At 37.5% G+C, this 119,122-nt stretch overlaps 11 protein-coding genes and 1 long non-coding RNA gene across 18 annotated transcripts; 6 read left to right on the forward strand and 6 right to left on the reverse strand.

Moving 5' to 3' along the window:
* Window positions 1-10,323: 10,323 nt before the first annotated feature.
* Window positions 10,324-17,896, reverse strand: LOC126593797 (DNA mismatch repair protein MLH1). 2 transcript variants are annotated; one of them, XM_050259907.1, is made up of 16 exons: window positions 17,591-17,896; window positions 17,331-17,503; window positions 17,101-17,173; window positions 16,698-16,832; window positions 16,375-16,585; window positions 15,972-16,120; window positions 15,758-15,856; window positions 15,552-15,621; window positions 15,284-15,419; window positions 14,566-14,660; window positions 14,367-14,475; window positions 12,852-13,014; window positions 12,200-12,361; window positions 11,658-11,826; window positions 10,704-10,870; window positions 10,324-10,593 (listed from the first exon to the last, which is right to left on the reverse strand). In XM_050259907.1, the coding sequence occupies exons 1-16, from the start codon at window positions 17,825-17,827 to the stop codon at window positions 10,549-10,551; spliced, it is 2,193 nt and encodes a 730-aa protein (XP_050115864.1). In that variant the 5' UTR covers window positions 17,828-17,896; the 3' UTR covers window positions 10,324-10,548. The 2 variants fall into 2 exon arrangements, with proteins under 2 accessions (XP_050115864.1, XP_050115863.1); XM_050259906.1 differs by having other exon boundaries at window positions 15,284-15,422.
* A 2,605-nt stretch (window positions 17,897-20,501) lies between these two features.
* LOC126594578 (uncharacterized) lies at window positions 20,502-21,390 on the forward strand. Its single transcript, XM_050260938.1, has 2 exons — window positions 20,502-20,553; window positions 20,691-21,390. The coding sequence occupies exons 1-2, from the start codon at window positions 20,524-20,526 to the stop codon at window positions 21,177-21,179; spliced, it is 519 nt and encodes a 172-aa protein (XP_050116895.1). The 5' UTR covers window positions 20,502-20,523; the 3' UTR covers window positions 21,180-21,390.
* Window positions 21,391-22,648: 1,258 nt separating this feature from the next.
* Window positions 22,649-26,064, forward strand: LOC126592725 (putative pentatricopeptide repeat-containing protein At1g31840). 2 transcript variants are annotated; one of them, XM_050258492.1, is made up of 2 exons: window positions 22,649-25,352; window positions 25,560-26,064. In XM_050258492.1, exons 1-2 carry the CDS (start codon window positions 22,853-22,855, stop codon window positions 25,655-25,657), a joined length of 2,598 nt encoding a protein of 865 aa, XP_050114449.1. In that variant the 5' UTR covers window positions 22,649-22,852; the 3' UTR covers window positions 25,658-26,064. The 2 variants fall into 2 exon arrangements, with proteins under 2 accessions (XP_050114449.1, XP_050114450.1); XM_050258493.1 differs by having other exon boundaries at window positions 22,650-26,064.
* A 514-nt stretch (window positions 26,065-26,578) lies between these two features.
* Window positions 26,579-50,526, reverse strand: LOC126592726 (G-type lectin S-receptor-like serine/threonine-protein kinase At2g19130). Of its 2 annotated transcripts, XM_050258494.1 has the most exons (4): window positions 50,468-50,526; window positions 50,274-50,392; window positions 29,906-30,371; window positions 26,579-29,677 (listed from the first exon to the last, which is right to left on the reverse strand). In XM_050258494.1, exon 4 carries the CDS (start codon window positions 29,373-29,375, stop codon window positions 27,066-27,068), a length of 2,310 nt encoding a protein of 769 aa, XP_050114451.1. In that variant the 5' UTR covers window positions 29,376-29,677; window positions 29,906-30,371; window positions 50,274-50,392; window positions 50,468-50,526; the 3' UTR covers window positions 26,579-27,065. The 2 variants fall into 2 exon arrangements, with proteins under 2 accessions (XP_050114451.1, XP_050114452.1); XM_050258495.1 differs by lacking the exon at window positions 29,906-30,371.
* A 2,033-nt stretch (window positions 50,527-52,559) lies between these two features.
* Window positions 52,560-56,928, reverse strand: LOC126592728 (uncharacterized). The gene is made up of 12 exons (XM_050258497.1): window positions 56,628-56,928; window positions 56,435-56,537; window positions 56,246-56,321; window positions 55,932-56,028; window positions 55,690-55,792; window positions 55,434-55,567; window positions 54,951-55,128; window positions 54,338-54,492; window positions 53,930-54,139; window positions 53,258-53,605; window positions 53,007-53,133; window positions 52,560-52,912 (listed from the first exon to the last, which is right to left on the reverse strand). The coding sequence occupies exons 1-12, from the start codon at window positions 56,772-56,774 to the stop codon at window positions 52,761-52,763; spliced, it is 1,830 nt and encodes a 609-aa protein (XP_050114454.1). The 5' UTR covers window positions 56,775-56,928; the 3' UTR covers window positions 52,560-52,760.
* Window positions 56,929-58,760: 1,832 nt separating this feature from the next.
* On the reverse strand, window positions 58,761-61,915 carry LOC126592727 (uncharacterized). Its single transcript, XM_050258496.1, has 2 exons — window positions 61,708-61,915; window positions 58,761-61,092 (listed from the first exon to the last, which is right to left on the reverse strand). The coding sequence occupies exon 2, from the start codon at window positions 61,075-61,077 to the stop codon at window positions 59,053-59,055; it is 2,025 nt and encodes a 674-aa protein (XP_050114453.1). The 5' UTR covers window positions 61,078-61,092; window positions 61,708-61,915; the 3' UTR covers window positions 58,761-59,052.
* A 339-nt stretch (window positions 61,916-62,254) lies between these two features.
* Window positions 62,255-68,022, forward strand: LOC126592733 (uncharacterized). Its single transcript, XR_007612767.1, has 3 exons — window positions 62,255-62,607; window positions 62,709-62,774; window positions 67,835-68,022. It is a non-coding gene; the product is annotated as an uncharacterized LOC126592733 (long non-coding RNA).
* A 706-nt stretch (window positions 68,023-68,728) lies between these two features.
* Window positions 68,729-71,485, forward strand: LOC126592732 (ubiquitin-conjugating enzyme E2 variant 1D). The gene is made up of 4 exons (XM_050258500.1): window positions 68,729-68,977; window positions 69,643-69,782; window positions 70,384-70,509; window positions 71,057-71,485. The coding sequence occupies exons 1-4, from the start codon at window positions 68,944-68,946 to the stop codon at window positions 71,195-71,197; spliced, it is 441 nt and encodes a 146-aa protein (XP_050114457.1). The 5' UTR covers window positions 68,729-68,943; the 3' UTR covers window positions 71,198-71,485.
* Window positions 71,486-79,462: 7,977 nt separating this feature from the next.
* LOC126592730 (probable CCR4-associated factor 1 homolog 11) lies at window positions 79,463-80,625 on the forward strand. The gene has a single exon (XM_050258499.1). It carries the CDS (start codon window positions 79,678-79,680, stop codon window positions 80,524-80,526), a length of 849 nt encoding a protein of 282 aa, XP_050114456.1. The 5' UTR covers window positions 79,463-79,677; the 3' UTR covers window positions 80,527-80,625.
* An 8,824-nt stretch (window positions 80,626-89,449) lies between these two features.
* LOC126592729 (transcription repressor OFP13-like) lies at window positions 89,450-90,695 on the forward strand. Its single transcript, XM_050258498.1, has one exon. It carries the CDS (start codon window positions 89,664-89,666, stop codon window positions 90,549-90,551), a length of 888 nt encoding a protein of 295 aa, XP_050114455.1. The 5' UTR covers window positions 89,450-89,663; the 3' UTR covers window positions 90,552-90,695.
* A 14,937-nt stretch (window positions 90,696-105,632) lies between these two features.
* LOC126592734 (transcription repressor OFP6-like) lies at window positions 105,633-106,458 on the reverse strand. Its single transcript, XM_050258501.1, has one exon. It carries the CDS (start codon window positions 106,373-106,375, stop codon window positions 105,818-105,820), a length of 558 nt encoding a protein of 185 aa, XP_050114458.1. The 5' UTR covers window positions 106,376-106,458; the 3' UTR covers window positions 105,633-105,817.
* Window positions 106,459-107,488: 1,030 nt separating this feature from the next.
* LOC126592735 (uncharacterized) lies at window positions 107,489-114,422 on the reverse strand. Of its 4 annotated transcripts, none has more exons than XM_050258505.1 (13): window positions 114,265-114,422; window positions 113,803-113,931; window positions 113,641-113,714; window positions 113,496-113,567; window positions 113,369-113,397; window positions 112,381-112,431; window positions 111,860-111,910; window positions 111,008-111,067; window positions 110,808-110,890; window positions 110,181-110,328; window positions 109,882-109,932; window positions 109,140-109,244; window positions 107,489-108,009 (listed from the first exon to the last, which is right to left on the reverse strand). In XM_050258505.1, the coding sequence occupies exons 2-13, from the start codon at window positions 113,880-113,882 to the stop codon at window positions 107,872-107,874; spliced, it is 942 nt and encodes a 313-aa protein (XP_050114462.1). In that variant the 5' UTR covers window positions 113,883-113,931; window positions 114,265-114,422; the 3' UTR covers window positions 107,489-107,871. The 4 variants fall into 4 exon arrangements, with proteins under 4 accessions (XP_050114462.1, XP_050114461.1, XP_050114460.1 ...); XM_050258504.1 differs by having other exon boundaries at window positions 113,803-113,980; window positions 114,265-114,395; XM_050258503.1 differs by lacking the exon at window positions 114,265-114,422 and having other exon boundaries at window positions 113,803-114,258.
* Between the last annotated feature and the right edge of the window lie 4,700 nt (window positions 114,423-119,122).

Consider the following 119,122-nt stretch of genomic DNA (forward strand, 5'->3'; position numbering starts at 1 on the left):
AGACTTTCTTCATGACACCACTACCACCACACCAACCTCAAAGACAAGGAAGAGCTAAAAAAAAAGCTAAAAGCTAGAGTAGTCTATCCGTTCATTTCTTATTTCTTTTTTTGGGTTTTTTTTTTTTTTTTCCAATTTTACTAGGACTTCATGTTAGGCTCTGTTTATTTCCAACCCTTTTTTTTTTCTCCTTCCTGGAGGCAGCGCTATTGGCGCTCCATATAGCTACATTTTTTTCGTTATTAAAAATAGCGGAAAATATTTGACCTAGACAATGATCAATTCATCCTTAATTGGCTGGTTGAACCTTGTTAACTAGGTATCTGAAAATGAGTGGAGCGCGAATATCACTACCTATGTTGTTTTATCTTTTTTTATTGACCTTGCTAATCTTAGAAATTAGGTTATGGATGATGGGCAATTGGGCTTGCACTATGGGGTTTGGTAGGTGGGATGAAAGGTGTTTGTTTCTGCCTTTGTTAACCCTTTAGCTGAAAGTCAATGATGTAAAACGGTTAACTGTAACTGCCCAACATTTTCATCTGAGAAAAAAAAAAGTTGGATCATATTTTGTTATTTTGCTATTGCCTTTACCTTTTTTCTGTTTTCGCTTTTTGTTTATTGGCTTATATTGTTATTACTATATCCAATCACAGATTGGCAGGTAGTTGCATTGAGTTTTATCTGACGAATAAAAGATGCATGTATAAAAGTAAAACCATAGCTCTCTGCAGTCACATGAAGTACATTTTTCTGCTTGTTTTTTCATTTTTCCCTGCTGAAGTGCTTGTACTACTTCCGTTTTCTGCTTGTTTTTTCTTTTTTTTTCCTGAAGTGCTTGTACTACTTCCGTTTTCTGCTTGTTTTTTCATTTTTTTTCCTGCTGAAGTGCTTGTATTACTTCCAAGCTTGAAAGCAACAAATTCTGGTTAAAACCTAAGGGAAGCAGATAGAGTACAACTTTTGGGCCCCATTGGGTCAATATATAAACTTGCTGAACTTCTGTTCAAATTGCAACCCGAGACCTTAACCCAAATGTATGACTCATGATGTCATGTCCAAAACCAAAAACATAAATTTTCCACGATAGTGGTAGATGACTTGTTTTGTTTCTGCATCCACAGTTAAAGTTCGACTCTCGTTAAAAATAATGATAAACTATCATAATTTTAGTGGCATTGAACTTGTTTTTACATCCATAATCGTTCAACTCTTGCTTTTCTCTTTCAAAACAACAATAAAATATAAGTATTTTAGTGGCAGAAGACTTGTTTTCGCATCTATTACCAATGTTTGACTCTCGCTCTTCTTTGAAACAATGTTAAGTTAATTAATCAACTATAAGAACTATAGTGGTAAAGGCATTGCTTCCACACCCATAACTAAAGTTTGACTCTTACTCTTCTCTTTCAAAACAACGATAAAATATAAGAATTTTAGTGGCAGAAGACTTGTTTCTGGATCTAGAACCAATATTTGACTCTCGCTCTTCTTCGAAACAACGTTAATTAACTTAATCAACTACAAGAACTATAGTGGTAAAGGCAATGTTTCTGCATACATAACCAAATTTCGACTCTCATCACCAAGCTTCGACTCTCGCTCTTCTTCAAAACAATAATGAACTATCAGAACTAGTATGAAGTAACATTGTATACCTTAAATCCTAACAATCAAAATTTGGATAATATCCATAACTTGTTAGTTGGTTAACTTCTAATTATTACAAAATTTGAATAATATCCATATTTAAAAAAATTAATTATTTTAGTTATTAAAGTATCTCTACTAATTAATAAAGCCCTCTTTGTCAACCAAAAGAGGGTAAAAAGACAAATTAGTTTTCTATCACACAAAAAAATGATGGGTAATAATGTAATTTGACAGGTCCAAATTTTACTGTTTTTTTATTAAAGCCTCATCTACAGGTGATGTTAAAATACCTCCAATATTAAAAAAAAAAAAAAAAACCTCCCACTCCCTCCACGTTCTCTCTCTCTCCCTCCCTCTCACCTTCTCACTTCTCATTTTCTTAAAAAATGTGTTAATACACGTAAAGTGTGTAGGCAAATACTAGTATTTTTAAACATAATAAACTTACTAACCACTCAATATGGGCTTTTTATAATTTTATTTTTTTAAATCCTATTGGAAGAAGCGAAATTTGAATGTTATGAAAATTTCTCCGTTTTTATATAGATAGATAATACGGAAAAAAAATATTTAAATTGCCATTAAATTCTAAGAAAAGTGACTTGGGTGATGACAAGAACGGGAGTATGGGTCATTTGTCGATATCAGGTGCAATTTAGAGCATCCATAACACACTTGCCAATTTTACCAAATAATTCATATCTGTTTTCTAACAGATTTGTTATATATAGGTCAAAAGGATTTTAATTTAGGGATAATTATGTAAATTAAAATGTGGGGTGGTTTGGGTAGTTCGAGCATTGAAAAATAAATATGATTAGATTGACAGACCATTAAATAACATAAATGCAGGAGTAATTGAGACAGTTGAGCATAAAGAGGGGTATTACGTCAGATAATAAATACAAATTTAATTCCACCTTCACTCCCTTCTCTTTGTTTATTTATTTTTTCTCGATATTTTATTTTCTACCTGATGAAATATTAAATTTTCTGTTTTGGTAAGTTGGTATACCAATTGTCTCTATCCTTCTTATCCATGTTCTCCCAATTCAATTCTGATTAACTCTTTCTAACTTCTTGTTCCAAATCGAACAGCTGAAATTTCAACTTATTTGGAAGGGAGAGGTCTAAGATACAATTTATATGAACAATGCACGAGAACGTATTTGACGTTTGAGGTTAGGATTGTAAATGAGCCGAGCCAAGTCGAATATCATCGTGCTCAAGATTGCCTTGTTTAATTTTTTTCAAGCTCGAGCTAGGCTTGACTTGATTCTTATGCAAGCCGAGCTCGAGCTCGCTAAAAAAAGATTTGAGCTTGATACTGAACCTGAACTGCTTCGAGCTATTTCTATGTTGGTTCAATTATGTAAAAAAATTTGAATTATCGTGATAGAGTTTATGCATAAGAGTTGCCTAACATATCAAATATTTTTTTTATATATATAATGTTATATAGTGACCACTATTCAATAATGTTCTGTAAAAAATAAGGCGTAAATGTTAAAATGGTCCATGTCTTATAGTCATATGGCTAATTTAGTCCCCGTGTTTTATATTTGGTTAATTTAATCCTCCTGTTGGTCTCTGTTGGCCAATTAAGGACATTTCATTCAATATATGTTAAAAAATTCATAAGAAAATTCATAAGAGATATAATTACCATTTTTCTTTACAGAAAAAAGCAAATCAATGAGAAACAACACGTATAAGCGATAAAACTTTCAATATGAAAAAAGATTAAGGTTGTGATATAGAAAAAAAAAAGGGGGGTAACATTAGGGAGGATGTCGGCAAGTTGAGAGAAGAATAATTTTTCTTTTAATTTTTTATTTTAATTCATATTTAAATATTTCAAATCAAATAAATAATTTTATAAATAAGTTTATAGTAGTTTATAAATTTTTTTACAAAAATTAGATGAAAATGTCCTTAATTAGCTAACGAAAATAAACACAAAGACCAAATTAGCCAAATTGAAAACACAGAGACTAAATTGCTCCAGTGACTAAAACACATGGACCATTCTAACATTTAAGCCAAAAAATAATATCAAGATATAGTATTTTTCATAAATCAATACAATTTATGGCAATATCTTACCTCTAAAAGTTCTGAAGCATATTAATGCACTTGGAATAGCTAGTGAACAATTTGACAAATAGTTTTTTGTTTGACTTTTGTATTTTTTTGAGCAGCAACTTTATTTCCATTGAACCCCAAAAGAAATAAGAAAACCCTATTAAGCTATCTTTTCTATAGAAAAATAAATAAATTTAGTTCATTAGTTGGACTTGGATACTAAAACGCATTATACCATAAATACAATAAAACAATTATTAAGGAAAACTAATGAAAAGGGTTTGGAAACTTTGAGTTCTATGCAAAACAATAATGAATAGTTGAAGACATGTTTATTTTATTATTATTTACGAAAATTTATTGTTTCTCAAGCTTGAATATCGAGCCGAGCTCAAGCCTTCCTTGACCTATCTCATGAAAAAAAAATTTTGAGCTATCACAAGCTTTACTAACCGAACACACCAATGATCAAGCTTGACTTGTCTCTTAATCGAGCCCAACTAGACTTAGCTTGATTATTTGACGAGCCGAACTCGATGCAAGCTTGAACTATTTCGAGCCGATTTACAGCTCTATTTGAGGCGAGTTCAATACTTAATTAATTATAACTGGCACATTATATAGCATAACCAATCTCCCTTTCAATAGAATATTCCTTTCTATTACTACATAATATCGTTGTAAAAAAAATATTCCTACTTCCAAAGGTTCCCTTAACTTTTGACCTTAAACTACTACTACCACTATGGCTAGTGATTTTCTTCTCAACTTTAAGTGAGATGTCCTAGGTTCGATTAGCATGACTAGTGAGGTTGATACCAAATTGTTACAATTAGCTCATTATGTGGCCTAGCCCAAATCCCTCAGGTCTTAATGTAAATATCATTCTATGAAAGGAAAAAAAAACTCTTGATCTATAAACTAATAACTAAACTCTTGATCTATAAACTAACTAAGGGTCTTTCGGGATTGCTTTTGGAAGATTAAAAGTGTTTTCTGACAATTAATAGTGCTTTTAATTAGCTACGTTTGACAAAAGAAATTTAAAACGCTTCTAGGTCGTAGAATCATTTTCTAGAGAGCACCTGATATATATATATATATATATATATATATATAATGCGCGCACGCGCTTTCTTCAAGAAACACTTTCAATTGCTTTTTCATGAACCACTTAAATTTTTACAAAAGTTTAAAAGTTTCTGCATGTTTATAATAAACACTTTCAAACACTTGTTGGAAAAGTTGGCAAGTTAAAAATTTGGCTTATTTTTATGGTAGGGTTGTTTTAATATTTTTATAATTGCATTCATATTTGGTATTAGGGTTCAATATTATTTTCCTATTTGTTCCATGATGAGGTATTTTATAAATGCATATAACTATGTAGGAATTAAGTCTTGATAAGATGTAGACTTTTCATAATGTAGTTGTTTTTGCAATATGAATAAAAATCAGCGTTTGTACTTAACTTTTTCTTGTTTTTTTTGTCATTTGATTTGTTAACACTTATGATCAATAGAAGTGATTCCTACATAAGCAGCTTAATGATACATGATTTGTTTAGAAGTGCTTTTAAAATGACTACAAGGGCTTCTAGAGAAAATATTTTTGGGTTCCAAAAGCTTGAAATGCGACTTGCCAAAAGCACTACTTATGTGCTTCTTGTAGGATGCTTCAAGAGTTTTTTCATAATTAATTTGTATTTTTATTAAAGATTAGTTCCAAAAACATTTTCACCAAAACGCTTTTAATCATTTTAAAAATACTTTCAAACGAGACAACATTCTACTCGTTATTTCATTTGCATTGATGGTATATATATGGTTTACAAACCACTGATAAGATTTATTATATATTCATTGACGGTCGAACCGACAATATAATATATTAGTTGTTAAATTATCAATATGCTATTCAAATCAACAATAGCAACACAAAATTCAAGGCAAAAGAATACCCCTTTGATCATGTATTCTGCTCGATCATGTTGCATAACCACAGCATCCATCTAAATTTGATGCAGATCAGCAATTGGTTATGATCTTATGGATTCAAATATCTCGATTGAGAAAAAAAAAACGTGGGACACAAAAACATGAAGGAAAGGGGTCCATAGACCACAAACATAAGGTAGAGAGCTTAATTCAAATTAATGTGGATTATTTGACATACGTAAGGATCATCAACATAGGACCAGGATGCTCTCCTGAGCAGATGGAGAGGATCCTCCTAACCAGGTCCATCTGGCCGTTCATTTTTTATCCAACGGCTACAAACAGGGGGTTTCTTTAAAAATTATAATAATTATAACCGTTGGATAAAAAATGAACGGCCCGATGGGCCTGGTCAAGAGGATCCTCTCCATCTGCTCAGGAGAGGATCCTGATCCATCAACATAGGGTCAAGTACTATTGTAAAAGTCAAACAAAGCAAAGAATATGTCCCTTTTTTTTAGAAGACTTATTTTATTTCTCTTTTTCTTCCTAATTGTAAGGTATTAACTACATTTAATCTTAATTTTCATTTCATTCAACATTATATATTGTTATGAAAATTTGGGTAAATTATATAATATATTTTGATAAAAAAAAGTCATTTATTATTTTTTGATATATCCATTGGGTACATACATTTAGGTACTTCACTTCAATATAATACGTTTTAATACATATATTTCAGTACATATATACGTTTAAGTGTATCAAGTCATTATAATATATTTTGGAACAGACATTTAGGTACATGAATTCATTTTAATATATTTTTGGACACTAATGAATTCAAATATGCTTCTTATGTTCACTATTTTCTTTATTGAAGGTTTTCTCATTTTAGGTATATTTATAAGGATATAACAGAAGGAAGTTAAACAAAATTAATACATCAAAATGTGTATATTAATAAATTCAAATATTTAAAGAGATTAATATTATACAGATTAATATTAAAACAAACACAAAATATGGATTTGAATTGAAGTACACATCAAATGACTAAAATCAATATTATCTAACACCAGATTTTAATAAAATTTCAATATTTTCAAGGAAAAATTACATATAGAGTATACTTCTAATACTTAATTTTATATTGAGATGGCACTTTTTAAACATTTCAAGGAGGGACAAAAATTAATACATGTAGAAGATGACATCATTAGTTTTTTTTCCTCTAAAATTTTAGTTATAAAAATAGGAAAACTAATGAAAAGGGTTTGGAAACTTTGAGTTTTAATGATAAGGACAAAATAAAGGATAAAGTGAATAATACCAGGATTGACTTTTTAGTGTAAAAATGTAATTTTTCATAAAAGAAATGGTAAGCAAAAGCAAAATTGTCCCAAGGAACACGCATGAGGGTTGCTTTGTGATTGGTGGTCCTCACGGTGATGCAGGGCTTACGCAAGATCATTAATACTTATGATGGATGGGGATCCCACGGTGTTGGACCTGGTGGTGCAAATATTTATATATAATTATAGACCTTAGTAGTTTAGTTAGTAAGAGAAAAGCTTGAAGACTTAATGACAAAACCAGTCGCAAATCTTATTTTCTACTAAATCATTGAATATTATCATTATTTCTCAATGTCATACATAATACCATTCAACTGCATAAAATGTTATGGAGGGGAAGAAAGCTAAAAGTCTAATGATACAATATGGTGGTGGTAGCAGTATTTTTGCTTGGAATAGAAATAAGATTTTCGTCATCGGCTCGGCAAGATATAGATTTGTCTCTTGTTTACTATTTACCTAGATTAACGCAGCCATGTTAACTCAATAATTTTTACTAGGGTCGATCTATTTGAAACTGATTTTGCAAAAACGATTGAGGATGGGTTGAACTGATTATGCAAAAATGGTCGGAGATGGGTTGAAATGATTCTGCAAAAATGATCAAGACAGGTTGAACTCATTCTGCAAAAATGGTCGAAGACCGGGTTGAACTGATTCTACAAAAATGATCGAGGACATGTTGAACTGATTCTTAAAAAATGGTCGAAAACGGGTTGAACTGATTCTGCAAAAATGGTCGGGGGCTGATTTAATTGATTCTGCAAAAATAGTCGAGGACGAGTTGAACTAATTTTGCAAAAATGATCGAAGACGGGTTGAACTGATTTTGCAAAGATAGTCGAAGACAGGTTGCACTAATTTTGCAAAAATGGTCGATGACAGATTGAATTGATTCTGCAAAAAATTATCGATGACGGATTAAACTGATTCTGCAAAAATAGTCGAGGACGAGTTGAATTGATTATATAAAAAAATACAAACTAATTCTGCATATATTTTCAAAACTAATTTTGCAGAAATAGTCGATGATTGGTTAAGATTATGACACATATTAATTTTGTTGAAGTTGTGAGAATTGGGTTGTATTAAGAGTTTTTGTCTCTATATATAAAGCTCCCTTCAAAGGATTGAAGTTCAAAAATCTTTTTCTTCTTCTTTTTTTTTTTTTTTTTGAAAGAATTTTTTTTTCTTCTTTCTCTCTATAGTAAACTTGGTTTCATGTGTTCATAAATTTTCTCGGATTAAAGAAACAAGCGACGTCATACTCAAACAACATTTCTGCTCAGCTCTGGTGCGGGACTGTCCATACAGAATTGTACGATTAACAATGTATTCCTTGAACCTAAAACACACAGTGCATTAGGGTAAGCATGGGTTAAGAATTTTATTGCAATGGTACAACAAAATAGTTCCCAGAAATTGGTTATCTTACTTCCATTTGTAATTTTCCTTGAAAAAAAAAATCTTAGTTTTCTCAATATAAATTAAAGTAAACCAATCATAGTTAAATATTTTAGGGCTCCCAAATATGTGTTTGACACATAAAAAAAGGCACTTGAGATACATATTTATTTAGAAATGTTTTTAAAATGACTAAAAACGCTTTTGGTCAAAGTATCTTGTGTTCCAATAGCACTTGAAGTGCATTTTGAAAGGTGTTTCTTGCAAGAAGCAACTTCAAGTGCATTTTCAAAATTCACTTGCATCTAGCTAAAATTTAGCTACAAAGTCAAACTCCAGCAACCAATTCCTGTACTTTTCTTAATTTTTATTTTGTCGCCGAACAATACAAAATAATTGTATAAAGTACGAAGATCAACGTTTACCTCCTCAACTAAAGTATTCAAAAGTCCATCGTGCCCGTATGATCGATCTTAAAACAATAGAGGCAACAAGGTGTGCCGCGCTTTTTGGCAACGATGCGGAGTACAAGAAAACACCAAAGTCCTCAAATGCACTATGATTTTCATTCCATCCTGCCCACTTCATCTTTTAAGTAAATATATATGTCCTCAAAAATTCTATTTTTCATCAAAATAAGCAGAGCTAGAAAGACTTGAAAATACTTTGAAAAAAAAGACATGAAACACCTGGAGCTAATAGAAGATTTGGCGCAAAACCAAGAGCAGTTGCTTTTTAGGATTCATACAACCAACCTCACTTAATGGGATAAGGTTTTGTTGTTGTTTCTTTGTATCTAAAAAAGCGGGCCAACCTTCCAAAACAATTTGACCAAAAAAAAAAAAAAGAAAAAACCTTTCAAAATAAGATTGGAAGAACTTGTTTACAATGAAATAAATTAAAGAATTGATTTCTGTAGGACAGCAATAGCTTCAAATGCAGGGCTAGGTAACTGCAGGAGGACGAAGTTTTGTATGGTAACCATCAAATCATCAATGCAATTTAATTTTTGGGCCAAATATTGAAGCACTTGCTGCGATCTCATTCTCAACGAATGAAATAGAAATGTAAACCTAAAATTAGAAAGAGTGGTGCAAGTGTGTGGACAAGAACTTGAACACACATATTTAATATGTATGCGAAGCAACAACGAAATTAGATCACAGTTCTTCTGAATTTTCTGATGCTCATCCGATCGCTGAACTTGCTGCAGAAAGTCAGACGAGAAAAAAGCAATAGACAGAGAGAGATGCAAATTGTAACGTATTTTAACGATCCATGATCCAACTGTCTATTTTTTAAATCTTCATTCAAAGATCATTTCTACCATAAATCACCTAAATCCAAAACCATATGACCGTTGGATTAAATGATAGTCGTTTTAAGTTTTTTTTTTTTTGGAGAACGTTGAAATATAAATGGTTCGAATCCTTGAAAAGGATTATAAATGAGAACCACAAGAAAGAGTTTCAAAATGGGTGTCCCCCGATCCTAAAGGCTAGTTAGTGTATATGACACTGACCAAGCGTTTGAGCTCGCTCCAAAATATTTTCTCATAATTCAAACCGTTCATTTTTTAGATCTTCATTCAAATATCATTCTTACAAAAAAGTGACTCCTAGTAATGCCTTCTGTTACATTTTCTAATTCTGAGGTTTGCTCACCCGAGCTATTGGGTTGTGCGCATGAACCGCATAGATCATGTATTAACAACGTATCCCCACCATACTGATAGTATATAATATGATGAAGATACATCGTCAATACACTATCTACTCGGGCCATGCGCAAACTATGCACACAATCCAGGGTCACGGATAAGCATTTTCATTCTAATTTCTGTAAGGCACTGGAGGAACTCCGGGACTGGCGGAATACCGACGTCAGATTCAACTCGTGCATTTTAGCATTTAGAAAAATGAAGGCCACTTTCAAAACTCAAATAATTTTACAGATTTTAACTAATGGTAAGGTACCCCTTATAGAAGAAAACAATGCCCCTTAACTAGTATGTTATCCCAAAATTATACAGATGAATGGCGTTAACATCTTTACAGAGCCAAGAGCCTTCTGCGTAATGCCGTCTGCCATTACACTGATGAATGGAGTCAGCATCTTTCGAAAATCCGGTATAGTTTCTCCAGTGAAGCTACCTGTGCAGGATTAAGCGTAAGGTGAGTGACCAAGCATACTGAAATTATCCGAAGAATCCTGGAGTAATTAATTAAGGTATGTCTTTGGCTCGTAAAGAAATGTAGCATACCCGTACAAATGTTCCGTTTGTAGCCATAGAATTTGGTGGCTTGAAAAAGAGCCTCATTGATGGAAACAAAACATGCTGGATTGACCATTCGCGCTGAGCCCATGCATTTTCTGCCTCTGCAACTAGTTCGTGCTCAATTTCATTTTCTGTCATGACGTCGTCATCTCCTGTAAACACCAAAAATCACTTCAAGGTACTTCAGAGAAATAACTGGTGATGTGCTGTATGTGGGGGAAAGGGCACAAGAAATGACATCCTTGTTCCCAGCAGCAATGACAGTGGAACATAAGCCCGGATCTCGCTCAAACATGATGTTTTCAAACTTATTCCAACTGAGTTGATTCATTCAGTTCTAGTTCCCAGACCAAACAAGTTTGGAATAGTCTTCTTTGATCAAGTTTTCCTCTTTTAGTAAATTAATAAAATTAATCCCAAAACTGAACACAATCAATCGAATACCTGGAGATCCCTATGGAATTGAAGCATAAATGAAAGGAATACGTTATGACGTTTTGGAAGATAAAAAGGCAACCGTTGAGATGCCTGGAGATCTCCATCGATACACTGAATGCAGTTTTGCAAATTGACAACAAAGGTACCCCTATTGTTACTGTATTTCTCTATCTCCTAGAAATGTGTCATGATTGCTGACTTGAGAAGCAGTAAAAGACACCTTCCAATCCAAGCACAAAGCAAAGGTAAAATTCTAGAAAGTAAATCTTCAACCTATTCATGTCATTGTTTTTAATCACACTAACTCAAGATTCCCATCAGCCTCAATTATACATGATTTATCCTTCTAATGATGTACACTGGTTCAGATTTAATGGAAGGTTAAAAATCTAGTCTCTTTTTCCACGCAAAAACTAACTTTTAAACATTTAAAATCACTTTATAGGACCGAACAGTACTTAACACATCACTATATTTGAACAGATCCAGCTGCGAACATACCAGTATTGCATGAGGTACTTTCTTCAGGATTCCTAAAAGGCTTTCTCTTTTGGTAAAATTGCAAGCCATCACCAGATGGGTTGGGCAACATAGGAGGATGCATGGCATAGAAGTTTCCAAGTGCAGCTGAAATTACTTGAAGGCATTTTTTTTCCTCCTCCCAATCAACCTAAAACAATGAACAGAAAATTAAAGTTTACAAAACAAGATATTTCTTAATAAGGAGCTGCCAATATCTAACTAGGTCCCAGCTTTCATCTACTCCCGCACCCTGATAAACCTCAAAAGTTTCTATTACGCTCCAACCAAATATTCCAAAAAACTGCCACCAAACAACCCCAATAACTTTAGTTTTCTTCCCCCTTCCTAAAGCCTCAAACTTGTTACTTAGAAGCTCAAAACAACCTTTTGGAATAACCCAACTGGCTTTAATTTCCAACATACAAGGAATTGTACAATTAGCATTGAGAATCACCACAAAAACCAGTAAAATTATCATTTCGGCAAAATCATGATAAGGAAGAAAATACAAAAGAACTTACATCGTTGCCCAAACAAAGCACAAGTTCAGGGACACGATCCATGTCAGGTGTGTATTGATCAAGTATGACTGGAAGCCTAGACAAATTTCCATCATTATCTATATGAATGGAAAAATACTCCCCCAACATAGCAGCCTTTTGCTTGAGTAGTTCTGTATTCATCTGCAGAAGCATCATGCCTCACTATGTTATGGTGAAATCAAAACTCAGCTAATTAAGACTATCGGCTTTAAAGTACTGGACGTTAGAATGTTCATCCCAGAATTATGGACCGCGAAGTACGCTTGCAGGAGGAACTAAAATTGGACAGTTTTTATCATTGAACCGAAGGCAGAAGGTCACGTCCACATTCTCTTAAAATCTTGACATCAAGAGTTGCCTGTTTGTTCTAGTGATGGTTGGGGTGGGTTCTTTTCTTTGTTTCTGTTTTTTGTATTATTTTCAACATTTAATGGATTTGTTTGCTTATTACTATTTTAGTTGTGAAATCATACGCAACTATAATGCAAGTCAGATCTGCTAGCAATTTTTGGATTATTAAATAAGGGTTTATTAAGAAATTTCTCTATGATTATGAGGGAAGGTTCCGATATTTAATCATAAAAGACATACATAAAGATAAACCAAAAACTGAAGAAAGTGCATGCATTACCTCTGCAATCTTCTCGTTAAGTTCATGATTCACACTGCATTCTGGATCCTCCTCCTCTTTTAGTGCCAACACAATCAACTCCTTCAGTGGGGCTGGCTCACTTATTTGTATAGCATTAAAATGGGCAAACCGACGCAGGACTTGCTGATACATGAGCTCTTTGCTGTAATTTCATTGAGAAATAATTCATGTATTAGTAAACTTGTCTTCAGAAACAATTTATTCAATAGGAAACAAAAATTTATAGAAGACGGAAGTACAAAGTACCAACAGGGGAAGGACAAGAAATCCATTAAAAACAAACCTACAACAAAACAAAACAAAACAAGGAAAGCTTGGACCAAATCAAACAAAAAGATGCAAGACCAGGCTGCCACACTCGTTACAAAGCTACAGACTAATCAAGATGAATGGCACCAAAAGAAACATCTCTTAAGTGTTTTAACAAAGACGGCCACAAGGAAGCAAGAAATCTATTTCTATCTCTATCCCAATCTTCAAAGATTGTTCATAGAAGATCTATTAAGTAAACAACAATTGAAGGGTTGACTCCCTGTCATTTAAATTAGGTTTGTTTGGGACTGCTTCAGTACTCATAAGTGCTTTTGCTAGAAGTGCTTTTATTGGAAGCATGTTGCAATTTTTGTTAAAAATCCAAGTGCTTCCGAGGAAGCATTTGCCAGGTGCTTTTCCAGACAGTGGTTTTATGACCCAGCAGCAATTTTAACTTTTTCTGCATTTTCTTCTGCTTGATGACGGATTCGTTGGTGGATTTGCTTTTTGGATTTTCCCCAGCTCTTCTAGTTTCTACCTTGTATGTTTTTTGGCTCTGGATTTTTTGCGTCCGTTTTCTACTGTTCAAGATGCCCTTTCCTCAGACTTTTTCTTTTGTCTTTTCAAGTTCAGGTCTTTTTTTCTAGTACCTTGCTCACTAAAGTTGAGTTCTACAATGGGAAACAATGATAAGTCTGCACTGACTTGAATTATTCACAGCACACAACTGCTCAGCATATTACTAGTGTAATGATAAATGGACAAAACTTTTCATTGTGGTCTGTTGAGTTCATTGGGAGAGGAAACCAGGTTGGTTATTTGGTACTGCCAAGAAGCCAAACCAAACAGATAACTATTTTGCATGGTGGCATATGTGCAGGAATGGAATTTAATCAATATAATTCTAACAGAGATATATTGTTTTGAGTAAGCTATCCAAACAGTCTTAACACTCCACAAATTAGAACTCATTTTGTTATAATTTGATGTCATCAGAATCTAGTGACAAATGTCTAATCTTCTATCAGTCTTCACTTAAGCAACAACATCAATTCTGGGACTTTTACTATGTCATGATTTGATTTACCGTTGCCAATGTTCGGAAGGGAGACTCCTGACGGTCACAACTGAAATTTTTTTGCAACTTGATGCTTTTAACATTTGAAGAGCAGAAACTATTGAATGTAGTCCACATTACAAGATATTGCAAATTGCTATATATTTAAGCAACTGGATCATTACCTCAAGTTCACTACATTTGCAAGATAAAGATGGGTATCATGCTGAAGCAGTGCAAAAACATCATCTGCCATTCCAATGTATGTGCAGTGTCTCACAATGTCCAGTAGACCTACAATACCAAAAGGCATCAACTAGATCTAGCTAACATAAAGCAAGTCTCCGCCAATTAACAGACAAATAAACTTGGTCAAAAACTAACCAGAATGACAATTGCTGTCAATTTCATCAATAAGCTCCTGAAGGCTGGTCAGATCAGCGGTTTCCTTTGGGTTTCGTCTTAGTCTAACAGAAGATCTGTAATTCAACATTTTACATACAAATTGAAGTACTTACATTGAGATTTTAAAATTACATATTTAATGGAATGATTATCAAACAAAAGAGTTAAAAATATTTTAGATGATACAACAAACCAAGATTAACCTTACACTAAAGCACAGTGAGGTGCCCAGAAAAGGAAAACAAACTCAACTGGATGAGAAAGAACAAGAAAAAGACAAGGATAATGAGGAATTACATTACTATGGGGGATATGGACCAGATGATTTGGAAGAGGAAGTGACCACTTCATTTGTCTCAACTGCGAGGTTCTTTTGAAAAAAAAAATTATGAAGATGAAAGTTTGAGTAATTTTCTGGACCAATGACAGTTTTGGAGAATAACAAGGTTTCAGCACATATTCCTGATAGGAGGAAATGGAAACTAGACTCATCAGGGGTTTTTTCTTGTAAGACAATTTTTTTTTTTTTTTTAATTTTCTGTGTGATAAGCAGTCCACTTCTGTGTTCCAGCCTGCTAAAATGATGACGGAAATCTAGTCCTCATCCAATCTGGTAAATCAATGTGTTTCTTGTTTCTCTTTCTTGCAGAGTTTACAAGTATTAAAATTATTGTTCAAGGACGACATAAGGTCTTACCTAACAGCTGTCAAGCTAGCATTCCTTTCAAGATGGCCACGAGGATCTGGTTGCAAATACACATGCAACCTACCAGCAGGATTTGATGAATCCGTTCTAACCATTTTATTCACTGGAACCTTGTGTAATTTTGATGCTGCTAATAATACAACCATATAAAACACTTCAGAACTGAGAACAGTACCAGAGTTATAGTTAAATGAATATGCCAACATTTGAAGCCTACAGAAGGTATGAACACAATCTAAAGGAAGGAATTTAAACTTACCAGATGGTGAGGGGTTCTGATTTGAATCCTTTCTTGAAACCATTTGGCTGGATGAAGAAGGTTCGACTGCCTGTAATGTGAATTGGACAAAAGATGACAGGAAGATGCACAACTTAGATGGTAATATTCATTAGAATCAGGGCTCCAGAGATGGAGTCAAACTAAAAAGAAAGGAGATTCAGAAGATAAGTGCAGATTCCGTCTACCTGTTCCTGAAATGTTTGTGTCTCATTGGAGCTTCTCAACCTCCATTCAACCACTGACTGTATCTTCTCAATGATGATTTCCTGATTCAGAAGGCTTACCTGCATAACAAAAGAGTTTCATTTTCTCGATTAAAAAAAGTAAATATTTGGTGTTTTAAAGGTTGACTGAATTTTCTAAATAATCTCACACAACCCTAACACTAGAAACACATACCTCTCTCTTTGTCGGGTGAACATTCACATCAACATGTTCAGGTGGTAACATAATTGACATGTATATGAAGGGTTTTGATGCTTTTGGCAATGTGGCAGCATAAACAACTTCTAGAGCTCTCTTCAGAGCGGTGCAATCAACCAATCTATCTGTGGTTTTAAGAAAAGAAAAACAAACAGTATAAGTCAAAAAGAAGAAAAACGAATAAGAAAACATATCAACAATTAGGGAGACTACTAATATAAATAACCTCCAAGGCGTGAAATTAGAGAACTGTTACCTACGATTTACAATATTTCCAAAATTCAACTTAATGTGCTAAAATACACACTAAATATGAAATAATAATCTTTAATACTATAATTTTCTTGTGTTGATATGGCATTCCATGGATAGTTCATACCATTTATATAAAGCACCATGGTTATCTTCTTGGCAACATAGTTTGAATCGGAGATAAAGCCATCCATCTGAAAAACGGAGCTAGAAGGATCTTTATCTGAAGCTTCTATTTTCATCAGACTGCGAGCAACAGACACCCCATACACCGATCGAATTGCATCAATCCTTGATGCCGTGGAAACAGAATTAACATCTGCTCTAGCAGCTCCATGCTGATAGTTATAGCATAAAAAAAGATTTTAATCGGGATTTTGAATTTCTACTCATGAAAAAGATCGGTGAAGTAGAAAGACAAGTTCCTTAGTGAGTGAAACAGCAACCTACCTTTCTGCAGGAGAAGCTAACATTCATATGATGAATTGCAAACCGGCTTAGCAAATCTACAATCTTTGAATAATCATCAGCAGAATTTTGTAGTGTCTTTCTCCGGGCAGTCATGTTATAGAACAAGTTCTCAATCTGATAACAAGTACCACCACTTAATTCACCCGTAAAGATAATTTCATCCCATTAAACCAAAACATAGAAAGTAATTCATCACATTTGGCAGGCATTCAACGTCCAGCAAAATGGTCATTTGCCTTCTTTCCTTTAAACCATTTGGTTTTTTTTTTTTTATTTTTTTTTTTTTATTTTTTAGTTTATTGGGCAAATTTTAAAGTTAAACTGCTCTAATTGTTAACAATTTAAGACTAAAGCAAACCAAGAGCAAAATTGTTGTTCACACCGTTATTTGAGTTCCTTTTACAGCAGCGCACGCCTTCGGTTCGTGCTCCATTACACCATCTTTATAAGATACCCTGAACCCACAAAATTATAATTATTTCAAAACTAAATCATAAATTACAAGTATAACACAATAATTATCACTAAGATTAAAATGAAAAGGCCATTTCTTTCTATGAACAAATCATATAATTTTCTGGGAATTTCATCAAACAGGTAATGGGCACGCACCTATAACCATGCAACTGGCCCTTGGTAATGGTGGTGACGGTGACGTGAGCTACGTACGTCATGCTGGCAAGTGCTTCTCCTCTGAACCCCATCGACTTTATCGACTGCAAGTCCTCAAACGCCGAGAGTTTCGACGTCGTGTGCCGCTCACACAGGATCGGCAGGTCCTCATACTGCAATGAATCGTAAATTCGTAAATAAATTTAGAAATAATTCAAAATTTAATAAAATGGAAAAAGATCAGTGGAGAAAGGACTGACGCGGATGCCGTGGCCGTCGTCGGAGACTTGGATGAGTTTGAGGCCGCCGTCCTTGACGACGACGTTGATGGAGGAGGAGCGGGCATCGAGGCTGTTCTCAACGAGCTCTTTGACGGCGGAGACAGGGCGTTGGATGACCTCGCCGGCAGCGATTCGGTTCACCACAGACTCTTCTAGGCGGTGAATTTTGGGTGGCTCCGTCGCGACTTGCTCTTCTTCTTCTGCCTCAATTTCCATTTCCGTTGCACTGCACTTGTTTGGAAGCGCCAAATTTTCCCGGCACCGCCATAATGAAGAAGAAATGAGTGTAATTATATTTTATTTTTTATTTTTATTTTTTATATTTTTTTGGCTCAATTGACGAGGGTTTGCTACTTTTTAACGTATTTTTCTTTATTTGTAAATTTGATCTTAAGTTCAATTATTGCAAAGTAAATTTAAATTATATTATTATGGTTAGATCAATGTGAGACTCCACTCATTTTTTCAAAAATAATATAAAAAGAAATTGCGTTACGAAAATATTCATAAATGTAATAACAATGAAAGAAGTAAATTTGAGATATAAAAATTATATTTACATTTCACAAGTTTTGGGTAATAAAGGTGTAAAGCTCCTAATAGCGTTTATAGTAGACAAAAAAACCACTTAGAGCCGAAGCCAAAAAAAAAAAACCATTGAGAGCATCTCCAAAGGAGATGTCAAATATAACATGTCAAAATTTTATTTAATAGCTGATGTGGCAAATTAAACACAAGTGCTAAATTCTCTTTATTTTTTCCAATGGATGTGTCAAATATTTATTTTATTATTTTATTGAACCTAAAGTTTCATTAACTATTAAAAAATAATCAAAATTAGTTTTAGTTTTTATTTTATTGGTTGTTGATGGGACTCATGCATTAAAAATTAAATTAAATATATTTGACTTCTTCTTTGTTTGTTGTCAAAAAAGGCAACTGGAAAGTAATGAGTCAAATGACTCACATGTCACATCAGAGAATACTTAAATATCTTTTAATCATATTTGATATATTTGACATTTCCTTTGGATGGTCTAAAAAAGAACAATGAGAGGCAAGAGCTTGGTCAAGGTGACTTAGAAAACACGGTAAACTTGAGTTAGTCTATTAATTAGCCACAAAATTTCTTCTTAAAATAAACGTGACGAAGTTCACAATTTTAAACCATTTGTAAAATTCACCAAAAGTATTCACTAATTCACCAAGAGTGTAGTTGTTGCTCGCATCTACAATTATAAGAGATCAAATGTGAATTTTCTAATTTATAGGCTAGAATTATATGATTCGAAGCTCGCATTCAGTAAATAAATAAACAAGTAATTCTCTTTTTATTATTCTCAAAATTTTCAAAAATTTGACCATTTTTCATACTAAGTTTGATTTTTTTTTTTTGGCACTTTTGTACTTTCGTTAATTTCTTTTGTCAAATGCTCCGTTTATAAATTAATTGGCATGACTTTAGTCGACGCTATCACGTTATGAATTAATGATCATGTTAACAAAAGTATGAGTTTTTACCTAAAACTTGTAACCTCGCAAAGAAATTTCATTACATCCTACACTAAATGGGTTGTGAGATTTTATATTCAAAGGCATCGGTTCAAGTAATAATAAATAGGCTAAATTGGATTGTTCATCCCTGTGGTCATAGGACACTTGCATGATGACCCCCGTGGTGAAAAAATTAGGAATTAAACCCCTGTGGTCTAGAATGTTAGCAAATTTAGTCCAAAAGTAAGATTTCTGTTAAAGGATTGTTAAAAGTTAGGGTAAAACTGTATTTTTAGTTCCAATTAACATTGAATTGGGGCTTTTTTTTTATTTAAAAAATTAAGAATTATTTTTTTTTGTTAATTGTTATAAAAAAATTATTTATTTTAAATGTCAATTGGAACTGAAAATACAGTTTTACCTATACTTTTAACAGTCATTTAACAGAAATCTTACTTTTTGACTAAATTTGCTAACATTCTTGACCACAGGGGTTTAATTCCTAGTTTTTTCACCACGGGTGTCATCATGCAAGTTTCCTATGACCACGGGATAAATAATCCAATTTAGCCTAATAAATAATAACCCACCTTGTTCTTTTTGCAAGTAATACATCGCTCAATCATTGTCGAAGTGAACTTTTTGGGAATGTGTCGAGCTGATCTACACTAACAATGGGATAATTTTTTAGTATGTATATTACAATGCATGTATGTGTTAAATTATGAATCAAGGACATATTATATATTTTAGAAGGCCTTTTAGCCAAAATGATCTATAATATTTCCATAACTCCTTATTTTGATCTCTGAGATTTGAAATCAATAGAATTGGTCCCCGAGTTTGTCCACAATCAATCATTTTGGTCATTTCATGAAAAATTTCCATAAAATAAGGATAAAATCACAAAAAAATCCTCAAATTTGGTCAAATCGTTTTGGCCTATTGTTTATTAAATTGAGGATAATTTTATCATTTTGATCCTTATTTAACATAATTTTTCACCAAATGACCAAAATGATTGATAGTAGACAATCTCAAGGATCACTTCTATGGATTTCAAATCTTAGGGACCAAAGTGAGGAGTTATGCAAATCTCAGGGACCATTTTGACTAAAAAATCATTTTTGAATGGGACAAGGTAATAATTAAAATGAGAAATATACTTGTTTATACATGCATGTTTTCATGTTTATTGCATTAATGTTGTCAAAACCCAACAAAATATGCATGTTTTCATGTATATTGCAATGTTGTCAAAACACAACAAAATATGCATGAAATCAAAGGAACCTGTATTGTGTGTGCAAATATCAGTCAAACATGCTAATGCCATGAACATATACATTTTAAACAAGCTTGTCATTCAACCATTTTTATTACTCGTCTGAAAATATACATCTTTGTCAAGAAAACCAATGGATCCTGATGTTATGAATCCGGTTCCGGTAAGAAAATTTCGCACTCCGTAAGCGTCATCTGCTAAATACCAATTTATTACTTCTTAATATATATATTTTTTTCTAAATTTATATGCCTGCATGCATGTCCATAACGAAAATAATTGCGGGTTGATGTACTGCAGACAGTGGAGATCAAAGTCAATTGGCAAGGAGCAATAGGCACACTGGTGGTTCCCTACTCTGCAAGAATTATCGAAGTAAAACTACTGATTTCGCAAACGCTTACCTTCCCAGTCACCGCTGATGGGCCAGATCTCTCATGGCCAGGTATCGTCGTCCCAATCGCAGCAGATAGGCAAGAGCTCTCATGGGAAGGGCTCGTTTTGGAAGATCAACTTACTGTCCAAAGCTATAACATTCCTGCTAATGCTACCATCCTTGTCTTTAACAAGATTAAAGTTGGGATTTCTATAGTGGCTAACAACTTATATTGTGAAGTCTTTGTATACCATGGGACTACTGTCGGTGAGTTGAAGGCCAAAATTCATGCAGACTATGGCGTGGATGTCGCACATAAGGTAGTGCGTAAGGAGAACCGTAATCTTGATGATCGTGCTACTCTGTGGTCTGCTAGAGTTGTCGAAGGAACTGTGTTACTTCTCGTGGGATAGAAATGATCATATGGAAATTTTAATACTTCATGGTTTCGAGCGGATCTTGGTAACTTTGGCTTGCTGCAAATTAAGTTTTATGAGTAGACGAATACTATGTTATATAATAAAGCTTATGAAGCACATATATATTTACTATTAATTTCAGTTTGAAGAATGAAAAGTAATATGTATCTGATATCTATCATAGATGATGCATATGTGAAATAAAGATCTGCTTATGTGAAAAATCTCAGTTTTCAACCAGTTTGGCACGTACTTGCACACAAAACTATAGTTTGACACGTATTTTCAACGAGTCTTTTATATGTCAGCATGAAAATATGATATGCAAATAGGGAGGAAGCAAGGTGTTCTAATAAAATCTAAATCAGAAGCCTTCATAGGCACATCAAGATCTTACAAACGTGAAAATCTGAGGATAAGTTCCCTGCAACAATCTGCATTTGGTTTTACTGTTCTAAGTAGCTTGACATGGCTTCTTTTGCCGGCAAGTTGTGATAGCGCTCCGTTCGCTCTCTCTCTGTTGCATCGACGGCAGCTGCAGATTACATTAGAACAACCCCATTGCCTTTGACTGCATCCAATGCATCTGCAAATTCCTTGAAGTGCATCCAATGCATCTGCAAATATCTTGAAGTCCTTTATTAAGCTGCGGGACAAAAGAATTGGCACTTAAAAACATTGTTGAAGGTTTGGTACTAGCACGCTCGTGAAGAGTTCACAGGTTTCAACTGTGTGTACAAGTTCACCATAGTTGTTGCTCGCATCTACAGGTCTAAGAGATCTAAACATGAATTTTCCCATTTATAAGCTACAAATATATTATTCGAAGCTCACTTTACAATAAATAAATGAATAAACTAGTAAATTCTCCTTTTATTATTCTCAAAATTTTAAAAAATTTGACTTCATTTTTTCATACTAGTTTGATTTCTTCGGCACTTTTGTGCTTCCGTTAAATTTTTTTTAAGGAAAACTAATGAAAATGGTTTGAAATTTTTGAGTTTTAATGATAAGGACAAAATAAAGGGTAAAGTGAATAGTACCAGGATTGACTTTTTAGTGTAAAAATATGGTTTTTCATTAAAGTGAACATTACCAGGTGCTTTTCGTTAAAGTTCCTTTTTTTTTAATCAAGTCCTCTGTTACTTAATGAAGGGACATAACCTTGGCCGACTGTGATACGTCATCAATTAACAAAAAAATTAACAGTCGGGTTAACGATATTATGGTTTTTACCTAAAACTTGCTTGTAAAATTGAGTTTATTTCTACTTTTCTGAAAAGAAAAGAAAAAACTCGCTACTCAATACTGATTTAGTGATATTTCTCTTCAATTAGAAGCGAGAGACCTTAGGTTCGAATATCGTAGGTGGAGAATTCAATATCAAATTAGGCTGTTTATTGTATGGTTTTATTGAAGTCACCCTCCCCTTCGTGAAAAAATATATGTACTAAAAAAAAAAATCCTATTAAACTAAACCCCTTTCTTAAACCCCAACCACAACCCTGTACCTTTCCAATCTTCGCCCCAATCCTGAATCACCTCTTCCCTCCGCCTCCCCTAACCACCCCAAACCTGAAATCTTAACAGCTTTGGGTCGTCGGAGAATACATAGGAGGAGGCTCTGGGTTCGTCCATGGGTGAAGGATGCCGAATCTTGAACCAGCATGATATCTGCCTCCTCTTCCTCTCCAGTCTCAAAACTACTACTCCTCCTCACGCGGCGGCGCCGCTCTCTCTCTCCCTATTCGACCTTACCCCCGTTCTCTTCCAAAACCCTGATCCACCACATCTCCAACGCCTTCCTCCAAAACAACCCCAAACTCTTAAACCCTCATTTTCTCTCCAAATTACAACCCCACCACCTCCATCCCATCCTCCTCTCCCTTCAATCCAACCCCGTTTCCGCCCTCCGCTTCTTCGACTGGTCCCACGGCTCCCTCGGCCTCCACCACTCCCCGCAGTCCTTCTGTGACCTCATTCACCTGCTGCTCCGCAACCGGATGCTCGCTCCGGCTTCCCGCCTTTTCGACACAATGGTAGGTCAGTTCGGGTCTCAGTTTGACTATTTTGCTGCATTTTCTGATTGTTTTCGGAATCACAGTTCCGATGTTAGTCTTGTTTCTAGCTTTCTGATTGAGAATTTTTGTCGAAATGGGATGTTGGATTCGTCTGTTGATACCTTCATTCGTACGTATAAATTGGGTGTTCGGGTGTCTCCTTATGCGTTGTCTAGAATGCTGAATTGTTTGGTTGATGCGAATCGCGTCGACATGATTCTCGATGCGTATGGAGAAATCTGTAGTGCATTGAGAGGACAACATTTTTGTGCGTATGAGTTTATTATGGTTGGTCTTCTGAACAAGGGTAGATTCGAAACGGGTTTGGAATTTCATTCTGCATTGATTGACAGAGGCTTTTCGCTTGACATTGTTGCTTGTAACAAGATTTTAAAACGTCTTTGTAAAGAAAATCAGGTTGGAGATGGTGAAGATTTCTTTACGGTATTGCTAACTGTTGGTCCGAAGCCAAATGTGGTGACGTTTAGCACGATGATTAACGGGTATTGTAAAGATGGGAAATTGGAAGAGGCAAAGAAGCTTTACAAGATTATGATAGAGAAGGGTATCAGTCCTGACTTGGTTGTATATAGCATCCTAGTTGATGGTCTTTTTAAGGCAGGAAAATTCGAGGAAGGGTGTTGGCTTTTCTCAGCGGCGTTGGATGGTGGGATTAAGTTGGATGTAGTCATTTTCAGTTCTGTTATGGATGCGTACGTGAGAATTGGAGATCCAGTGAAGTCAGTGGAGGTCTACCGAAGAATGCTGAAAGAAGGGATCTCACCAAACTCTGTTAGTTACACCATTCTTATTAACGGCATGTGTCAGGATGGTAAGGTCACGGAGGCTTGTGGAATATTTGGTCAGATTTTGAAGTGTGGTTTTGTGCCATCGATTCTGACTTATAGTAGTTTGATTGAAGGAATGTGCAAAATAGGGAATTTAAAAGATGCATTTCAGCTGTATGAAAGTATGATCAAGACGGGCTATGAACCTGATATTATTCTTTACGGTGTGTTATTAAATGGCCTTTGCAAAAATGGGCTGATGGGTGATGCTCTTAGGTTCTTCTTTCAAGCTGTTCATAGGGGCGTTAAGCCAAATGTCTATACTTTCAACATGTTAATAGATGGTTGCTGCAGATTGAAACGATTGAGGGATGCTGTGAAGGTGTACATCCAAATGGGAATTTATAACATAAAACCAGATGTGGTGACGAATACCGTGCTTATTAAGGGTATTTCTGAAGTAGGGAGATTAAACGATGCGTTGGTTTTTTTCTTCCAATCAGTAAAGAAGGGTTTCTTACCAGATGTTGTAACATATTGCACACTGATTGATGGTTGCTGCAAGCAGAAGCATTTACATGCTGGACTCAGGCTATTTGAGATGATGCGAAGAAATGGAGTAAATCCCGATATTGCCATTTATAATGTCCTCATTAATATGCTGTTCAAAGAAAATTGCATAGATGCTGCGCAGGAAGTCTTTGAGCGGTTTGCTGAAAGTGGTCCGGAACCTGATATCATTACATACAACACAATGATTTGTGGTTATTGCTGTCAGAGAAGGTTAGAGGTGGCTGTTCAACTTTTTGAAGAGATGATGCAGGGGAAGTGCAAACCCAATGCCATTACTTGCACTATATTGATTGATGCATTTTGTAAAGAAGGTAAAATGGACGATGCAATGTTGATGTTTGATAAAATGCTGGAAAAGGATCCTGAACCTAACGTGGTCACATATAGTTGTCTGATTGATGGGTTTTTCAAGTCTGAAAACACAAAAAGTGCCTTTGAACTACACGAAGAGATGCTTAAAAGCATCTCTCCAAATATAATCAGTTATAGCATCCTCATTGACGGTCTTTGCAAAAGAGGACTTGTGGAGAAAGCATCCCTTGCATTTCATTGCGCTATAAACAGGGGCCTGGTGCCAGATGTAATAGCATACGGGATTCTGATTCACGGTTACTGCAAGGTAGGAAGAACGGCAGAAGGCCTCGTGTTGTATGGGCGTATGTTAACAAGTGGGATCATGCCGGATGCTGTCATACAAAGGATGATTGCGGAGCATATCCTTGGAGCTGATCGGCGAAAATATGAGGGTACTCCCAACCACATGATTTGCAGATAAGATCTGTTGTTTAGTACAGTGACACAATTAACTGAAGCAAAGCTAGTGTAAAAATAGTGACACAATTACAGTTTAATAGTTAATTTACTTTGTATTTCAAAGGTAACTTTCAGAATTTTCGTCACATATCATCCTTACAAAAAATCACTAAACTTGGAAACCATAAGACGAGGTGCAGGATATTGCAGGTTTCTCCGGGATGTAAGAACTCGTTTTCCCTTGGTACGCAAATTGTATCCAAGCTCAGCACCCGGCAGCCAAGTATCCATCAGGTGATCGAAACTCTGCCCTATAACAACGGATGAATCAGATGCATCAGTTATGACAAAGTTCCCATTGTCGAGAAGCTTTGCTGCACCAGAACTAGAAACATTTGATCTTCAACTAGTTGACCATGCTATAACTTTGGAGGGCTACTCAAGGTCAAGTTTCCATTTTCGAATTCTAATACTCAAAAGTTTTGGTTTGGAAACAGGTTGTTTTCGGTTTGTGAACCAAACCATAAGTAGATTCTTGTACCAGATGTCTATGTAATAGTTTTGAGATTCACCTGGTGTGAAGGAACCGAGCTCAAATGTTCCACCGGGAGAGGTGATTGTTTGGCTCCCGGAAAGATACTGGCCTGGAGAGATGGCGTGAAACGCCGTGGACATACAAGCAATAAAGGTAGAACATAATCAAAATCCTAATGAGTATGATACACTGGAGCATAGTAGAATCTTCGTATCCACCCCTTAGATTAAATTGCAACAAAGAGTTAGATTTGCTGCAAACAGAACACAAAACTTGTCCTTCCTTTCATTGGATCATAACCAGAACAAATATTGTTCTTGCAGACCCTTGGACTTTAACTGCTGTAATATTTTTACTACCCTTCCTTCCCTGTTTGGGGTAATCAGACTATGAATGCGACCAGGCCTACAACCATCCCTACAAATATCTCCCAAAACATCCCAAGTCTTAGAAAGCCATGGAATTACGAGAAAATCTTGTGTCCACTTAGAAGACCATGTCATCTGTATGCCCACTCACACAATAGGCAGAACCGCCTTTGTTTTGGGGACCACCACTGGCTCGATTCCACCAATTCCAAAATAGGCGGTTTGCTTGGTTGTGTGGGCCTAGGAATGACGTTACCTTCTCGGTAGACACGAGAACAAATTACATTCATGCAACTACACATCAAGATCAACAACATATAACAAGCATAGATAGATTTAAATCTATGGCAGCTCAAATCCGCATTCAGATTACATAAACATGATGATTTGCCTCGATATCGAACAAGCATGTCTACAGGATTCCCCAAGAGCGAAAACCTGTACCTTACGAATACAACATATTCAGACCTAAGGTCCAAAGATGGAAGCATCACGGCCAAAATCGGTATCAATGCCTGAAGTGCCTAACGTTTGTGAAAAAACCGAAACTCCATACTTGTTACAGCAGTCTATGGCATCCCCATCTCTAATGCTCCCACCGAGTGCGAAAATCATTTCCCTTTTTAATATCTCATTAGATAACCGATATTTATTGAACTGGAAATATTCAAAAACCTACTGCCTCCAAGATAAGGTTATATTTACAATCATACTGCAAGAACCCTCACGTTCTTCATCTGATCCTCATGAATTCTTGTTGCACAGTTGCTGACTTCGGCTTGAAATGCACTTTGGACAGCGAATCATGACCATGAACCTGAATCGGATGTAGTCTCCTGGTAGTTAATGCCTTCTGCCGGACTTCTGATAAGGCGCTGGAGGAACTGCGGGACTGGCGGAACACCGATGTCCAAAACTCCCTCAAGAATTTGAACAACCTGCCTCATTGTTGGCCTATCCTTCTCATCTTCTTGAATGCACCAACAAGCCACTTTGCACGCTCTACTTAGGTCATCTCTGTCAGCTTTGCCTTCCAACCTGCAATCCAACAAGGTGAAAAGATCTTCCCCTCTATTAACTGCATTCGCTAGCCGGATAGGATGGAAGTTTTCTACCCCGTCAGCTAACCCTTCTCTGTTTCTCCTCCCTGATATGACCTCAATCAGCAACATGCCATAGCTAAACACATCGGCTTTTGGGGTGATGGCTTCACCCGAAAACCATTCTGGTGCGAGATAGCCCACAGTCCCTCTCATGGTTGTCAAAACCCGGCTGTGGTGTCTCCCCAAGAGTTTCGCAAGACCAAAATCCGCCAATTTTGGACTGTATTCTGAATCCAACAAGATGTTCTCTGGCTTAACATCGCAGTGTATTATGCAGTCTCTGCACTCTTCATGGAGGTAAGACAATCCTCTGGCAGTCCCTACTGCAATGTGATATCTAGCATTCCAATCTAACATTATCGGGTTCTTTCCAAGAATAAGAGATTGCAGAGAACCATTTGGCATGTAGTCATAAACTAAAAATCTCTTTGAAGCGTTCACGCAGAATCCCCTCATGCGAATGAGATTAATGTGTTGGATTACACCGATAGTTCCCACTTCAGCACGAAATTGTTTCTCTCCCTGGTTCATACTTTTTAGCTCTTTCACTGCTATGGCCGTTGAGTTAGGCAACGTCCCCTTGAATACAGAACCAAAGCCTCCTTCCCCAAGTTTTTCGGAGAAGTTGTTTGTTGCTCTTCTTAAATCTCTATGCTTGTAAAGCACCAAAGAATCGTCGGTAGTTGCCAATGCTCCTGCTGACCATCTCCTTCTAAAAAATACCATGACAATGAAAGTACTACTTAAGATGGAAAAGAACCCTGCAAGTAATCCAATTACAGTCCAAGTAGTCTTTCTCTTCGTCTCACTTGTAGAATCCACAATCCGGAGATGCAATCCTGGGCTATCTGGAGAATAACTTATGGAAATGGATTCGGATGGCATTGTCAGTATATTATATAGATCCCCTATCCAAATGAAACACCGACGACTATCGATAAAATTATAAACAAAGGCACTGCATGAACAATTTATTAAGCATTCTAATCTGCATTGATCATTGCTCACATTTATAATTTGCTCATAGTTCTTAGGATATCCAATTCCAACATCAGTTATCGCCAAAAATGAGTCCCTGGGACTGTAGTGAAAAGGAATTTTCCTCACACAGCCATCTGAGAAGTCCTCTAGTATCCAACTTTCCCTGACTCCGGGTTCAAATCCTTCGAGGCAACCACAACGAGGAAAACTCCGTTGGTTGCAAATACTAAAAGCACCGCATGAAGAATCAACCGCACACTGGTCCGATGGTTCAACCGAAATCAAAGTCCATTCCGTAAACCCTTGGTCCCAGGCATAGAACTTTAGCTGACCATTGATTTCAAGTCTGCCTCTAGTAAAGGTATCAGGATACGAAGATAAATTAAAAGGTATTTCATCTAGCTCAGAAGAAAAAGGACCAGGTGCAGGAGTTTTCGGATTTCTCCAGGATGTAAGAACTAGTTTTCTCCTCGTACGATTATTGTATCCAAGCTTAGCACCCGGCAGCCAAGTATCCGTCGGGTGATCGAAACTCTGCCATTTGACAACAGATGAATTAAATGCATCCGTTATGACAAAGTTCCCATTGTCAAGAAGCTTTGCTACACTAGAATTAAAGACCTTTGATCTTGAATTAGTCGACCATATTGCAACTTTGGAGGGGCCACTTAAGGTCAAGTTTCCATTTTCGACAAGTTGCAATACTGAAAAATGCGGTTCACAAACAGGTTGTTTTCTGTTTGCGACCCAAACTACAGTCCGATTGGGTAGACTTTTGTACCAAATGCCTATGTAATAGTTTTGAGGTATACCTGGTGCGAAGGAACCGAGCTCAAATTTTCCGCTTGGAGAGGTGATTGCTGGTGTGAAGAAACCGAGCTCAAATTTGCCACTTGGAGAGGTGATTGTTTGCTCCCCGGAGAGAGATTGGCCTGGAGAGATGGTGTGAGACGCCGTGGAAATACAAGCAATGAAGGTACAACATAGCAAAAATCTCAATGTATAGCAGAGTAGAATTCTCGTATCCATCTCTTAATAAAACTGCAAAGAGTTAGATTGCTGCAAGCAGAAGCCGAAACTTATCCTTCCCTTGAATGATTGATCTTAACCAGATAAGCTGTATCAAAATATATTAGACTTGACTTGCCAGTCAACAAAGAACCCTTCTTGCCACTACTCCAGTTACAATCCAACAAGTCTTTCTCGCACTCTTTCTAGTCGTCTCATTTATCAAAATGTATTAGACTTGACTTGCCAGTCAACAAAGAACCCTGCCACTACTCCAATTACAATCCAAGAAGTCAACCTAAGATAAGCAGGGATAAAAACACCTGCAAAAGTAGGGATATAAATACTTAAAAATACTTCCAAGAAGTCAACCTAAGCTAAGCAGGGATAAAAAGACCTACAAAAGACCTGCAAAAGTAGGGATGAAAATACTTAAAAATACTTGTAAGAGTACAAAGTTATCGTAGTATAGCAGGTCGTTTTCAGTAGGGAAATACAAGCAATGAAGGTACAACAAAGCAAAAATCTCAATGTATGGCAGAGTAGAATACAAGCAATGAAGGTCATTTTCCACTTGGAGAGGTGATTGTTTGTTCCCCGGAGAGAGATTGGCCTGGAGAGATGGTATGAGACGCCGTGGAAATACAAGCAATGAAGGAACAACATAGCAAAAATCTCAATGTATAGCAGAGTAGAATTTTCGTATCCATCTCTTGATAAAAATTGCAACATAAGAGTTAGATTGCTGCAAGCAAAAGCCGAAAATTATCCTTCCTTTGAATGATTGATCTTAACCAGATAAGCTATATCAAAATATATTAGACTTGACTTGCCAATCAACAAAGAACCCTGCCTGCCACTACTCCAGTTACAATCCAACAAGTCTTTCTCGCACTCTTTCTAGTCGTCTCATTTATCAAAATGTATTAGACTTGACTTGCAAGTCAACAAAGAACCCTGCCACTACTCCAATTACAATCCAAGAAGTCAACCTAAGATAAGCAGGGATAAAAACACCTGCAAAAGTAAGGATACAACAACAACAACAACAACAACAACAAAGCATTTTCCCACTAAGTGGGGTCGGCTATATGAATCCTAGAACGCCATTGCGCTCGGTTTTGTGTCATGTCCTCCGTTAGATCCAAGTACTCTAAGTCTTTTCTTAGAGTCTCTTCCAAAGTTTTCCTAGGTCTTCCTCTACCCCTTCGGCCCTGAACCTCTGTCCCGTAGTCACATCTTCGAACCGGAGCGTCATTCGGCCTTCTTTGCACATGTCCAAATCACCGGAGCCGATTTTCTCTCATCTTTCCTACAATTTCGGCTACTCCTACTTTACCTCGGATATCCTCATTCCCAATCTTATCCTTTCTCGTGTGCCCACACATCCCACGAAGCATCCTCATCTCCGCTACACCCATTTTGTGTACGTGTTGATGCTTCACCGTCCAACATTCTGTGCCATACAACATCGCTGGCCTTATTGCCGTCCTATAAAATTTTCCCTTGAGCTTCAGTGGCCTACGACGGTCACACAACACGCCGGATGCATTCTTACACTTCATCCATCCAGCTCGTATTCTATGGTTGAGATCTCCATCTAATTCTCCGTTCTCTTGCAAGATAGATCCTAGGTAGCGAAAACGGTCGCTTTTTGTGATTTTCGCTAGATTGCTCCGGTCATTAGTGTGGATAAGTATATAAATGGATAGAGATAGGAAAGCAAACACAAGATGTGCGTGGTTCACCCATATTGGCTACGTCCACGGAATAGAAGAGTTCTCATTAATTGTGAAGGGTTTACACAAGTACATAGGTTCAAGCTCTCCTTTAGTGAGTACAAGTGAATGATTTAGTACAAATGACATTAGGAAATATTGTGGGAGAATGATCTCGTAATCACGAAACTTCTAAGTATCGGAGTGTGGAGTCGTCTTGACTTGCCTTATCTGTCTCATAGGTAGATGTGGCATCTTCTCTGGAAGTACTCTTCCTCCATCCAGGGGTGGTATCTTTAACTGGTGGAGATGCACAAGGTAATGTATCAATTTCACTTGAAGCTTACTTGTAGTTTCAGGCTTGGTCAAGCGCGATACAAACCATGTAGTAGGAGTCCCCAAGTCGCCGAGCTAGGGGGTCTGCTGAAAGAGGTGACAGACAAGGTAAGCAATCAGAGCTCCGACTGATTGTTCACCTTCTCCCCATCTTGCAGCAGCATGAAGGATAAAGAGAAGAAAAATGAGAAGAGATGATATGAGATACTTTTGCTTTTGAAGAAGTAACTTTCCACAGGCTTATTCTTGAACTGAGCTGGAGGGTTTTCTGGTTTCCTCCAGAGTATAAGGCCGACTGAAGAATTTGAGGGTCAAAACAAGTCCATCAAATCTAGAGTACGTTCCACCCTGCTGATATGGGATACTTTTGCTTTTGACAGAGTAATGGATGTATCGGCACGTGTGCTGTTACGCTTGTCTCCACATGCTTCCTTGTATCCTTCGCACTTGCCCTATCTGTTCCTCAAGCAAATGCGGAATCTTCCCTGGAAACATAAGATGTTGAAGATGAGTACTCGAGAGCAATGCCAGGTAAGTAATCAGGTAAGGGGTTCCAGGCAGTCAGATCCTGGCTGGAAGCTTGATTCCAAGTGCTGACTGATTGCTCTCTTTCTCCTTGTCTTGCAGGTAAAAACAAGGCCAAAGGAAAAGACAGGGAAAAAGCATGATATGGGATACTCTTGCTTTTAACCCTGATGATATGAGATATTCTTGCTCTAGTATAGCTTGTTTGCAGAGGTATTATCGGGGGGAAAGAAAGCTGAATATTTCGAAAGGCTTCGTTGGGAGTGCCCTCTCAGATATGATGAAGGGTTGAGCATTTTTGCAGGTCTGCCTGTCCGTTGGGGATGGGGGTCGACATATATAGGAGTCTCCCTAACAAGTAGTAATGCTATTCCTTTACCCTGCTTGGTCATAGCACGGTAGTGGGAGCTGCCAGTTTCACATGTTTTAACTCTGTCAGAGCACTTTGAAAAAGTGGTCTGTGGTATCTGGCTCTCGAGATTCGGAGAACGATGCCTTTTCGATTTTTGAGAAAGCAATCATGCTGGGGGTCTGGCTCTCGAAATTCGGAGAGCAGTGTCTCTTCGATTTTTGAGGAAGTAATCATGTTGGGAGTCTGGCTCTCGAGATTCGGAGGGCGGTGCCTCTTCGATTTTGGAGCAAGCAATCTTGTTGGGAGTGTTGTCTCGAATGTGAGTAAAGGTTGGGCATGTTTGCTAGTCTACCTTGCCACGAAGCACAAAGGTTGACACACAGGGACTTTCCAATTATCCAGCAATGGTACTGTTCCTTTACCCTCTCTTCGATTTTGAGAAAGTAGTCATGTTGGGAGTCTGGCTCTCGAGATTCGGAGGACGGTGCCTCTTCGATTTTGGAGCAAGCAATCTTGTTGGGAGTGTTTTCTCGAATGTGAGTAAAGGTTGGGCATGTTTGCTAGTCTACCTTGCCACGAAGCACAGAGGTTGACACACAGGGACTTTCCAATTATCCAGCAGTGGTATTGTTCCTTTACCCTTGTGGGTAATAATATGGTAGCTAGACCTTCAAAATTTATGTGTCTAAACTTTGTTAGTGTTGTTTCTTTGCTATTCTTTCACCTTTCTTGGTCAGAGCGATGTAGTGGGAGCTGCAAGCTTCACGTGCTCAACTTTGGCAGAGAACTTTGGCAAAGTTATCTGTGGTACCCATGAGCTATTGTTGCGTGTGGGAAGTGGGTGATTAAACAGTAAGATTCATGTGCTTTCTACTTCACCAGAAGTCTTCGACAGAATGCCCATAATTTCTGCAAAGCTGAGTGTGCGTGTGACAGGTGCTGACAAGGCTAGAAAAGTAGGTGCCTCTTCGATTTCTGAGATCGGCCCTCGTGGTCTCTGAGCAGCCCAGCTTTTGAGAAAGCGCGCCTCTTCGATTGATTCGGAGAACGATGCCTCATCGATTTTTGAGAAAGCAATCATGCTGGGGGTCTGGCTCTCGAAGATTCGGGGAGCAGTGTCTCTTCGATTTTTGAGAAAGTAATCATGTTGGGAGTCTGGCTCTCGAGATTCGGAGGGCGGTGCCTCTTCGATTTTGGAGCAAGCAATCTTGTTGGGAGTGTTTTCTCGAATGTGAGTAAAGGTTGGGCATGTTTGCTAGTCTACCTTGCCACGAAGCACAGAGGTTGACACACAGGGACTTTCCAATTATCCAGCAATGGTACTGTTCCTTTACCCTCTCTTCGATTTTTAAGAAAGTAGTCATGTTGGGAGTCTGGCTCTCGAGATTCAGAGGACGGTGCCTCTTCGATTTTGGAGCAAGCAATCTTATTGGGAGTGTTTTCTCGAATATGAGTAAAGGTTGGGCATGTTTGCTAGTCTACCTTGCCACGAAGCACAGAGGTTGACACACAGGGACTTTCCAATTATCCAGCAGTGGTACTGTTCCTTTACCCTTGTGGGTAATAATATGGTAGCTAGACCTTCAAAATTTATGGGTCTAAACTTTGTTAGTGCTGTTTCTTTGCTATTCTTTTACCCTTCTTGGTCAGAGCGATGTAATGGGAGCTGCAAGCTTCACGTGCTCAACTTTGGCAGAGAACTTTGGCAAAGTTTTCTGTGGTACCCATGAGCTATTGTTGCGTGTGGGAAGTGGGTGATTGAACAGTAAGATTCATGTGTTTTCTACTTCCCAAGAAGTCTTCGACAGAATGCCCATAATTTCCGCAAAGCTGAGTGTGCGTGTGACAGGTGCTGACAAGGCTGGAAAAGTAGGTGCCTCTTCGATTTCTGAGATCGGCCCTCGTGGTCTCTGGGGAGCCCAGCTTTTGAGAAAGCGAGCGCCTCTTCGATTTCTGAGATCAGCCTTCGTGGTCTTTGAGTAGCCCAACTTTTGAGAAAGCAAACGCCTCTTCGATTTCTGAGATCAACCCTCGTGATCTCTAAGCAGCCCAGCTTTTGAGAAAGCAAACGCCTCTTCGATTTCTGAGCAGACGCCTCTTCGATTTCTGAAGCTCCGTCGAGTGCAGATTTTTATAAGGGCTGGCATTAAGTTCCAAAGCACACTTGAATCTCCACCAGTAGAAGCTTCATTCTTGCACTTGTAAGATCTTGATTTGTCCGACCTCTTCTCTTTTCAACACCTTTGAAAATGTCTGGCCCCTCCGACCGTCGTTTTGACTTGAACCTTGTTGAAGAGGCAGCCCCGCCTTCTCCAGACAACATATGGCGCCCATCCTTCGTCTCCCCTACTGGTCCTCTTACCGTTGGGGATTCCGTGATGAAGAATGATATGACCGCTGCGGTGGTGGCCAGGAACCTTCTCACTCCCAAAGATAACAGACTACTTTCCAAACGGTCTGATGAGTTAGCTGTTAAGGATTCGCTGGCTCTCAGTGTTCAGTGTGCAGGTTCTGTGTCTAATATGGCCCAACGCCTATTTGCTCGAACCCGCCAAGTTGAATCATTGGCGGCTGAAGTGATGAGTCTCAAACAGGAGATTAGAGGGCTCAAGCATGAGAATAAACAGTTGCACCGGCTCGCACATGACTATGCTACAAACATGAAGAGGAAGCTTGACCAGATGAAGGAAACTGATGGTCAGGTTTTACTTGATCATCAGAGATTTGTGGGTTTGTTCCAAAGGCATTTATTGCCTTCGTCTTCTGGGGCTATACCGCGTAATGAAGCTCCAAATGATCAACCTCTGATGCCTCCTCCTTCTAGGGTTCTGTCCAGTACTGAGGCTCCAAATGATCCCCCTCCGGTGCCTTCTCTTTCTGGGGCTCTACCGACTGCTGAGACTTCTCCTAAGCAACCTTTGTGAAGGCTCCCTCTTGTGTGTTTATTTTGACTCATGTATATGTACATATTTGTAGCTTATCGGGGATATCAATAAATAAGCTTTCCTTCATTTCAACGTATTGTGTTAAATACACCAAAGCCTTCTTCGCTAAGTTCTTTGAATTTTTTTTTTGTTGAAGCTTGTATGTTGAAGCTTTCTGAGTGGAGCATGTAGGTTGGGGTAGTGTTCCCTTAATTTTCCGAGTGAGGAAAACTTCTCGGTTGGAGACTTGGAAAATCCAAGTCACTGAGTGGGATCGGCTATATGAATCTTAGAACGCCATTGTGCTCGATCCTGTGTCATGTCCTTCGTTAGATCCAAGTACTCTAAGTCTTTTCTTAGAGTCTCTTCCAAAGTTTTCCTAGGTCTTCCTCTACCCCTTCGGCCCTGAACCTCTGTCCCATAGTCGCATCTTCTAATCGGAGCGTCAGTAGGCATTCTTTGCACATGTCCAAACCACCGTAACCGATTTTCTCTCATCTTTCCTTCAATTTCGGCTACTCCTACTTTATCCCGGATATCCTCATTCCTAATCTTATCCTTTCTCGTGTGCCCACACATCCAACGAAGCATCCTCATCTCCGCTACACCCATTTTGTGTACGTGTTGATGTTTCACCGCCCAACATTCTGTGCCATACAGCATCGCCGGCCTTATTGCCGTCCTATAAAATTTTCCCTTGAGCTTTAGTGGCATACGGCGGTCACATAACACGCCGGATGCACTCTTCCACTTCATCCATCCAGCTTGTATTCTATGGTTGAGATCTCCATCTAATTCTCCGTTCTTTTGCAAGATAGATCCTAGGTAACGAAAACGGTCGCTCTTTGGTATTTCTTGATCTCCGATCCTCACCCCTAACTCGTTTTGGCCTCCATTTGCACTGAACTTGCACTCCATATATTCTGTCTTTGATCGGCTTAGGCGAAGACCTTTAGATTCCAACACTTCTCTCCAAAGGTTAAGCTTTGCATTTACCCCTTCCTGAGTTTCATCTATCAACACTATATCGTCTGCGAAAAGCATACACCAAGGAATATCATCTTGAATATGTCTTGTTAACTCATCCATTACCAACGCAAAAAGGTAAGGACTTAAGGATGAGCCTTGATGTAATCCTACAGTTATGGGAAAGCTTTCGGTTTGTCCTTCATGAGTTCTTACGGCAGTCTTTGCTCCTTCATACATATCCTTTATAGCTTGGATATATGCTACTCGTACTCCTTTCTTCTCTAAAATCCTCCAAAGAATGTCTCTTGGGACCCTATCATACGCTTTTTCCAAATCTATAAAGACCATGTGTAAATCCTTTTTCCCATCTCTATATCTTTCCATCAATCTTCGTAAGAGATAGATTGCCTCCATGGTTGAGCGCCCTGGCATGAACCCGAATTGGTTGTCTGAAACCCGTGTCTCTTGCCTCAATCTATGCTCAATGACTCTCTCCCAGAGCTTCATTGTATGACTCATTAGCTTAATACCCCTATAGTTCATGCAATTTTGTACGTCGCCCTTATTCTTGTAGATAGGCACCAAAGTGCTCGTTCGCCACTCATTTGGCATCTTCTTCGTTTTCAAAATCCTATTGAAAAGGTCAGTGAGCCATGTTATACCTGTCTCTCCCAAAAGTTTCCACACTTCGATTGGTATATCGTCTGGGCCTATTGCTTTTTTATGCTTCATCTTCTTCAAAGCTACAACCACTTCTTCCTTCCGGATTCGACGATAAAAAGAGTAGTTTCTACACTCTTCTGAGTTACTCAACTCCCCTAAAGAAGCACTCATTTCATGTCCTTCATTGAAAAGATTATGAAAATAACCTCTCCATCTGTCTTTAACCGCGTTCTCTGTAGCAAGAACCTTTCCATCCTCATCCTTGATGCACCTCACTTGGTTTAGGTCCCTTGTCTTCTTTTCCCTTGCTCTAGATAGTTTATAGATATCCAACTCTCCTTCTTTGGTATCTAGTCGTTTATACATATCGTCGTAAGCCGCTAACTTAGCTTCTCTGACAGCTTTCTTCGCCTCTTGCTTCGCTTTTCTATACCTTTCACCATTTTCATCGGTCCTCTCCTTGTATAAGGCTTTACAACATTCCTTCTTAGCCTTCACCTTTGTTTGTACCTCCTCATTCCACCACCAAGATTCCTTTTGGTGTGGGGCAAAGCCCTTGGACTCTCCTAATACCTCTTTTGCTACTTTTCGGATACAACTAGCCATGGAATCCCACATTTGGCTAGCTTCCCCCTCTCTATCCCACACACATTGGGTGATTACCTTCTCTTTGAAAATGGCTTGTTTTTCTTCTTTTAGATTCCACCATCTAGTCCTTGGGCACTTCCAAGTCTTGTTCTTTTGTCTTACTCTTTTGATATGTACATCCATCACCAACAAGCGATGTTGATTAGCCACGCTCTCTCCTGGTATAACTTTGCAATCCTTACAAGTTATACGATCCCCTTTCCTCATTAGAAGAAAATCTATTTGTGTTTTTGACGACCCACTCTTGTAGGTGATCACATGTTCTTCTCTCTTCTTAAAGAAGGTGTTGGCTAAGAAGAGATCATATGCCATTGCAAAATCCAAGATAGCTTCCCCATCCTCGTTTCTCTCCCCAAAACCATGGCCACCATGAAAACCTCCATAGTTGCCTGTCTCCCTGCCCACGTGTCCATTTAAATCTCCTCCTATAAATAACTTCTCCGTCTGAGCAATTCCTTGCACCAAGTCTCCAAGATCTTCCCAAAATTTCTCCTTCGAACTCGTATCCAACCCTACTTGAGGTGCGTACGCACTAATCACATTGATAAGTTCTTGTCCTATTACAATCTTGATTGCCATGATTCTATCTCCTACCCTCTTGACATCTACAACATCTTGTACCAAGGTCTTGTCCACGATGATGCCAACACCGTTTCTCGTTCTATTTGTGCCCGAATACCAAAGTTTAAACCCTGAGTTTTCTAGATCCTTTGCCTTACTACCAACCCACTTAGTTTCTTGTAGGCACATAATATTTATCCTTCTCCTCACCATAACTTCCACTACTTCCATAGATTTTCCCGTTAAGGTTCCTATATTCCACGTTCCTAAACGCATTTTGCTCTCTTGAACTCTACCCTTCTGTCCTAGCTTCTTCACCCTCCCCCGTCTAATAGGATCAAAGTACTTCTTTTGTGTGTCCCGGGTAAAGTTGATAGGAGCATATGCTCCCAAACAACTTTGAGTGGAGTCGTTCGAAAAGAAGTTTCTATGGCCCCCTTGCTCATTTAACACTGCATCCGGGTGCCGATGGAGATACAGCGACCCTTGCTCACTTATCACTGTGCTCGGGCCACACAGCGCGCCACTTACGGGTGACGCCCTAGCTTTAGCGCGATTTTGTTCTGGATTCATTTTCATAAGGATTCGACGTGATCATGGAGTGCCGGCTGTCGACTACCTGACGCCCTCCCCCTCCTCCTTTATCCGGGCTTGGGACCGGCCATGTAAGACATAGGCGGAGTTTGCAAAAGTAAGGATATAAAATTAAAAAATATTTGTAAGAGTACAAAGTTATCGTAGTATAGCAAGTCGTTTTCCACATAGATTGAATGAATAATTTGTATTTAAACCAAAATTTAATTAATTATTTGAAAACAAAGTTTGGATAAAAGTGATTTTTTGACCTAAAATATTAAAAACGAATTTAATTAAAAACAATTAAATAAATTGAAAAGTAAACAAACAAAAGAAAATAGTTTTGAAAATAAATTTGAGCACTAGGGTTCCGCCATCACCTTAATAATCCTATATAGTTTTACCAATTACTTATAAATTACACATGCAACTTTGAAGGTTAGGTTTTCCTAATGCATCCTATGTAGTTTTACCAATTACTTATGAATTACACATACCACTTTGAATGTTAGGTTTTCCTAATGCATATTCTACTCGTGGTATTCAAGCTAGAACGTATATCAAACATGCAATCCGTCTGTGGTATTCAGATCAAATATAAACATGCATGACTCATTACGCTTTGTGAAAACCCTTTGAAAAACCATGCAACACCTAAGACGTGGTATTTGCCCTAGGTGAAATAACAACTACCAATCACAAGAAGAAATACTCAATCCCCCAGTTGTATTCCGGCCGAATTGCATCCGATTACTTATTTAAACATCATAATGGTAACTAAGCATTAAGATATAGAGACGGTTTAAACACAATAATTAATAATTCAAAGCATGCATGCATAATATCATAAGCAATTAAATAAAGACTATATATTCATGCTAAGGCTCAAGGCATCGTCCTAGCAAACGGAAATTAGTTACAAACAACCATAAAACAAAAGGAATTTTATTGAAATAGAAAAATGACAGAAAACTCCTTGAAATACAAATCGTCAAAGCCTAACTAAGTTCTTCAAATTGATGCGTCCGTCCTCTCCTTTTTAACCCTAATGGCTAAAAAGTCTTATTTATACTACTACAAAATAAAATCCTTATTAGAAAAAAAAATTCTAAAAACTAGGAAACATAATAGAATAAGATAACTAGAAAATAAAAGGTTTCCTATTTAAACTAAAATTCAGACTTTTCAAAAAATCAGACTTTTGACCAAATCAACTCCGATTTGGTCCCAAAAGGTCTATTTTAAAAGCATGAGACGTCTCCAACAAATCCTCAAAAGGAATCTTCCTCAAAAGGAATCTTCCTCAAAATATGTCATCTTGATCTCCAAAATACCCAAAACGTCCAGAAATGTCAATTTGGGAAAGTTGCGCGCTGGGTCTTTATTTCATCGCCACGGTCAAACGACTTGGTAGAAAAATCTAAAATTTTGATACAATCATCTTGAAAGACTCACAAACATCCTCCAATTGGAATCACTCCAAAATTCATCCGTTTGATCACTTTTTACTCTAGAGGAAGTCGAACGTCCTACATTAAAAATGTATAACAAAGTATTAAAATTCTACCAAAATAACCAATAAACTATAACTAAGAATAGGGTAAAATATATGGTATAATATGGACTCATCAACTGTCACAGCCCGTCCCGAGAATTATTTATCGTGGTTGTGAAAAGACAGATTTACCCTTGAGCGTTTGTGACATCGTGGGGCTATGTGTGGTTGAGGACCAATGTGTTAAGTCCCTATTATTTTGGACCCAATTGGAAGTAAGAAAATTATTAGTTGTGATTAGTGACTTTGGACCACACACACACACCCATAACCTTCTCTCTCTTCCCTCTCGTGTCCTCTCTCTATCTCACACTATAGCAAAGTTATCGTAGTATAGCAGGTCGTTTTCCAAGAGATTAAATGAATAATTTGTATTTAAACCAAATCTTAATTAATTATTTGAAAACAAAGTTTGGAAAAAAGTGATTTTATGACCTAAAATATTAAAAACGAATTTAATTAAAAACAATTAAATATGAGAAAGTAAACAAACAAAAGAAAATAGTTTTGAAAATAAATTTGAGCACTAGGGTTCCGCTATCACCTTAATAATCCTATGTAGTTTTACTAATTACTTATGAATTACACATGCAACTTTGAATGTTAGGTTTTCCTAATGCATATTCTACTCGTGGTATTTAAGCTAGAATGTATATCAAACATGCAATCCATTTGTGATATTCAGATCAAATATAAACATGCATGACTCATTACGCTTAGTGAAAACCCTTTGAAAAATCATGCAACCCCTAAGACGTGGTATTTGCCCCAGGTGAAATTACGACTATCAATCACAAGAAGCAATACTCAATCCCCCGGTGGTATTCCGACTGAATTGCATCCGATTACTTATTTAAACATCCTAATGGTAGCTAAGCATTAAGATATAGAGACAATTTAAACACATTGATTAATAACTCAAAGCATGCATGCATAATATCATAAGCAATTAAATAAAGACTACATATTCATGCTAAGGCTCAAGGCATCGCCCTAGAAAACGGAAATTAGTTATGAACAATTATAAAACAAAAGGAATTTTATTGAAATAGAAAAATGACAAAAAACTCCTTGAAATACAAATCGTCAAAGCCTAGCTAAGTTCTCCAAATTGATGCGTCCGTCCTCTCCCTTTTAACCCTAATGGCTAAAAAGCCTTATTTATACTACTACAAAATAAAATCCTTAATAGAAAAAGTCTTCTAAAAACTAGGAAACATAATAGAATAAGATAACTATAAAATAAAAGGTTTCCTATTTAAATTGAAATTCGGACTTTTCAGAAAATCAGACTTTTGATTGACCAAATTTGGTCCCAAAATGTCTCTTTTTAAAGCTTGAGACGTCTCTAACGAATCATCAAAGGGAATCTTCCTCAAAATATGCCATCTTGATCTCCAAAATACCTAAAACGTCCAAAAATGTCAATTTGGGAAAGCTGAGCGTTGGGTCTTTATTTCATTGCCACAGTCAAACAGCTTGGTAGAAAAATCTGGAATTTTGACACACTCATCTTGAAAGACTCATGAACATCCTCCAATTGGAATCACTCTAAAATTCATCTGTTTGGTCACTTTTTACTCTAAAGGAAGTCGACTGTTCTACATTGAAAATATATAACAAAGTATTAAAATTCTACCAAAATAACCAACAAACTATAACTAAGAATAAGGTAAAATATATGGTATAATATGGACTCATCAGCAGCAATGCAAATGGAGAAGAAGTTGGGACTGGAATAATTCAAATCTAACCATTACAATGAGTGTGGAGAGAGAGATATATACCAGTAGCTAGTAATCCAGTGTGTGATTGCCAGTTGTACAACTTCAACAAACTTATGGAATCAACTCCCTACAACACTTGGCCTATTACAATCAAACCCAAAGATCCCAGATCATTACAATTCAACCCCCAAATCTCTTACAATTTAACCCTTTAACTATAGCTAATTATTATTCTTGTGATCGAAGTAATCACAGTTATGCAATTCATAACAACACTCCCTCTTTAAGAAAACCTTGTCCACAAGGTTCAAAGAGAAAAATCAGGAAACTTGGCCTGGAATTCGTTGAAGTCCTCCCAAAGAGCATTATCCTCCTCTTGATCTTGCCACTGCACCAGAATTTGCACACCTGCAGAGTTCCCCTTCTTGTAAATTCTTCTAGCTATCACAACTTTGGGATTGTTTTGAGCTAAGCCATCTTCCATAACCTGAGGCAACATAGTTTGAGCGTGATTCCCTAATTGTTTCTTAATGCAGCTCACATGAAACACTAGATGTATCTTAGTTCCTTCTGGCAGTTTAAGCTTGTAAGCCACATTACTAATCTTTTCAAGTACTTCATAGGGTCCGTAGTACCTAGGTTATAGCTTGTGGTAATTGTAAGGTGCTAAAGTCTGCAAATGGTATGGTATCAACTTCAAGTAAACAAAATCACCAATTGTGAAATGTCTCTCTGTCTTCTTCTTGTCACTGTACTTTTTCATCATATTCTAAGCCAGCTCCAAGTTACTTTTTAGCACAAATAAGATCCTATCGCGTTCAAGTAACCTTTGCTCCACAGTCTCAACTCTTGCAGTACCCATCTCATAAAGGATTGCATGGGGTATGGGGTATCCATAAACTAGCACAAATGAAGTGTATTTAGATGAGGTGTGATAAGAAGTATTGAAGCACCATTCAACCGAAGAGAGCCATTGAACCCACTTCTTTGGTTGACCTCCCACAAAGCATCTGAGATAGGTTTCCAGGCATCTATTCATCACCTCAGTTTGGCCATTACTTTGTGGGTGATACCCTGAGCTTATGCACAGCTTGGAGTTTTACAATTTAAACAGTTCCTTTCAAAATGCACTAATGATTATGGGGTCTCTATCATTGAAAATAGAGTTAGGCATCCCATGCAACTTGAATATATGATCCACAAATAGTTGTGCTACTTTAGTGGCAATGTAGAGGTGTGACAAGGGTACAAAAGAGGCATATTTTGATAGCATGTCAACCACCACTAAGATCACAGTTTTTCCCTACAATTAGGCAAGCCTACTATACAGTCCATACTAATGTCAGCCCATACCCTATGAGGAATAGGTAATGGCTACAGCAATCCAAGGGGTGAGATAATTTCAAATTTGTTTTGTTGACAAGGTTGACACTCAACAACAAACTTCTTGATGTCATTTTGTATTCCCTGCCAATAGAAACTCTTCTTAATCCTCTGGTAAGTTTTTAAGACCCCTTGGTGTCCAGATGCATGAGTTGAATGATGTTCCTCAATGATCTTAGTTCTCCAATCAAATAAAGGACTTACAACTACCCTTTGTTTGTAGCCCAGGGACCCATTGTCTATAGAATGCTTGCTCAATGTTAAACCCCCAAAACCATCTTGGATAGCTTGAGTCACTTCATTCTTTTTCTCAGTAATCCACCCATCTTGCTCATTACTCTTTCTGAGCTCATCCATCCAAAATATGGATATGAGATGGCAGTGCATTCCATGTTCATGTCATCAACAGGAATAAGGAATTCATGTAGTTAAGTTGTCCCTTGAACTTTAGAGAGTGCATCAGCAACCACATTTTGATGACCTTGTTTGTATTGGATCTCATAGTCTTACCTCAACAATTTTGACACCCATTTCTGTTGGAATTGGGTATTTGCCCTCTGGTTAAGGAAATATTGGAGACCGTTATGATCAATCTTGATAATAAAGTGTCTTTCTAGAAGATTGTTCTGCCAGTTCTTCACATCATGTACTATGGCAATCAACTATTTCTTATATGTGGAAATAGCTTGATTTCTGGGGCCTAGAGACTGGCTCGTGAAAGTTATAGGTCTCCCTGATTGATGTAACACAGCACCAATACCATATCCAGATGCATCAAATTCCAACTCAAAAGTCTTAGAAAAATATGGGAGAGCAAAAACATGTGGTGAAACCATGATAGACTTAAGTTGTTCAAAAGCCAGTGTAGCCTCTGAATGCCACTCAAACCTATCCTTCCTTATGAGTTTGTATAAGGGTTGACATATTTTACCATAGCCTGGCACAAACTTCCTATAGTAGCCAGTGAGTCCCAAAAACCGTCTTAATTCCTTCACATTTATGGGACTAGGCCATTCTTGAATGGTTTGCAACTTGGAAGGGTCAGCATCTACACCATCATGGGATACGATATGCCCTATATACTCCACAGAAGCTTGTCTAAATGAACATTTAGATTTCTTGAGATAGAGTTAGTTATCTCTGAGAATTCCCAATGCAAGCTGCAAATGAGTCAAGTGGTCTTTCTAAGTCTTCTTATATATCAGAATATCATCAAAGAAAACTAGCATAAGTTTTTTGAGATATGGCTTGAACAAATCATTCATAAGGCTTTGAAAAGTGGTTGGTGCATTGGTAAGACCAAAAGGCATCACAAGGAACTCATAATGCCTTTCATGAGTTCTAAAAGCTGTTTTTTTTTTCCACATCTTCTGGTTTCATCAAGATCTGGTGATATCCATACCTTAAATCCAACTTGGAGAAGTATTGTGCCCCATGTAATTCATCTAAGAGGTCATCTATCAAGGGAATGGGATACTTATCCTTCATAGTAAGTGAATTCAGCTCCCTATAGTTAATGCACATCCTCCAAGTGCCTTCCTTCTTTTTCACCAACAAGACAGGGAATGAGAAGGGGCTATGGCTCTGTCTAATGAATTCTACATCAAGCAATTCCTAAACTACCTTTTTAATTTCAATTTTTTACAATGGACCATAAGGATATAGCCTAATGTTGGTGGTTTAGCTCCATGTATCAGTGGAATGTGATGATCATGTACCCTGTGGGGAGGTAACTTAGTGGGCAACGCAAAAACCTCATCAAATTCTCCAAGCAAATTCTAGAGTTCTTGGAGATGTTCTCTACTTAATTCACAAGCCTCAACTTTCCTCCCTTCCATGAAGTAGAGAAATAGACCTAAATTGGATTTAAAGATCTCCTTATCTAGGTACCACAATGTCACTTCTTGAATGGTAGGCTCATGGGTGACCTTGTAGGATAATTTGTAAGTGTGGTGATCTTTAGTGAACTCCATCGTGAGTAGTTGGAAATCCCACAGCACAGGACTCCTTGTGGATAACCACTACACTCCCAATACTACATCACGCCCCCTAGTGGTAGAGAATACAGAACCATATTGCAATTATACCCTCCCAAAGTAAGATCAACATGTTTACAACATCCAGAACTTCTAAACTTACCCTCATCTGTTATCATCACTTCAAAAGACTTAGTAGGGAAAGCTTGAAATCCCCACTGTTTGATAAGCTTAGAATCAATGAAAGTATGTGTGCTGCTAGAATCCAAGAGGATTTTAACACATTGTCCATTGATTTGCCCTTCTACTGTTATGGTTTTGGAGGGTTGCTCGCCATTAGCGCTATAAAATACACAAGCACTAAGCTCTATGTTGTGCAATTCTGGGGGCACTTCCTGAGGTTCCATATCCAATTCATCAGATTCCAACACATCTGACATAAAGAGTTACTTCAACCCACATTAATCTCTATTGGACCATTTATCAGTGTAAAACCAATATTTTCCCCTTTCTCGTTTCCTTTGAATTCATCAGGAGACAATTTCTTAATAGCTAAGTTACCTTGGCTAGGTATAGTGTGAGTCAGATGAGTAGCATATGTAGTGTGAGATTTGACTGTGGGAGAAGGTTTAGTAGGGTTAGGTTTAAACTTAGAGATTTTTGCATCATGCACAGTTACAAGCTTCAAAAGTTTAACATCATATTTCAATTCCTTCTTTAAACCCTCTATGAAACAGCTTTTAAGAAGGATCAAACCAGTGTCAAGAGAGTGATTAGCCAAACGGCGGAATTCAGTGACATACTCACGAAGGGTGAGCTTGAAAAGGGCCTCATCACTATCGTCAAATTCAGAAGGTCCGAACTCCCGACATAAAGCTTGAGAAAATTCCAACCAGTTTGGTGTAGTATGGAAGCAGTCCATCCATCAGAACCATTGTAGCACTCCCCTTTCTAGATAGAAGAAAGGGATCAACATTCGCTGAGGATCACAAATATTGTAGAAGCTGAAGAACTGTTTTGCTTTGTAAATCTAGACTAATGGATCTTCCCCCTCAGTGAATCTGGGAAAATCAATCTGTTGTTGTTATGGAAGACGAGGATTATGGCCTCCACCAGCCCAGATCTGAGTTCAAGGTGGGTTACCCGGATTAGTATCTTGGTGAAAAGAAGGTTTAGTGAGAGGCGAAGTAGAGGAACCTTCATCATCTCCTTTAACCTGGAGCTCACGGAAAAATTACTCAAAGTACACCATAAGGTGTGCTTGGAATTGGTCGGGGAGCTTAGCATCGAATACATTGTTCACAGCTTCAGCGATCATAGTAAGTAGGGAAGCAAAGGAAGTTTTGAGAGTAGAAACCTGAGCATCTATGGTGGTTTGGCGAGTGTTTGGTTTGGGGCCGGCCTTCCCAGCAAGGAAAACCAAAATTGGATAGGTGATACCAATGTTAGAATCACAATCCTTAGCTGGAATATTCTTTCAATTTGTTCAAATATAACCGTTACAATGAAGGTGGAAAGAGAGAGATATACCACTAGCTAGCAATCCAGTATGTGATTGCCAGCTGTTTGAATTAACTCCCTACAACACTTGCCCTATTACAATCAACCCAAAGATCCCAGATCATTACAATTCAGACCCCAAATCTCTTACAATTTAACCCTTTAACTATAGCTAATTACTATTCTAGTGATCAAAGTAATCACATATATGCAATTCATAACAGCAGTCTTTCTAGTCGTCTCATTTTTATAATCCACAATTCGGAGATGCAATCCTATGTTGTCTGGAGAATAACTTATGAAGTCTTTCCCCAGGTTTGCAGTGAAAAGAAATTTTCCTTACACAACCATCTGAGAAATCTTCTAGTCTCCATTTTTCGCTGACTTTGGGTTCAAATCCTTCAAGGCAATGACAATGAAAATACTTCCAATTGTCACAAATACTAAAAGCACCACACAACGCCTTGGTCCCACACTGGTCGAATTGTTCAACAAAAATCCAAGACCTTCCCCAAAAGCCTTGGTCCCAAGCATAAAACTTGAGCTGACAATTGATTTCAAGTGTGGCTCTTGACACGCCCCGACCCCGATATCCCAAAATACCAGGACAAGCACGTGCTGGCTGACACCTGAGGGTGACGAAGATACATATGTAGAAGTGCCAATGCGGAAACGTGTTCAGAGCATACAACTAATCAAGAATAATGTAAAAGAATTATTATAAAAAAAGGTACGAACAAAGGAACGGGTCCTACACTGAGAAGACTCGAAGATACCTATGCGGAAGTGCCCTGACGCCGGGTTCGTATGCCTCGATTCTAACTGCTAAAGGAGGCGCAAAAACAAAGGGTGAGTAGACCATAATTTATACTAATACTAATAATAATAAAACCGATTTCTTTCTGAACATACTAACCTCTTGTTTTGAAAACGTAGATAATACTACATAATAGGTTTTCTGAAAACCCTAACGTGCCATGAAAACATTCATAGGTAATAAAACCCCATCTAAAAGTGGTATTGAAATCGTCCAAAGGCAAATCTAAGAAATCTCGTAAATCCAAAATAATAAAGTACTCAACTAAGGGTATCATAGTCGCCCAAAGGCATAACCATCACCCGAAGGTGAAGTTGTATGATACTGGGTTACGCCAGTGAAGAAATATGATAGGTCCCATCACCCAAAGGTGAAGTTGTATGACTCTAAGTTATGCCATATACATATACATATATATACATATACATAACACACCGACACTAGTCATGGCTAGTAAAGCTGTCTAACACTAGTTTCGCCAGTGAAGCTAGAAGTACGTCATAAATATCTTCAACTGTGTCCTATGGCCATAGACGTCTACATACTCGTGTTGTGTGTATGTGTCGTATGATAACACACTAGATAAGCACAGAAAACGTAATTCAAAATCTCATATCAAATCACCGGAGCTCAAAAGCTCAAAGCATCAATTCATAAACCATAATAAAACATATTCGTAAATCTGTAATATATCATACGCGTAAATCCAATAATTCATAACGTTTCGTAAAACATAATTCAATAAATCATAAATACTGCATAAAACTTAAAATTATGAAATCATTCTTTTCGTGAATGCAAGCCTATATTTTATAAAAACATGCAATTTAAGAAGGGGTTTGTTCATGGCTAGAATTTCCGTTGGGGATGTCTCCTAGCGGACGAGTACACAGCTCCCCGAGAGGTTGGCGCCGGTTGATGCTTTCTGTCGGGCTTCTACTCACTGGCGGGCTTGTCGAGCAAAGCTTGTCAAGCAAGGCTTGTCGGGCAAAGCTGAAAGAGAAGGACAGGGTTAACTTTGAAATGTGCCTTTGTGGGGCCTTAGGTATAGGCCTTGAGACTCACAATCAAGATTAACTTTTAGGTGTACAAGCGTGCCACTACCATCTTTAGCATGGTAGATGTTGAGTTTTAGTTGTATATATACCCGAGAGGCTGTTTTAGTTATGAAATGTGCCTTTGTGGGGTCTTAGGTGTAGGCCTTGAGGCTCACAATCACGAACTAACCCAGTACTCGAACATATAATGTTTGCTTCATTGATTGCAGAAGTATTATGACTATTATACTTCTAATTACCCGAGCCCGAATAGCAGAATGAATCCAAATAGGTGCCTTTGTAGGGCCTTAGATGTAGGCCTTAAGGCTTCCCATCAGAATTACTTATATACTCAAACGTTCCATGATAATCATAATATAACAGAAATATAACTAAGAAATAGGTCGATTACTTGCGCCCCAAAACTTCGGACTTCTTGTTATCAAAGACTGTCGTGGATGGGTTAAGTCCACATAAAGTTATTTTTTATGCCTTGAGACCAATGACTTTTGAATGATCAATCTTACATGCCCGAGGGTTTAGAACTCAGATCTGATTTAAACTGTGAATACATATTCCAATCAGATTCAAGAACTGAGGAGTCTTTTAATCATTAACTTGCTAGAAATAACTTGGATACAAATGGAAGTATACAACATATTACTAGACTATGAATGAAAAGACAAAAACAAAGAGGATCGGGCAAGGCTGGTCGTCTTGCAACTTCCTATCTTTTTTATTTATAAAGAGGTTTGAAAGCTTAGAAAAAGGGATAGGGGGATGAGTTTACAGAAGGAAATCGATACTACAGCAAGATTTAGACAAGGTAACAGAGCTTTTACAAAGGCTTTTGTGAGGGTTGATCTCGAAAAGGATGAAGGCTTGGGCTGACTACAGCTTCGTTGAAGACAAATCTGGCTTGAGCAGATTTTGTGTATTTGTTTGTTTGTTTGAGTGTCTCTATCTCTGATTTCTCTTTCTTCTTTTATAGATAGTTTGGCTTGGCCTCCTGTAGCATTAATCTTGCCCGAATGCAGCTTGAAGGGCAATGACTCATCAGCTTTTTACTTGTATTGCCACTGTAAATTGCTTTTTGGGCTGATTAGTTGGCTGGTCTACACCACTTGGTCTCTAGGTAGGTGAGCAAATGATTCAAATGATATGCACCTAGTCGGGAAAAGCCCTTTTCTGCCTTCTGGGCTTTGGCTGAGCTTCGGGCTCCTTTCTTCCTAGTCCTTCTTTTGGGCCAACTCCCTTTTGAGCCTAAAGTTCAAGTTTTAACCCAAACAGGATTCACTTACAAATATTCCGCTACCGAAAGCCACTCAAACTAGGGAGGACGAGGTCAATTCCAACCGACGCACCTAACCACAAATAGATACCAATTAATAAAACTTTACTAAAAGGATCGAATTGGGAAAACGAACAACAGATTCGGATTCAACACGTTGAAAAATCTAAAGATGGACCTCGGGTTCTGCAACACGCCGCCATGAGGCGGCGGCCTGGGTCATCACGCGCCACCCCATAATTTCTGGAAATTTTCCAGATTTTTCGTCCTACTTCAAGAGCTCACTTCAAGCTCGGTACAAGCCCAAATTGAGTGATTCAAAAGCCAAAATGTAGTTAGGAATGTGGAGAAGGGTTCATACCGTTAGGAGGCCCAACGGTGATCGGCGTTGGCCGGAAAAATGGTTGGAAAGTGGCCAAATGATCACAGATTTGAAATTCCAGATTTTGCACAGTGACTTCCCTTGTGTTTTTCGAGTTCCTACAACACCCAAAAACTTACTAATTGTGAACCTAGACAAGATCTACAATGATGGGGACCAATTTTGAGGCTTACCTTGGCCAGAAATGGCGAGAATTCGCCTGATAAAAGTATTGCACAGTGACCACTACTATAAAAGGTCGTACCCAGTGCACAAGGCTCCCGCTTTACGCAGGATCTGGGAGAGGTGAATGTCAGCTAGCCTTACCCCCATTTTATGGAGAGGCTGCTCCCAAACAGTGACCACTACTATGCAGCCGAAAAATGTGGGAAGAAAGGAACCTCTATGTCTGAGATTTGTGTCTAGAGGTCAGAGATGGTAGTGGTGGTGGGTGGTCTGAATGTATGTGGGTGTGTGTGTATATGTCTCGGCAAGAGAGGAAGAGAAAAGTGAGAGATATGAGAGAGAGAGTGGGAGTGATGAAGAGAGAAAGAAAAATGAAGAATAGGAAGGGGGAGAGAAGGTTCACGGGACCAAAAGAACACCCCAGAAATGGGGGAAAAATATGCCACGTGTCAGCCAAGGAAAAGCTTAAAGTGGAGAAATATTTACAATTGTGAAATTTATCAAAATGCCCTAAACGTTAAAAAATTCATAGAAGTTTCGTTTTAACTCCAAATTCGATTCCGTTCATGCTTACGCGTTCGAATCGATGAGTGCTACGGAAATAAAATAAAAGAAAAATTCCTACATGTCAACAGACAAAAATAAACGGAAGTCAATGTTTTTGTTGTTAGGGGTATTTTCGTAATTTTACCTAATTAAAACGTAAATTTTAAGACGGGTTGTTACAGCTGTAGTAAAGTTATAAGGATAGGAAGATAACTCGGAAGGTAATACATCTAGCTCAAAAGAAAAAGGACCAGGTGCAGGATTTTCCATGTTCCTCCAGGATCCAAGAACTAGTTTGTTCATCGTAAGCATTTTGTTTCCAAGCTCAGCACCCAGCAGCCAAGAAGCTCTGCCATATAACAACAGATGAATTAAATGCATCTGTTATGACAAAGGTAGGTCCCATTGTCAAGAAGCTCTGCTACACCAGAATTAGAGACCTTTGAACCCGAATTAGTTGACCATACTACAACATTGGAGGGGCTACTTAAGGTCAAGTTTCCATTTCGAGAAGCTCCAATGCCAAAAGATTTGGTGCAGAAACAGGTTGGTTTCTGTTTGCAACCCAAACGACGGTCTTAATGGGTAGTGGATCTGTGTACCAAATGCCCATGTAATAGTTTTGAGATGTACCTGGTATGAAGAACCCGAGCTCAAATGTTCCACTTGGAGAGGTGATTGTTTCTTCCCCAGAGAGAGATTGGCCCGGAGAGACGGTGTAAGACTCCGTGGAACCCAGAGAGAGATTGGCCCGGAGAGACGATGTGAGACGCCGTGGAAATACAAGCAATGAAGGTACAACGTAACAAAAACCTCAATGTATAGTATAGTAGAATTTTCATATCCATCTCTTGATAAAATTGCAACAAAAGAGTTAGATTTGCTGCAAACAGAAGCCAAAACTTGTCCTTCGTTTTGAAGTTAACTACAAGTCAGTTTTTTCCCAACGCAACTTTCAAAATAAGCAGCTTTTTCCCCACTTAGTGGGAAAAGGCTTTGTTGTTGTTGTTGTTGTTATTGTCTCTAAAGTCGACGCTGTATGTTTTGCAGGAAGGTTCTTTGTCCAAAGTTCATATTCTCTTCCTCATCGTAGTTCAAGTCCAACGCAAATACTCACTTGCCTTAGAGGAGATTCAGTTAATAATATGCTTTAAAAGCCAATCATAAGATAATGTTTTACCTACATTTAGTATATTTTGGAAAATCTCACATAAGAGAGGTCCTTGTTATCTTTTTCTACTCACGTTTACGCATGCACGTAAGAGAGGTGTGAAAATTTTGTGTCCACTTCGAGGACCATGTCATCCATACGCCCACTCACACAACTAAGCGAGACTGCCTTTGTATTGGGGACCACACTAGCCCGATTTCACCAATCCCAGTGTAGGCTGTTCACTTGGTTGTGTGGGCCTACGAATAGCATCACCCTCTGAGTAGACACAAGAATTTCAACAGTGTCCTCTGTGAGTACATTGATTCTAGCTACCAATCCCAATGAAAAGAATATACGAGAACAAATTAAATTATTGCAACTACACCTGAAGATCAACAATATATAACAAGCATAGATAGATTATAAATATTTGGTAGAGTACATGAAATCCGCATTCAGATTACGTAAAACATAAAATTTGCCTCGTTATCAAACAAGCATGTCTACAAAAACTTCACCGCGAGAAAACTTAGTTATATGATTGAAACAACAGATTCAGACCTAAGGTCCTGAGATGGAAGCACCAAGGGCAAAAATCGTTATCAATGCCTGAAGTGCCTAACGTTTGTGAAAAGAAGTGAAACTCCATACTTGTTACAGCAGTCTATGGCATCCCCATCTCTAATGCTCCCACCGGGTTCAGCAATTACACTAACTCCGCTTTCGCAGGCTTCTTCCACTGCATCTTTCCATGCTGCGTCCATAAGAAATTGATCGCATTAAGCTTCCTCTTGCACTCCACTCTTAAATAACATAACCAAAAGTTAAATGCATGAGCTAGTAATTACCGAATGGGAAGAAGGCATCGCTGGCCAAAGCTGCACCCTTGACCTCTTCTCCAGCTTTCTTCAAGGCTATTCGTAAACTCTCCAGGCGGTTAGGCTGCCCACTCCCCATGCCCAGCATGCAGTTATTCTGCTCATAGTCAAGGATCAGATATTTGTCAGAAGTACCATCCAATTCACACAAAGCGACATACCAACAATATAATAAATGTGAACAAGGTGAGATTTTGCAAGGTGAAGCAGAGAAAGACGACCTTTGCTATTACAATTGCATTGCTTTTGACATGCTTGACGCACAACCATGCGAACTCTGCATCAGCAAGCTCACTTTTTTGTGGAGCCTTCTCGGAAACAGCTTTAAACTGTATATCCTGGGGTGTCAAATCATCCGAGTCCTGGGCTAACCACCCACCACCAACCTGTCTAAGTGAAAGCTTTCCCTTCTCATTTTTTCTTGCCTCAAGGATCCTTAGAGTCTTTGATTTTCCGCAAAGGATTTCAAGTCCTTTCTTTGTGTACTTGGGTGCAACCACAATCTCATAAAACATCCGGGTTTCGCCATCTGTCGGGCTTCTAAACTCTCGAATTTCCTTAGCAAGAGCCTAGAAACATAGACAAAAAAGGCTTAGGGAACAGAGCAAACCACAAAACACGTAAACATATTACAAAGTTAAACTTCTCAGGGCTAGTATCAGTTGGTATTCAAGTTGTCCAATGTGCACACGCAGAATTATCACTGAAAAGAAAGTGGTTCAGCTAGCCATTCAAGTCGTGGCTCAAGTGGTAAATTTTTTTCTTTTCAGAAAAAAAATAGTTTCAAATAAAAGAATAGCAATTTAGTGATGAACAGTTTTAAAAGGTGCATGGTAAACTGGATCCCATCTCATATATAAATTCGAGGTCAGACCCTTAAAACTCCAACTAACCTCATCAACCTCTATGTTGAACGCTACAATGCCACCAAATGCACTCACGGGATCTGCTTTGACAGCAAGCCTGTATGCTTCAAGAATATCATCACGTGAAGCTACACCACAGGGATTTGTATGCTTTACAACTACACAGGTAGGACTTTGAAACTCTGACACACAATTCCAAGCCGCATCAGCATCTAAATAGTTATTATATGACATTTCCTGCAAGCAGAAACAAAAAGATTTAAAGACGATGAGATCTGATTAATTTGTAAACATTCAAAAGCGGGCCCAGTTATGATATAAAGGTTTCCTCACCAACATAAATGCCGCTAACAATTCAGAAAAATAAGGATGCATGGTCATCCCTATCAATTCTTTAAGTGGAATCCAATAGCTAAAAGAAGATGTCTATCTTACCTTCCCATGGTGTTGGATAGCAGTTGCAATACCACCAGCATTCACCTCAGAAAGACTCTTGTCAACATAGAATGCAGCCTTCTGATGAGGATTTTCACCATAACGAAGGGGACTTTTGAGCAACATAGGCACCGTTAAGCTCTGCGGGAATTTATCTTCCAAAAAAAAAAAAAAAAAAAGTTTGTCAATCTATGCATCCCATCACAAAAGACACACAAGAAAATTAACTTAAGTCAATTTTCCTAGAAACTACTATCTCCCCCTCACCCCCATGGTCTTTTCCCCTCCATCCCGAGGTAATTCCTCGCACTATATCATGAACATCAAAAACGTGATTGAAGATATTATTGCAATCTACTTGATAAATCTGTCTTCTCTCTTCAAGGTCATTTCCAGCTAACTCCTAATTCATTTTTTATAAATATCAAATTGTTGACTCAATAGATTGCAACCAACCTGGTAATTTGGCATGTGTGATTCTAATATCTACTTAGATATTAAATGCACAACATACAAAAGTCAAGCTAGAGTCTAGAATGCATAGTTCAGTGTTAATCCTTGCCTTATCAAAGCAAATTTATAACTAAAAGCAACGTCATGAAAGACGTAGTACCTTCAGAAGTCTGCTTCCAAAGCCATTCAGAAACTGCAGAATCATAAGAAGCAACATGTTGGAAAGCCTTCCATGCAAGCTTCCTTCGGAATTGTTGATCATCCTTGTCTCCCTTAAGAAACTCTAGAAGTGCGGGATAGTCTTCTGAATCAACCACCACCAAGACATCTTTGTGATTCTGTTTGACAAACATATTTAACTTGGAACATCAGATAAAGATATTGAAACAAAATCAGGTACGACTCGTGATGTAAGGATTGAGAAAGCACATTATGAGCAATAGATTGAACAATAGCTACATTAAACAACAATATCAAAGTGTATCAGGATAGCACCAAGGATACAGTACGGAGTTAGATATCTACCAAATGAGATTCACTTTGATGAATAAAAGATGACAAGTTCGATGAAAACCTATCATGAATCATGATCTATAAAATTATTGAACAACAATATGCTAGAACTTCCATTCAGATAAACAACCTTTGCAGCCGCTCTTATCATGGCAGGACCACCAATATCTATATTCTCAATTCCATCTTCAAACCCTATTTCCCTTGTTGAAGTAACTTTCTCGTAAAAGGGGTACAAATTCACCACAACTACATCAAATGTACCTGAACAAACATTGTGTAGAAAAATTATTAAAGCTCTAGCTTATTCCACACATACAGAGCATGAGAGAGAGAGAGAGAGAGAGTTGTGCAGGCATGGTAAAAGAGTTTGCAGCAGAACTCACCAATTCCGTGGTTACTAAGAGCTTCCATGTGATGCTTTTGGTCTCTTCTAGCAAGGATACCCCCATGCACATTGGGGTGTAAAGTTTTTACACGACCATCAAGCTGCAACACAAAATCTCAGTCAAGTTTTAATTCACATAATAGAGTTAATATCCCCAAATCAGATATTTCACAATGCGGGTTGCCAAGCAAGCAAAGTCTCTCTCGTGTCATTTCCAAACAAGAAAAATAACCGGCTTACCATCTCCGGGAAACAAGTAAGTTGTTCCACCTTAGTGACGGGCAGGCCAGCACTTTCTAAAGCAGATGCCGTTCCTCCAGTCGAAACAATTTTATATCTACAGTTTTAGAAAACAACCATCATCAAAAACATATCACACTCACCATTTAAGCTAAAACATAAGCGTTTAATATATCCTACTTGAATAATGCAATTGAAAATATAATTTGAAGCTGCGTAACAGGTAAAAGACAACGATCTATAAAAAGAGCTCCTTAATACAAAATGTTGGAGACATTACGAAGCAATCGTCCTTAGAAGAACTGCGAAATTACCCCAAGTTCCGAAGGCCATTCCCTAAGATAGCAAGATCCTTCTTGTCTGACAATGATATCAGAGCCTGCCTATCACCTGAAACTCACACAAAGTCTCTCTCTTGAATTATATTTCTAATGAATATATTGCATAATTATTTTTTAAAAGCACAAAAATTAAATTATCAAGCAAACACAAAAGGAGCATACCAGAAAGGGGCGAGGGAGGGTTAGTGACTGAAAGGGTCTCCTCAGTCGCCGCCATGGCTTTAATTGTTCTGCAACTTGAGTGCAAATTCCTCCCTGAGCAACACTGTATACACCAACAACCACACATATATGATATATATATATATATATATATATGAATAATAATATGACGAGAAATAGAGAAAGTGCATACCGTGAAAGAGAAGGAGGAATTGGTTCGTATTTGGGCGTTGGAGGATAACAGGAGAAGACTGGTGGTGTTTGGAATAAGACAAGAATTTGTGGTGGTGGTGGAGTTAGGTGGCGTTGCGGCGGCCGGAGAGGCAGTCAGACCGAGCATCTCTCTTACTGTGAGAGAGAGAGAGAGAGAGAGAGGACTGTGGTGGGTGGGTGGACGGTGGCCGGGTGGCTTTCGGCGGCAAACTTGAAAATGAGATTCTGAAAGGGTTTCGACGGTCCTTTTTAGCGCGATGCGACGCAGCAAAACGAAAACTCAGCCGTCAGTCTAATCCAAAGGCTGAAAAATTAAAACGCCACCTGCTTTGGATAAATGACTGACACGTGGAGTGAGCCTTGTATTAGGATTACACTGGGGCGTGAACTAATTAGGACTCCCCATTAACAACGATTTGCTGCCATGGAAGGATTAAACATTAATTTGCAGCCATACAAGGATTAAAAATCAATTTGCTGTCATTTACCTATTAATACGAAGAGCTGATCGATTTGGGCGTGAACGGCCTGATGGAGGAGAAGAGGCCCGGTCGCAGGGGATTTGGACGTGAATGGCGATTTCTACAATTCTTTAGTTTTTTTTTTTAATATCGTTATATATAAATTGTTAGCGGTGTTAATTTTAGAATAAAGTGGGGAGACACATGTCAAAAACTAATAAAGAGGCACAAAGGAGACATGAAATTGGGGACAGCAAATCCTTGGCCAAGTCTGTAGTGTGGATTGAGGACCCTTTACGTGGAATAGGTTGAAAAGAAAGTGGATCGGATCGTGTTTTTTCAAATAAAAGTAGCAACCGTTCTTATGTATATGATTCATCCAGCATAAAAAATCAAACTCAAAAAATACCGTACAAAACACGAACCTAAAACTCGTCTTAACAATTAGGCCATCTTGTAGTTTTGTAGTGGTTGTTATGGGTTTTAGGATAATTTTTCTAAACGTCATATGAGTCATATCTAATATTTTATTGTTCTGGATGTAAATGGTTTAATTTGGAAATTTTATTCGTCTCTCTCTCTATGTACTAGTAGTTTTAATGTTCCATGTTTATTTAAGTCATCCATGCAGTGGGATGATGATCCATTTGACTAAAGTCTAAAGCGGTCGTTGATGTAGATTGGGTTTTGCTTCTCTGGTTATACTAGGCTGGAATTTTTTTCTGAAAATCCCAAACCAAACCAAAAAGATCTCGATCCCATATCGAAAATTTCTTAAACTGATAATATCAAAATTTTGAGATTCATACCAAACTGATTGCGAACCTTTCAGTATGAAAATCGGGATTGCATATTCAATAATTCGAGAATCCCGAACCGAACTGAAAATATATATATATTTATTTATTTATTTATTTTGGTTGTGTGCTTGTTGAATGTTGAATTTAAGTAGTTTGATATTAGACTATATTAGAAATAGAAATACGAAATTAAGTAGTTCAGAACTTTGGAACATGAATTTAACTGAAAATATATATATATTTATTTATTTATTTATTTTGGTTGTGTGCTTGTTGAATGTTGAATTTAAGTAGTTTGATATTAGACTATATTAGAAATAGAAATACGAAATTAAGTAGTTCAGAACTTTGGAACATGAATTTAACTTGGTATGAATGAATTGGTATTTTAATTGGTACAAGGTTAAAACCTAAATTTCAATTGATATGAAATTGGGGAACAAAATTTTAGGCAAAAGTCCAAATTTAAGTCCATGGCCCAAGAATATCAAATTTCAACCCAAAATCGAAATCCAATGACAATCCATCCCAAAATACCGAAAATATTTCGGGAATCCCAAAAATTGAAAATACCGAAATCCAATGGCATCCAATGTTTCAGGGTGCAAATGCAACCAATCCTTCAAGTTCTTCATGAGTGACCTAAAGCATTCTGTGAATCCACTTTATATACCTGAGACTTGAGTCCATTATGCAACTTTATAACAATGCAAAGGAGTTACAGCACCAGAATCCAATCACCGAAACACATAAACAAAAACGTAGTGTCAAACAAAAAGAGAACCATCCCAAACCAAAAGCAACATATGAGCGAGAAAGGAAACCAAATCGGAATTCATCCAAACACAAAAATAAGGGAGGACGAAATTCCAAACTTGTGTCATTCCAAAATCTGCCCTACTACTGAAACTTTCACTTTCAACCAGCATTATACACAATGTTTGAGGAAGAAGGCTACAATGTAAGTGATAGTGACTTCTCCTAGTCAGCATAGAGGACTATTACATATTCATCAGAATTACCTGTTCAAAACTTCTTCCAACACCCACTAGAGCTACTGCTTGCGATTCAAATTACCTAAGGCCAAATACGATTCGATAACTAGGTGAACAAAAACTCGGCACGTTAATGTAGAAAAAACCTTTCAAGGGTTGTCGACCCCAATTTCTCCCCACCCACTGCTGCTTCGGATGTACTTATCAACGATGCCAAATTCTTGGTTCTGAGCAACTCGCCTGGCATAATTCTCAACAGAAATTAGGCCTTTTTTCACCCTCCTGTAATTAATAACCTCCCATGGCCACAAGCGAGCAGAACCAAAGTAGCCCTCCATGGGTAAATGCCTTTCACTTTCTTCTGGAAGTTCCAGGCCATAGTGCTTCAAAACCGTACACAACTCATCTGAGGATATGCTTGTTGAACGACCGGTGGTGCGGTAGATGGGGGTTTCTGAAGCTGGCTCCTTTGATTGAGATGGTACATGTCCAATCATCAGTGCATTAGAGTTTTGACGATCCTGAACATCACTCAAACCCTCCGGGGACAAACTCCCAGTAGTATGAGAGCCTATCTCTGGCAGAGGTGTGCCCGGATTTGTTACTTCATGGATTGACCTGGACATAGTATGGTTTTCCCCATCACCATTCATCTGCAAAGGATGGTCATTTTTCGTGTCAACTTCTGCTTCAAAACTTGATACTGCATGACTGCTCTTTATCGCATCCATTGTATTTTCATCATCAGCCTTCTCGATGCAGGCATCGCCTTCTACTGGCTGTCTCTGTTTAACCTGAATCTCCTTGGATTTGGGAGTACCAGCAGAGGCTTTAATATTTGTATGCGCCTTATTTGAAGAGAATGGTGACGGACTAAGCGATACAGACAAGGATATAGAGGAGCTTGACCTTGACCTAGACTTTGAACTTTTTGATGTTGAAAGGAGTCTTGAATCATAAGATACAGAGTGGTGTTCTCCCCTAGATGCTGAGTTTGACCTAGATTGGGAACCAGACCTTGTCACAGACTTTGACGATTGAGAAGTTGAGCATGATCTGAGTCTGGACGCAGCATAACGAGAATGAGGTGATGATGAAACTGACCTCCTTGCTTTCTTACCACCATGCCCTTTTGGCGATTCACCTTCCCTTCTACTTCTCTTCTTTCCTTCATGGTCCTTTATTTCTGTAATGTTGTTTTCATTTCCTGTAGGGGAGCTCACATTGTCTGTCACCATTTTATGCTTTCCTGAACCACTTGCCATTCCACCATTCATGTGCCTTGATGCAGTACCTTCAGTCAACTGCATTTCTCCCACGGACCTAGATCCCATCCTTTCTAGCTCAGCTTCACCTCTACTTCTTTCATATGCGGCATCATCTTGCCTATTATCAAACTTTGTGAGCTTTCTTCCAGAAGAATATTTCCTGGGACAATTTCGGATCTTGTGACCTGATGCCCCACAACTAAAGCAAGTACTCCGCATATCACTGGAATGGTTCAAAGTAGTACAATTCATTCGCTTTATCCTCACATTCTCTTGGGAACTTCGTGGAGCAAAACCACCACCAGAATATGCCATCCGACAGTTTTCATCTTCATATTTCCTATCGTGATCTTGGTGAGGTTCATATCGGTCAAATTCCACCCCATTGGCGTTTGATGGGTCATGAACTTGTTCACCCCACCTGCCAGTGTCCACCAGCTTGGGCACAGCTCTACCAATATCATCTGGAAGACCTTCCCTAAAATCATGACGATCTCCATTATAATCTTGAATATCTCCTCGATGATCACCTCTGTCATCATCGCGCATGTTCACAGAATTAAACCTTCTACCATCACTATCTGGTTGCTCATTATCCAATTCGTAATCTTGCCAATCATTTTCATTCATTCTTCCCTCATGTTGTAGCTCATAGGAGCTCACACCTCTTGGATTTCCGTGAAAAGGTTTAGGCTGTTTTCTTGACCATGTTAGTGTTAAGTGCTCCCCACAGATCTTCCTACCCTGTAATGCTCTCAAAGCTTTCTTAGCATCTTGCACAAAATCATATTCAACAAACCCATATCTGTCCTTCAGCCGCAAGTTACATCGTCCAAACCTCCAAAAGACATGTTTAAGATCATCTCCGCGAGTGTGAGCTGATAGATTGCCAATATGCAAAGACATCTGGACGCCCCTCCCCTTGTCGAACAAAAACAAAATAAATAAGGTACGAACACGAGAAGTGTAGTCACTTTTTCGTGAGAAAACAATCGTGCACACATCTAACGAAATTTATGCATAAATTTGCACTTGGCATTAAAAAAGCTAGTCCGAAACACAGATTTCGACTAAATATTCAACTGATTAATGCATAAATACAACACAATCGTCCATTTCACAACAGTTTAATACGTCAATAACGAAATAAACCAAAATCTTTCTCAATAAAAACCCTCATCAACCCAATATTATATCTCATACTCGATTTGACTTCCAATGAGGACGAAGAACAAAAACTAAAATTAACTTTAACATCTTGAAACCTGAAGACCTAATAGCTTCGTACATTTATGATTTGTAGTACAGTAAAAAAATTACAAAAAAAATAGGAAAATCGAAAATATACTATCTCATAGGCATTAACAGTAACAACAAAAGCAGTAAAAATTCAACTAAGCTCAGCGCCTGGGCACACCAGAACAAAAAAAAAAAACATTTCTGAAGAATTTCATCAAACAGTTGGTAGGCGCGCAAAATCAATGGCAGAAACCCTAACGGAAGAGAAAGATAAATAGTGCGATGAAGAATATTTACCGTGTTAGAGCGGTAAACAGAGGTGGAATGGCCGTCGCGTCGTTGCCAAACAGGAGCGCTCGCTCAGTGCTCTCTCCGTCTCTCTCTTCTTTCTTTCTCTAGAAGGAAGGATGGAAGGATCAAAAAGAAAGAGGGAAAGGTGAAAGCGCGTCTCAGTCACTCGCGAGTTGATGCGAATGGAGAGAGAGATAGTAAGAGCCTTGGCCATAAAGGACCCCGACGAGTCCAAAAAGTAAGTCAGTCTTGCATTTTTATCGTATTCGGGTAGACGAGACGATTCAGTGTTCTCCTTGGGCTTTCTAAAGTTTTCGGGCTTGCCTGCAAGTGTTTCTCCAAAATAAGGGCTAATTAGATATTGTTGTAGGGATAGGTTCAAAAAATCGAAAATCGAACTGAATTGAAACTGAAAAAATCAAACAAAACAAAAAAATCAAATCGAAAAAAAAAATGAACCGAACCGAATCTAGTTGGTTTGGTTTGGTTTCTGAATTTCAAAAACCAAACTTAACCGAAATGTTGTAAAAAACGACGCCATTTTATATTTAGTACTAGAAACGGCGTGTCGTTCTAAAAGTTTGTATTCGTATTGGTCTTGGTCGACGACATCATTCAGTGACTTCAGTTTAAAATCCTAAAGCTAAACATTGATCCCTCATTCCCTCTGTCTGTACTCTGGACCCTCTCCTTCTCAACCTTCACCGCTCCGCGCACCTTCTGTCAAGTCTCAACACGATCAGTCTTCGTCTTCTTCCTTCCCAGCGATCTGCGACTTCCTCTCAGTCGCCATCTCACTTTCAGTCTCTCACCCCCGTGACCCGTGATCTAGCTCCAAAGGGGAAATCTTGTGCTAATTATGCTCAATGTGTAAATCAACTTTTACAAAGCCTAAGCAGTACGCAGGTACCATTGTTCATCCAAATCAGTTTACATATTTCGACCTGTTTGTGTAATCTACTTTTGAAGCTCATTGGGTTTTCCATTCTTGTTATGTTATATTGTAGTTGTGGTTGCGGCCTCCATTGGTCAAGTCAGACAGTGAAACCATGGATGTGAACACTGATACCTCGGTGAGTGATGTGTTGAGTTCCGGTGAGTTAATTGATTCCCGGATGGTGTATTTCAGGAGGCAGACAGGAGTAGAGAAACAGAGAGCAAAATCAGGGGAATGTGAAAGGTTTCTTATATGTGAAGTAACCACAGATATTTCATTAAATATCAACTCATAGGATATTTCCTTACAAGCTAATCTAGAGTAATCTCAGCCCTTGATTCACAAACAAAGATCTAAAGTATACACTTGTCTTATGAAACTAGACATACACTTTTCTATTGATTTCTTCATTCTTAACCACTTGAATAAAACTGAATTCTATTTAATTCCAACACTCCCCTTTAAATGAATTCTGGTTTTGATCCCAAGCATTCCTCTGAGATAGACAAATCTTTCCCTTGGTAGAGCTTTGTTAAAGATGTCGGCCATTTGATCCTGGGACTTGCAGTAGATCAATTCAATGGTATTCTCCTGTAAGGCTTCCCTTATGAAGTGAAACTTCCTTTTGATATGCTTGGTTTTCTGATGAAAAATAGGATTCTTGGTCATAGCTATTGCTGATGTGTTGTCACACATAAGTGGTGAAGCATCCACTTGCATTTCACCAAAATCCTTTAACACAAACCTCAACCATATAGCTTGGGAGGTAGCCATTGCAGCACTCACATACTCTGCTTCAGCCGTAGACAATGCAACACTTTGTTGCTTGACAGAGGCCCAAGAAAATATCCCAGAACCAAATGTAAATGCATATCCTGAGGTACTTCTCATGTCATCTTCACTGCCACCCCAATCGCTGTCACATAAGCCTACCAAAATTGCTTTTTCTCCCTTTTCATATTTGATTCCATAGTCCAAGGTCCCTGAGATATATCTTAGTACTCTCTTAGCAGTTCCCATGTGAATTCTTGTGGGATTATGCATGAACCTTGATAAGAGACTGGCTGCATACATAATGTCAGGTCTTGTAGTAGTCAAATAAAGCAGACTTCTAACCATTCTTCGGTATAAGCATTCATCAGCAGATTCAGAACCATCCACTTTACAAAGTTTCTCATTCGTGATCAATGGTGTTGCCACAGATTTGCATCCTTTCAGATTGAATCTTTCAAGCAATGATTGTGCATACTTCTGTTGATGTATGAAAATCCCAGTAGTTTCTTGTATTACTCCAATTCCCAAGAAGTGATGCAACAGCCCAAGATCCGACATCTCATATTGTCTCATCATGTCCCTTCTGAATTCTTCAATCATTTCTTCACAATTTCCAGTAAAGACCACATCATCAACATATATAGACACAATAAGCATCTCAGAGTTCTCACCAGTTTTTGTATATAATGTAGCTTCACTAGGACTTTTGTTAAATCCACTATTGTTGAAATAAGAGTCTATCTCACTGTACCAAGCCCTGGGGGCTTGTTTGAGTCCATACAGTGCTTTGTTTAGCTTATAAACCTTTTCCTCTTTATTTGGCACTTCAAATCCTTGTGGTTAATCCACATACACTTCTTCCTCCAGAATGCCATTTAGAAAAGCTGATTTAACATCTAACTGGTGAAGTTTCCATCCCTTTTGGGCAGCAAGAGCAATCAAGATTCTAATGGTATCTAACCTTGCCACTGGGGCAAAGGTTTCATTGAAATCTACCCCAGGTTGTTGTGAGTAGCCTTTGTCAACTAATCTTGCTTTGTTCTTCAGTATTGATCCATCCAAATTCAGTTTGGTCTTGTAGATCCATTTCACACCTATCACAGGTTTATCACTTGGTCTATTTACCAATTTCCAAGTAGAGTTTTTCTCAATCATGGCAATTTCTTCACTCATTGCTTTCTGCCAGGATTGATCATTCTCAGCTTCTTCAAAACTCTCTGGTTCAACAACATAATAGTTACACACTGCATAGATCTCATTTAAACTCCTCATTCTCAATGGAGTTGTTTCAGGGGAGGAATCCTGAAATTCTTGTCCTTCTGCATTTGAAGTAGAGGACTGAGATCCTTGTGTTGGAGTTGAAAAGTCAGTTTGACTCCCATCTTGTATAACAGGTTCATTCACATTTTGCACTTCTGCTTGTGCTTCTTCCATTGCTAGTGGAAATGAGATAGTGTCTATGTTATTGGTTTCCCAATTCCATGCTTCATTCTCCTTGAACACCACATCCCTTGAGATGATCACTTTATGTGACTCAATATTGTAGAGCCTATAGCCCTTTTCACAGCTTCCATAACCTACAAGGACACACTTGACATTATTGATCTCAAGCTTGTGTCTTAATTGAGATGGTATCTGTGCATAGCAGATTGATCCGAACACCTTCAAGTGCTTCACACTTGGTTTTCTGCCACTAAATGCCTCAAACGGTGTTTTATTCTCAAGTGCTTTAGTTGGACACCTGTTTAGGAGATACACAGATGTATTGACAGCTTCACCCCAAAAAGAAAGTGGCATTTTCTTATCATGGAGCATTGACTTGGTCATTTCAACCACGATCATGTTCTTCCTCTCAGCCACACCATTCTGCTGTGGTGTGTAGGCCACTGTCAATTGCTTCTGTAATCCTGCTCCTTCACAGAATTCTTGAAACTCAAGTGAAGTGAATTCACCACCTCTGTCGCTTCTTAGTTTTTTGATCTTGAGACCACTCTGAAGTTCAACCATCATTTTGAATTTCTTGAAGATTGAAAAGACTTCACTCTTGTTTCTCATAAGATATACCCAAACCATCATGGTGCAGTCATCAATGAATAGCAGAAAATATATGTTCCTACTGAGTGTAGGTGTCTTCATTGGACCACACACATCTGTGTGTATGAGTTCTAGAGGTTGACTTGCTCTCCATGCACTTCCAGTTTCAAAAGAGTCCATGTGATGCTTCCCCAATATGCAACCTTCACATGGTTCTTTAGTCTCTTGTAACTCAGGAAGACCAGTCACCATTTGTAGTTTCTCCAATCTCTTTAAACTGTGAAAGTTGAGATGTCCAAACCTCTTATGCCATAACCAAGAGTTTTCTGCAACACTTGCTTTTAGAGCAATTGAATCATTGTAATCTAGCATAAGTGGAAAGCTTTTGTTTCTGTCATGCCTACTTGAGTTACCAAGTTTTGGAGGCTTCTGTCATCAAAGATCTCCACCATATTGTCTCCAAAAAGTAAGAAGTAACCATGAGCAATCATCTGTCCCACACTAAGGAGATTCTCATCAAGACCTGGTACAAGTATTACATCATTGATGAATCTTCTTCCACCCTTTGTCTCTAGAACAAGAGTTCCTTTTCCAGTAGCTTCCACTAGTTGTCCATTCCCCATTTTAACTCTGCAATTGAAGCTTCTGTCAATGTTGATTAACAAAGATTCATATGCAGTCATGTGATTACTGCATCCACTGTCAATATACCAGATTCCTCTCTTGTTTTCAGTTTTTGCAACACTACAAGCATAAAAGACATTTACTTCCTCTTCTTCTGCTCTATGTGCATAGTTGACAGCTTGGTTCCTTCTTGGATTACAATCTTTTGCTAGATGGCCAAATCTATCACACTTGGTGCATTTGGGTTTTCCCTTGAACCAGCAAACACCATAGTGTAATTTGTCACAGATTTTACACTTGGTTTTGGTAGATTCACTGCTAGATTCTGATTTTGATTGTGAAGTATGGTTGTTGTCCCATTTCTTCCCTTTTCCTTTCCATAATTTCTTTTGATTTGAGTTGCTCCCCTGAGCCCTGTAGCTGCTATCTCTCTCAGTCACACTTAGGCTAGTAAAAGCCTTTTCAGCTAAGTTTTCAGAATGCATATTTAACCTCTGCTCATAGCCTTTCAATGTACCAATCACCTCCTGAACCTCAATGGAGTCAAGGTCTTTAGTTTCTTCTATAATAGATGCCATGGAATCATAGGATTTAGGCAAGCTAATAAGTATCTTTTGTACTAATCTTTGGTTTGTCAGTTCTTCACCAAGAGTTTTCATTTGATTCACAATATCAGTCAATCTTGTTAAATAAACAGATAGAGCTTCACCATCATTCATCCTAGTGTACTCAAAATCTCTTCTTAAACATTGTAGTTTGACAGACCTAACCTTTTTATCACCATGAAATTCTTGTTGAAGAACATCCCATGCAGTCTTGGAGGTTTCAAAGTTTGAGATTCAAGGAAAAATCTCATCAGACACTGCCCCTTGAATGATACCAAGAGCTTTTGCATCTCTGGTTTCATTAACTTTCATTGCTATCTTCCTCACAGACTGTTGATCTTCATCGCTAGAATCATCTTCAGTTTCTGCAGTTTCGTAACCCTTGTCTACCAAATTCCAGAGATCATGTGATTTGAATATGGTCTTCATCTTGATGGACCAAAAATCGTAGTTGATCCCATTGAAAATATGAGCCCTCAGATCTCCCCCACTGCCCGAAGTAACCATGTGAGGCTTTGTAAGAACAGATGAGATTTTCACGATCTGGGTATGTTTTTCCCCCTTTCCTTTTCAGAGATACGAAGCACACACAAAACGCCCAGTCCTGAATTTGATCAGAACCTAAGCTCTGAGGCCATGTTGAGTTCCGGTGAGTTAATTGATTCCCGGATGGTGTATTTCAGGAGGCAGACAGGAGTAGAGAAACAGAGAGCAAAATCAGGGGAATGTGAAAGGTTTCTTATCTGTGAAGTAACCACATATATTTCATTAAATATCAACTCATAGGATATTTCCTTACAAGCTAATCTAGAGCAATCTCAGCCCTTGATTCACAAACAAAGATCTAAAGTATACACTTGTCTTATGAGACTAGACATACACTTTTCTATTGATTTCTTCCTTCTTAACCACTTGAATAAAACTGAATTCTATTTAATTCCAACATGATGTCCCTTCTGATTAAGTTTTCAAAGAGGGAGGTCAGGTGTGGAGAGTTGCCTCTTTTTTATTGTGCATTCAGTTCGATAGTCAAACTTATATGGGGCTTGAACCTTCTGCATGAACTTGGCCTTCTTCATGCGTGTAAAATAATGGCATGATTATTGACAATTTGACATACCAGATGATAAAACTCATTTTTTTGAACTTTTTTTTGCAGGATGATTCTTGGGAGATTTGGAATTCATTTCGTCTGCTATGTGAACATCACAGTCATTTATCAGTTGCTCTTGATGTTTTGTAAGTGTAACAAAGACCATTTTCTTATAACTCGTGTTGTTGTCTAGTTGTTATGTTTCTGTATCCATGGTGGTTTTGTTGTCTAGTTTTTCAATGTGGTTGGAGATTCAAAATGATCTGGCTTCTCTGCCCTCCCACTTCCCATACACTCTCATCCTCTCCTATTTTGTGCTGTCACGATTAAGCCACGTCAACATTTTATATTTCATTTTTAGGTACTGTTCACTATGCTTTGAAAATAAAAACACTTTTCTAGAAGCAGGATACCTCACTGCTTATGTTTTTATGTACTTTTCTACTACCACTGACATCAGTTTTTTAAATAAACACTTTTTTTGTTTTACCAAATACATATGGTGTTCTAGATTTTTTTAATAACTGGTTTATATTTTTAAGCACCACAACTTCAAACCAACCCAAAATGCAAAATAACCCTACTTAACATAGAGGGCAACTTACATGGACTACGGTCAATACGATCATGGCATTCCAATCTAATAATGCATTATCATCTAGAGAAAAAACTTATACATAACAATACATATTGCACCAAAATACATTGTTACTGTGGATCCGTTTGATGTAAATTATTCTCCCTAACACTACCGATTGTGATCGGGTCACCACCACACCTCCTTGATCCAATAGCAGTTTTGGGCCAATAAAAGTAATCACAACCCAATAGGCCCAAACATGAAAACCCACAAAGACAAAATAACAGTGTCTGTTGTTTTGAAGACAAAGTAAAAGTTAAACTTGCAAACAAACAGTCCTCCTAATTCCCAAAATTCCAAAAAATCCCAACCCATCATCTTTCTTCATAACCTATCAAAATCCCTCTGCCCTCAAGTCTTTCCCCTTTATTCCCACTTTTGCCTTCAACGCCTTACTCTCTCTCCAGATTCTCTCATATTCCTCACTCTTCGACGGCCTCCGCCCTCTTCCGATACCTCTCGCTTCCGTTAGATCTCGGCACACCCACCTGAGAATCCAACCACCCACCCACCCAACTGATCATCATCATCATCCATGACGCTGGGCTCAGGAGGATCGAGTGTCGTGGGTGAGTTTATCATTACCCAAGTCATCGTTTGATCGAATTTTGCCTTGATCTTTTTGTTCTTGTGTAATTTTGATCGATTGTGCAAATGGTTTTTTGTTGATTTTGTGGTTTATGGGTTTTTTGATATGATTTCGCATGTGGGTAGGTGAGTTTGGCCTTTAGTTGATTTAATTATTGCATTTTCCAGCTGGGTTTTGTTGTTGCGTTGAATTGAATTGTGTGTTTTTTTTCCCTAATGTTTTTTAATTCGTTTAATTGCAATCAAAATATTGAGCTCATTTCTGAATAATTTTGCGCAAGCAGTATTTGAACTTTGAAAGGTAAGATTGAATTTTGTGTTTGTCTTTGAAATATAGAGTGTATTTATGAGGAAAAGATCATTTTTTTTGTATATTCAAATTTGTATTTTGTATAAATTATAAACCAAAGTAGTTTTTGTCTTCGAACTTTTTTTCTTCTAATTATTGTCCATTGAAATTTGAAGCTGCCAACTAATGTTCCCGCTCAATCCAAGCATGTTTTGGTTTCTCTGCATACAAGTTTTTGGTTGTGTTTGTGTTTATCATTCCTAAAACTGTAAATAAAAGGAATTTATTAAGAATTTAAGATTCTGGTTATGTTCCCATACTCTTTCAACCATGTATAACCCTTAAGTTTTCTTGCAGTCCCACGAAACTTCAGATTGCTGGAGGAACTTGAACGTGGAGAAAAAGGTATTGGGGATGGCACTGTCAGCTATGGGATGGATGATGGAGATGACATCTACATGCGTTCTTGGACTGGCACCATCATTGGTCCCCACAATGTAAATTTCGCTTCGCGTTTCGAGTATATCATGTTTTTGTTTAACGTTTGTTTTGTCAGATTTCATGTGTGCTTATCAGAAAAGATTGTGTTGGATTTGTAGTCTCGCCAGAATTTCAAGAAAGTCTATTTAAATTTATTGCAAATAGTCCCTGATTTAGACCTTCAAGGGAGAAAGTGTTGATTGTGCAAAGCATACTAGATCCTAAAAGGATATGTGTTTAGTGTCAAGCATCGGCTGAACAAACTAAAATATAATTACAATGTAGTGGGTTTCACAGGTGATACAAGTTACGTGTGCCTGCTTAAAAACTGACTGTAATTGTTCAATCTCTTTCTTTAAATGACCTATTTTAGAAAAGGAAGGTGCATTGCCGGGAGTGGGGCTCGGTTTTATGCTCTTCAAATCTCGTGAATAAAAGGAAGAAGCTTCCCTTTCCCAACCTTCAAATATAGCATAAAATCTTTCGGAGCTAATTCTTTCTATATTCCCCTTCATTGAATCAGTTTACTGTTAAATAATTCTTTTCTACTGCTTCATAATATATTTTTCCGTGTATTTTTTGTTTAATGTAATATTTCCATTTTTTACTCTTTTCCAGACTGTACATGAAGGTCGGATCTATCAGTTGAAATTGTTCTGTGATAAAGATTACCCTGAGAAGCCACCAAGTGTTCGTTTTCATTCTCGGGTTAACATGACTTGTGTTAACCATGAAACTGGAGTGGTATGGTCATAATTTCATTACATGATTTTTAGCTCAGTTGTTTTGCGTTTTGCTTTGCATATTCTTTTCTCACTCCAGCTAGTGATTTGCACTTACAATACATAATGTATTTGTCTTTTGTTTTGGGGAGAAGAAAATAAGGTACTTTAGTCATTTACAACCACAGGATTGTCTCCCCCAGACCAGACGGGTTTTGGACCAGATGTAATGACTATTAAAAATTCAGTCCAACCGATGTTCAGTTTGACAATGTCTGAGTGCATTTGACAATATGTAATGTATTTGTCTTTTGTTTTGGCGAGAAGAAAAATAAAGTACCTTAGTCTTTTACAACCGCTACAACAAAAAACCACATTATTCCCCCCCCCCAACCCAACACGCATGCACGCACTCTCTATTCTTCAATGATATTGAATATGATTATAAGAACAGTGAAGCCGTACCAGACGAATTTTTGACCAGGTGTATGACTATTGAAAATTCAGTCCACGTGGTTGTGCTTAACGATATTTGGTTTGACAATATCTGAGTGCATTTGATTCGATAGGTGGAACCAAAGAAGTTTGGACTTCTTGCAAACTGGCAGCGAGAGTACACCATGGAAGATATTCTGACACAGCTGAAAAAGGAGATGGGAGCCCCACATAACCGGAAGTTGGTCCAGCCTCCAGAAGGTACCTACTTCTAGCTTTCAAGACCGTATAGTTATCATCATGGATCCAATTGCATATACTATATGCAATATATAGTTTGTAATGCCCTCGTAGATCCTATGTTAAGAACATGCAGGGGAGTGCCCCCAAAAAGTTTCTCCTGTCACCTCTCCATGGCTTCGTCTTTGTTTTGCTTTTGTATTTTGTCGAACTGTGTTGAAGGGATGCTGTTTCATTAATGGGATTTTTATGTGTGTCAAATATTTAACATACCCTTTAAGTGGAATATTCCACCCTTTATCTGTATATATACTCATTCGCCATCGTATTTGTTCTAGATTTGTTGTTTTCTTTTTTGTTAATTTGAGGGTAAAACGTATCAAATTGCAAGCATTATATTTTGAAAAGGGGGCCGGTAAATCAAACCCCAAGTTCCATGCAAGAAAATTGTGGTTGTAAGCGAAACTGGAACGACGGTAGGAAGCATGTTTCTCTTTGAATTGGGCACTAATTGTGTTGTTAAAAGATTAACTGTAAATTGTGTTGTGTCCATTATCTGTGCATTTGTTCAAAGTAAATTGTTTGAGATGTACTGTTATGGGATCTCAAGACGATCGAGGTCCTGTAGCCGTCTACCGCAATCTTTTTGATGCAGAAGCACGAAATCTAATCACTAAAGAATCAGTTTGAGCCTCCATTTGGTTAGCATTTGCCAATTGTAACTTGTAGATGATGCGTTCAACAATTTTCTGAATTGGTTGGTCACTACTTTGCAGCTGCATTAGGGATATTTTGAGTGAAGGACTAGTGTTGGATATTCAACTTTTTTCAGTAGGGAAAATTGACAATTTTTAATTGTTCAAATCTCAATTTTATTTAAAAAATTCAAGAAGCAAATTGAAAGTGATTTTGCGGATACTTCGATAAGGATCTAATATAATGGATTTGAGTTTTGACACGAACGTCATCTAAAGCATGCCACGTTTGGTGATTAATTAACGACTAAACTGGATAACTCGTTAGATTTAATTTATTGGGAATTGAAGGTATATTATTCCAAATCTCTCAAATTGGTAAGATAACACCATCATTGTGGAGCTAAAAATAATCACAAGGCGACACGTGGATTTTGGATAAAAGATGACAAAAAGACCCTTGAGGCATATCGGGATTCCTACGAGCGAGCAGCAGACAATCATCTCTCAACCAAATCAAAAGTGCCCAAAATAGGTAACCAATTCAAAGATATTCTCATCCATCCTCATCCTATATTTTCCACAAGGTAATCATTCCATAACTTACAAAATATTCCACATAAATCACGTAACCCCCAAAATATTTATTCCAAAAATGTATTGATTAACCAATTAATGGATTAATTGTCTTATTAATCCATTAAATCACACATTAAACCATAAGTTACACCCTAAAAAACATCCAAGGTGTTCGTCTTGAGGAATATCTAGTGAGGACGTTTCTTGGCCAATGAGCACACAGCTCCCCGAAAGGTTGGCGCCGATTGATGTTGTCTGTCAGGTTTCTGCTTATTGTCGGGCTGTAAGAGAAGGGACAGAGTTAATCATGAAAGGTGCCTTTGTGGGGCCTTAGGTGTAGGCCTTGAGGCTCACAATCAAAATTAACCTTTAGGTGTTCAGGCGTGCCACTGCCATATTTAGCATGATAGATGTAAAACAGAGGTTTAGTTTGAGTAAATATGCCCGAGTTTAGTAATGAAAGGTACCTTTGTGGGGCATTTGGTTTAGGCCTTGAGGCTTCCAATCAAAACTAACCGAATACTTAAACATATATTGGTTGTTTCATTGTTGCAGAAGTATCACAACCGTTATACTTTAATTGCCTGAGCCCGCATAGCAGAATGAATTTAGATAGGTGCCTTTGTCGGGCCTTAGGTATAGGCCTTGAGGCTTCCTATCAAAGTTAATTCTATACTCAAGCGTTTTTGTAGCAATCCTGATATAACAGAAGTGAAACTAGAAAATAGGCTAATTACTTGCGACCCAAGTAACTTAGGACTTCTTGTTATGAAGGACTGTCGTGGATGGGTTAAGTCGACATAAGGCTCTTTTTTATGCCTTGAGACCAAGGACTTTTAATTGATCAATCTCGTCTGCCCGAATGGTTAGAACTTAGAAGTCTTTTAATCATAAACTGGCTAGAAATAACTTAGATGCAGATGGAAATATACATCATATTACTAGATTCATGAATGAAAGACAAAAACAAAGGAGGTCGGGCAAGGTTGATCGTCTTGCAACTTCCTCTCTTTGTGATTTACAAAGGGTTTGAATGCTAGAAGGGGAGATTGGGAGATGAGTTTATATGAGGGAATCGATACTACAACAAGATTTAAACAAGGTAGCAGAGCTTTTACAAAGACTTTCTGGTGAAGGTTGATCCCGAAAGGGATGAAGGCTTAGGTGCTAACTACAGCTTCGTGAAGGCAAATCTGGTTTAAGCAGAGTTTGTGCTTGTATTTGTTTGTTTAATTGAGTGTCCTTGTCTCTGATTTTTCTTCCTCCTTTTATAGACGATTTGGCTTGGCTGCCTGCAGTATTGATTTTGCCCGAATGCATCTGAAGGGTAGTGACTCATCAACTTTTTACTTGTACTGCCATTGTAAGGTACTTTTGGGCTGATTAGCTGGCTGGTTTACACCACTTGATCTTTAGGTAGGTGAGCAAGTGGTTTGAATGATCTGCACTTGGTCGAGAAACAAGCCCCTTCTTTCTTCTGGGCTTCGGTTGGGCCTTGGGCTTCTCGCTTTCCATTCCTTTGTATGGGCTAACTCTTTTTTGAGCCCAAAGTTCAAGTTTTATTCCAAACACAAGGGCCGGCCAACTTTTCTCCAAAGGGGACCGGCCACCCTCTCTTATAAAAACCCCATTTTCTTCTCCACAATTGACTTCCAACACTCTTGCAAAACTTTAAAAACTCTTTAAACACTTTTCTCTCTAAATTCTAACTTTGGCATCAGAGGTGCTTCGGCCAAAGCCCCCCCCATTCATCGTGGGTGCGTGAGGCTCTTGACCTTGACCATAAGGTGTTGATTGTTTTGTAGGTGCAATTTTGTCCAAGAAGAAGGAGGAAGAAATTTGCATCCACAACCATAATAGTAAGGGTGTGTTTGGAAGTGTGCTTGAAAGGACTGAAAGTATTTTTGATGGAACGTACTTTTGAAATCAATCATTTACAATAATGCAAATGAATTTTTGAAAAAAAAAAAAAAGAAATGTGCTTCTTTCCAATTGCACTATAAGGGGACGTTTGTTTGACCGGATTAAGGGGGACAGGACTAGACTAGACTATAGTCCCTTGTTTGGTCTGGACAAGGATTAAGTTTAATGGGACTAAAGGGGACTCGCCCCGACTGGACGGTTCGCTAAACGTTCTTAAGGAGACCCCTCGATTTCAAGCGGACTGGTAGTCCCGTTCTCTCCCCCACCGCTGATCCCTCATCGTCTCCCTTCGCCTTCGCCCTCTCCCTTCTGATTCGCACCTTCGCCCACTCCATTGGGCCTTTACTATCCCACCCAAACGCCTACACCCAGAAAAACAATCCACTGATTCCCTTCATTTCTTCTTCGTTCAATTCACTCTCTTTCTCAGCAAAATCGTCATGGTTGCAACCACCAGACGACCATCACCAGAACCTCGCCGTCGATCTCCGCGTTCGTGCGCGACCCAGATGCAAGTCGGGACTGAAAGCGTACCAAATGCCCAAGTACCAGTTGGGGTTTTCGTTTATGGTGGGGAAGAAGCTGAGAAACTTGTGAAATTTAGTAGAAATTTGTGAAATTTGGTATTTGAATTTTGTGATCTATGAGAAACTTGTAAAATTTGGGCCTTATGCTTTTGTGATTCATGAGAAGCAGAGGTGGGGTTTGACGGGAAAAGAGGTAGATGGAGAAGGAAGAGAGGTTTGACGGGATGGAGAAGTGGGGTGAAAAATGGTTACAGACATTGTAGAAGTAAGAAGAAGAGAATTCTAAAAAAAAATTGGAAAAAGATAAAGTAATAGTAATATATAATAAAATTTTAATTTTATATATATATTAATTTAATATAAAATAATATAATATTGCAGTCCTGCTTCTTAGTCCGACGCTGCACCAAACACTTCACTAAATCAGTCCAGCTTAGTCTAGTCTAAGCCAGTCTATCTTAGTCTCTGCAGCTAGTCCAGTCCAAGACAGTCCGGTGCAACAAACGCACCCTAAGTGTTTTTGGAATCTAAAAATATTTTTTCCATAAGCATTTTCATTCATTTTAGAAGCACTTTCAAACACACCCTAATTCATTTGTCATCTTCAACTCCGACATAATTTAGAAGTTTGTCTTCATTTTAACTTAATGAATCAATAGAACTTTTTTTTTTTGAAAACCTCGACGGTACGAGGGTAATTTTATTGATAACGAACAAACAAGATACACCTAGTCAGGGGGGACATAAACCTTACACCTCCAAAAGACAGAGACAACAAAAAGGAATACACTAGAAAGAAGGGGGGACATAAATCTTACCCTTCTAGAAACAAAAAATGAGAATGATACAAAGAAAAGAGGGGGGGACATGAAACCTAACCCCTCTAGAACCAAACATGAAGGTCTAAACCTGCAAAACAAGTCAAACAACACCATAAAGATAGGAGAAAAAAAAAGAAAGTGAAACAAACCTGGATGCCGACATGCACATTAATTTGAGAAGCGGTAACCAGGCAAGCGAACATAGTCAGAAGACAGACAAAACGTGTATATACATAGAGTATTATTATCAGGATGATACTATCCACACATTTATTCTTCAATTAATTCAATTAGACGGACGAAAATTAAGAGAGTTGTGTGAATAACACCGTTCTTATTATTATTTCTATTTTGAAGATCAAGTACACTGTATTTGAAACGGTTATAGGAGTATATATTTTATTTCATTTTACACATTTATGACTATTTAAGCATTGTTGCTTATACATTACACAAGAGCTTAGCTGTGAATTATTATTCAAATATTGTGTCAGCATTGATCTAATTTGGATTTTTGTAACCAAGTGGGAATACGCAAAAACAAGTAAAATTAGGTGACCCAACTATCACAACTTGTTTTCCGGTAAATATTTAGTATTTGTTGCTTGGACTTATGCCCTCCACTTCCTCAGATATATACTTTTATGGCGTTGATACACCGTTATTGTAGTGTTCTATACCAAATACAATAGCAATATGTGTAATTTTTTTACCATATAATGTTCAAAAATTAGCACGAGATGTTACGACTGTTAAAATATTTTGCATCAACCGTGTCTTTGAGAAAATCGCTCCAACTAATACCGATGTCTTCTGTGATAAAATCTCACACCTGACGAATTATGTAAATAATAATTATCAAGTTGACGAAAATAAATTTTTAACCTGTCTCTACGATAATTCGACAACAAATACGGCAAATACATGTTGTGTAAGTTGCTGTTCCTCCCTTGTAAACAAGCGAGTGGTGTACAGATGCATGGACCGTGAAGAATGAGTCAGCAACAGCCCAAACACTAGGGAACAGACGCACGCAAGTGACAACTTGGCGCACGGCTTTCACATTCGGTGCCGACTTTACTGAGCACATTTTTGGCATTCTTCAACGCACTGCTCACTTGTCAAAGTCAATCACTTCTTCTATGTATATGGTTTTCTTTCTTTCTTCTGTTAACGTTGAGCAAAACTCTAGATTCGGCTTTTCACTCTCATTCTCAATTAATTGTAAAAGTTGAATTAAAATTAGGGAATTACAATGAAAAGTTCTCGGTACTGTTCGTTTTAACGAAAAATCATATTTTTACATTAAAAAGTCAATCCTGGTACTATTCATTTTATCCTTTATGTTGTCATTATCGTTAAAACTCAAAGTTTTCAAACCATTTTCATTAGCTTTTCTTTAAAATTATGATTCTTATTAATTATGAGATGAAAATTTTCAACTTTAGAATACTTAAAGACGAGAAATGCTAAGAGGATTATCTTAAAAGTGAATTTTTTTTATGGATTCTTTGTCATCTAATAGTTTAACGTCAATTTCCGTGCCAACATTATGAATATTGTGCAAAAAACATAAAATGATAGAAAATATATGAAGAATGTCATTGTTTTAGAGAGTTTCAATAGCATTTCTAAAAGTACACATCTTAAAATTAAAATTACGAGATAAAAAAAAAGTTGAATTTTGAAAATAAATTGGGTTTTCAAATAAAGAGTACATTGTATTCAAAGTAATAGGATCACAAAATTAAGGAGACAAAGTTTTTTCTTGAACTTGCTCAATCCATTAACTATTTTCTTAAATTGCCTACTTTCTTGCACTGTATTTAGATGAGGAAAATAAACTTGAAATGTGGACAAAAGTCAGAATTTATAATTGTCATGTACTAATTCCCTTGTTTGGATTCATATACATAGAAATTTAGAATTTCCGCGTGAAAAAAAAAACTTGAAATTTGGAACCTCCAATTCCCAAGTTTAATTCCATGTAAATAAATGTCATTTCGTAATTGCTATGATTGAGAGCTTAACAATAACAAATTCCGTATTCAAATTTTATTGTTCTTTTAATTTAAACAAATAAGAAAATTCACAAATTTTAGAAAATAAAATTCTATTATTTCAATATCCGTTATTTTAAAATTTTTTAGTAATCTCAAATTTCCTCATTCAAACAGAGTGTTAGTGTATGATAGTTTCTTTAGGTTTTTAGTATGGTGGGAGTTTCAATTTTGACCTTTCAAACTGTCTTTCAGTCTTTGTTCAAGATTTTACGTTGTAACAACTTAAAACATTACCAAGAAAGAAGATCTTCTTTGGACCGTAAAAACTCAAAAGCACAAATTTGAGGGCCTACACACGAGTTCTGGTACCCAAGGCCCCTCGATCATACACACACCATGTGTTTTGCTCAACTCGTTGTTTCTTCACAACAACCATATATAATTCAAGTCATTTAGCAAACAAGCTAAACTTTGAACGGAAAGTTCGGCTTTTGTTTCTTCCATGGGCTTAGAGGTGGGCAGGGCATCGCGTGGGTTGGTCGAGTGAATCAATTTTAATCGTGTTAATAATACTTTAAACAACCCAATTCATTTATTGAATAAGTGGTCGGGTTTTTACTTAAAAATACAATTTTGAAGTTTACAACCCAACTCAACCCAACCTATTTAGGTTGGGTTAGTCAGATTGGTCGATAAACCCACTAAAGTAGCATGCCATCAATTACTGTTACTTCAATCCTATCATTAGTTTCACTGCGACACCATCTACATCATCAATATGTCTAAATGATGCTTTTCTGTCAATAAACGCTCTCCATAATTTTCATCAAAGCTTAAGATGATCTTAGAGGAACATTTGATATAGACGCATTTTTACGTGTAGGACGACACCTACATTCCTATTTTATGAATCTTACAAACATAAATGAACAAAATCAAAACAGAAACAATTCGTAAACGACTAACGCTATCATTCTTCGAATTTTCATTATCTTATGTATAAGTTGCACTCAATAATTGGAAAGGGGTCATCTCCGGATCCCTTCCACCTAATCTTCCCCATCAAACAATTTGAATCCTTGAAATTTGATACAACGGCTAAAAACACGGATCCACTTTAAAAGTTATAATAACTTTAATCGTTAAATCAAATTTCAAGAGTTTTGATTGTTTGATTAGAAGGATTACGTGGAAGGAATCCATCCCTTTTCTCAATAATTAACTACATGGAGGTGGATCGTCTGCCTCCTATTTCCATACTCTTTCCATTTCCTATTGTTTGTATGGTTACAGTTAAGCCGCGTCTACATTTTATATTATTTTTTTATATAAACAATAAAACAAAAAGTAATAAGAATATAAAATACTGATATAACTTAACCATGACCACACAAAATAAGAAAAAATAAAAAGAGTATGGAAATGGAAAGGCAGACAATCCATTTTCTAACTACATGCCCATTTTTTATGTCCACATCACCCGATTCACCCCACTAATCAACATGGTCGTATGATTACGGACTCAGCCACTACACGACAAACCCAAGTCGGCCCACCACTTTCCTACTTTAGCTAATTTTCAGTTGTACAATATTCACAAAACTCCAAATCAATAAACTAGCCAATCACCGACAACCACCTTTATTTAATTCCAATAAAAAACCCCCAAAAAATAAATAAAAATAGTATTCCGCAACAAATCGGGGAATAAAAGAGAATAAATTATAAATAAAAAAACTAAATGATTGCCCCACGTCTCTCACTTCTCTCTCATCCCTTTCTCTCTCTAAACTATCGATTGATTTGTATAAAACTGCCCCCTTTTTTCTTGTTCCTCCTTCAAAATCATCCGTCAAACGCACACCAAATTCCACCCTCGTTTTTATTTATTTATTTTTTTAATTTCAGCGACAAACAATCGTCGATTCGGATCCGATTTCGCAATCCGATCTGGACGACCTTCTGCGATGTCATCATCCGGCCCCCCTCCACCCAAGCCTCCGCCGCCACGAGACATCCTGATCCGCTCGGTGTGGTCCGATAATCTCGAGTCCGAGTTCGAACTGATCCGATCCGTCATCGACGATTACCCTTTGATTTCCATGGATACCGAATTCCCGGGCGTCGTGGTCCGACCCGACTCCAACGATCCCAATTTCTACCACCGCGAGCCCGCCGCGCACTACCTCATGCTCAAGGCCAACGTCGATCGCCTCAATCTGATCCAGGTCGGCCTCACCCTCTCGGACGACAGCGGAAATCTGCCGGATTTGGGGACCAAGAATCTGTATATATGGGAATTCAATTTCCGGGACTTCGATGTCGCGCGGGACGCCCACGCGCACGACTCGGTCGAGTTGCTTCGCCGCCAGGGGATCGATTTCGAGCGGAACCGGGATTTCGGGGTGGACTCGGTCCGGTTCGCGGAGCTGATGATGTCGTCGGGGCTCGTCTGCAACGACGCCGTAAACTGGGTCACGTTCCACAGCGCCTACGATTTCGGGTACCTGGTCAAGATGTTGACTCAGCGAGTCTTGCCGGACGAGTTGTCGGTGTTCTTGAATTACGTGAGGGTTTTCTTTGGGTCTGGAGTGTACGACGTGAAGCACCTGACGAGGTTTTGCGCCGCCCTCTATGGTGGGCTGGATCGGGTCTGCCAGACACTGAATGTGGGTCGGGTTGCCGGTAAGAGCCACCAGGCCGGGTCGGATAGCCTGCTAACCCTGCACGCGTTCCAGAGGATCAGAGAGGTCTATTTTCCGAAGGATGGGATCGTGAAGTACGCCGGCGTTTTGTATGGTCTAGAGGTTTCTTGATTATTTTCATTGGAATCCATTGCTCATAGATTTCTCTCTCTTTTAAGTAAATTTTGTACACATGACTTGGTTTCATCAATATTATTAGGCTTTTATTAATTCTTTGCAGTTCTTGGTTTTGCTTTCGATGCGAGCTTTTTTCAGATTTCTGGTCCTTCATTTACTTTTGTGCATATCTGTTTGTGATCATTGATGGGTTTGGAAGCTTATAGAATTAGGAACTTTGGAGATGTTTGGGAAGAGAGGATTGGTGGGGTTGCGGGTGTAGAGAATCCGGAGTTTTTCCATTGGATTGTAGACTGTTGAGTTCGGGATTATGAAGAGAGGGAAGGTTGACAGGTCTTTTGTAGGGTTCTCTATGAATTGTTCTAGAGTGATATAAGTGATCAGATGAGAATTCTGATGGGTTGAAGGGGTTCCTGAAGTTGGATTCTCTTGGTAGTTGGTATATAAAAACAACATAAACAGTTCATGCTTTGGATAATTCTTCTGCAGGTCATTGTCATATGAATCGTAGACCCCCGTTGTTGTCACTTAGCAAGATGATTGAATTATTTAAGAGAGCTTGGACTTATGGTAAGAGTGTCGAGAATGGAATGTGGCGATGGCGGTCAATAAACATGGTGTGAGATTATATGTATGGCTCGGTCAATGATTATATGTATGGCTCGGTCAATAATTATATGCTGTTTCCTTCCAGTTGCATATTGACTTCGAGAACTTGTCCCATGCCAGTTAGTTTTCAATTGTTATTCTTTACTAATCTGGATCATACATCTGAGATGCATTACATTGATATTGATGCTGACTCCTATGCCAATTTATCGGTTTATTCATTCTAGTAGCGACGATTAGATTTTAAGGGCAAAAGTGGAAATAATAGCGAGAGCTCTAGTATAAAACTAACTTAGACGATGTTGATTTGATTGGTTTGATGATTGATCATCTTTCCAGGAACATTGCACCCGTAATATGCCTTCTGAATTTTCTGGTCATCGGCATGAGAAGTTAAAGATTGTGGCTTGCGATGCAAGATTTTAATGTCTGGAAATATATGATTGTTTACTTTACAATACGCTTTAGCTGTTGCTATCAATAAAAATCAGGTTGTGGCATCTTGAATAGGTGTTGAACTTTCATCCATATCAGTATGTTGTTTAGTACTTGGGTTCAACTTACATGACATATGCTTTCTGACATTTCTGGTCATCGGCATGAGAAGTTAAAAGGCCATGGCTTTTGTGGTGGTGCTCCGAATCCTTCTTACATGATGCCTTTTTAGAATGGTAGGTTTCGGATTCTGCCTGTTCTCTTTGAATTTCTTATCACATTTAGCTCCATAAACATGGTTATTTTAGATTGATTCTCCATGCAGACCGTTCTTTATTTACTGTTAATTACTTTTTATAGTTGCATTTAGCTCCATAAATCATCGTTCATATATCTTTGGTCAAATGATACTTGATAAAAGCCAGAAAGGAAGAGGAACAAACAAAAAAACAGGTAGAAGAAAAACAGTGCAGCAAAACAGAGGGTACAGAAAAAAAAGAAGTAAACAAAAGCAGCAGCAAAGGAAGCATTAAGTAGGCCGAGCAGGGAGGTCGTCGCCAAGGAGAACGGACACCAGGGAGGGTGGAGGGGTGTTAACCCAGTTGCAAACGCACAACCTCCTTTGGCAAGCTTGGCGGCAGCATCAGCAGCACTGTTGGCTTCTCGGCGGATCCAAGTCCACCTAGACCCTCCGTCGCAGCAGAGGCCTCCACCTCCACAGAAGAGGTGAGAGAACAATGATGGGCAGCTGCTGCAGTAAAAGAGCCATTATTGTCACAAATTATAACACCAGTTCCAGCAGAGGTAGGGGAAGAAGACCGAGAACCATTGAGCCTGAAGATTAGTCGCCGTGTCATGTATTAAAATGGACGCTGTCTTTTACCTATTGTTCTTGTAAGGTAAAATGAGCTTTCACTTTTAACATTTAGGATAAAGATTTCCTCATCTCTCCATGTCCATCAAGAATCTTCTCCACCTCCCATACCCTTTTTATCCTCTCACTCTTTTGAATGAGTTTCTTTAGTTGAGCTTGGATCTCACCTATCCGAATGAACCGATACGATTGGAATATGAAAATATCAATTGGACTTCACATATTTGCAATAAGGCCATCTCCAATCGGGCCACCCATAGGGTCATGGGCCGAAAAACACCCTTTTTGACACAAAAACTTATCTCCATTGAAGGTCTGGGTCAAAAAACCTTGAGACCCATCAGACCAAAATCTAACCATATAGCTACCGGGTTGGTCATCCTTAGCTAGTTAGCTAGCTCGTTCCTAGCTGGATTTTTTGAAGACGAAATTAAACTAAAAAAAATTAAAAAAATCTCCTTTTCTTTTTTTTCCCTATAAATACATAGGACATTTCCGCACAATTGCTCACATCCTTTTCATCCTTCCATATTATCTTACCTCATTGTATTTCAATTCTTCACATTCTATTCACCTCTTACACTCTTTTCATACACACCCCTTTCTTACCTCTTCCAATAATCTTTCCTTTAATTTGTTTCAATAATTTTCAAATGGCCACATCTTCAAGTGGCAGTCAAAATATGTCCGGAAACCTTATTTTAATATGGTAGTTTAATTTAATTAACTAATAAAATTAAAGAACAAACTTAAAATAATAAATTATTTATGGGGCTAAAAAATAGCACCCTTTGGAGATGGTATATAAATATAGTTTGACACTGTTCATAATTTCTTGCAAGGCAATAATCTGGACAAGGGTTAAATATAGCCCCTTTCGGTTGGAGATGGCCTAGGTGTCCCACTGGGCGTGCCAAAATGTTGAACCTAAAATTTACACAGCCTATGTGGCGCAAGTCAAAGTAACTAAGCGCTAACTACGTCCTTTAATGGCTTGAATGATGATGCGGGCATGCTAACTCGCCACTGAGCTCGGCTGGGTTAATGTCTTGAATGTGGTGATTATGGTGAAATGCACTGATGACTCCTGAATTAAGAGAGTTTGGTCGAGGAAGGAACACTCTCGACCTTAGGTTCTAAAACCTAAAGACAAAGTTATGCAAATCGTTGTGAAGTTCAAAAGTAATCGGCTGTTTGAGTGTTGAACTCTAAAAATAACCTAAAAGTAACACCTCACTTCACCGATAAGGTTGATAAAGTAATCTTTGGGTGAAAGAATCAAAGACTCTTTGCCAGTGAGACTTACATAAATAGTCAGTCGCAAACTTAGGATAATCCCCGTCTATACAGGTGGTTGAGACTCCTAAGGCAAACTAACTCTACAACTTTGGCCCCGTCTATCTATTCGGTCACCTTCGTTATTTGCTTTTGGAAAACTCAGTCTATCCAGTCGGTTGTCGTCCGTCGGTTACCAACCTAAACTCTTGTACCCTTTCAGAATCTGTGCTAACCGTTATTAAAGCAGTTAGTTTTCACAATAGTGTGTGAAAAGTTTTCACATTGATTTGTGTTTTGAGTTGAAGGTCCCTTTCTTGTTACTTGATCTCTTGTTTTTATAGGAACAAATTTCTTGATGCCCATATTTGCCAAGTTGTAGAATTCTAATAGTACTGCCACTCTTCGGCATAGTATCTAAATGCAATAAGAATTATCTTCACAAATACCTCTACTGAAACTCTATCACCACCGAGTCTCACCCTGTTCGACCTGAACTAAGCTTTTGAACCAAATCCTTTTAAGTGATTAACTCATTCTTTTTTGAGACATGAGGATTTGATCTGTAAGCAAGTTAATTCAATTCTTATCAAAACCCATCTTGATCCTCCAACAGTCCTACTTTGTTTAGGACTTGACCGAGCCATAATCCAATCCTCATCTTTTAGGCAATCCCAATTGACCTTGGACTCCACCGAACCATCAGCATCTACTACTGGCCCGAGCACTTCACCGTTGGGCCGGAACTTGCAACCTCCCTTTCTGGCTATTAATCAACTCGGCCCTATCCCAGAATTTCAGGCCGATAGAGGGTCGTCGATCTTTTCAAATGTGGGTCAGCAATTTCTCAATCAAGTGACCGGATTTAGGGACAGTGTGTCCAATATCGACGGGAATATTGCACTCTGCTAATTTGAGGTGGGGCTGCAGTTGATATTATTGAATAATGTTTCGATCAACTTACATAGAGCAGCAGTGGCACTTGTTTTCTGTTTGTCTTTGATACGAACGCCATGGGCGGTCAAATGAAAAAGGTAACAAACTCCAACTGGACAGAGTAAAAAAACTTACCCTAGCTTTTGTTAATTTTCCAGAAGCAATATATAGTACTGTATTGATGGGAGGACAAGAAATTGCACCCTTAGCATAAGACCTACCTCCGGCGCGGTCCTTGTGAATTATTGTTTCTCATGGAAGGACAGACATAGAAAACATTATGAATGTTTACGATAAAGAAATTGTACAATGATTGATGTCCTCCTAATGCATGAACACGGTGGTATCCCCTCATATTCCCGTGTCGTGTCGAGTCATATCGTATTTTGGTGTCATCATACAACAATTTTTCTTGTTAATTTGACGTATTTCTGTGTCATGTCGTCTCGTATCTCTCTATCCATGCATCGTAGAGGTCCTCATGTTCTCCTTTGCTATAAAACTTGAGTTGTTTATGACCGGTCTGTTTCTTTCGTCGAGTACTTAAGAATTATGGCTAAGCCGCCCACATGCACATAATGCATCTGTCTGCCGTGAATTAGAAATCAAGAAAATCAAGGCAGCCAAAGTGCAGTTATGAGTTTCCTAATCAAACCCCACAGCAACTACATGTGATCTTGCATTTCTAGTGCACATAGAGACACATCACAAGCTGTAAATTTTGGTCCACATAAGACAAGGATTGATTGAGAGGGATAAGGTGCTCCTTCTCCCAAACCCTACCTCCATAGAATTTTTTTTTTCTTCTGATAACAATTATAATTCGACGCGAAAAAGTGTTTTAAGTAAAGTAGAAAAAAAAAAACCTCGGCAACTATAAGTTATATACAACAACGCTTCGAGAGCTGCATTGAAGAAAAACCTCTTGTATTTGTCCTCTTGTCATGCTTTTTTCTATTGATTCTTAGTTAAGAAATTGCTTTAGTTGTCTTCTCTCATTACAAGGTAAGCTGTGTTTTTTAATGACTTGGTTTTCACACCATTTTTAGCTTTTCATGCACTTCTTTTTATTTTCAAACGTCGTAGTCAATAAAATCAACGAAAACAAAAGTTGAGCTTAAAAAGTAGTGTGTAAGGAGAGAAAAATGGTGTGTATTTTACAATTTGAAGATGTAAAAGCAGCAGTACTTTTTGTCTTGGACTTGCCCAGCCTCCTTTCAACGTTGTTGAGTCTGTCAATGTCACACTTGATTAGATTAGAATCCAAAAGCAGGGCCGTGGCCAGAAAGAGATGAACTGATAAATGGGTCTCCTTCGTTCTCTCTCTCTCAAGGCTCTTCTCTCTGTAACTCTTGGGGGACGGTCCGTGATAGAGAGTTACTTTGTAGATACTTCCATATGATATTCATCCCCATATGCCCCCATCTTTTAATTTTGTAACTTTTGAATTTCATCTCTTTCCCTCCACCTTCAAGTAATTGTATGTATCCCTTCTTTCTTTTCGAGTTGAAATTCCTTTTTATGTTTGCTTAACCAAAACAAAGAGACAATGTCATGGATAGATATGGATTCTACTTAGTTTTTGTGGCAAAATGTGTTTTCTTTGAGGAAAAAAAGGAGATCAAGTGTGTTGAGCTGAAAGCACTTTCGCAACACATGCAATAAATGACTTGTCATAAGGATATGCAAGGAACTTATAGCTGAAGTTATTATGAATATATACTTTTGCATCTGAGGTTCTAGATTTGATTCCTCCCTTATTCAATATCATTTTGTCTAACAAAAATAACGAAGAAGAAGAATTCACGTGTTTTGCAAGAACATTTTGGCAACTATCAAGTCAATCATAAAGCATGAGAGAGAATGTCAAAAGAGCAGAAGGTATTTCAATGTGCATACGTTAATCTACATGTAGCAAACAATATAAATATAGGGGTGTGTTATCCACACACCATATTTTACTTCTTACACACTCCTTAATAATTTCTGTCCGTTGATCTTCTTCAATTCATCCGATCCGACGGCCGAAAATTAAAAAGGTGTGTGAGAAGTAAAATGAGATGTGTGGATATCACACCCCACAAATATATATTTCATATGTATTTATAATTAAACCAAAAGAAGACATAACGTATCTTCAACAGTGTAATGTATTAGTTAAAAGAATGAGAGACCAACCATATGGAAGAGGATCCTTTTCGAATCTACTTTGTGGGGATCTTAGGAATCCCCACATCCTAGCCGTTCATCATACATTGTGCGGCCAATTTTTGTTAGGTACTATTTGTGTTTAATTTTAAATAAAAAAGGTTAAATGATTTCTGACTGCATAATGCACAATGAATGACTAAAATGTGAGGATCCTTAGGATCCCCACAATTTGGATCCGGATGGGATCCAAATCCCAACCATATCTTGAAGGTCATTTGGCGGACATGTCATACCCCGACAGTTATTTTGACTTGGCGACTTTTTCATGATAAAATTCTCACTCTGAGGTCGCACTTCAACAACGAGGTTGAATGACTAAAATGTGAGGATCCCTAGGATCCCCACAATTTGGATCCGGATGGGATCCAAATCCCAACCATATCTTGAAGGTCATTTGGCGGACATTTCATACCCCGACGGTTATTTTGACTAAAATGTGAGGATCCCTAGGATCCCCACAATTTGGATCCGGATGGGATCCAAATCCCAACCATATCTTGAAGGTCATTTGGTGGACATTTCATACCCCGACGGTTATTTTGACTTGGCGACTTTTTCATGATAAAATTCTCACTCTGAGGTCGCACTTCAACAACGAGGTTTTTCTTTAGCACCATTTGTCGTTTATGTTGTGCCTCTGAAGAATCTGCTGCTCATTTTTTCTTCTAATGTTCGGCATATGAGCAAATTTGGATGTGGTTGGCCTGTCAATTTGGTACTTATTTGCCCTTATGATTCCTTACCAATGTTTTGGGACGCTTTTGGGAGTAACCCTTTTTCTCGTTAGTTACATAATCTTTGGATTTTGCGGGTCTAGTTACATGTTATACTATTCAGAAGGCATGCAATAAGTCTACCTTTGAAGATTGGCCAATCTCTTTTCATCATCGTTACATGTCTATTGCTTCTAGGATTGTTTATGCTAGCAAGGTTATCCCTGGATGCTCCAACGGTTTGGATCTTCGTATTATCTCATCTTTGGGTATTCAACCTATCCCTCAAAAGGCCCTAATTATTCATTGTGTGCTTTGGCCTCCTCCATAGTTTTCTTGGATTAAGCTTAACACTGATAGTTTGACTAAAGGAAATCTTGATCCTGCTGCTTATGGAGGAGTTTTCAAAGTGGTCATTTTCTTAGTGGTTGTTGTCAAGGTATTGCGTCATCACAATTATTTTTTGGAAAAATTATTAGCGTAAAATTGTCTTATCCATGAGATTGGCACTGTTTTTGGTTGAAAAGTGATTTTACGAGTGCTCATGTTGTCTTCATTCAAAGAATTTGCTCCTCCTTGGCCTCTTCGCATTCATTGGTTTACTTGCTTGGATCACATTTATTGAGAAGGAAATGTCGTTGTTGACAAATTTGCTAATATGAGCTTGTCTTCTTCAACCTTGGTTTGGCATGACTCCCCTCCATTGGCGGTATGTGCTTCTTTTCATTTGGATTTTCTTGGCTTGCCTGGTTTCCGATTATCGTATTAATGTACATCTCGGTTTACAAGTTTGTCCCCCTTCATGATGTGTGTTTTTCCTTTTTTTCCTAACCCATTGCTTTTGGTGATTTGCAACTTGTTTTGCAAGTCTAAATCAGTAGACCTTCTAGGTTTTTCTTTAGAGGGGCTTAGGCTTTAGTCCTCCCTATTTTCTTGTATTTTTATTTATTTTATGAAGACGAGTCCAGTTTATGTCATTCCTTCTTTTCTTATATTTTTCATTTTCTTTCTTTTTGTTTTATGAGGGGTAAAGTTTATGTCTCTTGGACTAAGTTTAACTACTTTTTTTCTTCAATAAAATTTTCCTCATACCGTTGAGTTTTCCCAAAAAAAAAAAAAAAAAAAAAACAAACATATATAGAGTTGTGATCCCTTAATTAGTTAAAAGGATTTGTCTCAATCTTCAGAATATGACGTAAACTGCTATTCTGAGTAGAATTTTGTGAATAATACAAAATTTTCTCTTAAAACTAAGAGTGGCAGATGTTTGTTGTTGATAAATATCTGCTCCACTAAGATGGTACAAATTTTGTAAATTTCTTGAAATAGTTACACATTCAAATTTGTGTAAGGATATGCAACATGCTAGGTTGTGGAACGTAGCTACATCAAACGTACCTCAAAAGGAGGGAAAACACTTCAGCTCCTTTCACACAAATAATATTTTGACGCGTGTGTATAAATTTTTAATTTTGTAATTTTTATGTGTTACATCTGCACACGTATCCAACAATAATAACTCTGAACATGTGAATAGCTAAATAATGTCCTAAAAAGAGACTGTTTCTTTTTCTTTTAAGTCAATTAATAAACGACTGTTAGGAAATAAAAGCTCTCTACATAACCAGTACCATACTATTCAATGAGCTCAACTGAAACACATTAAATTATTACCCAGAAAAACGAATAACCATTTAATTAAAAAGTTGTTTATATATAGACAAATATAACATAAACTAGAAATTTGTTATTGTGCTCGGAACATGAGATGATATGTTATATGATAAGGAAAGGTTTTTTTTTTTTTTCAAATATTTCTCTACTTATATATAACATATGACAATGTGATCGTGTTTCGAACAGTCTAAAAAATCTCTCAACGTAAACGAGTAAAAAGACCCCACCAGTTACCTTCCCTTATACCACAACCTTAAATAATCTTCCTTCCCCTACAACCCTCCCCTCTGACTACCCATCAATGCCACATTTCACAGCTCCAAAAATTCATATTTCAAAGTTTTGAAAAACCTCATTTCTTCTCCCAATCCCTCCAAGAAAACCAGAAAAATATATTTCAGATGGGGAAGAAAATGAAGCTCCCTTTTCTCTCCAAGAACACATCAGAACTATCAAGATCTTCATCTTCTTCTTCCTCCCCATGGCCTTGGCCTTCTTGTGCTCAAACCAGAACCCTTTCTTTCAGAACAGGCAATGATATCTTCAAGACCATAAACTCAGCCTACTTTGACACCACAAACCCTACAACAGATTTGGTGTTGGTGGATAGCACACCGAACTCGTTCTTCACCAACTCATCATCTGACAAGTGTCCCATCTTCTCCACCGCCTCTGAAGACTCACGAGGCGGTGGAGGAGAAGACGCAATAGAGAGTGTGATTAAAGGGTTGAGGTCAGAGAGGCTCTTCTTTGAGCCAACTGGTCAGACAAGCTCTGTGTTAGTTGAGACCAAGGAGGCGGCGGCGGCGGCGGCAGCAACAGCTGATGATGGTGGTGATGGGGTTAATAATGTTATTCCATTCAAGGAGAGTGTGGCTTTGTCAATTGACTCACCAGACCCGATTGTGGATTTCAGAAAATCTATGGAGGAAATGGTGGAAGCTCATGGCTTGAAGGATTGGGAGAATCTTGAGGAGCTTTTGTGTTGGTATTTGAGGGTAAATGGTAAAAGCAACCATGGCTATATTGTTGGAGCTTTTGTCGATCTCTTGGTAGGTCTTGCATTTACTACTACCAGTAGTAAATCTTGTTCTTGTATTATTAACTCTCCTTCTTCTCCTTTCTCTAATTTTTACAATAGTATTACTACTTCTTCTTCGTCGTTGTCGTCATCGTCTTCTTCTGCGACTACTCCTTGTGTTTCCTCCGTAGAAGAAGAGTCTGAAAGTACTGCTACTACTCCATGTTTATCTTCATTGTTAGAAGGTGAAGAAGACCAGATTAAATAAGAAGAAAATAACGAAGGCGGCGGCGACAACGACGGTGTTTCATCTTAGCCAGTTAATTAATTATTTGTTTTCTAATTCGATGGAAAATCAAAACATGTATACTAGTAGTAGTAGAAATGATAGTGAAAACTTCAACTTTTGATCTCTCTCTCTCTCTCTCTCTCTCTCTCTCTCTCTCTCTCTCTCTCTCTCTCTACCAAATTCGTGTGGAGATTCCAAGCGTGTGTGAGTTTTACAGTTTCCCATTTCCCAACGCATATCAATTAGAGTAAGATTAGTGAACATAGGTTAATTTCCATTTCAATATTCGTAACGTTACAGATACCACGTTTATTGGTTATACTTGGCGTAGATTTGAGATGTAGCTGATCACGTTACACTTCTCGAAAAATCTATCTACTTCTCACCTACTTAGCCCGAGTAAATTTTACATGATGAATAATGTGAATCTTTTTATAAAAAAGTCATGTATGCTGTTTTTGGAAACTTTTGGTCACACTTGATGGCAGATTGAATGTGTTATATTACGTAAGACAAATTAAAAATTTTATGTGGACCGTCAAGAGTCTCAAGACATCATCAAATTGTTGATAAAAATATAAAAAACTGCTGCGGGAAAAAAGGTACACTGAAAATGAAGCATCTTGCTTCAACGGCATTCTGTTAATTATATATGACATATCGACATATGCTAAGCTCCAAGTGGGCAACAACTTATGGCTTTTTCTCCTATTTTTTAGTGAATATATTATTTTGTTGGATTTGTTTTCTTTAAAAAGGGCTCAGCTGTGATTTTGTCATGACAATTCATCATTCGGGGGATTGAAAGGATTCAGAGAAGCCTTTAAATATTTTTCTGTTTATCATCGTGTAATTCACACAACATATGATATTCGTTTCCAACCATGAGTCACCCCGTGATGATTATATTAATGTTGGATTGTTTAATGTGTTCCGATGTGCTGCGATTACTAAGTTAGGAATTCAGTGATTTAAAATATTCTTAAGTCTAACAAAATGAACAGAAATTTGCAGAGATAATCTTCTGCAACTGATCACATTGACACTAGTGTAGCCACTGTGATTTAGTAATTTCTGCCACTCTATGCAATCCAATTTCTGAAATTTTGAAGCAATCAGGGCCGTTGATTTTGAAAATGGACCGTCGTTATCAATGATTGGTACCATTCCAGCTCTGAAATTTGGCGTGGTCCTAACACTCATTTCCTTGCACCTGCACAACCCCGATAAAAACTGTGAAATTTTGTGTCGAAAATATTATCCTGGAGTGAGCAGGGGAAATTTTTGTGTACCACAACTATAGTTATGGAGTGTTATTATTTTTTGTGATATGAATAAAAAGAAACTACATATGTTATAATTTGAATGAAAAAATAACATTACGTGATAGCGTTCTGAGTATGCTAAAAAAATTAGTCAGTGACGAGATTGGCATGAACATAATGAATTACTATGAATATCCATGGTTACTCCTACAGTAAGGTAGCGTACGATAGACTGTCCTCCCCCTCCCCCGACCTTTGCAAAGCAAAAAATTTTGTTGACTTGGAGTTGCCATTTTTATTCATAGTTTTGAGAGTGAAACAAGTACTAAGTTTAAGAAAAGAAAACAAACACACCTGCAATTGCCTTATTCAGCTTTATATAATTTCAGATGGAAAATATTTGAATGCTTGTTTTTATTTTTATTTTTATTTTGTCTTCTTATTTTGGGTAACCTTATCATCATATACCTGCATATTTAATAATTTGAATTTTTCACCGTTATGCAAATAGCTAGGTGTTGCAGGAAAAAACAAGAAGGTGGGATATCTGTTCTTTGGAGGTGTCATGTATGAATGTCAGTTTTTGAGTGGTGCAAAGAAGCAGCTCTCACCAAGTTAAATCCAATGCAGGATAGGAACAACTTAAGCTAAATCCGATGCTACATCTCCGTACTCCATACTTGTATTTGGTTGTGATCCGCATAGATGTCTTGTTAGGCAAGGAGTTATATATATGGAAGGTACAATTTCCCATGTCGCGACACCTAATCAATTGTGAAAAAAATTGTTAATCTAAACTTAAGTAACGATATATACTTTCGTTTAACTATGTACATAGCTCAAAGATCATATTTTGATAACATAATATGTTTGATTGTCTTCGAATAAAAAAGTATTCCCATCAATTATCAAGTAACACTATAGCTACTAAATCTTGTGCTGTTTATATACCACAAATAAGCAGATGAGGGAGTTACAAATTCCCATGTTGTGGTATATCTAATCAGCCATGAAAAAGATTGTTAATTTGAACAGTCGATTAGGTTGTACTTTCGTTTAAATTGCCCATGCTGATTTATTTTGATAACATAATATGTTTAATTGTCTGATTTCAAAATAATTGGTTCCTAAAAATTATCATGTTGATTTATGTTATCATCTTGTTCTCATCATTGGGAAGAATAACTAAAGAACAAATATATAGGAGGTGTGCTATATTATGTAAATATGGATTTGTACAAACAATAATATATACCCCACTAGGCTCACTAGAAACTAACAAAAAGAATGGTTTTTTTTTTTTAAATAACAAACGATTCTTGAAATTGACTAAATCTTTATTTTAGTTTTTAAATTTCAAAAACAATCAACGTGGTCTTTAAAATTAGTTATCTCAAATCAAATTTGATCATTCTGTTAGATTTCGTCAATTATGATGTGAACAGAGTTTTGTGTTCACTCCCTCAAACTTGAGCGAGGAAACGTCGCTCATTAGACTCTAGCTTTAGATTACCTCCTACTCATAATGTTTACATTACCTTAACAAATAGCAAACAAATGAAGGCAAAAATGAAAAAGAAAAAGAAAAAAAATTAAAGGCAGTATAGCAATTAAATAGGTAAAAAAATTAGTCAATGCTCCATGTTTCGAGAGTCTGTTGGCTCAGCAATCAGCATGGATGTCTCTTCAATCTCTGAGCCAAGATTCTTGCCCTAACGGTGAAGCTTCTAAACCTCGTGCCATTCATATTTTAATACCTCAATCTCGATATGCTAAGGTGGATATAATGTTTAATTTTGTTTTGTTTTAATTGTAATGACTGCTGATTATATAATATTAGCAAATTAAGTTTGAGATTAGTGATGTTTGAAGTCTATTCATTGCTGAAGTTTGATTATAAATTGGATTTCAAGCACTCGAACGAGTGCTTGAAGGCTTTAAGCACCTTCCCTAGGTGATAGGTCTCTGCTCCTCGTCCAACTAGCATCTATTGCATTTTAGAACCTTGTATACAGTGTTTACAAAATCAATTGAGGTTAGTAGAAGTTCTTTTTGCTTCCCGTATTTGTACTGGTCAACAAATTTACTGGCTTCTTTTGTTTCAGGGGAAGATGCCTTCATAGGTTGAATAATTTTGAACCGAAATGATTGTTTAATATTTTGATATTCGATGTAAATGTTTATATTTAAATTTAATGAAGTTTTCTATCGTTTGAACAAGAAACTAATTAAGGGGTTGGCAATGGTGTAGGTCAAAACAAACTAGGTTCCACATGACAACATCAACAAATAGGTCTCAATGGGTTAGAATGCTCGTAGCATGCACTGGAACACAATTGAACTGTTCCAGACAAAGAAACAGACACCCTGCAGGCTTTTACTTGTCAAATTTGGAGAAAATCAATATCAACACATGTTTTCCCAAACTAATTAATGCTGCTTAGTCTGGTAATTAGTGAGATAATGACCCAAACAACACCCAAGAGAAAAACAAAACAACTACGAGAAATCCCTCATTTTCCAAGAAAATTTAATTTTACACGAAAATTGGGACTAAAAAAATAATATAGAAGTTGGCGTCTGTCTTATTTCAACTTGAGCTGTGTGTGGTTCTTGCATTCAATGCCTTTCATAGATCCATACGCCCGTCCCACATTTCACTCCAAGGCTTCTTATATTTTTTGCCCTAGGGATGGAAGTATAGTAAATTTATTACTTGGTAAATTTTTAAATGATAGTGTGGTTTAGATGCAAACTACTTCAAGATCTAAATAATGAATTGTTTTTTGCATTTGTTACTAAAGTGAGAATCCCCATAATAAAACAAAGACGATAATATGGTTTTTAATGTGTTTATTTGAATTGAACAGTTTGACATGATATATTGAGATTCCATTTAAAATTATTTAACAAGTTATTTTTGCTTTAATGCATGATTCAATTGGAGTATTTATAAAAATAATAGTCTTTGTGCGGGCCTCCCTAACTGTTGTTAAGCTTTGTATTAGCTAGGACTATATGTCACTCCTCTCTTGTCTTCCTCAAAACCGTCTCAAGCAGCCTTCTCCAATGACAGCAGCCTCACCACACCCTAAAATCTTAGAATTTGATTATCACCCAGAACCCCTCGACCCACCACCACAGGCTTGGGATCGCAAGGGAGTGCACAAGCAAGAGAGGAGAATCGCGAGGAAGGAGGGACGACACAATCCCACCTCTTGAGGTGGGTTTGAGATACAGTTTAATTAGTTGAGAGGGAAAAGAGAGAGGGATTTGGACGGGAAAAAAAAAAAGGAAGAGAGAGGGAGCTGGACAGGAAAATAATAGGAAGAGATAGAGAATTCTAGAAAAAGAAAAAAAAAAGGTATTTTATATTAGCACTTCACAAAATGTTGAATGTACCCCATATTAAAATTTAATATTAATAAATTATTTACCCTACTATGCAATTACAATTTTGACCTTATTAGGTTTAAAAAAATAAAAAATTTCTAAATACATCCCAAATCACTTTTAACGTATTATTTATCTATTTCAACTATCAAAACCTCTCACACCCTCCATTGTTGAATAAAACCCTAAGCAATGAAACTACAAACATGTTGATTGAGAAAAATTATTTTTGACCGGAACGTGAAATCAGTGTTTCGAAAGCTTTACATGAGGTAAGACTTCGTATTTTTCTTTGTTTTAGTGATTTCGACGACATCGATAATTATTTAATCTCACTCAATCTAATAATTCAAGAATTAGCACTTATGAATCTCATAATTCAAAAACCATGGCATGCGAACTGATTGCAGATTGAGTCAATGACATTCACAAGGTGCTTTCTTGTAGGTCGACTTGGTTCGACCAAAATATGCACAAGAAAATGGAAACAACATAGTAGCTTTGAAATTATTATTATTTTTATTGAAAAACGTTCAAATGAATCTAAACATTTTTTTTCAAATCATTCAATTTGAAATCATTCGGCAAACTAACGTTCAGATGATTTGAAATCATTCGGCAAAATTAAAAATGAGTGTTACAATATTTGAGAAATGTAGGGGTGTATGTAGAAAATGTAAGTTGTATATTAAGAATGTGGGGTGTGAGGGTATTATGGGAAAAGAAGTGTGGTGTATTAAGATAATTTTTAATTGAAAAAGTAAATGTGGGGTGTATTAAGTATGTGAGGTTTATTCAACAACTTGTGGGGTGCTAATATAATTAGCCAAAAAAAACTGAGAATTAATTTTTATTATCCTGTTTTTTGGTTTGATATTGCACCAAATGCTTTATTAAGTCAATTTAAAGTCAGTCTAGCTTAATCATTGAAACTAGTTTAATCCAAAATAATATAGTACAACAAACAACCCATAAAGCATATATACGACCAAATGAACTGACACATGTGTGAGCAATTTTTATTTAACTTTTATTCACAAACTGATAAGCAAGCAACATTGCATTTTCATGGGATCATTGACGAAACCTTGACAATTTTTATCGTAGTTTATAAGGAAAAAGATAACTACACCCCCTGTTTTCACTCTATACAATCTTGTTTACTTTTGTTTGTTCGTTGTTTATGTTGGTTTGTTCAATATGATGAACAAATAAAATAAAAAAGGATATGTAAAAGGAGAAAAATGATGCGTGATTATTATTTTCTATTATATTATAATGAAAGCGATGTATTCACTTTATACTAAAGTTATACATCATTTAAAAGTGTTGGATTGCCCCAATGTATATGTCATTTCTCGTCAAATTTCTACATCCATTGTTAACACCTTCTCATTACAGAGTCTTTTTTCTTAGACCTTATGGTCTAATAATATTGTGGTTACTCACCGATCTTAGTTCAACAGTGTACAAGAAAGTACAACAACAAAAGTCGAATGACCACTTACTAATAAATTAAAATCGAAGAGTATGTGATAACAATTTCCTTAAATGATACGGTCTAGAAGAACGAGCCTCCTTTTTAAAATATTAATATCGTTTATAAATAATAATAAATAAATAAACAATGAGTCACCGGTCATTTTTGAAAGGAGAAATTTTTTAGTGTATCGAGAACACAGGCTATTACATCAAACGTCATAATACAAGTGGTTGGATACTTGAAATTAAAATTTTCTACCACCTATGCTATAACACTTAGTGTATCAAGTTATGTTTCCGACATTTTGAAAAATTTGTCGAGATGTCATGGTTGCTTTTCGTGTTAGAAGGACCTAGTCATTCAAGTCAATTTAAGGCACCTTAAATGGGGCATGATGTAATTGAGGGCAGGCTTTATTAACACCAACTACCAACCACGGCCCATATCAATCCAATCGGCACGACCATTTGCATTCAATTGGGCTTTTACCTTTGGTATTTTAAAAACCTTATAAAGATTTTGTCACGTAAACACCCCCTGACACCAACCAAAGGTCCAATCAAGGATTCAATACTATTGCTACCACCATTACTCAGCCACCATTACTCACCTGCATCATGACTTTTCATTACGTTCGTGCAGAATAACATTCAAACCCTAATTGTTCAGTGTTTGGTAAAGGGGGAAACAATAATCATGAACAAAGATAGGAGGGAGGACATAATAAGTTACCCTCACTTGGTAAAAATATGGATAGGAGTGAACAATATATAAAGAAGGCTAAACAGATTCAAGTCTTTTCGTCATTTTTTTATACAACGATATCGAGAGAAGGAATGTAGGATAAGTTACATAACAAGTCGGTCATAATTAGGTATTTAACTTACCATACATGAATCAAACCTAAAATATTTCACTTGTAAATTAGAGAAATACGTACCCTTAAACCGTAATGTTAGTGACAATTTTTTCGTCCCAGTTTTAAAAGGAGTTGTTATAACTTGGGAAGAGAGGAGAGAAAAAGGAAAATATGTTGTATTGTTCTTTTGTGTGTGTGTGTGGACTTAGCATAGTTGCTGTAATGTGCCAATATTAAGTTGAATTAGATGCATAATTTCAATAGACATTGGTATGAGATTACCATTTGATTAATGAGTTAATTTGTGCATTTTTATATTTTGAACCTGAACAATGTACATATGTTGGGCTAGAACACTAGCTACGGCCTCTTGAGGTTGCTGCAACAGAAATTGAAACCCTAATATCCTAGATTACAAATCAGCCACTTCACTTGTGTATATAGTTTTGCAGACAGTATTTCGATAACCTTATGACTTTATTCGCTTATTCCGTTTGCGTTCTACTCCAACTTTTCTAGCTAACTACTAAGCTTTCGAGGTTCCCTAGACTTATTAATCACTAATTAAAGTCAAGATAATGACAGTGAAATAAAATGCTACCTTAGAAAAGAAGAAAACCACATTACTGTGAATTAAGATATTTTGCAATATCATTCTATGTTTGATCGGGCCCAAGCTTCGGTGGCACCAAATTTAATATGTTTCCAGTTCTATACGGTTAGAGAAACGTGCATGGGATGGAACTATAATTAAAAGTGTCAAGATGAGAGTTTTGTATTCCCTTTAAAATTTGTTCGGTAGTGGACATTTTCGGCCAAAAAGAAATGTAAAATTTTCATTTTAACGATCTTTTATTTTGAAGATTATCTTATTTTAAAGTCTAAACTTTGAGAAGTGAAAACCGAACTTGAACGTAGATGCAAAAGTACAATGCTTTGATTAATTCGACTAAATTCAAGTCTAGATAAAGGCACATCTTCTATTGAACTAAGATCGGAATTTAAAAGTGTAGATAATAACATCCTAAACCGATTGGATAAATCATAAACGTATACATAGATTAGCAGTTGATTATCTTCCAACTTCTACTAAAGTAAGGCAAACTTCTATGCCCACACTTGTACGACTGTGTCCTGGATGCTGTACCAAAGGATAACCTTGTAGGGTTAGGTTACAAAAAGTCACTAATAATTGGAATTTCAGCATTCCTAAAGTTACTTAAACCCCCTAAAATGTCTTAAAAAGAAAGATTAAAGATTAAACTTTTCAAGAGAGGTCAACTTAAAGGCATGTCTTTAAGGGACAAGATTGGAGCAGTAGGGTTCTAACTGTCTTTTTAAGTGTCATGTCTTTTCCTTATATTATATTTTTCCCATGCTCATTGTTCCCACTATGTACCTCTTTACATGTCAGTCTCACATTTTGATGCTCTAAATCAAAATGATTAAATCTAGGGAATTTTAATGAAAAACTCATGTTACTGGTTATTTTAACGAAAAATCATATTTTTATACTAAAAAGTCAATCCTGATACTATTCACTTTATCTTTTATTTTGTTCTTATCGTTAAAACTTAAAGTTTTCAAATCATTTTCAGTAGTTTTTCTTTAAATCTATTGGCTTATAAAGGTGCCCAAATCAGTGACGTAGCCAGAATTTTTAAATAATGGGATCAGAATATCAATAAAAAAACATTTTTTGGGTAATTTCGTCAAGCACTTAGCAGGCACCTGCTAATTCCTAGCAATATATGGTGAAAAGTTTATGCCAACATGTCGACAACTACTATTATTTGTAGAGACTTGTCGAGGTTAGACACACGATTCTGTAGAGAAATGTTGAAGACTACCAATACTTAGAAAGACAAATATGATAGAATAAAATAGAAGAAGTAGGAGGATGCTGTTGTAATTTAATTTACTTCAGCTGTTTATAAAAGTCAAACACAATATACAAACGAACATACTTGAAGTTTTTTAAATTATTGGAATCAAAGACAACCAATAATCCTATAGGGTGCGTTTGGTACGCAGACGGGACGGAACAGAACGGGACGGGACGGGACGGAACGAAGGTGTAATTTTTGAAAAAGACATGGAGTATATTTGTCTTAAAATGGTAAAACATTGTGTTCCACAGACGTGGAACAAACCCGTTCCAGGGGGGGAGGTAGGACGCAAAAACACCCAAAATCTGTCCCGTGGAACAGCCCGTTCCACCCATTTTTGGCGCACCAAACGCGGGACAGAACGCCTCGTCCCGTTCCGTCCCGTCCCGTCCCACGTACCAAACGCACCCATATTGACCTTGCCACCGACCCAAATGGACTCGTATAATTGTCATATCCAGTTACAAACCCGGGTTCTTTGGTTCCACAAAAAGTTGAAGGCATATTGTATGTCTGTTAGAGGATACTAAAAATTAAAGTCGGCTATGCTCTCTTTCCGGTCGGTGAATCAGCTCATGCTTGATTATGTAATATGCTCATAAAACAGTGTTCATTTCTTTGGCTTGATTTGTTTCAATTATTATTTTTAATTAGGAAATTATTGTGCGTAATAGGTGGTATATATATCTCTCTCTCTCTTTTTTTTTTTTTTTTTAATCAAGTCAAGTGACGGGAAAGATAAAAAATATAGATCTGGTAATTACATGAAAGGATCTCATGTTTACTAATGAGTCAGTCAACTTTTTTATTTTTTATTTTATTAAACGTGTATTGTTTATGAAAATTAAGCTTAATGCTTTCTCCGATGAGGTGGAATTCCAAATTAGGTATTACAAGACCAAATGTTCATACGTCAGTAAGAGGGTCTAGATGTTACAAGACCAAATCTTACTAGACCCTTAGTAAGAGCTGCATTACTAATTTAATCTAAAGAGTTTAATAATTAGAACTCATTTTACTCATTTCTTTTAAGTATTTTGCATACATTTTCTCATCACCCTCCTCTTTATTTCTTGCTTGTCATGTAGTGTTTTCTTTCCGAGTGAATAATATTATCTTGTGGCAATTTCTCTTCTCTTACATTAGTTTCCATCACTGTAGCATCTCATGTCGTTCAGGGGAGTGGATCCTGTAAGCCTTATATGTACATTCTCATCTCTACCTAACACGAGACCTTTTAGGAGCTCACTGGCTTCGATTTCCATCGAAACTCCGAAGTTATGCGAGTTCGCGCGAGAGCAATCCTAGGATGGGTGACCCACTGGGAAGTTCTCGTGTGAGTTCTTAGAAACAAAACCGTGAGGGCGTGGTCGGGGCCCAAAGCGGACAATATCGTGCTACAATGGAGTCGAGCCCGGGATGTGATGGGGCCCAGGCCGAGATGTGATAATTTGGTATCAGAGTCAATCCCTGGACGGAAGTGTGCCGACGAGGACGTCGGACCCCGAAGGGGGTGGATTGTAGCACCCCACATCGCCCAGGAAAGTGGATCCTGTAAGCCTTATATGTATATTCTCATCTCTACCTAACACGAGGCCTTTTGGGAGCTCACTGGCTTCGAGTTCCATCGGAACTCCGAAGTTAAGCGAATTCGCGCGAGAGCAATCCTATGATGGGTGATTCACTGAGAAGTTCTCGTGTGAGTTCCTAGAAACAAAACCGTGAAGGCGTAGTCGGGGCCCAAAGTGGATAATATTGTGCTACAGTGGAGTTGAGCCCGGGATGTGATGGAGGTTCGGACCGGGATGTGACAATCACAACTTTTATGCTCATTTTCATGCGAAGTCTACTCCTCTTTAGTATTTTGTGTCCCGACTCTAAACTCTTCTTTTCACCTAATTAGACTAATGTGATATGTTACTTATACTAAATATCTTTTCTTATAAAAATAAATAATAAAAACAATTAACCATCATCTCTCTCACACATCAACTTTCAAATTTCATTAATGTAGATGTATCATCATCATCAATGTAAGAATTGAATGTGGTCTACTATAAGAAGGGTTTAGTCAAAATCTAAGTGATTGAGGGAATCTTCTTGCTCGTGGAAATACTTAAGTGCCTTCTCCTTCTTTTAAAATTTGAAGCAGGTCCATGCATATGCATCATGACTCTGTCCAACGTCTCTCTCCCCCTTAAATATATCCTCAGTTTATGAACAAGAAATATTGAAATTTTACAAGCAAAAGATAATGAATGCCTCCCTTCTCCTCCTGCCAAGTAAATTAATTGTAACACCATTAAATCAAATCTCTGTTTCAACAACTACACATTCACATCAAGTCAATATCTTTGTTTAGATCTTTTATAAGATAGTGGGAAACATCTTTCATCATCTAAATCTTTCTTTGGGCCAGAAATGTCAAAAAAAACAAAAAAAACTAATTAACTTGTTAAAATGGAGAATGGCTAGAGAGAGAGAGAGAGAGGAACGAATGCAACTGTAATTGTCTGTTACTGCAAAGCTAAACCAAAGTAAGATTTTCTTCCGATTCTTTTTTGTGAGAATCCTAAAAAAAATTTTTTAAAAAGATTTTAAGGATTCTTATATTTTAACCGTTCATTATACATAGTACGGTAAATTTTCGTTAAGTACTATTTATGCTTAATTTTAAATAATAAAAAATTAAATAATTTTTTACTGCACGATATATGATAAATGATTAAAATGTGAAAATTCCTAAAATCTCCGCAATTTAAATCCGAAAGAATCCAAATCCTTTGGTATATAGGCTTGTTACAGATAGAGTCAAGTGGGTCTTCGTTATCGTGGCTTGTGCCCATCTGATGGCTGCATAAAGTTCACTGTATTGAGGAGTTGTTAATGCCTTAAAAACATCAAATCACTTTGGTCTAAGTTTTCCATTTCAAGCACATGGTGACATTTGATAAAGTGATATATTTAGAAGTGTGAAAAATAAATTAGTATCGGACTCATTATTCATAAAATTTAAATTTAAAAATTTTCAATTATAAATGAAAAAAAAAATCACACCATAAGTGACAAGTTTATGGTGATATTTAAAATTGCTAATTTAGTTGATAATACCTATTTTTTTCGTTTAGAAAATAATAAACACATACATTTTTTACCTCTCATACATTTTGTTTAATTTCATCTGTTATTCTCGTTCAATTTTTTTAATTTGATGGCTTGACATTAAGAAAGTTTAGTGTGCAACGCTTTTTTTTTCATTGTTAATCGGGAAGTCTTATCACAACGGAGAATGATTCTCTACCCTCCTCATCTCTTTACCCTTCCATGCTCTCCTATTTGAACGGTTATGGTTAAGCCACATCAACATCTTATATTGATTTTTTTATATAGATAAAATAAGACAAAAAGCAATGTGTGAGATGAAGGAATGGAAGAGAATGAGAATATGAGGGTAGATAATCCTCCTCCTATCACAACACCTTGCACATTGATACACTTCGAATATTGGACATCCCCTCCTTTTTATAACCTTTACATTAGTGAGTTTTCTATCAAGTTGCTTATGAATATATATATATATATATATATATATATATATATATATATTTTGACTCTTTACATGTAAAGAGATTTTTTTTTTTAATTTGTGTATTTTTTTTGTGTATTCTTCATAAATAAGTTTTGCATGCATGTAAGGAACTATTTAGTGTTTAAAAAGTTTTAAAGTTTATAAATGAATTTTTATATTTTACTATGCTATGGGTACTTATCATAAGTATTTGATGATTAATTTGAAGTGTTGAAGCATATGTCTCGCATAAAAATCTTATGCAGTTAAATTAATTCTTTTTATAATGATGGTTCCACTACTTGCAATGAGATATTTTTTTAAAGAAGCTGCACACTTTTAGATAAAACATGTGGTTCTACTACTTGCAATGAGATATTTTTTAAGAAACTGCACACCTTAAACTCGGTGTTGATTAGTAATCGGTCGCAAAATCTTCTCTCAAACTTTGACATGAAGTCACATTGCTTGAAAGCTATACATTTTTTTTTTTTTTTTTTGAGGTGGAGGGAGAGCCATGTTCGTTTATGCAAATAGATAATCAGTTGTTGATGTTAGAGGAGAAACATACGGCAGAGAAGACGAGCCGGAGAGATCGAAAGCCAAGTTGCAAGTGTGTGATTAATAAACCTAGAAGGAGCCAAAAATATATTGGAGTGTTGGAAAATGTATAAAAGATATGTCGGTCATAGACATTTCTATTCTCTCTTCTCACCACGGCCGGTCCAAGTCCAGTGCAGGCAGGGTTATCATTTGGGGCTCAAAATAATTGGGAGTATTAAAATTATTAGGATGGTATATTTATTTATGTTTTCATAAGAGTATAAATTTATAAAATTTGGGTCAATGACAAAGAAATTTAACTAAAACTAGTGGTTTTGTTGTTTGAAATGAATGAGGAGGTCTTGGATTCAAAACACCATGTGTGTGTATTTGCTTTTCAATTTTTACAAATTTCTTTTCATAAGAGTATAAATATATAAAATTTGGCTAAATGATCAAGAAGTTTAATTGGAATCAATGGTTTCTATTGTTTACAATTAACGAGAGGTCCTAAGTTCAAAATGCTAAGTACATGTTTATTCTTTTCAATTTTTACGAATTTTGTTTGGTTGTTAATTTATTTTTAATTAGTAGCTAGTAGCTATGTGGGTTGTTATTTTTAAACATTTGTCCCAATTCAAGTCTAATCTTCAACAAAAAGTAATGTGTTGACCAAATTTGCAAATCAGATGACGTGTCATTAAAATGCTTAATTTAGCACCCATTTATTACTTATACATATCAATTAAAGACTCAAAAACATCATTATTTTTTTAGTCTCATATTGACAAGGTTAGTAAATAAGAAAAAAAACACTCACGGTTTATACAAAAACACTTTAAAAGTCAGATGGAAAACAAAACTCATATCTATCTATTTGTAAACTCGATGTTTTTTTGTTTCCTTCTCACGATACAAAATAAATTAGTTTTTCCGTGTTTCTAAATTATTAAGTTTGAAGTGTTTTTCTAAATATAATTTTATCGATATCTTATGTGTGAAAATAAATAATTTTCTTATATAAAATGATAGCATATTTTATTACGTCGCTCTGAGCATAAAAAATCCCTAGACTGGCCTGCTTCTCACAAATAAAATTGCATAAAACAACTGGCTTTCACCACTTCCAACTCTCTGTAATAATTATAATCCAAATCCCAATGCCTATCTTTCTCCCCCAACAATGCCCTAACTTCTTGAAACTTGCCCTATTTGACCAACCCAACTTACACTCCTAGAGATAATACATCAACTCGATCGTTTGATTTATTATTAGGATTGGATAACACTTGTTTAAACTCTAATAACTTGGGTTTATTTAGTGACAGTTCGCTATAAGTATGATACTTGTTATCAAAATTATCGATTTATTGAAATAACAGCCTTCGGACTTTGCCTACCTTTTTCTTGAGATACATAGGTGCATTACTTATAACTTCCTTGTTCGTAGTCAATGCAGATTCTGAATTGTCTTTCATTCCAAGACATAATTTATATCCGAAATTATTTTATAAAAATAATCGCTTAAGGACAAGAGAAATGAGCCATTTTAATCATAATATTTGTACAATGCACGCATAATATATAAGTATGAAGTATATTGTCCCTTATTTTATAGAAGATTAGCTCTTCTCAAAGAATGCTAAGTCCACTCTAATTAAAACTTATTACAAGCATATATATATATATATCATGCTTCAACAACATCAGCCAGCAAATTTCACTTCAAAGATTACCACATAAGATATAAAATCAGAATTGTTGCGCTAAAAAAATTCACGAAGACATTCTAACTGTAAATTTTATACAGTAATGTTTTAGAAGTGAAAGGTAAAAATGTATAACAACATACACACAAATATTTTATATATATTCTTTTACCATGTTACTATGTAACAAAAGTCATGATCCAACATTATATCATCCCACAATTTACTTTATTTTGTACTCTAGGAAAGTGGTAAAATACAATAAAGGTCGTACCCAGTGCACAAGGCTCCCGCTTTACGCAGGGTCTGGGAGAGGTGAATGTCGGCTAGCTTTAAACAAATATAAAATCGTATCCATAATTCATATGAGATTTGATTAATCGAAAATATTTCTTTACATTACATGCACCCCCACAACCTTACAAAGGACCTTAAATAACTTGATTGAATCCCCTTGTCTTTTATCTTAACACGACATGTAACTGGAAACTCAATCTCTCAATCCCCCTTTGCACGTGCAGCAGATACAGCTTCAGCTAGTAGTCACGTGACTTGTTGTTCGCAAAGTGCAGCAACGTCGAACCTCCAGACCTGACAGAGAAAACAGCATTCCAGATCTCAGTGAATGCCCTGATAATAATGCCGTGGTTGCAGGGCGAGTTGAGCTGCAGGAAACAGTTGAGAAGCTCCCGGAGATCGTCTTTCGAGTATATCTCGTTCTCCAGTATCATCTGTAGCATCGAGTGTCGAAAGTCCAAGTAAGGGTCGCCGGAGTCTTTCTCCACAGCCACGCTCTCGCTGCCGATTCTACCGAAGCCCCTGACGGGTCTCGTGGCTTTTGCGTCGGAATTTGTGACTAAAAATGGAGCACAGTCGTCTTTGTAGACTTTGTTGTTGTTGTTGTTGTTGCGTGGGGTTGAAGAAGAAGAAGAAGAAGGAGGGAAGTGGTTGTAGTTGTTTTGTTTTAGGGTTTTGGAGGAGGGTTTAGGTTTAGGGTGGAATATTTGGAAGAGCTTAATAGGTTTTCTGCAGCTGCATCCCATGTCGACCGTGACTTTGCTCAACCGGAGCTTTCTTCTGGTTGTTGTAGGCATCGTGTGTGTTTTAGAGAGAGCGATAGAGAGAGAGGTTGAGTTTAGTTTAGTTGGGGAAGTGAGTGAGAGTTGTTGGGATAATAGGGGATTTGACTATAAAGTGTTCATGTGAGCTCCTGAAGGGTCCCCTACATGCTAAAATGACTGTTCTGTGAGTTTATTCCAGTGACAGTCTCGTCTAAACCGCACAATTTGACTACGAAAAATATGCACTTGACGTGTTGCTTTCTAGTCATCAATTTTACTACGAAAAATATGCACTTGACGTGTTGCTTTCTAGTAATCATGGTGCGGATAAATTTTTAGTTGTGACGGAACACGGATGGTATATCACGTATTTTTATGTAAGTGGTGAAAAATTTTAATTTTTAAGTTATTAACCTTTTAACACACATAACCCATCATTTATACAGGGACACGTGATGTAACACCTCATATGACGGTCACACTGAAAAATCTCTCCAAGTGCGGTACTTCTTGATGGTTGGCGCTGTCAGTAGGCCAGTGAATTTGTACGCCATTTGTTAACGCGACACGACACAAAAATAATAAGTTTTAGCGTGAGTTAGTTTGTTAGTTAGATGGTTATAGAGTCATTTTAAAAAAACCAGATAAGATATCGTTTGTTAAATCTAGATATTAGACATGATAATTTCCTGCATGACGCGTTAACCCAACACGACACGACTTGTTAACGAATCACGTTGTTATTTAGTCATTTGTTAAGAACCCATTAAGATAATGGATTTGACACGACACGATCCGATAAGATAACGTATATGACACGAAAACAACCCGTTAAGATAACAAATATGACACAAAAATTACTTATTAAATTAATAGATATAACACAAAAAGGGCAAACACCATCCGATTGCTAGGCCTACTCTCAAGTGATGCAAAGCTAATAATTAAATGACTGCTCATTGTCACATCTATACACCTCCTAATGTTAGAAAATGATGTAAAGATAATTTCCCTACTTCATTTTCATGGTTAATTGTAGATAAAATTAAGAATCTTTATGGTCAATAATAATATTACTTCACCAAAACAAAAAATTATAGTTCAGGATGAGTAATACTTATATTGTAGCCACTTACAAGTCTCACGTAGATAAATCCTTCATAAATCTTACTTATGCTAATCAATAAATATAGTACAAATACTTCATACAAATTTGATGCTTGAGATAGTGAGAGAGGGACATACAACCGGTTACACATAAAAATCCTCCGCTGTCCCCAACCAGATAGCATAAGTCCATTCTTGTATGAGAGATGGATAGGGAGAACAGATATACAACCGGTCATACAAAAGAATCTGCCCTTTTCCACAAGTAGGCAGCTCAAATCTATTCACTGCTTCTAGTATAACTAATCAAGCAACAATCAAAACTTTAAGACTTATTTTATTTATTGACTTATCCATCCAAATGAAAGTCTAATATTTGCATCCTAAAGACAAACATGGTGGGCTAGGTTGAGCAGGTATATCTATGATGCTTGATTGTTCTTGATCAAGCCTGCTACATGCTCAGCAACCCACAATGAGCCAGCCTCAGTGCAACCAAAAGCATGAGTGTGGCCCTCTCTTTCAATTGATAGAGCAACATCCGGGACCTGCTTGGAAATCTGGGACCCACAGAAATACAAAGTAGAAAGATGCCCGGTAAGGCATATTAGAAAATGCCAAAAGCAAAAGCAAACCAAAGGGAAGTGAAATTTGCACGCCATTTTACACCTTCTGCACACATTTTCTTAATTACGGCACTCTGATTCTCTTTTGATTTGTTCAATCTAATAGCTAGAAAAAAGTAAGGTGCGCAAGAGGTGAAAAAGGGCATTCAAAAGTTATCTCCGCAAACAAAATTGCGACACGCTTAACACTCAATAGCATCAACTGCAACCATTTTATCTCTCTTTTTACTAATGTGCATGACATTAGCAGCAAATATTCAATCTGTATATTAAGAATTCTGACCATATCTTGTATCTGCTTGGAAAGAAAGCCAATACATTGGTCATTTAAAGCTTATGAATCAATGTTTATCCAGGACAAACTGTAATCGTATACTTTTCTAACATGAAAACCATAAGAATCAGCATACACCTTGTGATTGACATGTAATGATAGGAATCATCGTTGAAACATCACATAAGGCAAACAAAACTGGTTCGATGAGATGACCCCTCCCTCATATTTGATGTTCGCGCCAACAAACTCCACAGACTAAATTTTAATAAGGGATCAGAAATGCTAAACGTTTGGAGTCTCGAAACATCTTCTATCTCCAACCAATTTAATCTCATAGCAAAAAAAATTCCTCTTCTTAGCAGTGCCTAGGTGACTATATTACAAAGCAAATAGTCCTTCGTTAAACATGATCGGTTCTCTAAAATTTATCGATGACAGGAAAAATATATACATTCACCAAGAGTGAGTGAACAAAGTATGTGTGAAAACCTTCCATGCTCCTGATCTTCCTAGATTCCTACTCTCGTTGTATTACTCTCTTGGTTATATTTCTATTACAGATCGAAAAAACGAAAAAGAGATATTTCATGCGAGAAGCACTGGGAGTTAAAGGTATCTGGGAATCTCAGGGGTCTGGAAGGTCATGAAACTTACCATATAATTTTTAAAGCATAAATGCATTCGCAACAAATTCATATGCACAAAGGGGCAGGGAAACAATATCCCTCTTAAATCTTATTGACACTTGACTTCCAAACTCAACATTGAAAAGAACTCCTTAAATTACCTCTTCAAACATTTGCAATGGACCCCAGTGATCATCAATGCCGAACAAAAATGCTATTTTGTGCTGGTTTCCCCTCATGAATGCCCAATCTGGTGTTGCTGAAAGCTGACAGTGGAGTCCTATGGTAAGCACAAAATATGTATATCACAGTTCTAACTTTCCTAGATGAACCATGCAGCAATTTTAGTGTTTGTTGAAGCTGAAGAGACTATATATGCAAAGAGAATATCATGTCTTAACAAAAAAATAGTGTTGTGTAGAATACATAGTCAAACACCATCATGGTAACTTTTCAGTCAAATATATAACTTTCTGTTAACACGAGGATAACAGATTGAATGCATACATGATTACCAAATTACCAATTAGGAAAGAACTCATTCGTATCGCATCAAGGATGCAGCCAGTAGATGCAGTAGCACAAAACCAATATACATTTAAAAGTAGGAACTAGATTTTCGAAATGTGGATGGGAATCTAAAGGGAAGTAATAGTTGCATTTTCATGATCACCATTAAAGCATGTGGAGGTAATAACTCTATTTTCAGAGAGGATGAAAATATCAACATAAAAGGAGGAAGCGGGTGAAAAAAGTTTTACTATTTACAAAACCCCATGAACCATGTTAAAGTTTCAGTTTAATTTGGAAGTCAGTGACTACAGTTTTCGAAAAACAATATTAGTAACTTTCATGAACAATTACAACTAAAATCTTAAATTTACAAAAGGGCAAGAGTTTTACCTCTCTGAATTCTGTCATTGCCATGAAGAGGACATTCCGCATGGTATGGTACTACAAGTACACAAATCAAATGTTCATGGAAAAAGATTCAAAACACATGCACAATAGCGTGCACACAGTCACGCACAAAAAACACACTGCTTGATGGAGGCAAATAGTTTAATCAGTGGAACATTGGTACAAGTATAAGCTCCTTCATAATAAGAAATAACCAGAAAAGAAAAGATTTTTGACGTTTTTGAAAGTATGTATGACCTAAGAAGCCAACTTCACCAATCTATTACAAGACAGACCTTTACCTTTACCAAGTGAGAGCAAGTAGCCTCAACTGCAGTAGCTGACCAGGGCTTCCCAAGGAATGTGGTCACAATTAACCTCAACAATCGGATAGGAAACAATCCCAAGGGTGCAACAATTAAGCTCAAGACAACACTTAGAATACGGGACCTGAAACACACTATTCTGTATTGTTAATCTCTATGAATGGCTACTGTTACAACTAATATCACTAGAATGAGTTTTAAAAGAACCCGCCAATATACATTAGGACCAAGTGAGAATTCCAATGAATGGTTAAAAACAGGAGATGTTATTGGCACTCTAAAGAAGTCATCCGGCATTCCTCCCACATAAACTAGAAACTCAACTTGGAGGAGAGTAGGATGACTTTTTGGATTGTCAATAACAGTTCCCTGAACAATTCATCAACTGTCAGTTTTCTCATTGAATGTTCAACCTTTATTGTCGCATAAGTGAAACCAACAAAACTAAACAGACACCACTAGTAGGCATGAAATATAAAAGCAAAACCAAAGGTACCAGCCACAGGAAAAATTTCATTATAATAACTGCCTATTGCTTGTGCATGAAGCACACTAATGCATAGGACAGAACAAAAAACACGCATAAAAAAGAAAGAATTTTACGCTGCAAGCTTCCTGATGAAAGACTGCTGTACAGATTGTCGGTTTAAGGCCAAAAAAGGATATAGTCCAACACAAAATGTCACCTACAATTCCATAAAACATGTAGCAGGTTCTCTGTAGTCAGAAGCCTATGGGTGGTAGTAATAGTATGACAAGTGACTGAGTGAGTAGCAGACAACATTGTACAAGGTTGTTGTCACCTTCTCTGGAGACTTCCGGAACATTTCTAGAGATATATATGAACCAATAGAGTGCCCAACCTGCAGGAAACTAAACTTCAGCTTTTTTTATAAGATAATCAAAGTCAGAAACAAAACAAAAAAATTTCAATCTTTTTTTCATGTAACCCTGTGGATGAATTGGTGATCACAGAACTTGTTGAGATCACCACCTGACAAAACAACTTTCGAACACAAAAAAAATCATGGTATACTAATAATCCTAGTTCAGAGCCAGGAAATGCTGACAGATCTTCATCACCTAACCATTGATCGAAGGCTAAAACACACACATATTGAAGGATTACTAAAAATCTACACAGGAGAAATACCATATGGATAACACCCGAATGAAAAAAACCAGAGCAAGAGAGGGCACTTGATCACAAAGCTTATGTTCTTAATACAGAAATTTGAGAACATAGTTGCATATAGTCATGAAAAAAAAACCCTACTCTCAGTAAACAATCACACACAAAAACTGAAACAAGAGAACATTTTGTGTTGACAATGGGAAATGCTTCGTATACTAACACTTAGACTAAAAAAAACATCGAAGCAGCTTCTGATCAAAGGGTGCTTGATTGTTAAGTAAAGATGGATGTGTATTTGCAATATCACTAATGTATATGCCACCAATAAGTTTAGCAGATACAGATTCACTGATAAGTAATTGCTACAGAACTCAAATGCAAGAGATATCCAACTTGGTCCAAGAATCTTAAGGTGATTTAGGACCAGAATAAACAGATATTGCACTTATACGCCCCTCTTCTCCACACAGCAGACATTAAACTGAAAAAAGCACAAATTGGAGATAGAAAATTATCACACCAGTAATATAGGAACTTCATTATTTTGCAACTCCTGTTTGACGAAGTCCATCTGCAAGTACAAATTTAATTAGCAGTCAAAACTGTATGTGACACTCTACACTTTTTTATTTTATTGAGGAACCAGACACTATTATAACTAATAAGTTCCAATATAGACAAATTGGTGGAAGAGTGCCATTAGGAAAACTATTGAAATGGAGTTTTGAAAAATAAAGGTAAGATCTGGAAGTCAAAGTTGGATTCTGTTTTAAAAGAGAAAATGCATGGAATTGGAATGACATGAAAAACTGTACGCTCAGAAGCTCAATTCAGATATTTGGATTCAAAATTCAGTCATTGTTAATACCAGCAGATCAACTACAACGCATTTGATTTGTCAGGCAATGACATTCAATATGTTTCACTCCATTATGCAGGATATTAAACCACCACACCACCAACTTGAGGTGTACCACAAATCTCTGATCTCTCTTATCCGGCCAACCATTTCTCAAAAGCAATAAAGCAAGCAGAGTTTACCTTATGATCAATTTGTTCTTGTAATGAGAACAGCCTTCCATGCTCCCAGTTCTAACAAAAAGAGAATACTATTTAACAATCATGCCCATGCCACAGATTGCTGAAGCATAGATATATATTGCGTGTGATATGAAAAACACAGTAAACCATTTCTTAGGCTGAAGGACCATAAAAAGATCAAATATCTGATTAATGAATGATACAAATGTCATGAAAATAATATTAAACTAAAATAGAAAGGCAAAGCCAGACTTGCAAGAACTATAGCATATTTATTATGGAAGGTCAAAATCCCAACTTGCGTGCATAATTGGTTGAAATCTACTCGTACAACCATCTTAAAAACCTTTGTAACTTTCAGATTCAGAAACATGTAAACCTGAGGCCGATAAGATGACCACCACCCTTTTATCACTAACCCAAGACATATACCATTGTTCCTTTAAAAACGTAACTAATGACACCCCTACTCAGCTTGTTTTAGCGCTGCTCTCCAAGAAAAAGGCAACAAGACCTGTAAGTGGCTTTCAGCTCATACATCTGTGATCTGTCCAAATTAATTACCTTTAACTAAACAAAGATCAAAGAGACCTTTTGCTGGTTCACTTCATGCACTCCAACTGATAAAGTATTTCAATTTACAAATATTTTGAAGCTCGGGACTACAATATATTCTGCGAATCGTCCCTAATTTTTATTTGTCTTCAGTCTTCACATACAGAGAAATTAACATATTGCTAATTGAATAGACGAAACCTTATTAAAGCTAAGATAGGATTAGCCACAAAAACCAAGGGTTAACCATATTTTATGTTCATAGAATTTCAGTAGGCTTTACAATGGGCAGCCACAAAAACATACTCATCATCAGTTGCAAGGGAAAGAAAAGTACAGCATTAATGATCAGGAGCAACAAAGGCAAAGAAGTGAAATTTGATGCAAATGGTAAACGAGTATGGCCTAAGCTTGTATAAGCAAAATGTAATACCTTTTTGGTGTGAGATATATGCCCAACAGCTGATGATAGACACAAGAATGCAAACAAATTAGCATATTTTTTACACTTTCCGAAACGCTTAACTAATAATAACATACAACAAACACCAAAGTCTTGCCTGTCACAGAAGCAGTTCCACCCAGCAACTCATACAGCGACTCCACAAAGTCTTTGTAAAATGAAACAACACCTACAATACCGAAAACCCAAATCGTAACTCTCAAAATTGAATCAATCCCACCCACACAAACACAAAAACCCACCTGGATTTCCAGGTATAACAAGAACATGCAATGCTGGATTGTCAGCAGGGATCTCCAGTATTTCAGTGGTGAAACTGAAACAAAGAAAAACCCAACTAACAAAACAATCGCCACTAAAACTATCACACACCACAAAGAATTTGGAGCCAAAAAAGTAAGAACCTTGACACATTGCATATACGAAACGTAGCACGCCTCTTCACTCGAATCGCTTCAGATTCTGAATTTTCCTGCTCACCCATTTCTCTGCTTCCACGGTATAATCTGTAGCTTGCCCTTGGCCTTATATAACTAAAAAATATCGATAACGGAGTTTCACTTCAGAATTTAGATGTATGTCCTACAATACAAAAATCTCACATAGGAGAACAAAATCAAATATCAACGTCTAATTACATCGACGTTTTTTGTGATAAAATCAGATTTGCGGTGTTGTGCAGGTGGTAAGGTACAAGTTAAAGGACAATATCGGTGTGATCGGACTATACAGCATCCAATTGCTACTGCCTAAAAAGTGTAGGAATTTACGAAGGCCTCGTACTTGTTTAGGACAATTAATTCATAATTTGAAAACCAAAGTTGTAGGCTTTGTGGATGGGTGGGTGTAAGAAACAGAGACGTTACCTGAAAGAGGGTGAGATAGGAAAGAGCCCAAGAGAAAAATAGGAGGAAGCTATGAACAAATTAAAGAAAATGAAGGGGTGTGTAAAAATTGTTCTATGGATATATAGTTATGAATCAAATTGTAGAATATGCGCTCTCAAGAATCTAAAAGAACTTGCCAATAAATTTAAGTCACTTCAAAGGCAATGTATGGTAGAACTAGAAGGACTCATCTAGCTTAAATAAAATGAAATTTTTGTAGTGTAACATGTGTTGCTAATTTGCGTGTTCTAATATAGTTACAACAAGTTTTCGTTGGAGATTTTATTGTTGTGCGGAAGCACACCTACGAGTGCAACACTCACGAGTCGATATTGCTGATATTCCCTCCACTTTAACCGCTCAAAAGAAACAGGTTTGGAATTTTACTAAAAAGCCTCAGCAATATGTGTGTGTGGTACCTTTAGGATAGATGACTCTCCTCATCCACCGATGTGGGACTCCAATCATAGCTATAATCTCGGCCACCAAACCCAACAATTGTTGGTACTAAAACGGTGAGTTATGTTGGAATTTGTTACTAACTATAAATTCTAACTTTCATACATTAATTTTTTTTCGTTCCAATTTCATATATAAAGTGAAGATTGTGTGACATTTTCATACTTCTGTTAGCGGTTTTTTATTCTTCATCATTTTCAGTTCTGGCTAACTTTTAAATTGCTGATAACAATTATGTTTTGTGATATAAATAATCTAAAAAACATATATTATTAATGAACACCCGTCTCTGCCTTGCCATTTCAGCTAGTGTGGATAATATCGTTTTTAAAAAAAAAAAAAAACCCGATGTTTTTTGTGATAAAACTTCATACCTGATGAATTGAGCAGGTGGTAATTACCAAACTAAAGATAATATCGATGTTGAAAGTGAAGTTCCCGGCCCATCTCTCTGAAAATTTCAACAAAATCGACATCCAGAGGCCCCCCAAAGAAGGAGCTGTTTGCTGCCATGGAGGCCGCCGCTGTGAAGAACTGGGAGAACAGCTGGGCAATGGAGATTGGGCTTCGAGCGTAACTTAACTATTTGCAAATTATGGGCTACCGTTTGTGGTGGATTACAAGAGGCCTATTCCATTTTATTTATATTTAATGGAAAACTCTGAAATAAATGAAAATACTGACAATATTTTACACGTGCTAACAACTTAGAGCTTTCTTGTCAAAAGATTTTTGACTGAGTCTGAAACATAATTATATAATGTCATGTAATGTATCAGTTCGTGTTCTAAGCACGTTGAAAAATATCTTCTTCTTGTCAGTATCCACTGCCGGGTGGATATTCAAGTTTTGCCACGTGGCATTTTTGCTCATTTTATTGTGTTTATATTTAAAAATTCTTAATGACAATAAAAAAAATCTTAATAAATTCACTAAAAGTTAAAAAAATAATCCAAAAATTGCTACGGACTTGCTACGATTTTGCCTTTGTGCATGAGGCTCTTAAACCTCATTTTGATGTAATAAAATAAAGGGGTTTTGGACATTAATCCTTGCAAAAGATTAAAATTAAAAAAAAAACCGGTGCTAGATTAAATATTCAATTTAATCCCTTGAGTGTACTTTTATCAAAATTTACATTCAATTTTTGTTATTTAATGTGTATTTTTATTTAATCTCTCCATATTAAATTTTAATTTTATTAATATGCACATATTTAGTTTTTTTTTTAATTAGAAATGAATGTAAATGAGAAAATATTGAAAAAAATTTGTGATACAAAAATATATAAATACATAAGTGTTCAGAAATGATTGTGCCAAAATATATAAAATTGACTTTTTTGTACCGAAATATTTGTACCTACATGATTGTACCGAAATATATTATAATGAACCTAAATGTATGTACCGAAATGTATTTGTAGACATCGAAATTTCGTAAATAAATGCTGACCAATAAATCAAAGTGTCAACGCTCATGTATTACATAAATTTTACACGTAGCGCGTGACTCAACGAAAATTGAAATGAGTTGGAAAAGTCATCAAATAGGACACATGTCAACACCTGGCAGAAACGACTTATTTCATCTGGGATATTATATTCAAAATTAGGCATTGGAAAATTCTATAAATACAAGCCCATTTCATTCATTTAAAAAAAAATTCATATTACACCTTGAAGCTCTGAAGCTCTGAAACTCCGAAGCTCTCAAGCATCCAGGTTCCCGAAGAATCAAGAAAGCCTTCTTCGTTCTTCGTTCATCGTTCCTCCAAGATCAAGTCCCGACGGCCCTTGAAGAAAGTGTTCTTCGTTCATCGTTCTTCCAAGATCAAGCCCCGACGGCCCTTGGATCAACCATCCACCAATTCAAGATCAAGCCCCGACGGCCCTTGAAGAAAGCACCATCGTTCATCATCCGTTCATCCAAGATCAAGCCCCAACGGCCCTTTGGATCAACAACGTCGACAAATCCACGCATCCAACCGTTCTTCAAGATCAAGCCCAAAAGCCCTTGAATATCCGTTCATCACTGTTCTTCAAGATCAAGCCCAAAAGCCCTTGGAGATCCGTTCATCACTGTTCTTCAAAGATCAAGCCCAAAAGCCCCTTTGAAGATCCACTCAAATCCACCTTCAAGATCAAGTCCACGGCCCTTGAAGAACGTTCATCCTTAGATCAAGCCCAACGGCCCTTTGGATCAATCGCACATCCACAAATACACACCTTACGGAGATCGAATCAGAGGATCAAAATAGAGAGAGATTGTAACCCAAAATCATCAAATACAAATATTTGTTTGTGCAAGTTGTTCTTGTCTCTTTCGTTTCAGGAATTTTCCGTGTTCACAAATTGGCACGCCCGGTGGGACAATCTCTGCCTCTTATCTCTTTCTCCGTTCAAGAAATTCGAGCACACTTCCAAAATTAATGGCATCAAGAAAGGCTCAAACTGTTCCCGCAACTGGCGCAAAGAACAAGAGCGTCATCGTCGCAAGTGGTGTCACTTTAGGCATCACGACTCGAAGCAAGGCAAGAGCTACTTCTGCCGCCTCTTTCACCTCTGCATCAACTCTGCCAAGGAAACAAGAGCACCCAAGGCACGAGCCTTTGATCACCTTAGCCTCACTAAGGGCACCAAGGGGGGAAAGCCCAAGAAAATACTCCGAATCCATGCTCTCCGATGCCGATTCAAGCGACAGTTCAGCCATGCAAGTCATGACTATTGGAGCAACTTCAATCGATGAGCAGCTGGCTCAAATGAATGAAGCAATCGCAAGGCTAACCCGAACTGTGGAAGAAAAAGACTTGCAAATTGCAGCACTAGTCAACCGACTGGAGGCGCAGGACGACGATAAACCCGACCCAGAGGATGATCCACTAAAGGGAGGAGCTGGCGGAGACGAAGAACCCCCGGTGAAGAAAATCGATGGGAAGCCGGAGCCAGACCAAGCAGCGGCACTCATGGGATCTTTTTCTATCCAGCAGCTGCAGGAGATGATCACCAACACCATCAAGGCACAGTACGAAGGGAGCTCACATACCTCCTTGTTCTACTCGAAGCCCTATGCCAAGAAAATTGATGCCCTAAGGATGCCAAGGGGTTATCAACCACCAAAGTTCATGCAGTTTGATGGAAAAGGAAACCCAAAGCAGCACGTTGCACATTTCGTCGAAACTTGCAACAACGCGGGGACGGAGGGAGACTACCTCACCAAGCAGTTTGTGCGCTCGCTGAAAGGAAATGCTTTTGAGTGGTACACGGACCTAGAGCCTGAGTCCATCAACAGCTGGGAGCAATTGGAAAGGGAATTCCTCAACCGCTTCTACAGCACCCGCCGCACTGTGAGCATGCTAGAACTAACGAGCACAAAGTAGTGGAAGGACGAGCCAGTTATTGACTACATCAACAGATGGCGCACTCTAAGCCTCGACTGTAAAGACAGGCTCTCGGAAACCTCTTCAATCGAGATGTGCATCCAAGGCATGCAATGGGGTTTGCAATACATCCTTCAAGGCATTAAACCACGGACCTTCGAGGAATTGGCCACTCGCGCCCATAACATGGAGTTGAGCATCGCCCATCATGGGAAGAAAGAACCGATCGCCGACTACAAGAACGACAAAGTTCTTGGGACAAAGGTGGAAAAGGCTGCATGGAAACCCACCAAGGAAGCGATGACGGTCAACACATCTCCCGTCAAAATATCCACACGAGGCAAGGCGATTCAAACCGAAGCTTTTCGTGATCAAGAGACACGTAGACGCACTTTGAAGGAGCTTGAGGAGAAGACTTATCCATTCCCCGACTCTGATGTGGTTGCCATGCTAGATGACCTGTTGGACAAGAAGGTGATCAGTTTGCCTGAGTGCAGACGGCCAGAAGAGATGAATCGTACTGACAATCCAAGATACTGTAAATTCCACCGCTTCATCAGTCATCCGACAGAAAAGTGCTTCGTGCTGAAAGATCTCATCATGAAGCTGGCTCAGAAAGGAATCATCGAGCTAGATCTTGACGATGTGGTGAAGTCAAACTATACCACCTTCACTTCTGGCTCTTCCGACTCAAAATTTTCACCTTAACCGCTGGGGGCATCGTCCAAGACAAGCAAAGTTGAAGGATGGACTCAAGTCACTCCTAAGAAATTGCACAAGAAGCATACGTCTCCTCCACATGTCCGCCAATCGGAAAGGGGGCAAAGCAGCTCTTGTCAACCTTCAAAGCAACATGAACGTGTTGAAGATGATGAAATTTCGACACATAGATCGTCCATCCCCATCACGATGCGTGATTTCTTTCCTGAAGACTTCTTCAATCACTCGGTCAAGGCTCCTTGCTATGAAGATTGTGAGGAACGCCTCTCCAAAATTACT

This window comes from Malus sylvestris, chromosome 12 (assembly GCF_916048215.2).
Source record: "Malus sylvestris chromosome 12, drMalSylv7.2, whole genome shotgun sequence".
NCBI lineage: Eukaryota > Viridiplantae > Streptophyta > Magnoliopsida > Rosales > Rosaceae > Malus > Malus sylvestris.

Coding starts and splice junctions, on each gene's coding strand:
- LOC126593797 (XM_050259906.1), bottom strand. CDS start 17,827: ATGGAAATTGAGGCAGAAGAAGAAGAGCAAGTCGCGACGGAGCCACCC. Junction 11,827..12,199: donor TGCTTTGTTTGGGCAACGAT/GTAAGTTCTTTT, acceptor TCATTGTTTTAG/GTTGATTGGGAGGAGGAAAA. Junction 10,871..11,657: donor AAGTACCTCATGCAATACTG/GTATGTTCGCAG, acceptor TGGTGTTTACAG/GAGATGACGACGTCATGACA.
- LOC126594578 (XM_050260938.1), top strand. CDS start 20,524: ATGGATCCTGATGTTATGAATCCGGTTCCG. Junction 20,554..20,690: donor ATGTTATGAATCCGGTTCCG/GTAAGAAAATTT, acceptor GATGTACTGCAG/ACAGTGGAGATCAAAGTCAA.
- LOC126592725 (XM_050258492.1), top strand. CDS start 22,853: ATGATATCTGCCTCCTCTTCCTCTCCAGTCTCAAAACTACTACTCCTC. Junction 25,353..25,559: donor TGATCGGCGAAAATATGAGG/GTACTCCCAACC, acceptor GACGAGGTGCAG/GATATTGCAGGTTTCTCCGG.
- LOC126592726 (XM_050258495.1), bottom strand. CDS start 29,375: ATGGATACGAGAATTCTACTCTGCTATACATTGAGATTTTTGCTATGT.
- LOC126592728 (XM_050258497.1), bottom strand. CDS start 56,774: ATGCTCGGTCTGACTGCCTCTCCGGCCGCCGCAACGCCACCTAACTCC. Junction 56,029..56,245: donor AATGGCCTTCGGAACTTGGG/GTAATTTCGCAG, acceptor CTAAAACTGTAG/ATATAAAATTGTTTCGACTG. Junction 54,493..54,950: donor TTGGAAGCAGACTTCTGAAG/GTACTACGTCTT, acceptor TTTTTTTGGAAG/ATAAATTCCCGCAGAGCTTA.
- LOC126592727 (XM_050258496.1), bottom strand. CDS start 61,077: ATGTCTTTGCATATTGGCAATCTATCAGCTCACACTCGCGGAGATGAT.
- LOC126592732 (XM_050258500.1), top strand. CDS start 68,944: ATGACGCTGGGCTCAGGAGGATCGAGTGTCGTGG. Junction 68,978..69,642: donor AGGAGGATCGAGTGTCGTGG/GTGAGTTTATCA, acceptor GTTTTCTTGCAG/TCCCACGAAACTTCAGATTG. Junction 69,783..70,383: donor CCATCATTGGTCCCCACAAT/GTAAATTTCGCT, acceptor ACTCTTTTCCAG/ACTGTACATGAAGGTCGGAT.
- LOC126592730 (XM_050258499.1), top strand. CDS start 79,678: ATGTCATCATCCGGCCCCCCTCCACCCAAGCCTCCGCCGCCACGAGAC.
- LOC126592729 (XM_050258498.1), top strand. CDS start 89,664: ATGGGGAAGAAAATGAAGCTCCCTTTTCTCTCCAAGAACACATCAGAA.
- LOC126592734 (XM_050258501.1), bottom strand. CDS start 106,375: ATGCCTACAACAACCAGAAGAAAGCTCCGGTTGAGCAAAGTCACGGTC.
- LOC126592735 (XM_050258505.1), bottom strand. CDS start 113,882: ATGGGTGAGCAGGAAAATTCAGAATCTGAAGCGATTCGAGTGAAGAGG. Junction 111,068..111,859: donor ATGAAGTTCCTATATTACTG/GTGTGATAATTT, acceptor AGTTTCCTGCAG/GTTGGGCACTCTATTGGTTC. Junction 108,010..109,139: donor CATTGCAAATGTTTGAAGAG/GTAATTTAAGGA, acceptor TGTGGGTCCCAG/ATTTCCAAGCAGGTCCCGGA.